The following is a 121,895-nucleotide window of genomic DNA, read 5'->3' as shown; positions in this document are numbered from 1 at the left end:
GAGCCGGGGACGATGTCTTTATAGCATTAGCTTACAGGCAGTGTAAGCAGATCAAGAAGAGAGAGTCTTTTTGGAAACAATAAACGGTTCATGGGGCGCTGGAGTGTTCAGTGGCGGTTATACATTCAGAAATAACAACTGGAGCACTTTCATTAAAGGTCCACAGTCCTCGAGAATTGGAGTGTTCCTGAATCATTTTAAAAAGAGTTCATATAAGTACGCTTATCTGTCCTTCTACAGCGTCTCTGAAAGCACTCAAACACATGACTCTCCTCCACAGAGTCTATATCCAGTGCAGTACCAACGATACTATACCATTCCTTGTTGGGCTCGGTGTATACGGTTGGTTTCACTTTTGGTGCCGACAACATTTTGAGCATTTTCTACAGTTTGTGAAATGGTCGCCATTGGCATTACGTGCCAGTAGTGTTCGCTAATTGACTTTACCGGGGATTATATTTATTACAACGTTACTGCGCGGAAGTGATCATAGTGTATGCTTATGAACGTGAGTGGTAGGTGTTATTAGTGCGACTTTACCCTTAATTAGTTTTCCCACCGGAAGTAGAGTTGTTTATGCGACGTGATGGCTAGAGCAGTCCCAAACAATCGATCGCGTTTATTAACAGACCAATTCTCTCCAAACTTTAGGGTAAGCTAGACTAGAGATATGGTTGCAATAATACGAACAAGGGCGCAACAGCATATTGACAATGGCGAGAACTTTAATATTTACATTGTGTTAGTGCACCCATCGCTCCGCATCCTTAACGCTACATTGATGTCGAGAGTCTCTGACACAGCTGTGCTCTGCAGCACAGACACCCTGCTTATCTGTGATTCGGCCAGACTGGTGTTGAACTCCAAAGACATGCGCGGGGTTAGGTTAGTTGCTGTTGGTGTGAGTGGTTGTCTGAGTCTCTCTAATAACCCTCCAACAGACTGGCGACCTGTCCAGGGTGTACTTTTGCCCTATGACAGCTGGAATACAACCTGAATAAAATAAGTAGGAGAAAATGAATGATGTTTATGAACTGTAGTTAATGTAGTCAGACAATAAGTTACCGAGCAACAGGCCACAAGTCTTGGTGCAGAATCATACTAAGATTTAAAAAATAAAATGTTGGCACTGGTGTTTGAAACAGTATACTGTCAGTAAGACTGGAGCAACTGCACACATCTGGAAACAAATAACTAGAGTAGTTAAGTAACATTTTGTTACTGCATCCATTTAGCCAGGTATAATTAGCATGTCTACATACATGTCATTTCTAATGTGGTCCTATGTGGTATGTTGTAGGACAGTGAAGTGTCTGACACTGACCATGTACCAGTGCCTGAGAACACTGGTATGGAGGGGGAGAACGCACCTCTTTACTGTATTTGTCGGAAACCAGACATCAACTGCTTCATGATGTAAGTATATATCAGTTTTATATTTGCAGTACGTGCAGTAGGGGTGGGCGCTAGCTTCAGCAATGTTATCAGAGTTTTGTTTTTTTTTAATGAAGAGCTTCTATTTCGAGAAAACTACCAATAAGGATATATGCACAGATCTAGAAAACAATACTGTAACATTTTATTGATGCTTGCAGTTTGGAGGCAGCAGTATTTGCAAGTGTAACTAAATTCCAGGCATTTTCCATCCTTCTTTTCATATCAGCTTTTTTCTAATTGTCAGTGTGAACCAAGGTGTCAGCAGCAGCATTATAGTGCAAAAGTAGTGACCCAGCATAGATCAAATGTAAGCACAAAAGTAGCCAAGGTAGTGTTTTTCCTGGAAGTTTTAAGTGAAAGGATAAAGTAACTGCTTACCACTTTAAATGGTAAATGGTAAATGGCCTGTATTTGTATAGCGCTTTTCTAGTCCCTAAGGACCCCAAAGCGCTTTACACAACCTGTCATCCACCCATTCACACACACATTCACACACTTTAGTTTAACAATGATTAATGAAATGTAACCGTGTAACTCATCAGCAGTCTGCACAGTATGGTCACATATTAAAACTGAAGAATATGTTGTACTTGTTGTAGTGTTTCATCATGGGTCCAGTTTTTACCCAGGTGCTTAAAGCCCTTCTTTACACTCATGTAACACCAACAGTAATTTCCAACCACTATTTCCTGTTCCTGTCAGTCAAACAAACAGACGACAAACATCTTCTATAAACAGGAATAATGTCATTTTATCGGATTAGAAAACATCTAATCTAGCGTTGATATTACACTGCTGTTTAGTGTCTGGCTGATCTCAGTGTCACCAAAATATCTGCCCTACATGTCAAACAATGAGAGAACTTGAAACAGTAACATCACCTAGCAGCTTATTTTAATTAGTGCTAACGTTTTGTTTGCTGGCTAACATTGCTATTATTATAGTCACAGTTAATTGACTTTGAATAGCTTTATTTCAAAAGTAATTTTACAATTTCACAGCCATTTAGCTGTGTTAACTGTACATGCTGTAGGTCATAAGGCGTGCATGGATCATTTTTATAATCAGCCTCTTATCTTTTGTCCACCACAGGCTTTGCCATGATAAATTGGTCAGTTGACAACCAGGAGCCGTACACCTTAACCTCAGAGGCCAGGACATCCAGGGGCAGTGTGAACACGCACTTGCTTAAATGGGACGCAAGACGGACTATAGAGGGCCACCCCCTTGCCAGACAACCAAGTGCTGTCCCTGTCCACGGCCAGTGTGAGAAGGACTCTCACTAAAGTCAACCCACACAAAGCTGCTGGACCAGACAATATACCTGGACGCGTGCTCGGAGCCCGTGCTGACCAGCTGACTGATGTCCTAGCGGGCATCTTTAACATCTCCCTGAGTCAAGCTGTTGTGCCACAGTGCTTTAAAACCACCACCATCATACCTGTCCCCAGACCTTCCCAAAGCCTAATTACACAATGATTGCCTGAGCCTATTCTTGTTAAATGATGAAAAACTCAAAGGCACGTTTGGGCAGTGGATCTGTGTGAAATCAGCAGCTTGCAAAACTAAATCAAAATGTGTGCTATTGATTCTAAAAATAGAAATCACAATAAAGTTCAACATTTACTAAAACTGCCATTCAGTCATCTGAGAGTCTTTACTCATGAAATTATAACGGTTAGATGAATGTATATGCAGTGATTTACTGATCAATGATAAAAGGGGAGATTTATGCAATAACGAAGACTGTCATGAAAAGTATTTGGCATCTGATCTCCTGTAACCTGCGGAGCTAAGCTGTTTTACCAGCTCTGCTCTCTGATTTTTCTTTTTTCTTTTATGAAAAAACACAAGTTGTCAAAGTTATTTGTTTGCAAATGTATTTCAGAAATATCGACATACTTTTTTTAATCAGCAGAAACTTTATGTCAGTAGTGCAAAAACCTGCACTGATCTGACCTCATTTCTTCCTCATCCTGATTCCTGACCTGGGAAGGGAGAGAAATATTTGTTTTTGTTTGTCTTCTTGTTTTATTTAATTCCTTGTGGGATTTGGATCCAACACGTAAAGTATGCATATTATGCACACACACAAACACACATGCAGCTATTACCCATTTCTTGTATTCTTGAATAAAGACATTGATTTGACACATTTAATTAGCGGCCAATTGTTTTTATTGTTCAATTATTAAGAAAAAAAAGGTGGGGGTGGGTGGGATGGAAAGGGAGAGAGGAGAGAAAACCCCAACAATCCCCTCTGAGCAAGCACTAGGCGACAGTGGATAGGAAAAACTCCCTTTAAAATTAAAGGAAGAAACCTATGACAGAACCAGGCTCTAGAGGGGGCAGTCAACTGTCGGGACTGGTTGGGGGGTGATTGTGAAAAGAGGGGAGGGAGATGGGAGAGGTGTTAGTAGTTAAGGGGAGGGGGGGGGGGAATTAAGCTGGAGCAGAGGTGGGGGAAGAAGAGGTGACAGTGGCAGTAGTGAAAGAAGGAGTGTTCTTCCTCCAGAAGAAGCAGAAGCGTTTTTTCTTTTTCTTCAGCTGCTCTTCCACGAGCACCTTTTTCTCGAGGATGAGGATTTTCAGCTCCTCGATTGTTTCGGTGTTTTGCTTCTGCAGCTTGTTGCATTTTTTCTCCACTTCTTCTATTACGGCTTGTTTTTCTTCCAACCTTTCTTTCAGCACTTTGGATGTTGCCTCCTGTTTCTCAAACTCCTGGAGAAGAAGTTTTTCTTCTCTCTGCTTACTGACCAGCTGTTCTCTTTCTTGAAGCAGGTCTTGATATTTGTGCAGTGTCTCATTGAACTTTACCTGCAGCATCCTGTTGTTTCCCCCCATGAGCTGGAGTTGGCACTCCATGTCTCCCTGCTTTCTGTCCAGCTGCTCTTTCTCTTGAAGGATTTCTTTATTCTGTCGCAGAGCTTCATCAAGCTTTCCTTGCAAGCTTTCATTTTGTTGCTTGATGCTCTGAAGATTGGAATCCATTTCTTTTTGTTTGATTCCTTGTTCCCTTTTCTCTTGGAGGAGCTTCTCATTTGCTTGCTCTGTGCGATCAAGCCTTTTTTTCTCAACATTGTATATTAGCTCCATGTCTCGGAGCTTGGAGTGCAGCCCTCTCTTCTTCATGCCATCTTCTTTCTTCTCTTGGAGGAGTTTTCTATTTTGTCGAAGAGCTTCATCAAGCTTTCCTTGCAAGCTTTCATTGTGTTGCTTGATGCTCTGAAGCTTGGAATGCATTTCTTTCTCTTTTAACTCCTGTTGCCTTTTCTCTTGGAGAAGCTTTTCATTTTCTAGCAGTGTGCGATCAAGCTTTTTTTTGTATACACTGTACATTAGCTCCATTTCTTGGAGATTGCTGTGCAGCCCTCTCTTCTTCATGCCATCTTGTTTCTTCTCTTGGACAAGTTTTTTATTTTGTTGCAGGGCTTCATCAAGCTTTCCTTGGAGCTCCTGGTTCTTTTTGTCCATGTCATGGAGAGCTTGTTGTTTCTCCTCAATAATAGCTTCCTTTTCTTGAAGCTGGTATGACAACTTTTTTAGTTCAGCGCTCTTTCGCTCATTTTTCTCCATCAAGAACTTAATCTTCTCTGTGTTTCTGAGCGCTTCATCCTCCATTTCTTCCAAACGCTTTTCCTCTAGTTCCACTTGGTCACACCAAGGAAGAGAGGAAAGGGAAGAGTCTAGTGGCTCATCCCAGGGAAGAGCGTATGGGTCAACTTCTTGTCCCTTTGGATTTGTTTGAGACATGTTGGGTCTGGATACAGTTACAACTGCAAAGGATCCAAATATTTCAAAAGGCTTTTCTGGCGAACGGTTCAATGCTGCACACATCAAGGCTGCGAGAAACGGACTAAAAGTCGTTGCTCTTCACCCCTATTTATAGGTTTTAAGGGTCAACGGATCAAAGGAAAGAATGGTGGTAAGATTCTACGTGTGTGACGTCATAATTCTGTAAGGCAATGAGGTTGTCACGTGATATTTTTGGAGGAGGGCATTTTTCAACTTGGACAAATTATCAATAAAGTTTCAATCTCTGTTATTTTCCCCAAAAAACGTGTTGTCGTAATAATGTTTTCTAATGTAATTTGTGCCAACAGATGGCGCAGTTTAAAGTTGGCTGTTACTCTGCCCAGGCTGCTACCATAGAAGAAGAATGTAGACCAATAGTACTTTAACGATGTCCGCTGATCGTTTCCGTGTAAATCTTAGCACTGCTTTAGCCGTCAAGCTAAAGGTTTAGCTTCATACTGCCATATTTGCAGAGTAACAAAATATTTAAACGGTCTCAGATCATGGTGAGTATTTGAAAAAATGTTTATTTAATGTGAAGCCTGTGATGTGGAAAGGTTAGCAAGCGTAATTTTGCCTATTGTGTTATACACGGGTGCTTACATCCGAGTAGTGTTGATCTTTTCTAAGGTCCATGGGTTTATCCAACGAGCAGCTAAGTCACCGTTATATCTGTAATTTTGTGGGCAACGTCTTAATGCAAAAAAAAAAAAATCCCGAAGCAACGAAGCAAAGACTAAAAAACCCCACAATGCGTTTTTAAGCTCTCTCTGCGTTCACTGCCTCTGCAAGTGTCAAACTTCCTCGCTTTAGCTGATGCTAACCAACATTAGCGCTTACGGTTCGTATATAAACACAACTGTCAGCCCTTCACTTTTAGTGCCGGTGTTGTGCCAAAGTAGTTACCCCCGTAATATGGATTACAGATAGGGGGGGGGGGGGCACACATTTAGGCAGCCGATGCCACACAGCCTGATAAAATCTGTATCCCTCCATAACTTTTGCTGTGAATAAGACATGGTCTCCAAAGTTACTGTACTTATTGGTTATACTGAGATTGATTTTGCAAATAAACTCATTCGTGATAGCTTCGCTACAAAGTGTAAACCGAGTGTAAATTCACTGGAGAGCGACGTGTTTCCATGATCGCATCTGGTTTTACAGTATTATAGTATCAAAGTCTTTTTCTAGACAAAGTATTCCCAGCAGGTTATTTCAGTGTACAGTTTAAGGTAAACTGTCTTCCACATGGCACATTACAATGTCACGAAACTAATATTAAATTCATCAAGTCTGCTGTTTTCCAGCTTTTACTCTTTATCGCGTCGACTGCAGATCAGTGACAAGTAGCGTACAGAACGGAGCTGGGCAAGTGGCTCCTCCTACTTTGCGCGCTCCCGTGAATGGGGAAACAATTTTTGACAGGGGTAACTACTTTGGCACAACACCGGCAATAAGTCGGACTCGTTCCCGGTGGGTGATGGGCTCCGCCAGGGATGCCCTTTGTCTCCGGTTCTGTTCATAATTTTTATGGACAGGATTTCTAGGCGCAGCCAAGTGGCGGAGGGCTTTCGCTTTGGTAGCCTCAGAATCTCATCTCTGATTTTTGCGGATGATGTGGTTCTTTTGGCTTCATCGGGTGAGGGCCTCCAGCTCGCACTGGAACGGTTCACAGCCGAGTGTGAAGCAGCGGGAATGAGGATCAGCACCTCCAAATCTGAGGCCATGGTTCTCAGCCGGAAAAGGGTGGAGTGCCCACTCCGGGTCGGGGATGAGTTCCTGCCCCAAGTGGAGGAGTTCAAGTATCTCGGGGTCTTGTTCTCGAGTGATGGGAGAAGGGAGCCAGAGATCGACAGACGGATTGGGGCTGCAGCTGCAGTAATGCGGACGCTGCACCGGTCCGTCGTGGTGAAGAGGGAGCTGAGTGTAAAAGCGAAGCTCTCAATTTACCGGTCGATCTACGTCCCTACCCTCACCTATGGCCACGAGCTGTGGGTAGTGACCGAAAGAATGAGATCGCGGATACAAGCGGCAGAAATGAGCTTCCTCCGAAGGGTGGCTGGCCTCTCCCTTAGAGATAGGGTGAGAAGTTCGGCCATCCGGGAGGGGCTCAGAGTAGAGCAGCTGCTGCTCCACATCGAAAGGAGCCAGCTGAGGTGGTTCGGGCATCTGACAAGGATGCCCCCTGGGCGCCTCCTGGGTGAGGTGTTCCAGGCATGTCCCACCGGGAGGAGGCCCCGGGGCAGACCCAGGACACGCTGGAGAGATTATATCTCTCGGCTGGCCTGGGAACGCCTTGGTGCTCCCCCGGACAAGCTGGAGGAGGTGGCTGGGGAGAGGGAGGTCTGGGCCTCTTTGCTTAGGCTGCTGCCCCCGCGACCCGGCCTCGAATAAAGCGGATGAAGATGGATGGATGGATGTATATAATGTTCTCTTTTTGCAGTCGAGGAGCGTGTCAAGACAGATTTCACTGCGTGTTGTACTCCTATAACTATGCATGTGACAAATAAAGGTTCTTGAATCTTCTTCGGTCTACTGGCTCTAATGGTCTCACTTCATATTACCCTCTGCCTAGCATCCTCCTCTATCACATCACCCCGTCTGCATGTCTTTCTTCACTGCATCCTCGACTCCTCTGTGGTCTTGCTCTTCTCCTGCTAGGCTACTCCATATTCATCATCGTTTTTACAGTATACCTACTATCCCTTCTCTGTACATGTCCGACTAACTGACAGTCCCTTACTTCTATCATTGCTCTTCTCTTCAAAACTCGCTTCCACCTGCTTCCTACTTTACAGAGTAGGGAGAATAGGGAACATAATCTGCGAACATCATAGTCCACAGACACTGCTGCTTGACCTTATTTTTCCACCTGCCTATCACTATTGCAAAAAGGACAGGTCTCAGTGCTGAACCCTGTGGCACCCCACTCACCCTTTCTCATACATGTCCTACACCACCATCAGGTACTTCGTCGCCACTCCAGTCTTCCACATGCAATATCACAGTTCCTCTCCAGGCATCCTAGCATATGTTTTGTCTAGATAATAAGATGATAATAAAAGATAACCTATTTGCATCGAAATAAAGTTAAAAATGTGGTGACCAGAAAATATAAGTATGGCTTCATGCCAACAAAGAGCACTATAGATGTTTCCTTTGAGAGAGGTGATTGAGAAGAATAGGGGTCAGAAGGCGTAAACCAGGTACATACATTTACTGCAGTAATCACATCTGTATATGGAAGTGACGCCAATTAAGTTTTTGGTGTTTGAAAAATAATGTCATAATTCAAAAACAGCTAATAATTATTAACAACACAATCAAAAAAAACATACTGTTTTTTTTTTTTTTTTTTTTTTTTAAAAAAAGCATGTTTATTAGTTCACACAATGGAGTAGTGCCTCCAAACAACACCACCAAATTAAAGCAGAATGTGTCCAACACATTGTAGAACAGATGGATGAAATTCCTCCTGAACGGCATTAACAAATAAAAGAATTACAACCAAAGTTTTTTTTTCATGCAGCACATTAGTTTCCAAACCCTTTCAGTTCACAATTTTGACTTTCTCACGCACACTCTCTCACACACTCTCTCACACACACACACACAAGGCAGCAGCTCTTTGCCGATGGAATGGAGCGCCGTGTGGGCATGTTCACAGTCTGCTGGACCAGAAAACTGCAGACAGTAGAACTGAAAGCTCAGGAAGTCAGTCAGAGAGTCGCGTTTACTTATTTGACCAGTCCAATCTTCTTTGCTTCTGTTTCATATATCAGTAACCTCCACATTTTTACTATGAAGACTTCTGCTTCTTCATCAAGAACCTAAAGACAAACAGTTCAGTTAAACATACTATATATTACAAAGCTGAATGTATTCAATGAGTCAGCACATGTATACAATGTGACTGTCACCAACCATTTTAAGACAGACCAGTCTGGTTTTAAACTGACAGTTTTTCCTTTTTTTGGTTAGTCATCCACTTAATCGACAATGTGTGGTACAGACCATTCAAGGACCATTCAACTGGGTTTCAGTCCCAAAAGATGGATTACATATGTAAGATGTTTAAAGACTTAGGATCCAGGCAAAGTTCAACTTACCATAGCAACATCATCAAGAATACCCTGAGGAGTGCTATGTGCCATTACCTGATCAGAAAAGAAAAATATTAACTAGAGTGAGCAACAAGCCCAACAATTCAACACCACAAGCTTAAAGATACAGATAAACTTCAAAGGATAATAACTGACCTTGGAGCAGACAAAATCAACCAATGTAGCTTCCTCCTCTCCAATGTACTCTATAATCTTCTTATTAATCCACGGTCTAATGCGGCGATCCATCAGAGTCTATGGAAAGCAAAACAAAACATAACATAACTAATAACTAAAATATCAAGCTATGAAAATAAGTGCAATTTCAAAATATGCCAAGCCTTTTACCGAATCAACCATTGCCCAGTCCAAAGGATAGGAGAAGAGCTCTGGCCTGGCAGTGGGGATCTTCTCTATAAGGCTTTTTATGTGTTTCCGTTTCTCCTCTGTGTTAATGCTGCCTTTGGCCCCTGAAATTTCTGCTCCATCGAGCCCCAGACTCTTTTCATCATCACCATAGTCCAGTGGAACCAGTTTCCTTTTGCGAGGCTGCTCATCTGCCTCCTCTTCGTCAAACTTGTTGAAAACACTGTCCACAGTTGCTAATTTCTTTCGCTTTCCTGCGCTGAGCTGACTCGGACTGTTGGTGGCACCTGTAGGAGAAAAAAAAATCATCAGGAAATACTATTTACTCTGGGAAAAAGCAGTGCCATTAAACAACAGATCTGTATGTGTGTTTTGCTTCGTTGCTGTACTCACCCAGCTTGAGGCTGAGGCCAATCTTGGGCCGGTGTTCCTCTGGAGGTTGGACCTCTGGAGTGTTCTCGCCTGGAATTATGATGCCACAAAGAGACTCATTTCCGGGGGTGTTTGGAGTAACGTTTCCACTGGCAGAAGACACAGAAGGAGCAGTGGTGATTGGTCGCATGGCGGGTTTGAGTTGCGGCTTGGCTTCTTGTGAGTCCTCGCCATCGCGGTAATCATCTTCATCTGCCTCTTCCACATCGTCATCTGAATGCTGCGGGGGAACTTGAGGCTCCGGCTCCACAGGCCTTCCGGACCCCCTCTTCTCCCGCTCCTTGTGAGTTTTCTCCTGGTTCACATCCTCCTCCGGTTCAAGTTTCAGAGGTGGCTGTCGTCTGCGCTCTGCTTCCTCCTCCATCTACACAAATATGTAACACATTAAGCAACCTCAGGATATTGTTGTTGACTGGTGGACTGGCATATTAATATTAAATGCACAAACATCATTACAGAACAAGCAAAAAAGCTGTAATTCTGCAAAACAAACTAAAGATCTCTGAGTCTATCAAATGTCTTTGTCAGAGGTTAGGGAAAGTTCCAGGTGGATTTACTCTCTGTAATTCAGCATCAGGATCAGGGTGACCCTCAGCGAGAAGTCTTTGTCTAATTTCCTCCAGCTCCTCCTTCTCCCTCTTCCGGTCACGTTCATCCAACTCGATCTCCTTTTCTCTGTCACGAAGACGCTTCTGCAATGCGCTGCCCCTAAAAAAGAATAAATAAATAAAAAAAAATTAGCATTAACGTAAAGTAATGACAAAAGGCATTAAAAGGATTAAAACATTTTAAAATGCAAATTAACATAATCACCTGTAATATTTCGGGTCATCCCTGTCATCATCATAGTCTTCAAGGAACTCTTTGAGCCTTTTGGCTTCTTTCATCTGATTTTATGCACAAAATGAAACAGTAAACAGTAAATCAAGCCTTCTGTTTCCACGTATCTGAAATAATAAATAGTCTAAAACTCGTATTATGCAGCGTGGCATGCATTCTTGTATACCATTTCACGACGCCTCTCTTCTTCTCGCTCAGCATCTTTGCTATAGTCACGGGCCTTCTTCCTCTCTCTGACCTCCCAATTTTTCAGGCGCTTTAAGAAGGCACAGAAAAGAAATTCCAATCAGTAATCTGTCAAACATTAACAGTAATTTGCTTATGTGCAGTTATTTAAATGAACATTTCATCAAATCAAAATGGGAGAGATGATAAACATACTTCTTGATAAGCTGCTTCCTTATCTCTAAGCCTCCTCTCAAGTCTCCGCCGCTCATACATGTCCTCCTCATCTTCTTCGCGGTCTCGTTTTTTATCGTCTCTAGACCTCTCTCTGTTAAAATAATAATGGGTTACTGATCTGTGAAGTTCATCTTTATATCAAATGAAGTTGAAACGCAATCATTTCAAGGGTATTTGCCCATAGCCAGTGCCAACTGCTGAATACATTTCACTACAGTGTTTTCATTAGTTATTTTGTGATATGGATAGTTTCTACAAATGATCAACTGAACACAACACTCCCCAAAAATAAAAAGTTCCTTAACAGCCTCCAACAAATCCTCATTGGTTTCATTTACAGCTACCAAATGAGTCTTTCATTGTAGCGTTAAAAAAAAAAAAAAAAAAAAAAAAACTAAAAAACTTGCAAAGCCCTAAAGTGGGGAACAAGAATTCATATCTAGCATATCTTTAAATCACAGATAATGAATTATGTTACCAGTATTATGCCACATGCATTGATAAGTCATAACACATGTGGAGAAACTTATGAGTGGATCTTGAGGTCTGTTGTTAGAAACAGCTGGAGCCAACGACCTTTTGATTTCTCAAAGTCCAAACCGTTAGAATTAAGAGACGGCCCTTTAGATGAGTCACAACCGTTTGTGTGTGAGCCAGAACAAACCATCTTGCATTAGAACTGACCTCGATCTGCTGCGAGCTTCACTGACATCTCGACTCCTCTCCCTCTCCCGCTCCTTCGTCCTCTCGCGTTCACGATCCCTCTCTCGCTCACGGTCGCGGTCCCGGTCTCTTTCCCGCTCCTTGTCCCTCTCTCTCTCCCTTTCCTTCTCTTTCTCGCGATCGCGGCGCTCCCTCTCCCGCTCCCGCTCTTTGTCTCTCTCCCTCCTTTCTCTCTCCAGCTCCAGGCGTTCCTTTTCTTTTTTGCCTTTTTCCTCCTCCAATTTCTGCAGGAGCCCACATGGGAAAAGAAAATGAAACTGCATTAGAAGATGCAAAAGGTGAAAAAAAGATCATCATACTAAATTAAATAAACAAGTTATCGGCAAAAAATGGTTTACACTGCCGGTTTCAGAAATGCTCACGTTCTACCATGACTCATTGTTTGGGGGGAGGTTGGCTGCTCCAAGTCAGGAAGTGGTTTCCTCCAGGAAGAGTGGTCCGCAGCTTGAGCAGGTTTAATGTATATACTGCTCAATTTCAGGACACACTTATATAAAACCATAAATGACAGTATATTCTTGAAATACCTAACAAACTGGGGATGTCACAGCTCATATGAGGGGTTTCACCAAAGAAACATTTCCAGTGTTATTGTAAACACTTACAGTCTTCTTTTCCTGTGCAAAGAGATAATTTCTTGTTCTGGCTCCAGTATTTGACCTCCCTTCTTTATCAGATTTGTACAGAATAAATAACAGGCCAACTCAACCTCTGCTGTTACGATGGGCTCTATGGTGATCTGGGATTATTATCTGATATCAAAAGGCAAATAAGTACTGGTCAAACCAACATCTGAATGTTTTCCAATTCAAAGTGTACTCGTGACTGCGGATAAGGGACAGATTTGGCCTGAAATGCATATGCATAGGATTTTACTGGAAATGGGGTTTTTCATATGGCTTGTGGTAAGTAAAAAAAAACAAAAACAACAAATTGAAGCCAGCTTTGAACCTTTTTTAACTTAAGGTCATGAAGATCTAACTATAAACTTGAGATCTCCACTATATAATGCACTGGTTGTACCTATAGGTGCCAAGTGGATTAAAACAAGCCTAAGCTTAACACGGCAAATGGCGTAACTAAGTAAATTACATAATCGGCCCCCACGTGTTTTCTACATGGTCATTTGAGAAGGAGGAAAGCAATGCCTGACTGCAGTGCAAGTGATCCCCTAGAGCAGTGTGGGACTTCAGTATGAAGCCAAACTACTAAATAATAATTTGAACACCATTTTATTTATCTGTAAAGGCAATCACAGCTCACTGGTTCTCACAGCCGTCCATTGACAATCTCAGTAAACAAAGTTTGACCCATTTTTCTACATTCTCACTAGATAACATTTAAATCATGTTCCACAGTCTGTTCTGGAGCTACTGGTGCAAAACTTACAGATGATGAACTAGGGTTTCAGCACTTCTCTGCCCCTACACATCCTACAGGCTACATGTAGAAGGAAAAGCAGGTCAAGAGCAAAGTCAATATAATCAGGAAAAAAAAAAGAAGTCCAAACGATTCCTGCGAAGCAGTTTCATCTTATTACAACTCATCCACATAAATAGCATCCACATCTGTTTGTTTTTAAAGTCAATGCAAATCAGATACTGCATTTCATTTTGCCACAAAGAAATTAGTGAAGCAGTCTTACCGCCAGGTTGTGGTGTCTGTCTGGTCTCACCAACCCAATTTAAAAATAAAAAATAAAAAAGGAAAAGGGAAAAAAAATAAACCCTTCAGAGTCAGACCCACAGTTCAAACAGACCTGTGGCTGATTTAAAAAAAATATATATACCAGCTGGTAGCTTTGTGGATCTGGACTGGTTAACAACATAAACTACCACATGTTAAATGTGGGTCTGACAGCTATTAACTAAAAAAAAAAGAAAAAAAAAAAAGGACCACAGAGGAGGAAACTACAAAACTGTAATTTAACTCAAGTCTGCTAAAGTCTGCACACCATTTTAGCATTTCTACCTTCGCTCCGAAGGGAGGGCTTTGACAGATACACATTATTTGTTTTGAAACAGTTTTTCCCTAACCTACCTACAACTTACCTCCTGTATTAAACTAGTTAGTAGTGAGTTTGAAACATACTAATTGGAAAACAATTTTAAAACATTGCCATGAGCAGGTTCCTAACATACTGTGTGTTTGATGTGGTGTGAGGCTTGTTCCCCTTTGTTGATGGAAGTTTTTTTTAGTATATAACATCAATTGTCCTCAGTTCCAGTACAAAGTCACAACGTTTTGGGTTTCGTTAGTAGCCCTATAACTTCTTTTAAAAATACTGATAAGAGAACCTTGTTTTAAAAAGCGACAAAGAAAACAGTTGAATGGTATTCATACTAAAATATCCCTGCAGCTTATTCCTCCTTATTTATGTTTGCATACTTTATTTATGCATTGTCTCATTGTGGTGTAAATTTCTAAGGGTTAACAAACAAACAAAAAAAAACAAACAAACAAAAAAAAAACCAAAACAGAAACAGCAAAGCAATTACTTACCTTGCAAGTCTTCAGACCGCAGAGTGCTGTGAAGGGGCGCTCCCTGCTTCAGTAATACTACAGGCTGCAGTTCAAACTGCTGCAGTGGTTAGGCTCTTTCAGGCTCTGTGTGTTTTTTAAACACGCTATTTATCATATGAGGACATGCAGAGGTTCACTGAGCTGCCCGACCTTCTTAAACATGATTCACTGTAATCACAACCTGCTAGGAATTTGTCCAGCATCACTTTTTTTTGACAACCTTAGTGCAAGTCGACTGAGAGCCAGCTGCCCCTCTGCAAACCCTCCAGAAGGGAGCGCCCAAAATGAGTAGAGAAGAAATAAAAGATCATACTTACATCCTATCCTCGCAACTTTTTCCCAAAGCTGAGATTCTGAGATTCATCTTGCTCTAGTCACCAAATGAACTCTACCATATTGGTGGGGTTTAATCAATAGATTAGCTTTGGTTGGAATTTCACATTGTGTCCATGCACTCTGTGTGATGAATTTAGCTTGTGAAGAGCGAAATATTTTAGTCTCAATCAGTACTGTGAACAGTGACAACTCGTGGCCAGTTTGGAAATACTGACATGTACTATAAAGTAATCAATCGGTGGCTGAAGTATTAATGGATCATAAATCAACATCAACTACGTTCTGTACCCTTTGAATTCCACTAGCTACTCTAAGAACTTACTGACTACCAAAAGACTTTGTTTGACAGAAACAGAATAGTCTTAAACTGCAGATCCATTTTGCGTTAGAGGAATTTCTACTAACAAATGTGGAGGATTTCTTCTTCAAAACCTAAATTACACAGTAACAAGAGCAGTCTGATACATTACCTTGTGTGTGTCCCGGAATTTACTGATCTCTCTGGAAATCAAGTCTCTCTTGTCATCCTCCATCTCCATGGCATTGATATCCTCCTTACACAAAGTGAAGAGAGAAAGGAAACAAACACACTAAGCACTCCAAAAAAAAAATTTAATACTACAACAGCCAGAGCCATGCTCCAGCCCCTTCTCCTCCCCGTGTGCATCATGCAAAGACTACCTCCTCTTTCTTCTCTTTCCGCTTCTTGATGCGAGGCTGACTGTCAGGATCCTGTGAGGGAGCATTAAGCTCACTTGCATACTCTCGGATGAGGACATCTATTGCCCCCTTCACAGCCTGGTCTCTACGCAGGGTTTCTTCATCAAGAACCTCCTCTTCGTCTTCATCCCCGTTTTTCCCGCTGCCACCGACTCCCTATTGATTAGATCGAGAAAGATTTGGAGACAAGAGAGGTAAGGCTGCCAGCTTGCTAAGTTGGAAGGAATAAAAGAGGAAGACCTCAGAAGAGGTTTGTGGATTTAATAAAAGAGGAAATGGAGTGGGTTGGTGTGAAAGAGGAGGACGCTAGGAATACGATGAGATGGAGGCAGATGAGCCACTGTGGTGACCTCTAAATGTAGCTTCCAAAAGAAAAGGAAGAGTCAAAATAAAAGACAGATGAGCAGCATACCCCATTTGCACTCCTCTTCTTGGCCTTCCACTCATCTAGCTGAGCCTTAGTCTTGGCATCGACCTTCACCAACAGCTTCTTATCACCCAAGAGCAACTCATGCAGGAGTCTGAGGGCTCGCAGTGTGGATTCAGGCTCCTTATACTCACAGAAACCAAAAGCTTGCAGGAGTTAAGACGAAAACAAAGTTAGTTCACAAGGTTTTCAAATTCAGCCCACGAAGATATTTGATAACTTTTTTTTGTTAGAAAAAATGGAGTAAACATATGGGGAAAAACAAGAATCTGACATTCAATTTCAAATGTCCTAATTCTCCAAATCACTGATTGACTGACTATACCAGAGAAATGACCAAAAACCACATACATAAAATTAACATGTGAAAATAGGTCTTTAAGCATGATAAATAAGAGGGTAAGTATGTTTAACAGGATTTAAAATTCTAGGAGTGTCATCCCTGTGCACCATCCCATGCACAAACACCAAAAAAGGTTTAAAATGTGCTTTTGTTTTTGTGCTGTTACCTTGAAGTTTCCCAGAGGCACCCTGGACCCTTTTCCAGCTTAGAACAATACCACATTTCTATATTCAAAGAGAACAGAAAACAAGGATTTTTTGTGTTTAGTAGTCCAGATAATTACAATAATTAACAAGTAAATGATCACATATAAAACACTATTGTTGTATCCCTATAACAATACTTGTGATCAAATATGATGAAAACCTCACTCCTTTTTACTTTTATTATACGTTGGAGATTTGCATTTGACTAAAACAAGAATAAATGTCTGTCACCTGCAACTCCTGAACCACTGTCATCTTTTAAATATTATTATGACTGCAACCTCTAAATATTTAAAGTGCTCTCATAAAAAAAATAAAGATTTGTCTAGCTGCAGACAGATTTTATTCCAAATTGATAATTGTTTCACATGAAAAGATCACTAACGTACATTAACCGGATTATTCCAGTTGAGTAACAGTAAACTTACAGCCAGAAGCTGCCTGACCAACATGTCAGATGCCTTTTCAGAAATGTTGCCCACAAATACAGTGGTGGTGGGGCCGCCACCATCCTCCGTATCCTTGGCTCTGATCGTGCCAGGCTCTTTCTTCGGAGTCATCGGCTTCTGTGCTACAGCAACTGTGGCTGGAACGAGCACCTGCAAAATAAATTTGATGTATGCAAATGTCACTCTTATTCAGAGTAACACCAAAGCAAACCAAAAAAAATGCAAATACAACAAGCAACCGATGGCGAGCATAGGGGTTTTATTCTTTAACAATATAATATAATAATAATATTAATAATAATAAAAAAAGAATTCCACCAGGCATCATTGTTAATATGTGCAAGTATGTTTTTAATAGTAGGTAGGTTATTCAGAATGCTCCTGCTTCGAACTCACTGTGGGTGTGGGGGTCACTACACCCATATGAACCGGTATCATAGGAGTCCCTGAAAACAGAAACAAAATACAGCACTCAGTCAGGTGTTATGTATATTATAACAGATAATATACATAACTGCATGTAAAATTCCCAAAGCCAATAACAAAAAAAGTGATCTGCAATTTTAACATTTAATTTTCTGAATATTAAATGTTAAGGTAATTTTCCTGTAACATTCCTCAATCTCTCTCTCTCTCTCTGGGGTATTAAGTTATGTCAGTTTATTGGGCCTTTAGGTATCTTACTTCTCAACAGTTATCTATGTGCACTCATTTTCAAAGAAATTCTACCGTCAACTGATGCTTCACCCACATTATGTGGTTGTAGATTTAGATCACCCTGCTGCTTTTCCTTGAATGTCACAGAGCTGCCACTTCACAGTGTGTTCCTTAAAAAGGCTACAGAGCAAGTTTAAAAAAACTTTTCAATACCTGGTGGGACTGCAGGAGCAAAGCCTGCATACTGTGGAGGGGGGATCCTAGGTGGTAACTGTGGGATACCAATCTGCTGGCGGTTTATCGGAGGAGGATACGACATCCTGAAGACTCCAGAAACCTACCTACAGAGGAGAAAAGATATTTAGCAAATTAGCAAAACATCAGAGGAACATTTCTTTATGTCCTCGGGCTTTTGTTAAGATCATGACAGTAGTATTTTTCACAAGGATAGACAAAATGATCGTTAGTATGACCAACTGAGCAGGTAGGATATCTGCTCACCCACGTAAAAGCAGCTACATTAACTAGCTAAATTAGCTGAGACTGGCTAACGCTACTCTGTGGCCTTGCTGCTAAATATTAGCTGCAGCGGTCAAGCACGGATTTACCTACCCGGTACACCAAGAGTAAAATAAAACTGGAGCCTAATTACGGAGTTAATTGTCCAAATAAAGCCCAGTTAAAGTCAACTGACAGAAAAGCCCAACGCTAATGATTAGCGTTGTAATTTTCATCGGTGAGCAACGAGAACCTCTACGGATACAAATAACTGGGACCGATTCTTTTCCGAAATGAATCATGGGAAAACATCGTCACACGTTTTCTTTGTTGCCCTGTTTTTAGTCTGGCAGGCAGGAAACACACCCGCGTGTCCTAAATAAAAAATAACGGGACTTTACAAATGTGCTAAATAAATAAAAAATAAAAAAAACAGAACAGTTATCTGAACTTTGCTTTCAATGTGGAAAAAAATAGAGAGGGGAAAAATATAACAAAGGATTCTAAAATATAAAAAGGGGTTGATCATAGAATTAGAGACATTAGCTTATAGAACAAATTAAATATACATATTTATTTGTGTAGTAAATGGTAAATGGCCTGTATTTGTATAGCACTTTACTTAGTCCCCAAGGACCCCAAAGCGCTTTACACTACATTCAGTCATCCACCTGTTCACACACTGGTGATGGCAAGCTACATTGTAGCCACAGCTACGCACTTTGTAAATGTTTTCTATGAGAAATGTGGATTACATTGTTAGTTAATGAAAATTAAGACTGATACAATCAGAATAACATTTATAATTTGTTGCAAATTACTATACACTATGTGTCTAGTTATATACAGTGCAAAAGCCTTGAGCCATCCTACATTCCTCTGTATTTTGCATCTAAGGAGGCAGATTTTATTGTAATTTTTAATAAAAAATAAAAGAAAGAAAAAAGAAAGAAAAAAATCCCAAAGATAACACAGTTTGACAAACTTAAACAGCAATGATTTACAAAAAGATATATATATTAGCTGAAAACTTGGCATATCTCTGCATGTTTTGCAGAAAATCTATCCAAAGCAAATGAACAGTATCTGAATATCATGTCCTTAAGAAACAGATAAATAATTCCAGCAAAGACAAGATACAGGACCTGAGAGACGCATCAAGCCCTTCAGTTGATCCAGCTGCTGTTCACTGAAGCCTCATCAGAAAATATCTCAGTGGAATGGAAGTGGAAGCCGTGTGGGATCATTTTGACAGAGAACAGAACAAAAGTAGCCGACATCTAAAGAAGAACTTTGAATGTCTTTCAAGAAACCTGGAGAACTATTCCTGAAGGCTACCTAAAGAAATTACAAGAAATCTTACCTGAGAATGTTCAGCCTGTGTTTAAGAATAAAGGTGGTCATACAACCCCACAAACATGTAAGCACATTAGAATTGTACAAGCATTTATTTCTTTTTTAAGTGGACACATCATGAATGTGTGCTTTTAGGATGCCCTGAGTTTCTGAGCTTTAGTTTTGTATACAAGCACAACAAGTGCAACAGATGAAGAGTACAGGAACTCACAAGTGCTGCTGAAAACAACAGGTTCCTGTACAGAAGACACAGAAGTAGAAAAAAGCCTGCCCATGAAAATAAATCGGCAAGGGCCCACCTAAAATTTGTTCCTAATGGTCTGTAACTAATGATACAGTCATTGCTGTACTTACTTCTCATTTTCCTAGTAAAATATGAAGAAATTAGACTTTTGCACAGTACTCAAAGTACAAAGAATTTTCAAGTCCCAGCTTGGGTTTGTCCCTAGTCTCCAATAATTGTCCAAATAGGACCCAGAACATCAGGATGAAATCCAATCCAATCCAAGGTTTTTCCTGGCAAGCCTTACTGAGGGCTAAAAAAAGAACAATATAACTTTTGTATCTCTACTTTTAGACGCTTGGTGGCGCTAAAGTCTTACTTTCGTAAATTTGTAACTACAGGACCCTGTTTTACAAGAACCAGTCGCTTACGGTCAGCCTTACCAGAACTAGGAAGATGATAAGATGAGTATCTCAGTGGCATGACTGACATGAAATAGCATGTCTTCATGTGATGTTACAATCGTACTTTCCCTTTCGTTTCCTTTATTTTCTTTCAAGAGCAAAATCGTGACCGTAGACTATTTGCTGAGAGAAAACAAACATGTTTCGGTGCCACCCAAGTGTTCATTTCGATCACGTGAAAGTTCCTTTTAATTTGTTTGTGAAACGACAGAGAGGCCTTGGACTTTTTTTATTTTCACTTCCAATTTTACATTTTACTGAGGATAAGAAAAATATTTAGGATTCATCTTTATTGCCATTACACATGTATAAATACAGTTTACATCTAATCGGACGTGCAAGAGCAGTAAGTGCAATAGAAGAAGATTATATAGTAATCAACCAGTAATCAGTAATCAATGTGACATAGACCGCAGCCTCCAGGCTGGGCACACAGCAGTAGGGAGGCAAAGAAGCCCCCCAGCCAGGCTTCACACCATAGACAATTGCCTTCAGATGACCCCAAAGATAAAAATCTAAGGGGGTCAGATCAGGAGACATTGGGGGCCATTTAACTGGCCCACGACCAATCCACTTTCCAGGAAACTGTTCATCTAGGAATGCTCGGACCTGGCACCCATAATGTGGTGGTGCACCATCTTGCTGGAAAAACTCAGGGAATGTGCCAGCTTCAGTGCATAAAGAGGGAAACACATCATCATGTAGCAATTTCAAATATCCAGTGGCCTTGAGGTTTCCATTGATGAAGAATGGACCCACCATCGTTGTACCCCATATACCACACCAAACCATCACTTTTGTTGTTCCAACAGTCTTGGAGGGATCCATCCAATGTGGGTCAGTGTCAGGCCAATAGCGGTGGTTTTGTTTGTTAACTTCACCATTCACATAAAAGTTTGCCTCATCACTGAACAAAATCTTTTGCGTGAACTGAGGGTCCTGTTCCAATTTTTGTTTTGCCCATTCTGCAAATTCTGTGCGCCGATCTGGGTCATCCTCGTTGAGATGCTGCAGTAGCTAGAGTTTGTGAGGGTGCCATTTGTGAGTAGCTAATATCCACCGAAAGGATGTTTGACTAATGCCACTTTCCAGTGACATGCGGCGAGTGCTACGCTGTGGGCTCTTGCTGAATGAAGCTAGGACAGCCACTGATGTTTCTTCATTAGTGACAGTTTTCTTGCGTCCACATTTTGGCAAATCCAACACTGAACCAGTTTCACGAAACTTAGCAAGCAGTTTGCTGACTGTAGCATGGGAGATGGGTGGTCTTGTAGGGTGTCTTGCATTGAAATCTGCTGCAATGACCCGGTTACTGCGTTCACCAGATATCAACCCAAGTTCGGTCCGCTCCTCACGTGTTAACCTCTTCGACATGTCAATGGCTGTGAACAAAGAGAAACTTGTAAATAACTCATGAAAGAATAAAGTTACTTTGAAACCAAGTACACCATTGTTTTTCTTGTGACATTACCAATAATTTTGATGTGTCACATGGCCCTCTTGTATCAAAGATGGCCGACTTCTAAATGGCCACCATGGTCACCACCCATCTTGAGGAGTTTGCCCCCTCACATATGCTAATGTGCCACAAACAGGACTTTAATATCACCAACCATTCCCATTTTATTACGGTGTATAAATGGCCCACCCTGTACTATCTGAATGCGGAGCTACCGTATTAATAAAATTAAGCTTGTTTAAAGCCCGTTAAGAAAGCTGTCCATCTATTCGAGTTAACAGACAGCGATATTACAACAAGAGAATCTAATGGTTCACAATCGAGTATTTTATTAAATGACAGTTTAGTTTATATTACCCCAGCTCTAGCCTGGGTGTCTGCGTCCAAATTTTATGTACCCTACGTCTGCAAGTACAAATATATGCTTTAGGATCATAGGATCAAGTTATCTTGGACGCAAAAAAATTAGACGCTAGTGAAAATTTATTACTTTCCACACACATCTGTGTGTGGAAAGTAAAAGGGACCAAGAATGGTGAGGCAATTTTCTGCAAACTTGACTGGGAAGTAGGCAGGGATTTCATACTTGCTCATTAGTTACCATAGTGATATACCCTGTTAAGACGTGAACCTCCTTCATAGTACAGACACCACAGGGTTAATCACGAAGTTACCTTAATATTAACCTCTGTTTCGTAGTACAGTATGTTCATTTTTGTTCACTGAGTCATGCCACAGTCATGCATCTGAGGTGGGCTAATGACGTCAGAAGAAAAACTTGCACTTGATTCGCCTAGAACCGCTCAGTGGGTTAAGGTGAGGATTAGGGTTAGGATTTGCAATTAGGCTTGAAGTTTAGAAATGCACTACTTTGTACCCACAATAGCCCATGTTAATGATTCCGAGCTATCTTTGTGTTGCCTGTGATGTAAATAATTTCAGCTGAACGCCGTGCATCGTGCTTGGAAGAAAATCCGAGTACATAAAGATAAAATATAGTGGATTCATCATAGCTTGACAAGACTACAACAACGAATTAACAGTAATAAACCGCAGTTTCACGTTAACGACAGGAAACAGAGTAAGTCCGCGAAGCACTGTGTTCCTTTACTTGTAAAATAAAATTATAATTATAAACTAACTGCAATTCCTCAAGTAAATACACATAAATAATAAAACAATCGCTCGTTATATTTATTAGAAATCTTTGCTGTTTAAGTCCATTTTACTTTCAGTTAATTGCCTATGATAACTTGCACTTGAGATTCTGTTATTGCTTTACAGTGTGAAATTTCTTGCGGTGGTGAAAGATAAACCCCGTAATAATACACTAACCCAGATAATAACATGTTTTTATGTTGGCCAGAAATCAAGTGGGATATGTTTTGGCAGGAGCTTTAGAACACGCGTGGACAAACACCTCGGTCAAGAGCGTTTAATGTAAACAAGCGGATCATTACACTACGCTGCGTCTGTGGAAATTTCCACTTTGATGACACTGCAGCAGTGCGTCCCAACATTTCACAAAACACCCTTGGCCCACATCAGTTTCCAGGACACGCCTAAAAGCGAACCCACTTCCTTCCATAGTTGCTATTGGCTACTACGAAGGTGTGTCATTCAACCTGACGTCAGACGCTGTATATATATCAAGACCTGCCTCGGTAATAAAAGCTCATAACACATTGCAAACGCTTAAAAGAAATTACGCTTTTTATGGTAGGTGGCAGAGTTTTTTTTTTTTAAATTTTATGACTGAATTAAGAGGAGATCTCTTCGTATTCGTTGTCGGAGTCACAGTCTCATAAATATTCAGTAGATTGACGAGTCAAAAAGACCGCCTCTCCTGCACCAACGACACATTCAGCATCCTCGGGCGCAACATCTCACTGAGCTTTCGTCAGACTCCGAGTCGGTTTCATTGTGACCGGGGCGACTTTTAATTTCCGAGAATGGCTTTGAGAGGAGCACTTTCCCGTCTTTCCCACTCTTCCCGTCATTTCAACCATACTTACCAGCAAAGCAGAGCTCATTCGGTGGCCGTGCTTGGCGCTCCGTTTTCAAAAGGACAAGTAAGATATTGAGTTTTTTTTTTTTAATATTATCATTACTTTTAAAGAGCCTATCATCTTTAACAGTTTAACAACTCCCATGTTTTCTTCCCTACAGAAAAAGAGAGGTGTGGAGCATGGCCCTAAAGTCATCAGGGATGCGGGGCTCATGGAGAGGCTTTCAAATTTTGGTAAGTGTCGTAATCTTGGAGCTGCCGGTGGTGCTGGGTTATGTAACTTGTCGGTGGGTGTAACCTGCAGCTTAACCCGGCAGACTTTTAGACAGACATATCTTCAGCGCTCGGTCGTCAGTCAGTCTGTTACATAATCGGGAGAAAGTAAATATAAACAAATGATATGTAACCAATGAGAGAGATTTGGTGCACATGTTTCGGAGAACAAAGTGATTTACGCGCGAGTCCAGTTTGAGGCTTTCGTCATTAGTTTTACAGGATAAAACGTCGTGTAATAAAATAGGATGTAAAACTAGACTTATTTATAGGCTCCCGAATGTATATTTGTGCATGTTTAATGCCATATTAAAGCCAGTCAAAGAGAGAAACCTCGAACATCCTCTCCGATGTTTGATGTTAATCCTCGTCGAAATGTTATTGTATAATGGCTACAAACTCATGCATAGGACGGAAAGACGAGACAATACAGGCGGACATTGTGATAACTGTCAACATGGCACGCCGGCGTCTCGCTCTTCTCGTGAGAAATTACACCTATTGCTCATTCATTCTTGCCCCCAACCCCCCACCGCCGTTCTGGCACATGCTCGTAAGAGCCCAGAATGAAGATGACGGTGTTATTTCCATTATCTCGTCACTGCAGTGACAGACACTTTTACTTTTTATGTGGTCCAAATGAAAACTCCCACGCAGTCCGGTGTGAAAAGAAGTGGTACCTTTAACGTGAAAGGCACAGCAGGTGAAAAGAACCCCCTCTGTGCGCATGTCAGCGAAGTGCCATTGTTATTGAAATTCCACTAAGGATTCATGAATAAAGAGAGGAGGGCCTGCCAGTTCTTAACAGGCCATGATAAGGTCACAGCTATCCCAGGGTACTTAAATTCTATCTGTGATCCAGACATAGTTAATTACCTTTGGAGTGATCAGGTTAATGTAGATTAATATTGTGCATGGAACAAACACAATGTAAATCATGATGGCCTCCATTAATTATTGTAGTAAAGGTAGTTCAAATTAATCTGTTTTATGCTTAATAAATATACTCAAAATGTCCAAAGTAATGTCTTGAAATTTTGCCCAAAAAGTAACATGAAATGGAAATCTGCTGTCGTGATACTTCCTAGCTCAACAGAATCCCCATTTGCACCACAAACTGCTCCTGCCTCTATAAATATAACAGAAAAACCAATGAAGGTGTGTGACAATGGCAGCTTAATGCAGGCCTTTAGGTTGTAACTTCCTAACTTCCCTTACCTAACTACCCAGGTAATCCAGTTTGTTCTGTTCCACACATCAGCTCATGAGGTGTAAACATGTTGTGCAAAGGGAAGAGCGCTCCCTTTGTGTTACACATACATTATACAGTGCGTCACTGGCTTACTTTCAGTTTCTGTATGGCCACTAAGTGGATCTGCACAATTACATATGACTATATTGTCCAAAATACCTTGAACTGTATCAAATGAGTGTATATATATACACACACTCATCAGTTTGTTCTTACGTTGCTGAATCTCAAAGATACTGTTGTAAGTTTTATAGTAACAACCTTGATGTTTATCACAAGGTGGTTTATAAAAAGTAAAATAAAACCTGAATATATGTAATCTAATGTAAAATGTTGGCCAGGAATCAATTCCCTGGTGGCCAAATTGGCAGCAATGAAATAAGATCTAGCTGCTATGTCACTAACAGAGGAGGACACATGAAACCAAACACTAAGAGAAGTAGCTGCCATGTACTCTTACATCTTCACACTCTCTAGGTTTCCTGTCAATTTGTACAAATTGTTTAAATTAAAAATATATAGATATAATCAAACCAATAATCACTGGCATTTATAAACATTTAACATGCCTTTACATATGAATAATAGCGCTTGTAATCTTGCATTTAAAATTTAAAAGCTCATCCCTTTGACAAACTTATGAATTGTCTTGCAAGAGATGCTCACTGTTGCATCAAACAAGGGCTATTCCTGTCCTGTCTACGAATGGTCATGAACCGCATTGGTCACCCTTGGATCAGCAGAGTAATACTACACTACCATCAAGGCTCATATAGCTGGATGAACCCTAATATGGTGAAACACTTCACTTGTTTACTTCGCTGTCTATATCTAAACTTTTAAATCTTCTGCAACCACGTAGTATAAGGCAAACTACAGTCACTGAAACCTGACCCGATGTGGGAAACAAGACTAATGGAAAGTGCTCCGTCACTAGTTCCACTGGCATTGAATGACTCAAACCCATGAGAGTGCAAGGTCAGACAAACGCATGTTAAGTCACGGGAGCTACGGATTATGTAGGCTGCCTAACTGACACCTGCACATACCACGTCTGCTAATTACAAATCCTCAGGCTGTTTGAAGCCGTCAGGTTACCAGTTCCTTTGTTCAGATTTCCTGAGAAAATAGTGCACTCCCGTTCAATGAGTCATTTTAAACTGCAGCAAATGTGACACAGCGCAAAGTAGTTTAAATGTATGGATGTTTGTTGTTGTGTTTTTAGACTTTTCTGTCCATGACTTTGGGGATCTGAACTTCCAACACCTGGAGGAGGATGAGCCCTACATGGATGTAAAGTTCCCGCGGACTGTGGGTGCAGCAAATAAAAAGCTGTCTGCAGCAGTGAGGAATGCTGTCAGTGCTGGCCACACTCTTCTTATGCTGGGAGGTGATCACAGGTAGGAACAGAAAATATTGGCAATACTACAAGATAGCCTACTCTGTACAACAAGTCCAGTGTTTGTATTAATATTATGAATCCATTGCACAGATATCTTTAAAGCTGCTCTACATCTGTTATAGCCTTGCTGTTGGATCAGTGAGCGGCCATGCCCAGCATAATCCTGACCTGTGCCTTATCTGGGTTGATGCTCATGCAGATATCAATACCCCTATGACCTCCCCTTCAGGAAACCTCCATGGCCAACCTGTGGCATTCATGCTCAAAGAGCTGCAAGACAAGGTGAGGAAAAACATTCAGCTTCACTAAAGATATATTAAAACACTACTTACAAAAGGGATTCTGTTAATTTAAAAAAGTATTATTGCTTTTTTAGTATCCTGTATGACATATTAAACAACCTCTTTTCACTCACCAGATGCCAGATATCCCTGGGTTCTCCTGGACTAAGCCATTTCTCAGCTCAAGAGACCTGGTGTACATTGGACTGCGGGATGTTGACCCTGGGGAGTAGTAAGTACTTAGATTTAAAACGTTTTAGTAAACGAAACTGGGGTGCACTCTGAAACATAGGTCTTGATGTGTTTTAAAATTGTGCATTGCAGCCAATTCCTCAAGAGCTTCGGTATCCAGTATTTCACCATGAGAGATATCGACAGACTAGGCATCCAAAGGGTCATGGAAGTCACTTTCGACCATCTTCTGGCAAGGTATTATTATTAATAGATTGTGATTATAATAGATTTTAAAATGATAACACTAAAAATGTTCTTAATTTTTCAATTTTTAATTTATACAAAAAACAGTTATAGATGTTTGAACTGAGATGTTGAATTTTATTACCATCCTGACAGAAAACAACGACCAATACACTTGAGCTTTGACATCGATGCATTCGACCCGTCTCTCGCTCCCGCCACAGGAACACCGGTAAATGGAGGTCTGACCTACAGAGAGGGAATCTACATCGCAGAGGAAATTCATAACACAGGTACAGATCACTACAGTTATGGCTTTCATTTCCTTTGGTCTTTTCTAGATTTCTTAAAGGTCTTTGACTGTCTGGCTTTCGAATCTAACTTGTCATCATCTTGGTGTGCAGGTCTGCTGTCAGTCATGGACATGGTAGAAGTAAATCCTGACCTTGGGGCAAGTCCTGAAGCTGTGGAGGCTACTGCCACGTTAGCAGTTGATGTCATTGCATCATCACTGGGACAGACGAGAGAAGGCGCTCACACATCCATGGACGAAATTCCCCCTGGGAAAAACGACACAGAGCTTCGCCTCTAAGGGCATGAAGCAAAGCTATGGACTTCAACACTGTCATCCCTGACCATTCCACAGATTTAAATACAATACTGCAAAGACTATATCTATTTGAAAGGTGACAGTTTAAAGCTTTTTTTTTTTCTATTTTTCTGCTGCTTGGTCTTTCACTTTGAAAGCTAAATTATGTCGGGATTCATGAAACTACGAAAGGGCTTTGCATAATCTTTCTTCATATTGATAATGCTGAGAAACGTCTTTGACAGAATTTAGACACCAATACAGCTATTGGGGATACAGCAATACTAACTTATTTTATTATTATTATTATTATTATTATTATTATGTGTAATAACTTGTCTGGCTATCTCTGATAGCACACTGCAAACCTCCAATAAGTGGCTAAGAAATGATGGGTGGGTGGCTAATCTTAGGTGTGCGTTGCCACAGCTGCCAAGTATCTATCATGTTTGGTTTATGAGAGAATTAGCGTGCATCAGCGGTACAAAAAGTATTGAGTATGGACGATTGAAGTTCACAGTCTACTTTAGACTGTTTTGTGGCTGTGCCAGTTAGTTAAAACTAGAAGTATGCTATCACTTCTGTGATAGTTGTAGTTACTGTATTTTCTTTAGAGTTTACTTTTGTATTTTTACTGTGAATCAATACATGGACTATAGTGATTTGTGCACCACTATTTCAGCATCCCTGGAAAAAGTAATAACTATTTGAATCATTATGCGTGAACTAAAGTATGGCTTGTTATCTATGTTTAGTTTAATTTGGCTACTGAATGACTATTGTCCTTGTAACAAAGAGCTTCTATTTTGGTCTTCCTTTAATATGATTAAAATTTTTTGTTTGTTTCTACGTGTGTCTTATCTCCTCATTATTTTGTGATCAAAGTAATATATTGCTTTAATTGATGAATGCAATAAATGAAGAACCAAAGAATCACCTTGAGGATGAACATGAATGCCTACCACATGTCACGTTAATTAACCTAAACCTGAACCTCATGGTTACTCTTCTATGGTGTACATTGGACTGGAAGAGTAGTCAACACGCCCCACTGTGAAATAGAATGATTAAATAGAAATCATTACATTTCCCCACCAAGCTGGGGATTTACCAAAGATATTAGTCATATTAATTCTTTAAAAAAAAATAGCACAGGAACATAGTATTTTTCGGGTAAGATCTTTCGTATTTCAGAAAGACCATACCCAAACACACCCTGTATGTATGACAGTAGCATATGTATCCGTACCTACTCGAAAGTGCTAAACCAGCCAGCCTGCAATCCAAACATGTCACACTGAAAATATTTGCCTGCAATCCAAACATGTCACACTGAAAATATTTGCCTGCAATCCAAACATGTCACACTGAAAATATTTGCCTGCAATCCAAACATGTCACACTGAAAATATTTGCCATATTTCGTTGTTGGACACGTGAGCACGGAAAAAAATGGAAAAGTTATCTGAGTATTATTTTTTAACTAAATCACTGCATTCTGTTCGCATTTGTATTTTATACAGCATCCTGGCTTTTTATTGAAAGAGATTTATTTTAAATTAGGTTATAAAACCCTAGAATGTTCCCTTTGTGCTTAAGAAGATGGAAAGGATTTAAAGAAATTCGAAGGTAATATTTTAACACATTAAAATTATATTTCCTTCTTTCTACAATGTCCCTGTCATACATAACCAGGTCACCAAACTTGTTTGTATACTCTAGAACACACCAGGCGGGCATGATGGAATAGAAAAACATTGCAGCAGGTGTACCGTTTCCCTTAACACCACTGGAAATCACCATATGGTCAGTTATTTGAGAATCAACTCTATGGTAACAGGTGCTGTTTACCCTTTATTACCTGATCAGGGCTTCCACAGAGTATTTTTCTTAACTGTTTGGCTTCCTTCCTTAAAAATATCAGATGCAAACTGAGGTTAAAGATCAACTTTAATGTTGCAAAAGACATCAAATCGGAAACCAAAAACCTATTTATAACAGTGATTTTTGAACCGTACAGTAATTTTGCATGAACTGTATTAAGACATTGCATTAATTTATTTCACTGATATATCTCATTTAAAACTTAAGTCTTTTTTTTAAGCACACAACCACTTAAACACAGAAAAGAAAGTATTTTGTTAGGTGCTTTTTCATCATATTGTAAAAGATATTCATACATCAGCAGTTGAATTTGAGCAGTTTTGTAACCCAATCTGAGACTCATAGCTTTCTAGAACTTTCAGTCACATTTCACAAGTGCTTTCACCCAGAGAGACATGTGGGCTCAATTAGCTTGTTTTCTGACTCAGCTAAGATGCTACAAAGAATCATCCATGGGATCTGTAACAGCCAGCAGACAAGTCCAGATCATCATCCTGCAGGACATCAATGGCATCAAGTGACAGTGCAAATCTAAGTTCAAAGAGCTTCTGTAGGTTTGGTCCATTAGCAAGTTGGCAAATTGCCATTCACATCAAATAATGGACAGAATGCCCTGTCAGAGTTCAGGCCTTCATTGCCATCACAGACACAGATAGCTGAAAACAGCAGGACAGTGTTATTATTGCTACTGGATAGTCAGTAGAGACAGAGTCTGAGTTTGCCCTGGATCCACAACTTAAACGTAAGTCTGCTCATTTTCGGAAAAACTTCAGGTAAATCACAGCACCCAGAATGGCCAGTTCCATTAAAATGATGATGCCCAGTAGCAACTTGTTTGTCACCAGCCTGTAAGACAGAAAAGAAGCAACAATAAGATGCTTACACTCAATGTGCTCAAATGTTCCAAGAACATTTAAAAGAGACCCCAATCATCAGGATCATGAGACGCACACAAAAAAATAAGGAACTGCTGTGGTGTAAGACGTCTTTGTAGGGTGCACTTACCGCCTTGACATGGCACGAAGAATTTTTCTACTACGACTCAGGTTCTCTCCAGTATTCGCAAGCTACAAAAACAACAAAACAGAAGAGTTTTAACAAACCTACTAATCTCAGGTCATCATACAGTCCTGTGCCAAAGTCTTGAGCCACTATTCGTTTCTTTATAGTTTTGTAGGAAGGAAAGAAATATATGCATCGATTTATTAAAATGTGCAAACATGCATGAAAATACAGCACATAAGGTAAAAACAGAGTTTTTAAAATGCTAATGAGCTTGGAAGTTAATATTTAAAGTTTTAGTTACATTAAAATTTTTAAGGACTGCACAGGATAGTGAGATATGTCAAGCTGACAGCTAGTAGCTCTTTGGAAATCACATTTTTAGTGCAAAAATACTATTTTATGCCTGTTGAACTGTGTTATATTTGGCATTTTTCCATATTTAACTAAAAAATTAGAAACTAATAATGTGTTTTTGTGATAAGTTGTCACGTGTAGACACATCAACACTGGTTCATCATTTGATTTAGGTGCCTTTTTAAGCTTAAACGATTCATAGGTCAGTGACAAATAGACATCACAGGTGGCTAAAGACTTTTGCACAGCACAGTACAAGAATACAAGCGTAATAATGATTCTCAGCTCACTCTGTTTCTGCTTCGATCCAGCTGTTCCCTTTGTTCTCCCAACTCCTCGATGATATCGGTGCCAATTTGCTCCGTCTCAGCAGCGATGCGCTGGCTGCGCTCAATACTCTGGCTGGCGTTATTTAGAGCATCCGTACCTTGAAGAAGCAATGCTCTCTGGGACTGCAGGTGTGTCTGCAAAGATGGGGAAAAGGGACAAATGAAACCAAGTTTAAGCAGATTTATTCTGGAAATACAGTTACATAGACATCCACAACGATCACTAGGAAACAGGGTTGACATTTTTCTCAGTCTAATACAGTCTGGATCTGTAAGTGCTGCTGAAAAATAAGCCTTAATAAGTTCAGAGGATTTGGTTTCAAATTGATGAAGATGTTTTCTTGATTTGTGTGTCTCCTATTTGCATTTTTTCTTATGTTACAGCGCACTGATATTCTTCAGCAAAAAGAGGAAGAAAAAAAAAAAAAACACACACCCAGAAAAAATCTTACCCTAGAAATGCAGTTTGACATAACAGCAGCAACATAAAATAATGTTTTGTGCATCGAAACAGACGCGTGACGGGGCCTGTCACACGTCTGCAACAGCAAACCCAAGCACCCCAAAGCCCCTAACTCACACTGTGCTGATTTTGTGAAGAGTAGATGCCATGATTTCCTGGCACTGTGTTGTACGAGGAGCCAAAGCCAGGTGCTGAGTTTTTCATGTCCCTCTGAAGCTTGCCGAGGTCTCGCCGGTACATACGCAGTTTTGTGCTCATTGAATTTCGATAGGACGGAGGGGCAACGCGCAGCTCCTCTTCCATTCCTTGTAACTGGAGAAAGACAAGAAAATGTTATTGTTTGAGAAAAAAACAGAAAAGGATCTTACTCTATAGAAACAAGCATATATTATCAATTTATTTACTAGTTTAGGCTTAACCTTCGTAAGCCAGAACATTTGAGTGACATTTGAATTCATGCACAGTTAAAAATGGGGCATACTTAGAATACTAAATTTAATTAGAGGTTCTTCTATTTCGATTTTATTCTTATACACGTGATGGCCAACATATTAGAAACACCACTCAGATTTTAATAATATAGGTAACAAGGTCAGAATCTTGGAGGAAAAAAAACAAAATATGTATAAGTAAATATCCAACGCTGGTGCTAGCACAAGACTCAATCATGAAACATCATCATTGCCATGTCACTCATTGTCCCGTCCTTTTCCAGGTTAAACAGGTATTGGTAACAGGTTTGCACATATGTTGTGGGACATAATTTGCAGTGCATAATTCTTAAATGACTACTTAAAATATGTTGATGTTAAAAGATGGAATAACAATTATAAAAGGTTTGTGTCAACAAAATGAAAAGAATAAAAGTTGTTTTTTTTAACTTCACTGTTTGACTTGAAATGCACTGTGGTTACCAGAAAGACTGGACAAGCGAAAAATTCCTTTTGGGGGGTAAAACGTACACTATGTTTCCATTTTGTATTGAACAAGTGTTATTTGCACAACAAACGCGTGTATTATTTTGATAATTCACTATTTCCCTGGTGGAAAATTTCTTTAAAAGTTCATTTCAACCTCAATTTAAGTGTATTCACATGAAAATGTCATAGCTAGTAGTCAAGTGAACTTTAGCTAGCTGTAATGGGGAAAAAGATAAACAGCTCACCACTTCTTCAGCCTCCCCATGTCTCTCATCGAAGGTCCTCACCAGCCTCTTCCTCTCCTCTGCAGGAGTGACAGTACAAGTGTTACTTAAAAAGCACATAACTTACATTCTAAGGCGTAGTTATTTTTGATCTGGGCTTTATGAGCAAGCAATTACCTCCGTGAGATTTCTGAGCCTTATCTGGCATCAGCTTCAGCTCCTCGTACAACGATCGGTACATTTCGTGCAACTTCTCGAATTCCTCCGACGACATTTTGCGTGTCATTTAAATGTCCTTTCTTGTGAAATTATTTTTGTCTTTTATTGTAAAATACAACACTTTTTATGATCACAAGTTTAGGTATCTAGTTTTGCTATGACGATAATCAGATTCTCGGGATTCTTCTTCCGGATGGCTTTCGACTGACCGTCGTAACTCCGGAACAAAACGCAAACGTACTAAAATGTCATTATTTTTACTAGATATGAAATTGAAAAAATATTTTAAAAAACACAATTATGTAGGAATTTAAAACAAAATAGTGAAATGTTGTGAAAAGCGTGTTTTAAAATAACCTGGATAATTATTTAATGATTATTTCATTCCGGCGCTACAGAGACGACGTTAATAGGGCTTTCTGGGAAATGTAGTTTTTAAACCGAGCTACTTGGGAAATGTTTGTGTTTATTCTGTTAATGAAACTACATGGATTCAGAGTTCCCCTTGTTGAAGATGGAGAAATTTCCTCATAGTAAGCGTCTATAACAAATTTTAAAGTACAGATCTATTTTGAATGTATAAATAGCCTGTCTAGCTAAATAAATGGGTGATTAATCATTGATTAATGTTTCAGAGAGCAGGGGGAGTATTATTTCGGGTTTATTGTTTTGTTTTGTTCTTACCTAAGCCATCAAAACATCACTGTCAAAATAATTAAAATGTATCTTATTGAAAGTTAAAATGGCACATTATGAACCTCGGGATTTATTATATATATATTCGTGTATAACAAATACAACTGTTTAACACTGCCCTCACTACTATGTCATAAAAACATCCTCATAAAGGTTTACAAGATGGTAGAGGGGAATGGTTTGGAGACAGTCCTGCGAGGTCTGCGAGGCAGGAGGAAAAAAGAATGACCACAGAACAGGTGTTCCCCACATTTGCTGAAATGGCAGCCTAGGTGCCTTTACAGTCTTATGACCCCACCAACCCTTGTGTTGATTTGCGTTTTAATCTCAGTTAGGTAAGAATAACACTACACACTTCAAGTGGTATCTCACATAACCAGTTTAGAATCACTTGTTAACCTGAAACCAAATTCTTTAGGAGGAGGCCAGGATACCTTTAAAACACACAGTTTCAAGTTCCTAGGTGTGCACATAGACACAGACTCCCAATGAAGCTCAAAAACCTCGGCGGTTGAAAAGAAAGCCCAACCGTGTGTCCATTTTCTAAGAAGCCTCAGAAAATTGGACCTGAAGGGGGAACTGCTGATTGTCTTCTACTGTTGCTACATTGAAAGTGTGCTGACATACTGTATCTCTGTATGGTTCTCCAACTGCACCATGGCACACAAAAAGGCACTTCAGAGGTTCATTATATAAATAAACTTGACCTTGACCTGTGTTTTGTTGTGTTTAGTATCGAGGGGGGACAGTTTCCAAATTTCTTGTACTATTGCACTAGGACTGTGCAATGACAATAAAGAGTTATTTTATCTCTTATCCTAACTTATCTTATGCACCTTGGTGCATTCGCTTTGATCACTTTCACTTTTACTATTTAATTGTTTAAAAGACCAGCAGATCGCTGTCTCTGCAGAAAAATAGACAGTTCTTGCAACAATGTGCGAGAACTGTCCCCTTTGAAGTCCATCACCACTTTCCCACAAAAAATACACAAAGATGGCATCTACAGTTACATAAAACCGCAATTTTCCTTGATTTGACCAGAGTGGTGCATCTAAAACCAATTTGAATAGATGAGGGTCTAATCGGGCTACCGTGGCTCAGGGGATTGGCAACCGCATCTGTAACCGGAAGGTCGCTCCCCGGGCTTTCTGTCCTGGTCGTTGTGTCCTTGGGTAAGGTACTTTACCCTACCGCCTACTGGTGTTGGGCCGATGGCGCGATATGGCAGCCTCGCTTCTGTCAGTCTGCCCCAGTATCTGTGGCCTCCACCAGTGTGTGAATGTGAGAATGAATGGTATTGTAAAGCGCTTTGGGTGCCTTGAAAAGCGCTATATAAACCCAATCCATTATTATTAATTTGACCCACAGCAGCCTCGATTTTTCTTTATTTTAGCAAAATGGATTAAGTTTCTGGCTTAAAATGACATTTAGGGGATTTTTACTGCTATCAAATGGCTAAAAAAAATAATTAAATTGACTTTCTGTGCGTGCTTAAGAGGGGGCAGATGAATTACATTTAACAAAAAAATTAGAAACATTTGAAACAAGTGACTCCGTCTTTGTCTTTTTGTTGTTAATAATTTATTAACTAAATGAGCTTAATTTACTTTTATGACATTTCACTTTAAAATCACTGCCCCTAGCTGCAAACTCAGTGGACCCTGTTAAGCAGTAGCCATCTTGTCACGCATCGAACTACAATCCCATGATCCTGCGCGTGGTTCAACCTTCACCCCATCCGTTTGCAGCTCGCACCCCCATTCCTGCTTTGACATCAGCTGTTCCGCCTACACTTCGGTAGCATCCTGCTGGAAGAGGCAGAGGAGCGCAGATCCATAGCATGATGTTCCTTTTATTAATTATCGCGGGCCTCGGAGTGGTGACGCTGCTGGTGATTTTATTTGCGCCACAAATAAGGTAAGCGCCCACTTCACGCGCTCAGTCATTAGAATTTAAACGCAGAGTTTAACACTGGATGTCAGGGCAGGTTATTACTTGGTTAACAAGACATTTAGGTGGTGTGGTGTAGTTATTACGATGAGGATCAGTTTGATTAATGAAGCCACATGATCGTTAATTGTGAATGCTTTACGTTAACGGTGATTTCACACGAGGCTGCTGATCAATGAAATAGAAAAATTGAGCTGTGGGAGGGTGTTTTTTTTTTTCTTGCACAGATGAACCGGGTGTCTTCTGTCTGAGCTGCTCGGGCCTATCAGCAGCCGGAGCGTGGGAGGAGTTATATATGCATACAACACTCCGAGAGAGCTATTGGTTATGTGGCGGCCCTGCTCACTGGCGTGTGTTTCGCACCACTTGCACACTTCACTATGCAAGTTTTTGTGTGAATAATTAACCCGGTTTCACCACAATGCCAGCTTTAACGGGGGCATAGCATTTAGAGACTGCAGAAGGAGCTGCTAGTCATTTAAATGGAGCTGTCTGCTGCATTTGATGATGCAGAATTTGTGTGGTATAAATCAGCCTTGTTTGTGTGTGTGTGCAGAAAATATGCAGCAGGAAGAGTGTGCAAGTCCACAACTCGTCTTGATGGGAAGACGGTCCTCATCACTGGAGCCAACACAGGAATTGGGAAGGAGACTGCCCTGGATCTGGCAATTCGAGGTGCCTCTTTAAACCCATAACCTGCTGCTGAGAGAAATCAGCAGTCTCTTAAAGCAGTAAGACTGAAATCAGCGTCCTTGCCCCATTTAAAATATTCATAATAAAATGGACCATGGTGTGACACAATTAGCTGTTGTGGTCTCAAGGAAAACCTCGCTTTAAATGTAGTCACATAAATACTTGACTTGTTGTTTGATTATAATATGGTCAATATACCATCAGTCTGGGTTTGGAACAGGTATAAAGTTTTATTTTGGTTTAATTAAGAAAAACAAACAAACAAACAATTCAATCCTATGAGGTCATGACCTCCAAGCGTAGCTTGAACCCTAACTTCATGTATTAGGTGCGAGTGAAAGCGATTGATGCATGTCAGTTAGAATGATTCATTTTTTCTCACCTCAGTCCAAATACTCAGGGGCGTTAACAAAATGTTAAAGAAATATGTAAAAAACACTTAAATATTCTGAAAGCACAGGATTAGCGACTGGGTTTGTCGCTGATGATGACTCACATGCCATTAAAATCTTAAGAATTTGAGATAGAAGGCAACTGGACTTCTTTAAAGTTTGTGAAGAGGCTTCTTTAGTTCTGAATTGAACAATTATTTTTTTCACTTCCAGCCAGGTCAGTTTAGATTGCTTCCCCCCCCCCCCATTAATAAATTAAATAATCATTTAAAAGCTGTTTTGATTATATTTAAGCATGACAAATGTGCAGAAAAAAATCTGAGGAATCAGGATGGGGAAAATGCTTTTTCCATGGCACTTTATACCTTACAGCATTAAGTCACTCTTTAATGCTTTTTAGTGGATGACATTGTAACAGATTAAATCTTTCAACAGTCTCAAATATTTCCTGCGTGTGGGACTTAGTAATTACTTGGCCTTTAAAAATAAATTGCATTCTCTAAAAAGTTCTCTGAGTCATCAGTGAAAATGCTTTTCTACATCACTGACTAACAGGTCAGCTACATAATTTCCCTAAGGATTAAATCTGATTCTTCCAAACCACACACCAAACCTCTATTTGGCTTCATCTCTTTGTTAATAGTTTAGTTGCTGCTTCTTTGTCACCTGGTAGGAGCTCGGGTGATCATGGCGTGTCGAGATGTGGAAAAGGGTGAGGAGGCTGCGGCCAGTATACGAGCCAGTTACCCCGAAGCACGAGTGGAGGTCCGGGAGCTCGATTTGGCAGATACGTGCTCTATACGAGCCTTCGCACAGAAATTCCTAAGAGGTGAGCACAGGTTAGCGTTTTAATACTCACATCTACAGAGCCCAAGTGTGTGGTTATTAAATAGGTTTTTTTTTTGTGTGATGCTCTCTTCTTGTTCAGAAGTCAACCAGCTACATATCCTTATAAACAACGCTGGGGTGATGATGTGCCCCTACACGAAAACTGTCGATGGCTTTGAGATGCATATCGGAGTCAATCATTTGGGTAGGGCTTTTATGGAACCTGTTGGAATCAGTGAATCGTTGCAATTAAATCAATTCGTCTCCAATGTGGGGAAGGTTATTTCCAAAATAAAATGCACTGAAAGGATGATTCTTACATGTTGCAGGCCACTTCCTGTTGACATCCCTTCTAATCGGGCTTTTAAAGCGCAGCGCTCCGGCTCGGATTGTGGTGGTCTCCTCTCTGGCACACAACTTTGGCTGGATCCGCTTCCATGACCTTCACAGCCAGGGCAGCTACAACAGCGGATTAGCATACTGCCAGAGCAAACTGGCAAACGTACTGTTCACCAGAGAGCTGGCTTCCAGACTCAAAGGTACACAAATACAAAACACTGTAACCAGCAACACAAAGTGTGGGAGAAACTATGTGATATTCATATCCGAGAAAGGAATGACGAGCATTTGTGCCAAGGGTGATCACGAGGTGTTCTGGGGCTTCTTAAATGGAAGACTCAACTATTAAATGTGACAACACAGTCTTTCATAAACACGCTTTTGAAATGGAAGCATGTCGCTAAAGCCACCATGAAAATTTAGAGAAGAAATGTTTTTACCTAAAATTTAAGCTGATAAAATTGTGACAAAAAGTTGGTGCATTTCTTTCACAGGAACTAATGTCACAGTGAACTCTGTTCATCCGGGGACGGTAAACTCTGACCTGACCAGACATTCAACTCTGATGACGATATTGTTCACAGTCTTCTCTGTGTTCCTGAAAACTCCACGGGAAGGAGCACAGACTAGCATCTACTGTGCCATTGCAGAGGAACTGCACTCTATCTCTGGGAAACACTTCAGGTAGGACCAAAGAAAGACAAAGGAAGTGAAAAATCTGTATAAGCACCAACCTATAATTTGTTCGTGCTACCAAACTTTCCATCCTGACCACAGAGCATTTGACACCTTAATCTACACGAGTGACTCCAACATGGTTTTGCCATTAAAGACTTTGTCATTGTTATTAATTTATCAGCCTGGTTTTACACTTAAAGGAAATTTATTTTTCACTGCTGGGACCTTTTAGATGAATATTATATCACAACTTTTGTCAAAGGACCTTAGAAAATCCTAAAACGTAGGCAGGAAGCTGGAAAAGGCTACAGTAGCATTTCTGGGTAACTAGTTTGTCCACACCACAATGACACACACTGTGTGTAAGAGTGAGATGTTTTTTATATTGTCATTTGTGCTTAGAAACATATAATCATTTGTATGCTGATAAAAATCATATCCTTATTGGGTCTGATAAGATTCTGTGTGCACTTGTGTACCATGAGATGATAGGAAGCAGTCTCGACATCATAAAAACCAGACTGTCCTGTTGTTTTCTTAAAAGTGCAAGAGCCACACCTTTAAATGTGCATTTGAGATATGGCCTTTTGCAAGTCCCTGTTTTTATAGTTTAGCAAGACGCTTACATCTGCTTTTCTGCACTCAGTTTAAGTTCATTGAAAGGCCGTATGTCTATGTATAGTATGGCTGGAAACACACACGCATGCACCTACACACACCCACACACACAGAATACAGACACTGATGTTGTTCAGATATGCCTGCTTAAGAACGCCACGTGTATTTGTAATTGCATGTCCATGAATGATTGCTTGCTGACAATAAAAAGGGCTGTAGCGAAGGAATCAGTTGGAGTTGCTTGGACAGGCGAGTCGCAGCACTGCTCTCCAACGCTCCCCTTGCAAGTAAAATGTACACTGGTGTCTGTGTGCTTTCAGTAACAGGTTCTGTTTACCAGCAGGGTTGACTTAAACCCAACACTGTGTACAAGTGGAGGATATTTAGAACCTTTGCTACTTATCCTTAGTGTGGTGCTCTGTATACACCAAGATGACAGTGTGTAATACCAGGTTGGAGCCCCTTTTGCCTTCAGAGCTGCCTTTATTTTTCATGGCATAGATTCAATAAGGTGCTGGAAACATTTGGTCCATATTCACGTGAGAGTGCAGTGAACATACCGTCAGTCATAAAGGGATGGACATGGTCCGCAGTACTCAGGTAGGCTTTGATATTTAAACTCTCAGCTGGTACTAAGAAGTCCAAAATCTGCCAAGAAAATATTCCCCACGCCACATTATTGGTTGGTATAAGGCAGAATGGAACCATAGTCTTATGTTGTTTATACCAGATATTGTCTCTAACTTTTGAATCTCACGTCAGAAATCAAGATTAGATTGGAACAATCTTCTATTGTCCAATTTTGGTCAGCCTGTGTAAACTGTAGTCTCAGTTTCCTGTTCTTAGCCGATAGCCGTGGTATCAGGTATGGTATTCTGCTGCTGTAGGTTCAGCATGTTCTGTGCTCAGAGGTGCTCTTCTGCATACCTTGGGTGTAATAAGTGTGATTTGAGTTACTGTTGTCTTCCTATCAGCTCAGAGCAATTTGGCAGTTCTCTGAGCTTAGTTTGTGACACTTTCACTCGGTGAACTGCTTCTCACTGGATATTCTTTAGTTTTTGGACCATTTTCTTTAAACTACAGAGATAGAAAATCCCAGTAGACACCAGTGGTTTCTGAAATACCTTTCTTCCTCATTCTGATGTTCAGTTTAAATTTTATTTCATGTCTGCATCCTTAAATGCATTGAGTTGCTGTTATGTGATTGGACAGCTGTACCTAACAAATTAGCTGATACTCAAGTTTGCATAAGTCCGCCCGGATATTCCACAACAGTTATAAATTGTTTTGTTGCCTTAGAAAAAATATGTAGAAATGCAAAAATGTTAAGTTCGGAGTAAAAAAAAGACAGCAACACCAGAACCTTGTCCGCGCTGTTAAACTGGTTAACACGGCAGAATGGTTTGAAACCTGTACGTCTTGCAACAATTTTTACAAAACTGTAACAAATTTTACAGGGTAGTCTATGATGGGAAGTTTAGAAGACGTTGTCTGATACACAAAACAAGCATGCAGATAAAAGAACAATACATGGACGCTAAAAAGGGAAGAAATGGTCAAGTCAAACCATGTACCTTAAACCAACAAGGGTGCTGTGGAATGAAATGAAGAAGAAAAACAGTGAACTGAAACAATTTTGCCAATGTAATATTCAGTTTCACTTTTAGCAGCCACACAAAACATCTGATGGAAGGTGTTACCTCTATAAGAACATTCCAGAATTACTTGATTCGTCTGTTAGTTTTGCCAGCCTGCTTTGCAAGTTCACTGAACACGTGAGAAGTACAAATGCTTGTCTGCTATTAGTTTTGTCAATTTGTTTTCGGCTATAATTGTAACATTGATGAGCAGCTGAATGTTTTTTATGTAAACTAATGCCAAAACTCTAGTGAACCTAAAGGTTTTCTTTTTTCCCTTTGCAGCTTGACTTTTTTTTTTTTTACTTTTTGAATTTTGATCAAAAATAAGGACACATGTACCGATTGGATTTAATATTTGTTTTGTAGTAGAGACTTTGCAATCTTAACCACTAATGTCCACTACCTGATGACACCTGAAGAAAAAATAATACTTCAGAAGTCACACAGAATTTCAGCACATGGAGAAAGTAACCTGTCGAATCAAATCCAGAAAAAGTAGGAGAAGCACAGTTTCAGCTCTAGTGGGTGTAGTTGTGTGTTTTTTTATTTCCATCTTTCCATTCCTCCTTTCTCTTGCACTTACCCGTTTCAGGGTTGAGGGCCTATTCCGGCTGTCATAAGGCAAGAGTCGGGGTATACCCCTGCCAGGCTGTTGCAGGGCTAACACAGGAAGCCAGACAACCACTCACATTCATACCTACAGGCAATTTAGTGTCACCAATTAGCCTAACTGAACCCTGAAGGCCCCAGTCTGGTGGATTTGAACCCACTACCTTCTTGCTGTAAGGCACCATTGCGTTGGTTGTGCTTCTTTGCTTTTATTTTTACAACTTTGCACATAAAGATGTTCGGTGTCTTTGTAGGCAGACCGAGCACTGGATCCAATGTTTGGATCTTAGTAACTGATACTTCTTATGACTTAAAAAAAAAAGCTTCTTGGGGAAAAAAAAAAAAGATAATGCGTATACGATTACACAAGCTAAAAGAGATCCTTGTATCCAGGGTGATGACTCACAGCATCATACAGTACGTTCTTATGTAATAACCACTCCTCCTCCTTTCATTTCAGTGACTGCACCCCTGCCTTTGTGGCCCCACAGGGAAGAAGTGCGGAGACCGCGAGGAGACTGTGGGATGTCAGCTGCGAGCTTCTTGGAATCGAGTGGGACTAATTAGGCTTTCGACCGCCATCTATCTCAGCTCTCGAAGGAGTCCTTAACATTAAAAATTTTCATTGATTTAATTAATTCCATTATTGTTTTGATGTTCTGTACTTTCCTACCTAATAAGCAGTCAGGTAATTTAAGTAAGAGGTACTACAATGTGAAGTTGCTTTTTTGTGTAATAATATATTAATTACATTATAATAACTTGAGTATTTTGGTGCTCTGCAACAGCTTCTCAAACCAAAACCACTCAACCATATTATCATGTAAACACAAATACCTTTTCGACTTTATATTTTTTGTGAGACAATGTGAATAGTGTAGGCAAAAAAGCAACTTGATGTGTTGTAATGCTGTAGGATACAGTAAGGAGTCAACACAGGGTAAAAGACCAGCATCTTTATCAAGTATTATGTTTTTTCCAAATGATTTTTGCTGAATTCGCAGTTAAATTGCTTGACTTTAGTGCCAGCATTTCTTAACAACTGCAGGGGTTCTTACAGCGTTTCCAGGTTGATTAAAATTTATTAAAGTATTAAACATGTGCGACAGTCTGAGCCAAAATCACTGCTTAAATAGCATAAATGTATTTTGTCATAACTCTAATAGTCGATGTACAAGATACGATTTTTTTTTCTATTATAGACAACGAATAGTTGAGATTACATTCATATTTCCAAAGATTGTTTTTGTTTAGTTTGTTTTTTTACCCCCTACTCAGTGCGATCTGCACATTCCTGTAAGAACTAGTTTGAAATTTATAAGGATCTCTTTAATCATGTTTCCTTTGCAGCATTCACATGCAGGTTTGCCAGGAGTTTACATTCTGTGTTTTATACAAGTCAAAACATGCCTTTTACTACATTTACATTCATGTTACCAGTTGAATGTTTACATTTTATGTAAATAAAACTGAAATATTACTAAAAAGTTTGTCATCTTCTTTAGGCTGCTCCCTTTAGGGGTCACCTGCCTCCATCTCACCCTATCCCTAGCACTCATCTGTCGCACCAAGCTTCTCTTCCTTCCATCCAGAAACCATCTCTGTGGTTTTCTTCCAAACTGGGAGGCCTGAGTTCAACATTTGTTGTCCAATCTCCGCAGCCTTGCCTCTCCAACTTTGTCTTTCATTTTTAATCCTGCGTCTCCTGGTCACTCGCAATGAAAATCTTTAACTTTGCCACTTCCTTGAACTCTTTTAGATCCAAAATTGAGAGAATGAAATGCACGAGTACCTAAGATTAGGTGGACAAAGATGATTTACACAACACATGCGAGTCAGGTTTCATCACACTGTTACTGTTAATAAATAAACTAAAAGGGAAAATATTACAGGACTTAAAAAAAAAAAAAAAAAAGCTGCCACATTTTTGTTAACAAGGTAACTATCCGGGGGCCTCAAAGGTCAGAAATTTTGCTAAACTCCATTCCCCATGTCAGTACATTCAAATCATCAAAATCTTAAAGCTATTTAAAAATAACGGCAAACGCAACACATCCAGTTTTGAAACAGAAATGCTCGTTCTGTTTTTAAAATAGGCATGCTCATTTTTAATTTGATGTCAGAATAACATAAATAAAATAAAAAAATTAAAGTGGAAAAGTTGTGTAACGCTCAAACAAAAACACCATTTAAAAACCATCCCATAAGTGATTTGTTGCCTCATGTCATAACACGACTGTGTTTAGAGGATCTAAGAGCTTCAGACTTTTACCACAGTTTAACAAATTTAGAATAAAGTTTCTCAGTATTAAACTATGAATAAATAAACAGCAATTTTATCATATATTAGGCATAATATCACTAGAATTTAAACGAATTGTGACTTATCTCACAATTTTATTTAAGAAGTATGTTGTACAAACATGGGTAGGTTGCACATCTGTGGAGGCACTGTTAATTTTGCTATATGCACACACTCCACAGTTGGAGCAACAGTTGCTGGATGTTGTTTTAACGCAAAGTATTGCAAGATAATGCCAAATTACAAGTATAACGCTCTGGAGTGAGAGGGTCAGCGTGGGTGGCAAACTGGCATGCCTGCAGCCAAACCCTGTCAATAAACAAATACAAAGGAAGCACCAAACCATGGGACACTAAAAAAGCTACAGCATATGATCTCCTCCATTTTCTTACACAAGGCGCTAGTGTGTGAATGTGTGCGTGAATGGGTGGATGGATGACTGGATATGTAAAGCGCTTTGGGGTCCTTAGGGACTAGTAAAAGCGCTATATAAATACAGGCCATTTACCATTTTTTGTATTTTGAGACAGAGTTGCTTTGTTTTTTTCTATATTTACATATCCTAATAATGGAAAACTTTTACATTTAAATTACTGAATGTTGTTCTAAATCATCTATTAAATATATTTGTTAAACGTTTGTTTTTACATGATTTTTAACACATTTTGATGTTTGCCTCAGGAAACAGTGCATAATTCCAGGAAGGCTAAAACTAACAGTGGCTTTCATTATTTATTTATCTCACAATCTTCTTCTTTAATAATAGATTGATTGTTCAGTGAATAACCCAAACTCTAAAATGATGAAAATAGAAAAAGGCACAGCAGTACAGTGCAGTGTTACATATTTTATTTTATTTAATAAGGGATGGCAAAACAACTTACATTTTTGAACCATTAGTCCTGCATCATTAAAGCAGTTACCATATTACATACCTTCAAATTTTTCAAAATATTTGATATTATTATTTATAAAGTGCGGCAGTGATGAGACAACAGTCAGAATTAGGGAGAATGAGAGTGGCTCTCAAGTCTAAATTGGCTTGACACACTCACAATAACAGGAAACTGGTTTTAGTCTTCTGACTAGTGCAGCAGAGCGAAGCAAGGCAAACAGACACCACAGTGTCAGATCTAAATGAAGACACACTTCACCACATCACCATGTAATCAGAACAGTTTCAAAGAACACATGAAAGGCAGCTTGAGCAATTTGGGTGATTGTCACATTATCCAACAAATTGCGTTTGTGGTGCTATAAGAACATCACAGTTGCTCTTTTTCTTTCTCCAGGTTGCAGATTTGTGAAATCAAAAGGGAAAAATGCATATCAAAAGAAATCTGGCAACAGTACAATCCCTTTTTCAAACATTGTTCAACTCATCTGTATATGTCAGTCTTTAGGAATTTAAATTGTTGAGACATCTGTCGTTCACATCTACCGTGAGAACGAAGCAAAAAGCATATTTTACAATCTGCCGCCCTCGGGATAATTATTACCAAAACACACATTAACAAACAAGAGGCCTGAATTCTTGGAAACAAAGCAAACAAAATGCCCTCCAATATTTCAAAGTAATGTTATTATTATTATTATTATTTTTTAATCAAAAAGAAACTTACACTAAAAGCTGGCCACAAAATGTGCTTCACATGTACAACACGTAAACATTTTCATTATGGTTACAAAAACAAGACAGTTTTGAAACATGTAACTTCTTGGCAGACGACACCTCATAAGTAAAAAGCTCACCTACACACAGATACCTACAGGTAATAAATTTGTCAGTGGCCTTCTAGTCAATATATTTTCCCTTTAGGCTGAGGTAGGAAACAAATATTAAACATATACAGATTTACTATGAATACATTTATATTTCAAGGGTGTAACTGTACCTATTAGCAACAGTTAGCAGTTCTGTTGTGTAATACCGGTTGCACTCAAATGCAGTAACTTTTTCCCTCACAAATACTGTGCAGATGAACAAAAAAAGCCAGCAAAAATATTTCCAGAATGGAAATAAAGCACAGTGGTGATCCGTTTGTTTTGCAGTGGCATAAAGATCACTCAACCAAAGAGTGAAGCTGATATCAGGGTTTTAAAAGAACCCAGTTCTTACACATTTTTCAGATCTGTTTTAGGTTTAACTTGCATTTCGTCCACATTGAGACTCCATTGTGCCATGCCAACTCAATAGCAACACACATTAGAGTGATAGTAAGGGTCTAGTACAATATTAATTAATTGATAATATAAATAATGTCCAACTAAATATGTAGTTTTAGTGTGAAGTACTGGTACATTTACACAAAATGCAATGCATCATCTAAAAGTGTATGCTGAAGTGTTAGCAGGGCAAATCTGGAGCCAAAAATCTAATAAGAGGATGCTTTAGTAAAATGGCAAATGTGATAAGCTCTGTATATCAGTTACATAAGTTAATCTTTCACCTTCCCAAAAAAAGTTGAATGCTCTCATTTGTCCTTAATGGGGGCTTATCTGTGCGCTCTCTGTACAATCCCTTGTTATGTCCACTGTGCCTTTACCTGGTGCGCCCCTGACGCGGTTGAGATGACTTGTTGTGTTCAGCCAGCCACTGGCGGCAGATATTCTGCATTACTGAGTCCTGTGCTTCTTCAGCGGCCTGAAGGACATCCTGGACCAACGGGCCTGCCCGGCTTGTCTCCAGCTTCACTGCCAGCAGGTACGCCGGCCTTAGCTTACTGCACATCAGGAAGGCTTTGATCTGCAGAAAGACCAGCGATGAAATTAAAAGGGAGCTTCCCCAAAAATTATACTCACTTAGGTCCAAAGATGCTAATAAAGGTAAAAAAGCCAAATAACGACGAACTTCAGAGGAAAAAATAAAGCAATATCGACTGTAAGGAAATACAGAGGAATACAGTGAGGGTAGTTTTTTTTTTTAAAGCAGCCTCTGGCAAGAAAAGTAATCCCAGTGGAAGGCAAAGAAGGGTAAAACAAGGCAATTATTACTCTACCTTGCTTTCTGTGCTTTTTATCTCCAGAATGAGACTTTCCAGCTCCTTGGCCTAAACCATATCAAAGAGAATAGTCCTTAGGATGAGCGTTCAACACTGTGCCTGAAGTATAGTTAGTATAATGAATATCCCTATCACATGCATCCCCATAGCAATTCTGTCACTCACATCAGCTGGTCCTTTTTCTGCACAGGAGATGTAGTTGAGGATGAGGGCGTCACAGTCGTTTTTAGTGGCAGTGCCTGATTCACCCACACATTTGAGCAGCTGCCGCACGGACGCGTACTGCTTGCGTCGGATGAGCCACTGTCCAGCTCGCACATAGACAGCCTGAGCCTCCAACTGGAAGTCCTGAAGGAGAGGGAGACAACATCTATATTTTCATCTTTTAACTGAGAAAAAGATCACATCAGTAACTTAATTCTTCATTTTGCTCAGTTTTTGCTCCTGCTGGCTGTCTACACCAAGATAATTAAATTAATTATTGTGCTATCTCAGCTCGACTGGTGCTTACTTCCAATAATTATGTTGGCAAAATATTTCAAAGACTTCTGCACACAAAAAAAACTGCTGTGTTTGCAGTCTTGAATTTTGGCCAAAAGCAGTTCTGATCTCAGACATGAACATACCTGTATGACTCTGTAAGCAATGCCGAACCCTTCTTCTATGTTTTTTCCTCCAAGCATCACCTGCAAAAACACATAAAACACTGTCCTGATTTTATGTAACAACAATGTACAAATACATAACATACAAAACCAGTTCTAACAAAATATTTTGCATTATTTTTAGCTACATACATATTCATACACACACATTAAGCGCCCTGTGGCAACTGTTGTACACATTTTTTTTAATTAAATATATAGTGCTTAATGAGTAACTTAAATATGCTAAATCGTGTTTTTTAGATTATCGATATCAGAAGATTATCACTTTATAAAATTCCAAAAAAAAAACAAAAAAACCGCAGCCTAACCTTGCAGGCAACTTCTACTTTCATAGGGCTTCCTCCAAAAAGCGTAGGCAATGAACTGGGTGAAGAGGGATTGGTCTGCGGGGCCTTGGAGGATGCCGCATTCTCACAGCGATGGAGAAAACGGGTTACCTCCAGCTGGAGCTCAATCGTATTCATGTGCCTAAAAGAAAAAAAAAAAAAAGAGACGAAGATCAAAAGCTTGAAGTAAACATAGTAATAATGAGGCATTTTAAATAAAGTTTTTTTTCCAAACCATTGGTAGTCAAAAGTAGATTTCTATTTCATTAATTGTCATAAAGCTCTTAAATAACCTGGACACATCACTGGATGACATCATCTTCCTGAAAGAATTGGGGTGTGACCGTCTCCTCCCAGAACCCCGACCTTGCTGCTCCTGCAAGTACGTCCTCAGGTGCTCTTTGGCTCTGACCAACCAACGCTGTGCAAAATAAAGTTCAAGTTCATCTTTCCCGTGTAAGAAGAGGAAATCAATTTTTAAAAAAAATATTTTCTTATTGCATAACTGTAGAGGAAAAAATAACAGATACCTGTTTTTCTCCCAGCTGTAGGTATGAACTGGCTCGATGTGTGAAGAATCGAATACAGGTCATGGCTGCACGCACGTGATCCTGTGCAGACAAACACAATTTTGAATCTTCCCCACCAAGAATCATGAGGACCTCAATTTGCAATCCTAAAGAATAAAATGCGTTTCGGCTTGTGGCCTTCATCAAGGTCATGACCATGATGAAGGTCACAAGCAGAAATAAAACTGTTCCTTTATTGACTGACCAACGCGTTTCGGCTTGTGACCTTCATCAGGGTCCTGATTAAGCCGAAAGAGAGATGGGCACGTAAACTGTTACTGGAATTGCAGGTCCATCAGTAAAAAACAGGAAACTTGACAATTATATAGTACTCAGCCTAATTACTAACCTGCTAGGATGACATTTTGAAACATTCACATTGGAATATAAAGGTTCCCCCCCCCCGCTTGGAATAATAAGTCAGTTAAGTCTCAGACCATCCACCTATCATTTCAGTCTAATTATTATTTTAGTAGTTTGTAAAAAATCCTAAAAATGAGCATGAAGAAAAAAAGTCCTCAAACCGTCATGAACTGCTGAAACTGGTAGAGAGAGTGATAGTATCCCCGTCGCTGAAGAAACTGGCAGGAAGCAATGAGGTACCGGCTGCATGTCTCCAGGCTGGGGTCCTGCTTTTCCAGTATTCCCTGGAGCTTGCTCAGATGGCCCCATTCCAGACTGGGCTGCAACACACCCTCTAGAAATACTTCCTCTGGACACTCCTGATCCACAATACAGCAAAAAGAAAAAAGAAAAAAAAAAAGACAAGCTTGGATAAAACTGATGCAATGACACATTCAGCAATAATTTCAGGCAAGTGAAGTCATGTACTACATGTGATGGTGCTTACTCAAGAAACAGTCTTATGATACTAAGTACTATTACTCAATGTACTTTGTTGACTGTAGACCAAATTGAAAACGAACCATTGCTAATAAATCAGTGTCACATAGACCTCATTGCCCACACATTATAGGTAACCTAACATCCTGCAGGATCTGAGATCTTGGCAACAGATGGGTATCAAAGAATACCCGAAGGAGAGTTAGATAATCTCCTGACCACACAAAAGCTGCATCACAAAAGAGGACTGAGATTTCTGTTTTTGGCTTGTACCTTGTGCTGTTCACTCCTTTGACTTCTCCAGTTAAATGAAAGTAACAATAGTTTAATATTGATCCAAACATGCAAAGGATATGGACACCTTTAATAATTTAGGCCTCACCCTTTTAAGAAGGTATGCCAGAGCCTCTGTTACATAATCATGACGCATATAGAAGCTGATCAGTCCCAGGTGAGTGCCGTATGTATTCAGGTAGTAGAGACATTCCTGGTGGAGAACACTGTTCTGCATCAGCCCCTCCGGTCGCTCCACAGGACTGACGTCACACAGAGAGTCCTCTAGCTCCCGCAGGGATGCCAACACGTCTTCACCATAAGACTGATATATAGAAGAATACAAACAACAACACAAAGGTTTATGCATTTATTGTGTATAAAAGCAGGTTAAAAAACCCCCAAAAAACTTCTGTGTATTTGTAGTTTGTCCTGATTTAACAAAGATTTTTGTTGTGTTTTTGACTGAAAAGGAATGGTGTTCCTGAACTGAGAAAACAGTTTCTTAGGATTACTCAACATTAACATAGGTCTGTCTTTACTTTCTTTTAGTCTGGATTCTAGATGCACTAGAATCCGACACGTGTAGTGCTTCACATGCCAGAACTTACTAGGTTCGTCTAGCATGCAAGAAATGTGCTAGATGCCTAAGGTGTTAGGTAGCACAGCTAGTCTAGTCTTTCTGTCTGAGGATAAACTCTGCCTGACACTGCTGTATGCTCTTAAAAATACATGTTGGTAAAATTATAGTTTATTGCATTATTTTAAAAAGTGAAAAAACTGGAAATTATCAGAAAATGTTTATGGCTATATTTTTTTAATGTTTTCAATTATTCTATTGCTACGTCAGACAGGCATTTGGTGTATCCTAATACATTTGTGCATGTGATAGTGATCTTTTCAAATTCATTTAACAGGCAGGCACACATAGTAGTGTTTATCTTTGTGTGCAATACTGATTGCAAGAATGTAGCTGCTACTGTATACTTTCTTAACCATGACAGCTTCACAAAATGCCAGCACAAATTTTTTCTTGAACTTCAGCATTTGCATTCGTGTACAGTTTGACCTTTTAGATGCATGCAAAGCAATGCACTTATGTTAAAAATGTTAATATGGTTATATATCAAACTTTGAGAAGGAAGTGTTGTGCGATGACCTACTCTATTTGCAGACGGGAAGCATGTTACACATCTGCCCATTTCTTCCGTTTTTAATATGTTGTGGGCTGGAGGCTAGTGCCACCATGAAAGTAGCTACCTACCATAGCCAGAGAGGGCCGCACCATGGTTTCCAGGTGCTGGACAATCTCCTGTAATAATAAGGGACCCGAGTTGAGCTGGTTGCGGTCCACTGGAGGCTTCAGGCAGCGAGCAAATTTCTCCCGTGCCCCTGAAAGATTTCCTGCCTTCAGAGATGCCATTCCCCATGCCTGCCACACACCACCAGGGTCAAGACCACTCTTGGTTGACACCTAGCAACCAAACAAGAAGAGATGACAAATGCTTTGTGATTTAATTCTCTGCAATTTCTCTGTAATGTCTTTGAAATTAAACTTTAATTTGAAGAACAGCCTCTAACCTCCACAGCTAGCTGGTAGTGTTCTGCTTCTAGGAGCTGATTGCGGAGCCGTGTGACAGCGGAGGTCTCCAAAATGTCATCCAGAGAGGGAACATATTTGTAATTGGCTGTCACCAGAATTTTAAGCACAGCCACTTTACTGATGTAACTGTTGAAAAAGAGAATAAGAAGCACAGTCAGACACCTGCTTTCATAATATCTTGTATTAGTCTGGTGAAATAAAGGGCTATCCACTGAGTGCTGGTAACCGTAAACTACTTCAGCATACTTCCTGTGACCTCATCTGTCCTCATTTAATGACAGCGAATCATCTTAAATCCAAACAAATGTGCCTGTATTACTCAATATTTTCAGAGCAAACAAGTCATTGGCCAGGTGTCTTTTATGATGCAAACAATAGCGCTATGGCAACTTATCTCACTGTTTTGAAATGGGTGATTAAAAGTATAAAAAGTATAAAAAAAAGAAAAATGCACAGAGCACATGGACACATGTATACATATATAAATCACTTACTATGCTGTTATGTATCTGTGTGTTAATATGCTGTTCTGCATTAGCTGGTTGGTTTGTTAGCTGTATCAGCTCCATAGGTTTTATCATTTTCTCTGCATGTCTCTGGTTGAGCTGTGGTTATTCTGCCCACACACTCTCTAACCACTAGTCATGAGTTCTTTGTTTTCTGACTTTGCTGCATCTACTTTCGGTTTCTTATTAATGTGAAAGCTAACCTACATACATACATATACTCATCTACATTTTGCACGATATCTCACGCTCTTTCTCATCACCCTAATGATTGCACAGTGTACATAATAACATGCAATTCTCAACTGCTGGTTAATCTAACTTACACAGGGTTTCATCTTACCTGTCACATAAGGCGAGGTCATGGCTGCGGCCTACTTTAACAAACATCAACTTGGCACTGAACAACAGCCGCCGCATGATGTCAGTGAGCAGGCAGGCATCCACCTCTGGATTGGTCAGTTTACGAGACAAGGAGCGGCAGTGGCTGATGAGCTGATGACCACAGGCAGTTTGGTCACTATGTAGAGATAAAATGGCCACGCAGAGGTATGCACTGGGAGCCTACGTGTTTTAGGGAAAGAGCATTATTACTTTTAAAATACTGACTTGGTTAATTCCACTAACTGAAAGCTATTAAAGTAGGCAGAGACAGAAATCACACAAAATTGTCAGCTAAATTTAGGCACTAGTTCAATATAAAGCTTTTGCTCTTTAAAAACAAAGTTACCCTCAATAAGCTGCTAATGACTAACATGTAAAGGTAACCTGCGCACTGGGATGGATGGTGACTACACAAATCCAAACCTGTTCATAGTAGAACTCGTTCCGCAGATGCTGGTCCTGTGCAGGGTTTGTGCTGAGGAGAAACTGCCGATGGACCACTTCAGGCAGATGCAGCATCCCATCGAGGGGAAACTGCTCCGTGACCACAGGGCTACCATCCAATGCTAAAAAAGAAGAGAATACGTCATCATTATAGTCTACATTAATTGCGTATTTAAGAATGGCTGCATGTAAGTGGCTCTCCACCGTTTTAGCAAATTCAAAATGTTGTAAAACTCTAATATTGCAAAAACACAACATAAAATTATTTAATTTACCTTCAGCAGGTTCCCACTCATCATCAGTACTGCAAATAGAGACAAATTAATTTTTTAGTTATATTCAAACCCTTCTTTTCCCTTATTACTCGGTTTCCGTAATTCATATGCATTTGGAACTAGTAGCTCTGATAAATGTCTTACTCTGGGTGAAAGTAGGTGTAACACTGATCACAGACTCTGACTTCCTCTCCTGGACAACCGTCAACAGGCATCTTCTTTTCCGAACACGCATTACAAACAAGACGGCCACATCTCCGACAATGATGACGTCTGTTGAACTAAAACCAGAAAAGCAAAGGAAAAATCCCAGCTGAGCACACATGAAAACTGTATTTCTGTAATCTGTCGAGGAGATCCAACATTAACAGTCATGTTTTCTCCATAAAAATGTCATACAGAGGCCAATTATTCTTCACATCAAAGAAATGGAGAGTGAAATGGAAAAGGCAGGATGACCAAAAAAAAAAAAAAGAATAAATAAAATAATACACTTGAACTTGAGCAGGTAACTCTCTTTCATTGGTAACTACATCACTCACCATGGTGAATCTCTCACGCTTGCAAACCATGCACACATGCTGCTGGGTGTCTGGGACCCAATCTTTGCGGGCTGGGGGTTGATCTGGAGGCCTGAACTTTGCAGGTGAGTGACGTTTTTTCCCTGCTGAACCACGATCCTTCTCTCTGTCTGTGCTGCTTCCCGAGGCTGAGTGTGTAGGGGTACTGCCTGTAATTAAAAGAAACACTCACAATGATTAAAAAACAAAAAACTAAACTACAGCAATATCATCATTAAACATATCCAAATATCTCACATCTGGAGGGTGCTGGCGATTCAACTCGACTGGAAGAGAGCGAGCTGTCTTGAGCAGGACACTGTATTAGCGCTTCCTGAAGACTGATTACAGAATCTGGAACATAAAGTGTTATGTTTAGACACAACCTGTTGGTAAGGTGGATGGTTCTTTACCCATCTAACAAGTGAAATATTTATTACAGGAGTACATAACCAAGACAAGAATACATAAACTAGAACTGTATTTCTCCATCAATTCCACCGAGTCTCACAACAATTCAGTTTAGTTTTCAGCAGTTTATTAAACCTTTGCATTACAAACATTTAACTCAAGTGGCTGCCCATCTCTGATATGTTTGTCTACTTAGCAACCGTATGCTGTAAGATTAGCACTGACCAGATCGAGCCCTCTCTCTGGGGGCGCAGGAGAAGTTGAGAGCCTTGCCGGCGTAGTCTGCTAGAAGCGTATCAATGTCCTCAGCGCTGAAGCCAGCCTCCTGGCCAACCAACAAGCTCCGCAGGGTCCGCACCGCCAGATCAGCCCAGTCTACCTTCAGATTCATCAACAGCTGCTCGAGCATGAGCAGTGGATCTGACAGCAAGGGGAAGTAGTCCTGCCTGGCAGCTGGAGGCAGAGTCAGCAACACCTGGAGGAGGATGTACATTTAATAAACCCAAAGATAGGAAGCAGCTCAATTGGAGAACAGTGCAGAACAACTTAAAAAGTGTAAAACTAAAATTTGGGGCCAGATTCGTTCAAACCTGGCAATAGTAACATTACTGTGATTATTAATAAACAGGTTTAAAACATTTTCAGTGTTACGCAAAAAAAATTATTATTTATTTATTTAAAACACACACACACACACACACACACACACACACACACACACACACACACACACACACACACACACACACACACACACCAACTGGTCATTTACAGAAAAAAATTCAGATTTGGAAAACAGGATCACGTTTTTAACTGGATTACTTTGTATTAGAGGAATATTCTCTACATATTAAGATATTTTTCTCATTAATTGAAAGAGCTTATGGTTTCCTGTGAATCTATTACAATTTTAGAAAAGTTGCAAAAGTATTTTCAACAAACGAAGGTTTACAGAAATACGCAGACTTGTGGAAGTCTCTATTGTAAGAAGGGAAATTTACAAACAGCTGAGGGGAAATTGCAATTGACACAAAGACAATGTTCAGTATTACAATCATTATTATTATTGTTTTCTGATTATGAATTACTTAAAAGATATTTTTGAAATTAAACAACACATCCAAAAGATGTTTTTTAGAAGATTTTACCCAAGTTATGATTGTTCAATGGTCATTATGCACCTCAAGTCTACTAATTACTAATCCTGTTTATCATTTATTTATCGTATTTATGTTAACATACTAGTGCAAACTTCCCAATCACAAACCTTAGAGCCAAGATGAAGTGCGTGGATGTATCGGCGACGTGCAGGAGACACCTGCTTCTGGAAATGAAGGGTGAGGTAGTCTGCCAGGAAGTGGCATGCATCCAGTCCAGGGCGACGATCGAGGGCACGCTCACAAACATCTAGACCAGCTGCAAAATCTGAGAGCCCGTCGAGTAACTAAACAAACCAAGGGAGGGACAAAGGATATTAACACATAGTAATAGAGGAAAATGGTTTGAGAGGGTAAATGAGTTCTGAAAATGTTCTGAAATGTTAAAAAAAAAAAAAAAAGTCTTCCAAGATCTTAGAAGACCTTAAAAAAAAAAAAAATCATATGCTTTCTCTACTTTATGTTACGTAGAAAAAAAAAATGCAAAGCTAATTAGTTGCAAAAGAAGAGACACAAGCATATGATGCTGATTTTAAGTTAGTATTACATAAAGAGTTTTCTGTGTTTGAACAGAGCTGAGTTATACCAGTTCAAGGATAGATTTAATGATACATGACCACACTCTAACAAATGTTTATACATCTCAAAATGGACTTCAATCTAAATTTCCAAGAAGTTGAACAATCTGGACCTGAAAAGCCTCATTTGTCTGTTCCTTTTCCAGTAGATGAAGCAAATGCTCAGTTTGCAGCTGCAGTCTCAGCTGATCTGATACAGGATACAGCTCTGTCCACTGTGCACAAAGATGAAATTCCTGCAAAACCATAAAAACCAATTATAATGATAAGAATATACATAAACAACTGCATACTATGGAGAATAAGGTCTGTGTTAAGTTTTGGTGATAGTAATTTCCTTTCTAATGTCCTGACAATAAATTGTTATAACTAAGCTGCACCTACCTTTGCCTCGAGTATCATAGATAACACCGACTCAGAGCTTGTCTTGGATTCATTTCTCAGCTCCTGCCAAGTGCCCCAGGGCAACGAAGGCTGTAGATTCAACATCTGTGACAAGGAAGAGGACCACAAACAGTTGGCAGGATAGAATGGAAAGTCAAATAAAGTGTCTGAGTGATATATTATATAATACATGTACACCATGCTGAACTCCATTAAGAATCGGAGTCACTAAACTACCAAATACTGATTTTCAAAGTTGCAGAAGCCTTCTATAAGAAAGTCTACAAGCACATGTCTAAACTGTATTTCTGCAACTACTTTGTTAGAATATAGATTTTTTTTCCCCAATAACAAAAAAAGTAACTAAATTCTGCACTACCTGGTGGTAAAGGTCCAGTTCTTTCTTCTTGAGCTCTAGATCTGTTTTCAATGAGGTCTCTGTGCTCGGGTCATTAAGGCAAAACTCGAGCAGCTCCAGGCAGGCAAACAGTGGCCACCGCTCCAGAGCCTGCAGGGCAACTCGGGCTCGCAGATTAGGATCCTGTACTCTGAACAGATGACCTATACCTTCATCTCCATCTGAGCAAAAACAACAAGCATTTTAGTTAAAGTTGAAACAAATGGTACATTAAATTAGTATATTTTTAATTTTAAGATTTTTATGCTACATGGTTGCGATTACTAAATTTGACCTCAAGTATTTAATAAAATGTTTTATTCTCTTCGTATTCTGTTGATGCATAAAAATCTAACTTTCCAAGAGGCATCACTGGTAACTTAAAATGTTTAGTTTTGTGTGAGCAATAGTCACAAACTTTCTCTACAAATATAAAAAAAAATGAGAAAATTTGTTCCTTACCTTCTAAAGCAGCACATGCAAGCAAGCGGTCTCTTAGCGCCCCCTCCTGGCTGCAACTCTGCCCATAGAGCTCCAGCAGACTGAGGGCTCGGCTCAGGTCTCTGGAGGCAAGAGCCTTCTGGAAGGCGTCAGCAGCAACACCCTGAGCAGCAAGTTCTTGCGGCCCAGACAGCAGGAGACTGATGAGTGGTTTCCCGCAGACAACTGCCCCAAATCCAACGGAGCTTTCCTTATTCTCGCTTAATGACATGCCCAGCACTGGTTCAGCCATGGTGTGAAGGTAAGCCTGGAGAATAGGGAACTCCCTCAGGAGGTTATCAGCTTCACGAGAAATCTGCTCACCATCTAAGACAACTTCTTTACGTCCGCTGCGGAAATATCCAGACCATCCAGAAGATTGTGTCCTAGCAGTTTCTCCTTTACAGGCGCTTAAACATGTCAGTGTGGCCAGTAAAGGGGAGCGAGACTTAAGGAAAGACAGAGCCGATTGTGTGAGGAGAAAAGAATTCAAGGAGGAAGAAGAAGAGGATGATGAAGACGAGGGTGGAGATGTGGAGAGGTGTGTGGGTGTAGAAGAATGATCCTCCACTGAGGCGTCAGACTCTGAGCTCACATCAGACTGAGACTCAGCAAGTCCCAGGATTGTCATGTGATCCTGAGCATGGCATTGGAGTAGGTTAGACAATGCAGCAACACCAAACACACCATCTTCTTTCTTGCCCTCATCTGACTCTTTTCCATCATCTGGACAGGAGATCCACAGAGGAAGAGTCTCACAGCATCGCTGAACAATCACTTTTTGGATGCTCAGTCGCAGCCCTTCCTGTTCCAGCAAGGACAGTACTCTGGAAACATAACAGGGTATAAAAGGTCAGCATGTTGCTCCTAAAAAAAAGAAAAATCTATCTATCTATATACATATATACATATACACACACACATATACATATACACACACACATATACATATACACACACACATATACATATACACACACACATATACATATACACACACACACACACACACACACACACACATACATACATATACATACATACATATACACACACACACACATGTGTATGTGTGTATATAGTGATGGGGAATAACCACTATACATACTTGTCAGGAGAAACTTGTCGGTCAAAGAGCAGGTGAGAGAGAAGTTGAAATGGGGCTTGAAGCAACACTAGCAGTGGGTTCCCAAGCTTCACTTCAGTGTTCTGGTCTATTAGAAACAGCAAGAGATGCAAATCAGAGCAAGACCAGGGAGTTGAAGAGAAACACTCTACTTTCACAATTTAGACAGGACTTAAAAGCTGTAAACATCACTCTAAGAATCAGAGATAACAGGTGGTGGAAGTAGGTATCAAGTAGTTATGACTGAAATGTAAAAGTCTTCATTTTACCTTCTGAACTGAGGCTACGCACTAACACAGATGCTAGTGTGTTGATGTAGTCAAAGAAACTGCGCACATAATCTGGTCTGCTAAGGTCTCTATCTGGCTCAAAGGGACAGAGGCTGTCAAGAGAACGAAGTAGCTGCTTCATGCTGGAGCGCACCGGATGAACATCTAGTTCTGACTGCTTCAGACTGGCCTGCTCCACCAGAAGTGCCAGTAGAGCGCTCCCCACACTGCCCTCTATTATAAGTTAAAATGAGAAAACAAAAAACAGGAGAATACTCGTTTAGCTTTTTAAAAATAGAGGGGGTTTTAAGTTAAATATTTAAATTAAACTGTTTGATCAAATGTAGCATATGTTAACTGTGCCAACCTGTGCCATCTGTAGCAGCACTCAGATTGTGCAAAGTGTTTTCCAAATGCTGCACCAGACTAAGCCGAGCAGAAATAAATTCTTCACTCAGTGTTGGATAGCAACAGAGCAGTACTTCCTGGATGCAGCAACCAAATGGGCTGGCAAACACCTGGTCTTCCCCAACAGCTTCTACGAAGAAGAGTGAATCAGTAACAAAGACACTATTCTGCAAACTCAATTCATTCAGTTAACTCAAGTGTATTCACCTGTTTTTATAGAACTTTTACTGGTGGTTGAATGATTTAGGATTTTGTTGATCTGTTGTAATACCATGGGAAATCCACAGATCCCCTCAGAATGAGGCACTTTAAGGTCAACTATTACTCCTGGGAAAGCAGACAGGGATAAACACAAGACACCATTTGCTCTCGTTCCCATCACCATGTCAAAATTAATTCTTCCAGATAGAAATTTGGGCTTCATACCTCGACCCTCCAGGCTGCTGTTGAGTCTGCGTTCAGCTGTGTCCAGCAGCTGTCGAGACGTCTTCCAGAACTGACAGTGGCAACACGCCAGGTCAAAAGCAGCCATGGCTGCTGGACTGAGCTCCTCCAGCAATGTGTAAAGAAGGCCAGAGGCATCTGATGAGCACTGACTTAGCCAGTAGCCTTCCTCCAGTGAGGGCAGTTTGTGAGCATGGGTGCTGAGGAGACGGTCTGCTATGTCTGAGATGGAGTAGAAAGCCACTCCTGAAGAAAAATATATGCATGTGTCAGTTGTCATGCTGCACAGATGCCTGTAAGTCTTTGTTGTGCTTTGCTATACTAATCTCTTCTAAAACCAATATAAAAAGAGGCCAGACTACTGCAAACAGGTATACCAAGTTAAAATGCACACTCGAACTGAAAAGCAAAATGGGGAGAAAACTTTAGAACAAAAAGTCAAACCTGCAGCAGCAGCACTTCCAATGGCCTGCAGTGTCGATCGGCCACTACTGCCCAGCCGACTCCTCCCTGTCCCTGACCCAGCTGCTGTCCCCAAGCCCTCTGATGAGGATGAGGATGAAGACATGGATTGACTCTCCATCTTTTGCTCCACCTGTGCCAACTCCACCAGGACTTCTTTGTAGCGCTCCATGAACACCAGCTCGCCACAACAGGCAGACGCTTCCAGATCAAAAACCACAGACACCTGTCAAGAAGCAAATGTTGTTAACTGGATGGAAAAAACTCTGACAATACTTACAAACGTCGCCAGTGATCAAAAATCAGGTTAATCAAAAAAGTTATTAACTGTAGTTCTGGTAAAGTGTAAACATGGCTAATGACCAACACAAAAGTGAACTTCTAATGTGTTATAAATGATGCTTGTAATCATATAATTAGTATGAGTGAGGTTGGATTTAATAATAGTATAATGTCAATAATTTGAAGTGAGATAACTGCTCTAACAATAAAAAAAATGGTAAATGGCCTGTATTTATATAGCGCCTTTTCTAGTCCCTAAGGACCCCAAAGCGCTTTACATATCCAGTCATCCACCCATTCACACACACACATTCACACACTGGTGATGGCAAGCTACATTGTAGCCACAGCCACCCTGGGGCGCACTGACAGAGGTGCCCCAGGGTAAAGAGGAAAATGATTTTTTTTTAGCTTTGTTAAAACAAATAAGCAGACAGTTGCATTCAAATTTTATTAGAGACCTGATGAGCTTCCATGAAGTTTCCTCGTCGGATGCAGGACATCAGCAGAGACTCTGGAGGGGACAACATGGCAGGAACCAGCCAACTGTGGGGACCTCCACATGGACAAAACTCCAATTCCACAGAGCCTGTTGTCATTCCTCCTCCACCATCTCACAAAATATTAATAAATGATAATAAATCAACAACAACAGAAAAATGACTTTGAAGACAAAGGCAGACAAACAAAAATACATTTCTCCTACAGCTTTAAGACTTTAAGGATTATTTACATATGTAAAGAAGAGCCAGATATTTTTCCTTACCTGATGTGCTTGTGCTGACCTCTCCATTGTGTTTTTCTGTGGAGGAGTGTCTCTCTATGGTATGCCTTCCTGGTTTCCTTCGCCTCCTCAGGCTCGAGCTCTTGCGGGGTCCCAGAGGAGTGACAGTGCAGCCTACTGTTGAAGTTGTAAGAGGACTTTCTGAACCTGCGGTTAAAACAATGTAACATCAAAGCTCCAATAATTTATGATGAATAATTACCTAAGTATTAACATAGTCATATGTACTGGGTACAGTACATATGTCAGTTCCCAGTCAAACATGTTATTTAAACATACAGAAGAATAAAGAAAATAAATTGCTAGCTCACCATTTCCAGTGCTCTGGTTGCTGGTAATAATCTGCAGCCTCCACTGAGCCTCTGCAGTGCGTTTGGTCAACCTTTGCAAGCGTGACCCAAATGACTCAGCAGTCACCGAGCAGCCCAAAGTTGCTGCTGCCTCTGCTTCTCGAGGCAATGCTCTTCCTTCCTCCTGTCCATCCTGCTGACCCACCACACACATTCCCTCCAGTCCTTCCTTCAACAGCTTTAAAAACCCCTCCATGCCAGTCACATCAACCAGAAACCCCTTGCAGCCCTGGATAAAGTGTCCGAGGTCCAGGTGACTAGAGTCTGCTGTTGGACTTGAACATAGCTTTTGATTCCCCTTTTTTCTCTCCTCAGTGTTATCCATCTGTCCTTTGTTTTCTGAATCTGTATTTTTGTTTCCTGTATTTGGAAAGCAAGTGTTATTCCCTACATTCTGATTTGAGTTTGCATCTTTTTGACTCTGCTGAACAAAGTCACTGGTGGACAGAAAGAGGAGAGAAAAGATATTTTCCAGGAGCTCCAAGCGGAACATCGCCGGCACTGCTTCCAGATAGAGCTGACACTCAGACAGGTAGTGTTGAAACACCAAATGGCAATCTGAAAAACAACACAACCAAAAAAAGTGAAAACATTAGTAAACGATAAACAACCTTGATGGCTTTAATACGTAGGAGTGGAAGTCCTTGTTCTGGGTCCCAGCTTGACCTTTAATGCAATTTCCTGGTCTTTCCCTGTGCTTCCTGTCTATATTTCTGTACTTCTAGAAGAAATTTGCCATTAAAACTTGGTTTGTAAACTGTAATGTGACTGATGCAGAAAAAAATGTGTACGTTTTTGCCAAAAGACTGTAATGAGAAAACAAGAGAGAAGACTTTTCTATCATCTATTATCAAAGTAAAGCTTCACTTTATAAAAGAAAGACGGCCTTGTTACCTTCAGAGGAAGCTGAGGTTTTATTTTGGTCCTTTTCTGCATCAGAGGACTGGTACTGTTGCATGGGATCACACTTGGTGCAGTTTGAGTATTTATGTGCATTTACACAGAGTGCATAGATGGCATACTTCATGGCACAGAACCCCTGGAACAAAACTATGTTTCTTTGTACAACAGGGCTGAGAGTGCCAACTGCCCCAGCACCCTCTGCAAGAAACACACAAATAAAAGAACCACAGACACCTTTAAATGTAAATACTATGCAGCATCAAATTCATTATTTTTTACTCATTTGAACAAACAAAATGCATAACGCAAACCTGCTTCTGGTAAATTTGGCAGTTGCTGTAATAGATCTAATATCCTGCGTTCTTCAAACTGAGCCAAAGGAGTCAGAGAATGCAGGATATAGAGGGATGAGTGGTTGTCCAGAGTGTGAAGCTTTGCCAACAATGCCTCCATGGAAATCCCTCTAGAGACACAAAACACAAATATATTAAAAGCTAAAGAGTAACTAGTTAAAAATGAAATGACAGCAAGACTTCAATCTAGAGAAAGCCAGTGCTTACGGATTGTTATTTTTACACCATTCAAGTATTCCAAGCTGAGTTGACAAAAGATTAGAAAACTCTTGTAGAACTGAATCATTGGCTGCTGCCTGAAAAGGTGAAAACAGAGTATCAGTAAAGCACTACCGCCAAATATTAAAAAGATGGAAAATGTCTTTAGAGGTTGAGGTGCATGTAGATGTGTGGAGAGCTAAATGATTCTGGCTGTGACCTGTTCTTTGTGAAGGATGCTGAGCAGCTTTTGAGCCGAGCTCAGACTGCGACACTGTGTCCATCCCAGCAGCAGCAGCAGACGGGACAAGGGCTGGAACTCCAGCTGCAGCAAGTTTTTCAGCTGACTGAATTCCTCGTGTTTAATCAGGTCAAGTGCAGTAACCTACAGGAAGAACCCAGCTTTATTACATTACTCGATTTTATCTCATGCTGTTGGTTTACTAGACCATCAACATACAGTATGCATTATAAAAATAATACCACCGAAGCAACACTCTGTGCACTTTTTATTACATCTTGGAGGAATTTATATCTGGTTACTAAACTAGTATTACCAGTTTCCAGTTATTTACGTACCAAGACTTGCTCCAGGAAGTGCTTTCCACTACTAAGGCACTCAAAGTAGATGGTCTTCCAAATGGATGGACGATCTTTGTGGCAACATAAACTGATGGTAAGTTGCTCTGCTTCAGGCAGCTCAACTAACAGGGGAATATAAAAATAGCAATTGAATTCATAACAGAATGAAAATGAATTTTTTTAAAGCAAACCATAAAAAATAAAAATAAAAGAAATCCACACAACCCTGACTTTTACAGAATTTAGTAAAATGTTTTTGATTAGATTTAGTGGGTTAAAATACAGCTAATGCACAAGACAAAAACAATTAAAAACAAAACAACAACCCTATTTTAAGTAATAATAAAATCTAAATCACAATAGTCAAAACAGAAACCAACAAAAACAAAAGAAAAAGAAAAGAGGAAATCTTCTTCAGAGCCAGTTAAATCTGCCACAGCTTTACACCCACAGATGCAGAAGTGTAACTGAAAGAGGAAAGAGGTGATGCTAGCATTTCTCTTTGAGCACAATAAAGCAGAGGATGTCTGGTTTTTAAACTATAAATATATCATCAGTATCAAAACTATAAAAAAATTTAATAAATGTCAAAGTACCACAAAAACAGCTCATGGGGGAACTGACTTACAGGAACATGTGCTTGTACTTCAAAGCAATTTGTCAAACTAACCAACAAGGAAACTGCTTAAAGTAATCACATATTCTAGCTAAAACCAGTAGTTTTTTTTGGATTGCATTGGCCATCATACTGATCCTAAGGATCAAGCTAGAATATGTCTTAATGCATGCTCAATATAAACCCTTAGTGATCCTCTATGTATCAGGAGTATCGAAACAGTTGAGACGCATTTTTTCTAAACACTGTCTCCATGGCTTTTAAACCCCCAAAACACGCTGCGCCAAAAAAAAAAAAAAAAAAAAAAAAAAAAAAAAAAAAAGGTCCACCCCAAGGATCGGGTCCCCCAACACAGAGTAATACAGTGCCCGCTGTTAAGTGCCAGAAGGATTGCCATGATTTATACAGTGGGGAAACCAAACAACCTCTGGCGAAGCAGATGGCACAACACGGAAGAGCTAACTCATCAGGCCAGGACTCCACGGTCTATTTACACTTAGAGGCCAGTGGTTTCTTTTTCAATGATGAGGATGCTCACATCCTGGACAGGGAGGAACGCTGGTTAGAGCGGGGAGTCAAGGAGGCCATTTACAAGAAAAGGGAAAGGCCACCTCTGAATCGAGGAGGAAGCCTAAGGATACATATTTCGCCTTACATCAGTGGTTGTTGATTAATGGTCATGACAATTTGCATACTAATGATTAAGAAACTGACCTCACAGCCCATTGTTCTTTCAGTGGGCTAGTTTCAGTTATTGTGCAAATGTACGTGTTTGTAAGATTGGGGAAAGCTGGAGGACATGGAATGGTTGGCAGAATAATGTAAATTTCCTTAAACGGACTACCTTGTGTGTGAGGTGAGCTCCTCAGCAGATGATCTCTCTGCAGCCTGAGAGCAGTAGAGCAGTATGTCGAGACAAGTGCGTCACATTGAGGGCGAAGCAAGGAGCTGAGGATCCTCTCCTCTTTCAGGGGGCCCACTCTGGCTGCCCACAGTGCTTCACAAAGTGCCTCCAACTGCCCATCGCTTCTACGGGAGCTCCATGGCATCACAGCCAACACAGCGTATATCTCCTCCACCCACTCCTCCACATTCTCTGGCCTTCTCAGTTTCCTTATCAAGTGCTGGATGAATGCATTCTGCAGAGTATGGTCCTCTGTGCATGCCTGGTCAATGGATGAAATTAGGAAAACCAAAATAATTTTTTTAAAGATATGATAATTGCACTGATACATTTTTCAGGTACTTTTACTCATACATGGTAACAATATATTTGACTTTACCTGTAAGAAATGTGCTAAAGATTGAGCGAGTCTTTGCTTTTTTTTTTCCAACAGAGTTAACAAACAAGACTCAACAGTAGCAGCAGTTGTTCTTGAACTCTCCACCACCTTTTGCTCAGACTGTTTATCCAAGAAAGCATGTTGCAATTCCTACAGAAAGATTGTGGTCATATAATTACAGAACAGCAAAAAGTCTTTATTGTCAAATGTAAGCTCGACTCTAGTTGGCAATAAAAAGCAAATTAACCTTGAGAACAGTCTCGGGTATGCCCTCTGACCCCAGTTCCTCCAGAAGTAACAAAAACTCCAGCTCTCTTCTGACATTAGGAGAAACCTAAAGTTAAAGAAAAAGTTTTATATAGGTGTTTTTTCTGCTCTCATACTGTTCAGCTGTGATGTTTTAAATGCCTTTTCACATTATTTACACAACAAAATATTATCTCTTTTTTTGCAAGAGCAAAAAATTTATTTTTTAATGTTCAATATTAGTTTTAAAAATATGTCAATAATAAAATAATAACACAACAGAAATTTAAATTTTTTTCACTTTTATTATATCTGTGACAGTTACCTGTTCTTCTGTCCATTTCTCCAAGACCTGCAGCCAAAACCAAGCCAGTCTATGTGGACTCCCTACTGACTCCCATCTACAAAAAACATTATTGGCACTCAATCATTTAAAGAAGCTCAAATACAAAATGTCTTCATAGCCTTTATTTCTTATTATAGTTTACTTCTGACTCACTTTAAGCTGTAAGGATGGCTGACAATAGCCTTGATCATGTCCCGTAAATTTTCGGAAAGTCCTCCCTCAGAGTTAACCAGCTGTGGTACACATGCCCTTGCCAGCTCCCACTCTCCATGCTGCAGGCACCTCTTGAAGTACTCAAACAGATCCTGAAGCGATGTCTCGGCTTCACAGCCAAAGGGATGCATGGTCACTTTCCCAGTGACGCTTTCTGCTCAGCAGTCACACCTGAAGACCCAACCTCACTACCAGGTAGCCAAGGAGCACCCTTGAGCTTTCTTTACCTGAAACACACAATGATATTTATTTAGGTTTTTCATGAATATTAATAGTAACAGACTATTTGTTACATTAGTCCAAAAACCCACATCGACTGTTCTCTTTTAAAACAGCTGCAAAAGCATTGGGACAACACTTCTGTATTTCTTCATATTTTGCTCCCAAGGAGGCAGAATTTCTTGTCATTTTTAACGTGGTCTTGAGGAATAGTTCACCACATTTTTGAAGGTTTTCTAGTGTTTTTTTCTTTGGCTGCCTTTTCAGTCCAGTCTTTGTACCTGAATATTTTTACAAGAATGTTTCAGTGTTTGTTTGGTTATAAAGCCACTTCACAAAAGTGGTGGTCAAGAAGCCTTAAGGAAGTGAAACAGAGAGAAAAGGCTGAGGTATGCCAAATTACACATGGACTGGACTGAAAGTGAGTGGCATCAGGTCTGGTGGAGTGATGAATCCAAATGTGATATTTCTGTTTTAAAATGTGTAATACTACAGAAAAGGCCTGGGGGGAGTTACAAAAGTGAGTAGCTACAGCCATCTGTAAAACACGCTGCAGCTGCTAGAAAGCCAGTGGTTAATTCAGTTAATGCAAAGCCATTATTAATGCAGAAAAGTATCATTAGATTTTGAGCCACCATACCATCTGATAAGCAGCAGCTTCATTTTTCAGCATCACAATGATCCCAAACACACTGATAACGCACTCGAATGCAGAAAAAGCACACCAGAAAAAAACAGACCTTGGAAGACCTGCCTTAAGCCCGGAATTTATACATTTTACATACATTTTAAACGGTATGAAAGAAGAAGTTAAAACTGTACCGACCCTTTTACATAGAAGATCATGAATGGCAGAACACAAGCAAGAGATAAAAAGAAAGTTTGTTGTGGGTCTCGAAATAAGTCTTAAACATTTATGGGGTGCTTACACGTTTAATTTCAATAGTAGTCTACTTATCACATTATTACCTAAAGTGAATTTATATGTTCTTCACTGACTCAACCCAAAAGCAGAATTTATACCAAATGTATGAAAAGCTACAAACTGTAATTAATTAAGCTGTACATCTTATTCGCTGTAGAGAGTGAAATGCTTCCCGTCCAAAGTGAAAACGATAACTTCGCTTTACAAAACGGTTTTCTTCTTTGACAGTTATCCCACTAGTTAGCATTAGCTTTTGTTAGAAATCAATGTGATTGGATGTAGCTTAAAAATGTCGGATAACTTCCGTAACAGTTGGCAGGGCCGTATCGTTGCACTCACATTAATTATTGAGAAATAAATTCAGAAAAGTTACTTACTCATTTCTTTGAGCCGTTTTTTGTTCAAACTGGGTGCAAGTTACTCCTACCTACGACTTTCTCTCGGCCTGTTATGCTAGCTGCATACAGGCTGCATAACGAGAGTCATGTGATCAAATCAGCTGACTCTCCTACTCCGGTTGGGCAAAGGTTGGTTCGAAGAGGGCGTTACGGATTGTTTTGGGGTTTTTTTTAAATTGATGCCTTAAAATGCAGTCGGAAATACTGGCACTTCAAAAAAGGCTACTTAAAAAAGGGCGGGGGTTGTCATAGGGGAGGTATTTGACTTGGAATAATATTTCTAAACCAATCATGTTCTCAGCATTTAAGCTTTTTTTTTTTTTTTTTGTAATAATATGATGCTGTGATTTGGGCTACAAAACACTGCAGTCAAGAAAAAGCCTCAGTGACTGGAAAAACTTTGTGATTATTTCTTCTTTCAGTTAATCCCTTTAGGGGTCACCACAGCAGCTCATCTGCCTTCATCTCACTCTTATTCACAGCATCCTCCTTTGTCACACCAACCCCCTCCATGTCCTCCCACCCAAAATCCATGATTTTTTTCTCCATTTCTATTAATTAGCCTTCTAACGTTCAAATTTCACAATCAGGATGGTATGATTATTATTCTAAATGAAGTGCTTGATTATTGTATCCAATATAAATTTACTTATCAAAAAGACACAGCAGAGATGATGACAGAAACTTCCTCACACCCTGGACAAAACCTGTTTCAGTGCCTTCTCTCTGGTATCAACCACTGCAAATCAAAACATCTGCACAGGTTCTTCCCACAGACCGTCACTCTGATTGAAATTCACATAGTGTCTGTATCTAAACATCATACCTGCTGCTCATGTATATACTGTATATATAGTAACAGGCTATATGCTGTGATTGTCACTTTTGTCTGTTGTTTAGTCTGCTACTGACACTGAGAGGAAAGAAATAACCGGAGTCCAACTACATGTATGTGTACACATACTTGCTCAATAAAGCAGATTCTGATTCTAAGGTCTGTGGTAAACCATGGCCAGTAAACACATCGGCCTGAGGTTGATCAAGCTGAATACTTTGTCATTAAAAATGTTGATAGGGACCTCAGACATCAAAGAGGAAGAAAATTTGTGAGATAACAGTCAACAGATACAAGAAAAGCTGACTGACCTTTAACCAGATTCCTTCATTATTAAAAAGAATGAATGTATGAGTGTGCATTCGGCCGCCCCATCCCTTACTCTCTGTCTGCCTCTCCCACTATCATCACTGGGAGCCAGTCTCTATGACAACGTAGTGCAGGCGGGGTTTGCCAGCTGGAGGCAGAGTCAGTCCGTCCTCAGTGTGTATCGCCGCTCCAAACCTCCACACTGCATCACGCCCTGAGTGGAATGGAAGAAAAGGACAATAAAGAAAATGTACGTAGCTTTCGTTTTGCTTTCGGTTTTTTCCCCCGTTCTTTTAAGCAGCTCGTGCATTGTGACATATCTGCATGCAACAGTATTATTTGAATTAGGGCACGCGGTAGATATACAAATATAGTTTGTGCAGCTGAGTCACTGACTGTTTAAATCCGGGATCAATAAAGCTATTGTTCCGGCCGGTGCAACAGACTGCAACTGACCGCAGATTAAGACATCAGCACGGAGCAGGGATTAGGAGACAGCTTTTATACACATGTATCCTCAGAATAATAAACTCAAGGAGACTCAGGAGAAAAAAATAGCTGTCTTTTGTATCGCTATAGGCCTCATCTGGCTCATCTCTATTGTTTCACAGGGGGAGTATATCGGAGAGATAAAAGGTGGGCTGCGGCCTTCAATGAAACTGGTTGTGATGGGAATTGTTGACAAAAAAGCCAAGAGGTTAGTGCACACCTGTTTTCATTTTAAGCGTCTAAATGTAGGGGGGGAGTGATTACATTACTATTAAGCTACTGTTGCGCACATTTCAGAATTACCAATGAAATTTTAGAGGGAAAGATGCTCATTTAAAGCAGCTGATGTCTGCAAGTGCTTATGCCAGTCAGCTAGTTCCTGTTTTGGGAATGTCTTGGCAGTGCCAATGCATTTCCTAATTAGGGTTAGTCTGTGAAATGTGCGTGGGAGAGGAGCAAATCCCATGAAATCTAAAGAGTCACTGGAATTTCTTTTGGTTGATAACATCGGCTAGCTATTTTTCCTTAGTAATTTAATAGCCTGAGTGCAATAAGAATTTAAATAAATAGGACAGATTTTACAGTAAGATTAAGCACAAAATAAACTGTGACAGACTTTTTTAAATAAGATTTTTTTTAAAAGTTATTTTTGGTCGAAGTATCTTTAAAGAGCTTGAGGCCAAATGCTGTTAAGTTACATCTTTGTTGTCCATTTAAGGCTATAGATTTTCTAAGCTTCCCTTGTGGATTTATCCAAACAAAGTGCTAATACTCTGCGTCCTGATAATAAATACTTCATCATCATCATCATAAAAAAAAATACTGATGCCACACACACACTTACTTTATTATGCTGGTTCCGAGAGAGTATGGAAATAGATTTAAAATGCTGAAGGCAAAATTTAAATTGTCACTGACGCAAAGTTTTGTTGTTTTTTCCACACGAAAAAACTGATTTGACTCAAATCTATAATTTAGAAAACATACAGTCTCCTGCAGGGATTAACTAGCATGCCTTTTGCCTGTTTTCTAGATAGTCACTATGTTCTGAAATGGTCTAACACTGATCAATACACTATGTAATTCAGGAGTGGGGACTTATTTTTCCCAATGGATCACATGAAATTGTGACTAGCTAATACTATTTTTTCTGTTTATGAGCTAGTGGTGCCAGTCTCTGCAACAATCTCAGTTTCTTATGTGGCCCCTTGGGAAAATGAATTGCCCACTCCAGATGTAATTTGCTATTCAGTTATCTCCTTCTTACCTTGTTGACTAATACAACTACTTGTAACAGAGACCAGAGGATGTCACTGTTCTGCTGATGACTGAACTACTTCCTTTAGAAGAAAAGATGACAGAAAATCTGTCACTCCTATCTTTAAACATTGTCTTTGTTTATGTCTGATTTGGCTTTCTGCAGCATTGAGGTGACTCTTTCCACTAAGCCACAGGAAGAGGAAACCGAGGGTGATGTGGGTCTACAGTTAAAAGTCAACTTTAGAGATAAGGCCGTCCAAAGAAATGCGCGCTTGGACGGAAAATGGGGCTCTTCTGAAAATACCCTCTCCTTCTTTCCCTTTGCACCTGGAGAATCCTTCAAGGTAAAGGTCAAAGAAAAGATTGTTGGGACAAAATTAAGGAAGGTGCTGGACAAGCACAATATTATTGATAACTTTCAATCTGATTTTAGAAATTTAAACTCAATGGAAACAGCTTTCCTGAAAGTCTTTTGATGGCTACAGATGAAGTGATTGCTCAGTCGTTGTTTTGCTGGACTTTAGCTCAATTGCCATTGAAACAACTGATACTAATTCATCAGTTAAGCCACATGGTGGGGAACTCCAGCCCTGTCTTGGAGTGGCTCACATCACTTTGGGTCACAGCTGGAAATTTTGGTCTGATGTGGCTGCATTTTCATATGGCGTTCCACAAGGATCCTGTTTAAGTCCCTTGTTATTTTCAATTTTTATTAGTTCTTTTAACCCCATTTTTTTCATCATCTGTATGAAGATGACATTCAACTGTACCTCTCTTTTAAAGCTTGGATAAGCTATCCATTTTAACTGACCGACCTAATGCTATGAATAGTTTGATGGCAAGTAATCTTTAGCGAGTTAGCACAGGAAAGAGACAGAGTGTCTAATTCTTGCTTTGGAGAGCGTTTTCCCCAAATTAGAGAATGTCTGGGTTCTATCCACTGCAAAGCTAATCCACAAAATCTTGGGTTCATTTTTGAAAAATTGCTAAACTCAGGACCGTTGGCTAAAAATGTGAACTGGAAAATCTTGTTCATGAGCTCACCTCCTCCCACTTGGATTATTGTAATGCTCTATTTTCTTGTGTGTCTAAAGCATCTATTAATCACCTCCAATCTGTCCAAGATGCTGCCGCTCACACTCATAGATTCTCTAATATTTCCCTATTCCTAAGGTGTCTACAATGACTTCCGATTAGGTTTAGATATCAGTTTAAAATCTTGATTCTTACTATTCTGACTTTACAAAGTGAGACCCCCCACTCACATCAATCTACTCCATCCATATTCTCCAAACTGGAGACCCACAGATGAGGTCTTCCCGTCATCTGAAAACTAAGGGAGATTGTGCATTCCAAACCTTAGCACCAAAACTGTGGAAAAGCCTATCTTTCTCTGCCCCCGCTACCTTGTGGCACCTTTTTTTATAAAAAAAAAAAAGAAAAAAGAAAAAGAAAAGAAAAGCTGAAAATACATCCATTCAGACAAGCAGAGTAATGTTTCTTTGTTTTGTATTGTTTCACTTGATTCAGGTGTCTTTATTTGACCTTGTTTTTGATACCCTTATAAAGTACTCCGTGGCAGCTTCTTGTCTTAAAAACTGCTATATAAATTAACTTTACTTACTAGGTACCTTTATAATCTCTGGATTAAGATTTCAAGAGTTCAATAAGCTTCAACGCTACAATGTTAAATGTTGTCTAAGTTTAGTCTGTAAAACAGCATCCATGTATTTCATACTGCTGCACCCAAAGGTGAGAGTGAAACATGGTTCATATGTTTACACAGTTTTATCTTTCTTTTTTTTTTAACTTGTTGCCATAACAACACTGAATCTTGTAGTAGTGTGTATGATCTGGCAGTTACTTTTACCTTCATTTTGCATAGTCAGCATTTAAAGCTGTATTATAGCTGTTTGTTTTGCTGCCTCAGTAACAAGTTACTGTTTGCCACTGTTTCCCCAGCATGAGAGAGTGCAAGAGGGGATATGACTGATAGAAAGAAATGCCAGTTATGCTTCTGCTCTGAATTTTCTGCATCATAAAACATTTACAAAAGATGTTTGTGCAAGACTTTGAGTCATAATGCATGGTTGTAAAAATGAATGGGAACTGGACGCTAAAGCCAAAAATGGCAACTGTTCACTTGAATAATAATAATAAAAAAAATTTCTAGCTTCCAGGTTTGCTCATGTTGGTGACTTATAAAAAAATACTCCGTGGGCCACAGGGCATTTTTCCATTGCGATATTGGATATAGGCTGAATAGGATGGATATTTTTAGAATAATTGGATTGTGGATGGCCTCTAATCTGGTCATGGAGAGGTGTTATATATTTGTAAAAAGCTATATATCTGTAAAAGCTTAAAAACCAAACACGTTAGCAGTTGAAGGTATTGTAACAACAGTTTTCCACACAGTGTCTAATGGGATTCCCCCCTGTAATATAATGAATGGCAGCTGGAAAAAAATGTCTACAACTGATCCAGCTTCCTAATCCATCAGTGGTTGTTACATCCAGGGGTCTTCCTCAGTCCTGCCTTTGCTTACTGTTTCTTGGCACATTACTGCTACCAGCTGTCAGTACAAAAAGAAGTAACCATCATGTGGCTGCATGCTTGTGCATACAAGATGTACAAGGCAAAATAGGCCCTACTAACAAAAAGAATTCTCTGCCTTGCAGATAAAGGCTGATAGCGCTAGTGAGTTTAAGTTATAATAAATAGATTTAAATGTATTAATCATCTTAGAGTCATATTAGCAGATGTCATTTTCTGTGAATGGTATTTTTCTTATTATCTTCTCTGATGCAGCATTAGTTTGTGATTCAGGCTCTAGCAGTTTGTTTTTTCACATAAACCTACATGTAAAAACTAACTTTGACTGAATCTATATTTTCTTAGATGGAGATCGTTTGTGAACACCAGCAGTTTCGTATTTTGGTGGATGGGCAGCCTCTGTGCGGCTTCACTCACCGCCTCTCCCAGCTCGCCTCCCTCACAGCCTTAAGAGTTTTTGGCGATCTACAGCTTACCAAGGTGGCCTAACTCCAGCGCCTCATACGCAGACACCTAACATGAGGATGCCCTGGGACAGTATACTATACAATAAATAAGATTAGAATAGACTACTACTTTCTGAGTGCATAAATTTCCCCATGAGGGGAATGTTGTGTTTCCAATTTCAGACAAAGTTACACCTGCCTCGTAATCACATGTTAAGACAAAGTGCCTTCACTAAGATCACCTGTTTGGAGACTTGAAGCTCTTGACTGAATGTACCAGTCATCGATCTCTCAAGTCAAATGAGGAATGTGATTTTAACTAAAGTGAATTAAGTTATAAAAAATGCGATCTGAGCTCTACTATTTTTCCTGAACGTACATTTGTACAAACATGATGTGTTACATCAAAAATGAAGTTTTTGTGATCTAAAAAAAAGAGATTTCAGGCATTTTGTCTTTGATTTCTCTGGGGTTAACCTTTGAAAGCACTTATGTTTACGAGCGCCCACATCAAGGTGAATGTTTCTGAAACTGAATACCTAACAAAGATTGTCATTCTGTGCCAACGAAGTACTGTAACAGGAATAATAATGTAAAACAAAAAAGTTACCCTCCATTACTGCATGCTAGTGTGACAGTGTGCTTGTGTCTTGATCAAACACAATGGTGGATGGATGTGAGTCTGTCAAACCTTCAGTTTTTACCAACTTTGACTTTGAAATCACCCGACAGTTTGTGTGCTTCATTTACAACTAGCACTTTTTATGTGAATGTCTCATAATGACTTTAATTCATTGCAATAAATCAAATTTGTTGTTATGTTTTTGATGTCTGGATTTTTTCCAAAACACATCATCATCTATACAGCTTCATATTCCTGTAGAAACTGCATCATGATTGCTGTGAAAACAAGCATTAAAACACCGCCACCTCAGCTTGAGTCATTCAAATAAAGGCTCGAGTCAGCTTGCTGAGTGGGAGTGTCTGTCTATGATTCCTGGGAGTGTCTCATGCATGCACCTCTTGAGGCTTTTCTAGTCTGTACTTGTATTAAACTTCCCCTTGATGTCATACCCTTTACTTAAGAAAAAGCACCATTGAAAAACAGGCTCACTATTTAGGGATTGCCAGATTAGATTTATGACTTTTTAAGAAAATTTGGCACAACATAGAATGTAATTTAACGCCAATTACACGCTCATGTGGGCCTTCGCATGAAGCTATAGCTAAAACCAGTTATAATGATGTCCTCTATAACTGTTTCCGAGCAGTATGTTACTATTAAGTTGTGCACCTGGACAAACTGTAAGAATAAAGGACAGTGTTTCCAATGAAAAGGACTGATTAGTCACCTTTTTGATAAAATACACACCTTTGATACAATAAACCTCCACTACACCGGCAGTAACTGTGATTCATACAGGTCTTATGGTGCTGATAGAAAATGATTAAACAGGCTCTGTAAGCACCATGCACTTGCACGTGCTTTTAGTTTCTTGTATGTATATAACTCTCTCCAACAGTATGTGCTTTTTATATGTAGTTTATTTTATTTCATTAAACACTGTTTAATAATGTCTAAAGAATTTCTTGAAGGCATCAAAGTCCAAACTTCTTGTTCGGGCAAAAATATGTTTGTTTTTGACTGATATGTTATCATGTGATGCATGAATAGGTTGTTTTTCATTGTTACATCAGGTCTTTTGAAGCTATTCCAGGTGGAGTAAGCGTAATGATCTATTACACAGGTAGTTTAATCCAGTGATTCACAAAGTGTGGGGGTTAGGCCTTATTTACTTTAGTCACAAAGTAAAGCCGAGGCAAACTTGAAACTGTTCAAGCAGTTTGTTTTCCTCTTAAGGCCTTGGCTGTTATTCAAATTAAATAATCTGAGATGTTTGTGACAGCAAAATGTCTCTCAAAGACCTCTATCAACCTCAAAGTCGATCATGGCTTTCACTTTTGCAACTGATTAAATGTCAAAATGTTCAAAACCACTAATTTTTTTAATTTTAACTTTTATTTATATGTTTTTAAGAAACAATCTTCACTTGAAAACCAGTCAAATGTAAAAGGACAAAATACAACCCCAGTTTTTTTTTTAAAAAGTAGTGGCACTGTGTAAAATATAAATAATAAACAAATGTAAAAATGAGCAAATCTCATAAACCCATTTTATTCACAATAGAACGGAGAAAACAAATCGAGTCGAATCAAATCAAAATGTACCAACTCAATAAAAATGTTGGCTTATTTTCAATTTCATTGCAGGAACAAGTCTCAAAAAACTTTGGACAAGGCCATGTTTACATCCGTGTAGTATCCCTTCTTCAGTTAACAACACTTCGTAAATGTCTGGTAACTGAGGAGACCAGTTGTTGTTTTCCAGTTTTTCCTCAGTCATTTTAAATGAGCTTTGGCAAGGAAAAGACGACGGGATTTCTGGATCATATTTACATACGGTTTCTTCTTTACTTGATTTTTGCTGATTAGTTGCCGCTTCTTTTTAGTACCACTTACTTTTCCAGCCTTTTGTCGCTCCTGTCCAAACTTTTTTGAGACACAAATGCTGCCATTTAACACAAAATAAGCTAATATTTGTCATGAAATTGTAGAATGCCTCAGTTTCAACATCTGATATGGTTTCATTTATTGTGAATAAAATGCGGTTTATTAGAAACACAATGCAAAATATTGCATTCTGATTTTATTTATGTGGCAGAAAATGGAACTGAGAAAAAAAGTAAAGGAAATGTACAGTAAAATTTTTTGTAAATGTACTTTTCACTACTATGTTGTATAAAATTCAGCAAGAGACACAATGTTCATATGCTTATGTTTAATCATTTGCATTTTATTAACACGTAAAAAAAGGTTTAACTTAAACTGTTTACAAGATACACTGCTACAACTTTCAAAACATTCATATCCATTCGTATACTCACAAAGAAAACAATCAAACCAAAAATTGTATTATAGGCACAAATGTACAGAAATGTTATGGAACCAGTAGCTCTGACACTGCTACACATTCTCTGAATATTTAACTTGAATCGTCTTCACCTGCTGAAACATGTTTTTAACATGAATCAGCACTGTGATCTCATTGCATCTAACCAGTCCATTTTCTCCTGGTGAGTTGGTGCCTGGATGAAGTAATGTGTGTCTGTCTGAGTTATAATTTTAAACAAGTTGCCTTGAACGTTGCCTTTAACACCTGCATGGGAAGAGAAAATAAGGTTGGTGAAGTGCATCTGCATGGAAATATCAAACCTGATTTGGATGGAGAGACTGGCAAATAAAACAGACAAAAGCTTAAAATGCTTTTTTATTTCGCTGAGCTTTTTGATCTTAAATAATATAAAAGATAAGATAAATTTTATTAGGAGAACAGGTCTGTAATTGGATTACACAGAAACTTAGCATTGATACACAGGAGGAGTAGGAGCATGTTAGCACACTCACCTTTTTAGTCTTCATCTCAAAAAATGACAAAAACTTAAACAGTCTTATTTAAACTGCATTTCTGATAGTTGTTGGTCCTATTTTGTAATTGTTTGACAAAATGAAACTAGATATTAGAGGGTAACTCACCTGAGGGAACGCCGTTATCCTCTAAAGATGACACAAGGCACCCTCGCAGTGAGAAACCACCAACAGGGCTGATGTCATCCTGCCAAATGACATAAGACAGGAAGTAGATCAGACTGAGTCACTCATGTAGAAGAATTATTGCTAATTATGAGTAGTTACATAGTTTCCAACACATGAAAACACAACAGTTTGGGCAGTTCGGTTTCTCTTATCAAACATATTAGAATTTTATGTCTTTCATTGTTTAGCTGATTTTAATTTTCTAACAGGTATTTTTCTCATTAGCATTGACTTTGCACTCACCTTGGTTGGATCATAATAGTGAAGGAAAGCAGGTTCTGATCGCAAAACAAACAGTCTCACTTTCCAGTTCTTTCTTCTGTGTCCCTGCGTTTAAAGATGAATAAAGTTTGACTAATTCATTCAAACACAGTGCAAACAAATGACCACCTTTAAGTCAAAGTACATGCACATGGTGCAATGCTAATTTTTGAGCTGCTACGACAGTGTTAATAATATTAGTGAATGGTTGATATATTTAGTTTCTTCAGCCTATTCTGTGCCCTCTTTCTTAGGAATTATTAAAAGGTCCAGTCACCCAGCGGTGTTTTCACAACCTGACAACTCAAAGTTCATAAATATTATTATTTATAGCATCTTAACACATCTTCAATACAGTAGTTTTACCTGTTTAAGCAGATATCCTCTTTTTATCACCTTCCCACTTAGCTCCACTGCAGACAACGATGTCTCTGCTTTCACACTGCCTCTCTTCTTTAAGCTGTCAGACTGTAATAAATCACAAAATATATTCTAAACCAAGAAAACGCCAAGTTTTCATTTACTCTCTCAGATCAATGTGATTAATTAATTAACACTAAAAAGCCACACTCAGTGTTTAGAGCCTGCTAGTTTGCCATTATCCAGTGCTACATACAAAGCTGTACAGAGCAGTGGAGTCATCCATGAATTGCGCGCTGAGGCCGGCAGTGCGAAGTGCCTCCACACTCTTCTGACCAACAGTTCGCAGGAAACCCTCCTCCAACAGGGCCGAGGCCAGCGTCACAGCCTCCACACGGGTAAGAACCAGCTGCATGAACACCAGCCAGTCCACCACCGCTGAACCTGTGGGAGGATCACACATGATAGCACATCCATAGTATAAGATCAAAAGAGCTTTGCAATTAGTATGAGGCTGAAAAACATTGCAGAAGGTCAAAGGTGTGCCTTGTTTCAAATGCTCACCTGAGAAGCAGTTACTATAAGTGCTGCCCTGCTCCACAAGGTTGCTCAGCTTGATGCCACTGTGCACGTCATACATTGAGTCCAACACCTTGCTTTTTGAAAGAAGACAAAACAAGATTGAGACATTTGGAACAAAATATACTAAATAAATTCAATCAGGAGACAGTGAAAACTTGTTTTTTACCTCAAGCTAATGTTGTTCAACTGGGATTCAGCCGGGTCTGGCTTGTCTGTCTTGGACTTGCCATTAGTTGTTTGCAGATTGTTGACTGCAGCATTGATATCAGCTGCCCACTCATCTCTCGCCTCCCTGGAACAAGCCTCCAAATAGTGATCCACCCCATGCTTTGTCTGGAGCTTCATCACCAACTATTACAACAACAAAAAGAGACAGATGTTTGCTTTAATTGGTGCCAAAAAAGAAACGAAAACAAACTGTTCTCAGCAGAGGATGGAAATCAAGTCCAGGCAAAAAAGAAACCTGGGGCAATAAATTATCTCTCTGAGTAGGGTATAAGCCTCACCTGGAGAAACACACCTTCAAAGTGGCTTCTAGCTATAAGGAAATGAACAAAGGACTGACTAGAAAATTAAAGAAACAGTACTGGGAACTATGATTTAAAAAGTACAATATTATATGAATGAACATTAAACTCTATCTGCACTTAAAGCAGACTTAAATTTACTAGTTAACTCCTATGTTTTTAATAATTCTTATGGCAATTTTATTATTACGTTAAAGTTTGGAACTTTATTTGATCAATCCACACACATATTATGTCAGAGAACATATTTTTTCAATCTTTAAATGAAATGTTCCCTTAAAATCAATTTTTATTTTATCTATTTTGTAATCTTTTGAATTTTTTGCAACTCTCTCATTTTATTTGCAGAACGCAGTTTACAGTAACCTACCGGCCGATTTTCATACTCCAGGAAAGGACATGTAATCACACAGTCCTTCAGCAGGATTTTCCCTCGCTGGCATGAGTCCCTTTTACTTCCTTCATATTTGTAATACAACAACTTGTCTGGGGTCAGCACAAACCAGCGTGCCTTCCAGTTTTGTACAACATGACCCTGTGAAGAGATCCAAAGTTGGAGTTAAAGTTATTAATCATGTCTTATGTGCCAGAGAGCAACTCAATGAAATCTGTCTTACCCTTTTCACCAGAAATCCTTCTCGAAGAATATTGACTTGCTTGTCTGTATCCATGCTCCTCAGTGGGATCTCAACAACTGAGCTTGCCTGTACATGTAAGCTCAGGCTTTTAATGCAGACGGTAAATGTGTCACCCGGTCTACACCCACATTCACACCCACACACTGAGCTTGCTAAACAGTGTGAATAATCATATATTCTGCAATTTCTACGCATTACCACATGAGGGTACTCTGACTCACTTAGAAACTGAGAGACAATGTTTTCTAATGGTATCCACAGATTTAGTTTTCCATCAGTTATAGTATGTGAAAAATTCAGATTTAAGACATGTGACTGTAGGGAACATCCTCCTAACAGACCAGAAAATTTTATCCTATTATGATTTTAAAAACACCAGCTGGTGGTCCACCACAGCCCTTAGGAGCAGCTGTGCCCGATAGGAATAGAGTTTCATTCAAGTCTCCTACAGATGTTTATTACTGCACAGAGCACATCTGCCCAGTTAATGAGACTCCAAGAAACAAGCATTTTACTCAGACCCCTGCTTTCACAACCATCTGTGGCACTGTCTGCTTCATTTTCCTTTCCTGATTCCTGGTTGTAACAAAACTGATAACCTTTGTGGCGCTTTGGAATACATACATTAAAATGATAATATAGTTTGTGTTTATTTATTTAGACTTAGATGTATTATGGCTGTTGTAGTTCTCTAATGAATCAAAATGCTATATATACACACAATATAATAGGCATGAAATTCCAGAAAATTACTTTTCAAAAATGATTTATTTAATATTGTATTAATAAGTGAACAAAGGGCCCTTTTCACATTAAACTGGTGAAGATGTTTTAGGAAAGATTTAAGCTAAATATAGACCTGGGGTTTTTTTCATTGTGACTACTCAAGCTTGTTCTACACAAGTGGGGACTTTATGAACAGAAAATTTGGTTTTGAATTGTATTTGTTGTAATTTTGCATTTTGTATTAGATGCATTGATGTGCAATATTAAACATTTAGTTGAACTTCTGATCATTCTTTGAAAATGTTTTGTTATATTTTACTATTGAACTCAAGCAGTATGAAACCTGTAAAATGCAAATATTTATAACACTTACAGTATTTTAAAGGAATCAAAAGTTAAATAATCGCCATCCATTCACACCAATGGCCAATTTAGAATGGCCAATTAACCTGACCCCATGCCTTTGGACTGAGGGAGGAAGCCAGGGTACCTGGAGAGAAGATGCAAACTCCACACAGAAAGACCCTGGCGTAGTGGAATTGAGCTCAAACTTCTTCTTGCGAGCCAACAGTGCTAACTACCATGCCACCATGTCACCACATAAACTAAAAGGACTAATAGAAAACTGCCCTAGATCTCTTGTGGCTTGGATAAAGCTTTTTGTAACCCTTTCAGCTGCTCACTTTAGGGTTCATCATCATCTGCCTTCATCTTTTCCTATCCCTGCCATTCACCTCTGTCACGTTGACTCTCTGCATCTCGTCCTTCACCCCAATGAATCTTCTCTGTGCTTTTCCTTCTGCCTGGCAGCAACATAGTCAACATCTTTGTCCCATGTATTCACTACCCACTAACCATCTCAGCGTTGACTCGCTAACTTTGTTACCAAAATGCTCAACCTGAGCTGTCCCACTGATGATCTCGTGTCTAACCTTGTCCATTTCGTTTGTCCAATTTTCACATCTTCAACGCTACCTCCCTTCTTTTTGTCAGTGCAGCCATCTCCACCCACTCTGTCACGCTTTAACTATGTTCTGTACCTCTCTTATGCACTGTCTGTTGCTTTTGAAAGTTAGATCCGAGGTTTTAAGTCAACTTTCACTACCTTGTATCTTCCTAATATTTATTACAACGTTTTTGTAAAACTAATAAAAACACCCAACGTAAATTACGTAATCTACTGTCTTTCTTGCTTAAATTGGTCAATAGAAGAAAACTTCAGATACCAGAAATCATGATCCTTGCCTACAGATTTTGCACATTCGTATCACATCCATAGTGCGTGTCCAGGGCTTTTATTATGAAAGGTAGGGGCAGGAAACATGTTCTCTTATCGACGGACCGTCATGTTTCCGGTATAGATGCAGGCTCTAGCCTCCAGATGTGTTGTTGACGCTGTGTGATGGCTCCAGGTGAGTCTTTTAAAGATGTTGAAATAGCTGACTACTAATTACCTAGTTGGTGCGTGTGTTGTTAATAAAAATCACAGCATACGCTTCGTAATAATTACGTCGGGCAGCATTGACCGGTTGTGCTATGCTAATATATAATCAGCTACACGAAATTGGCTGCAAAGGGAGGCGACTTTAGCAGAGATGCAGCTCGGAGAAGCACAACTTTGGTTGAAGCATAATTATTTTATTGTGAAAAAGATCAGGTTTCTACCTAGAACAAATTGAAAAAAACAACAAGGACGAATCCAAAGTTTAAGATAAGTGTGCATAGCATTTGGAATGACTTTCATATTTATCATAATGCTGATGAGTATTTTCAAATTTGGCTCTAACCCCAAAAACTCTAGTGCAGAAAGTGTTGCAGGGTTTTATATACAAAACTTGAAATTTCCCTCCAGTATAATTCTTGGAATTCACCATGAATCATTAATGGCTCTGCCACATTGCAGTAAGAATGGACAATGATGATTGCATTATTATTATTATTATTATTATTATTATTATTATTATTATTATTATTATTAAATTACATTCATGGTGGTCGACCAATTTCGATTGGAAAGTGTTTGGCTTATTGTCTCAGACTTTTTGCAATTCCTCCCAGAGAGATTAATGAAGGTCTGCCCATGAATTGCCATCTAATCTGTAACCACAGAAACATTAGCAACATGTTGCAATCAGTTTGAGTCACTCTACAGTGAAGAGTACGACTCTGTGTGTGGAGGAATTTTATGAATTTCTGTGTCAGATCTATGATATCTAGCTTTACTCTGAATACAGATAGTTATCGTTAATTTCTGTGTATATAGACTGCTACAGATTTGCAATTTATGCTTATTTATCACAGCTAATTTTCATATTTTCACAAACAGACTGACCTCATTCGATAGTAAACTGAGTCCATCAAACTGTCTTTTTTATCAGGGCTGCAGTTATTGATTGTTTGAGTGATCAAGCAGATTATTGCATCAAATAAATGTGACATATTTAAATCAAAACAAGAAAACATTTTCTTAATTGCAAAAGTAAATAACTTATAATATCAGTTATAGTTATGTCAGTATATCAGAAATTTTAAAAACGTAAGACATACATACAGCCTAAATTAACTAATAAATTAAAGTAGTTTTTACTCTGTCTTGTTGGAAGGCTTTCTTATATTATTAGGGGGGGGAAACTTATAATATATGTTTTTCTGTTTAGATGTGCTAATAAATGAGCCTGTATGTGTCTGTAAACCTTTAAAGGGTAATGTAGTGGCTGCAGTAAAGAAAAGTGAGCATATTAACTTTCTCAGAACTGAGGTTTTCCCTGTGCAACGTTCTGATGGTGTACATGTTAATAATTAATATTAATAATAACTTAGAGTCCAGCATCACAGCCCCAGGTCAGTAGCTCACAGTTTTACTGCAGCAGAGATGTCCTATTTTGAAATAAAAATATGCTTTAATCAATATAATTTATTGATATTTTATTTTTATATTTTATATGTTCATATCATATCATATTATATTATATTTTGTTGGGCTGTCTTGGTTGACACGCCTCTACAATGTTGCGGTGCTATGGTCCTCAGCTGGAAAAAGGGTGGAGTGCCCACTCCGGGTCAGGGATGAGTTCTTCCCCCAAGTGGAAGCGTGACTGGAGAAGGGTGCGGGAGAACAACAGACGGATTGGTGCTGCGGCTGCAGTGATTCGGATGCTGTACTGGTCTGTTGTGGTGAAGAGAGAGTTGAGCGTGAAAGCGAAGCTCTCAATTTACCGGTTGATCTACGTCCCTACCCTCACCTATGGTCATGAGCTGCGGGTAGTGACCGAAAGAACGAGATCGCGGATAAAAGCGGCAGAAAAGGGCTTCCTCTGAAGGGTGGCTGGCCTCTCCCTTAGAGATAGGGTGATAAGTTCGGCCATTCGGGAGGGGCTCAGAGTCGCCAGTTTGGCATGTGACAAGGGAACGCCTTGGTGTTCCCCCGGATGAGCTGGAGGAGGTGGCTGGGAAGAGGGAGGTCTGGGCTTCTCTGCGTGGGCTGCTGTCCCCGTTACCCAGCCCCAGATAAGCGGAAGAAGATGGATGGATATTTTATATTAATCTTAATCTGCAAAATAATGTTATGAAAGCCTTAAAATAAATATGTTAGCAGAACGTGATGCCCCCACTTTAAACTCACCCCTGCTTGCTTCAGGTGTCACTGCGATAGAAAGTTAAATAAATCCTCTTTTTAAAAACACAACAATTTGCAAACTTTTTATTTACACTTCTGCAGCATTACTGTTGATTTCTGTCATGTAAAACAAACAGCAGCTGTTGTAGTTTGTTGAACAGGTGGTTTAAATTAAGGTTGCAAATTACAGCATCAAGTCCACCTGAGCTCAGAGTCTCGTTAAAGGCTCCTCTCTTTGCACTGCACCACATCGTTGTAGACGGTCTCTGGCTCCACGTTAAACTATGACAGGTTACTACTGCTATTGTGTTATACACACACACACACACACACACCTCGGTTTCTATAGCAGGTTGATATTTAGTTGTAAATGTGGGTGAAATACTTACATGGTGACAGCTGTGCGATGCAGAGTCGTGGATTTTTTAAAAAAGCATCGAAGCAAAGAATTTGCATTGAGGATTTTTTTGCAGTTTTTGAATGAGTCGAATGGTTACAGACTCGCATTTCATCGGCACTTTGCACCAAAGTCTCTGTGAACACAGCACCTGATTGTGAGTGGTCGTGGACCTGAAGCAACCATTTCAAAGACAACAAGATCACAAGTTCACTGCACACGCCACAATAATTTTGGTGTCTCCAACCTCTGCTTTCCCTAATCTGACTGTAGTGTAACCAAGCTACAGTCAGTGTTCATGAAAGTTTAACTGTGTCCACTAGAATGTTTATTAACTTCTTTAGCTCAGAACAGTATCTTCAACAGAAATCTGCATTGTTTGCTGTTAGTTCAGGTTACTTTTTGATCATTTAGCAAGAAGAAGAAGAGTGCATATATCGCTGAGTAAATTAAACATCAGGTACATCATAACATTTTATTTCATATTGGCTAGGGGTGAATTTTTATTTCTAGAGATCAATTCCAGCTGTATTTGTGCACTTTTCTTTAGTTGAGATGAAAATACAATTTTTTGAAATTAAATTGTTTAGCGATTTTGAACTAACAGGGCTCTAGACTAACTTTTTGCCATGGGCGTACCGGTACGCCTAACTTTAAAAAGTTAGGCGTACCGGCACAAAAGTTAGGCGCACACAAATTTTATAATAATTTATATAATATAATGTGTTTCAAAGCATTCAAAGATTGATGACACCGTGTCAGAGCACTGGCTATGAATTTCAGAAGGATCAGGCCTTAACTTAACAGAAAAGTTAGCAATAGTTCTTTTCCTATTACAGCTACATCCACTTTTGTCGTGCCTAGGCTGCTCACTAGGGCTGGGTATCATCACTGATTTCTATAATCCATTCGATTCCGGTTTTCAAAGTCCCGATTCGATTCAACTTAGCCTCAGACAGTCAGAAATATTATAATTCTGATCATTTATCAGTACTGACTTCATCAGAATTGTGAACATCACAGCAGATGTTTACGTCTTTGTGTGGAATCCGTGTACCTGCTCTCATTTGCTGTTTGGTTGTTGTTGAAATGGTTTTGTGAGCTTTAACCCTTTAAGACCTATCATAGAACCAAGTCCGCCAGAGCTTATATTATATTTTTACATGCTGTGGAGCCATTTTTGGGAGCATTTCAAGTTGCTATACATCAATACAACCATTATAGCCCAAACTTTAATAATATGTCTGCATTAGGTGCATAGTAATTACATAAATTGCAAAAAAGTGCAATAAACTACAAAAAAATTGAAAATCGTTTTTGTTTTTTTAACATATATTTCTAGTTAGAGAAATTTAAGAGGCTCAAAACTGTAAATACAAAAAAGTTGCACAAACTAGTTTCCCACCACAGGAAATTTCTTTTGAGTGTCTTCATAGTTTTATTTTTGAAATACACCGATTTTTATATACTGCAGGAAAAACGAAAATAAATATTATAGTGCAAATTTGCAAAATAACAGTATATGCATCAAAATAAACTATTTCCAGCAGTGCAATATGAGTCCTAAGCATCCCAGAAACGACACAGAAAGGCATAAAGTCAAACATAACTTTTTAAAACACAAGTATAGGCTCATAAGGCCCCGATCGTAAAAAAAAACTACATTTCCGCAAAATGACGTCACTTCCGGTTTTGGGCAGGTCATGTGATAGTTCGCGCTGATGGACATAGGAAGTGTTACAAACAGCTGATCGGATCGGCGAAGCGTGTTTCTGGAATATCATGTTTTTGTTGCTGCAAGTGATTTTTATGCAGTTTTTGCAAAGCTTTATGTGGAAGGAAACTGTGACCTAGGACAAGCTGATGGCATAAGATGTAAGTACAACTCCTCCGGTTTCATATGCAAAAAAAATTATTGCGCTAGCTTACGTGGTTGCAGTGCTACCGGGATTTAAAAATGGAGTGTGCCCGCTCCGATCGGCTGTAAAGGGTTAATCTTAGAATCTGACGTTTCTGGCAAAACACAGTTATATTTAAAAGTCGATTCAGGATTTAATGAATTGATATCGCTTTATTCAAGCTACTCACCTCCCACTTCCACCTACACTTTCAACTGGACCACGGCCAATCAGAGAGGTCCCGCCCCTTACTAGCTCTGATTGGTTTAGTCCACGATAGGGGCAAAATGTGTGTCTGTTGTTGACCACAGGGAAGGTTGTAGTTTGTTTTTTTTGTTTTTTTTTTGCTACCCGAACATTTGGTCGCACAGGTGCAACCAAATATTTTTTTTTAGTCGCACCACTGAAAAATTTGGTCGCATTTGCGACCAAATTGGTCGCACTCTAGAGCCCTGACTAAGGAAATATATAAAAGGCAGCCAGTACGGCCCAAATATTTTCTACTGTGGGTGAGAGTGTAGGCCAAAGGGAGCTAGATGGCATCAAATGAAAGGCAACAACTATGTTGTGTTCATTCTTAGGCTAATACGCCTGCATATCACAACATACCAAACAGCAAGTTAATTTTTAGCAATAATACTACTAATATTTTAGTTTGAATATTAGGTTAATCATATTATTAAGAAAGCTTCTGGCACTTCACAGAATTAACTGTAACACTTAATTTCCTCCTTCAGTCCAACACTAAATCCACCTTAATCCACCATGTAAGTGAGCAGGATTACTATTGCATAAAAACTCCATCAGTAGAGTAAAATTAACCTGTGTCACAACATTTATAAGGCCTGTGCTAATCTTATAATTCACTGGTGGAAAACCTTAAGTGGTCAAGTTGCCTTCAAATCATAGTTACTTGGGAAACATTGTTACGTTATTGGTGGATTTCATTTTGGCATTTTAATAGTTTTTGCTTTATTGGTTTCTACAAGCAGTTTTATTTAATTTGATCAAATTAAACAGTACTGTGTGTTTGCAGTAGTCATTGAACTCCATAACATAAGGTAATAATACCAGCATGATTACAAAGTTGCCATTGTTCATTATGAGTGTGTGTGTGTTTCAGTGTTTCCTGCAGATGTCCAGCAGCTGTTGGTGATAAAAGAAGAGATTCCCTATGAATGCAGCCCTAATCTGGACCATCATGACTCAGAGCTTCTTCACATAAAGGAGGAACAGGAGGAACTCTGGAAAAGTCAAGAGGGAGAACAGCTCAGTGGGCTGGAGGACAATATCTCTGGGTTCCCATTCACTGCTGTTCATGTGAAGAGTGAAGATGATGATGAGAAACCTCAGTTCTCAACACTTCATCAAAGCCAAACTGAAAACAGCAGAGAGACAGAGCCTCCAGCTAGCAGCTCAGCTGAACAGATAAAAACAGAAATCAATGAAGAAGACAGTGGACCACCAGAATCAGAACCACATGCAAACTGTCATTTACAATCTAATACTGATGGAGAGACTTCAGAGTCTTCTAAGACGGAAGTCAGTGAGGACGATGATTGGCAGGAACCTTTGTCAGATTTTGGACCAGAAACTGATGACAACGACAGCGGGTTAAACAACAGCAGAGGGTCAAGTGTAAATAAGGATGTGGGATTTAAGATTGCAAAACAGTCTTTAGGTTGCTCTGAGTGTGGTAAACAGTTTGTCTGCAAGCAGTCTCTTCGGAAGCATGTGACATGTCACTCAGAAAAAAGGTCTTCCAACAGTTTGGTTAATGAGAAACATTGTAGAGTGGATCAAAACTGTGATTCTCATATGACCGTCCACACAGGAGAGAAATCAGTTAGCTGTGACGATTGTGGTAAAAGATTTAATCAAATGAGAGATCTTAAAATACACACACGGGTCCACACAGGAGAAAGACCATTTGATTGCAGTGAGTGTGGCAAAAGATTTAGATATCAAGGAAGTTTGTATGTACACATGAGACTCCATGGTGGAGAGAAACCATTTTCTTGTAATAAATGCGGTAAAAGGTTTAACCTCAAGACAAATCTTAACAGACACTTAAGATCCCACACTGAAGAGAAACCGTTTAGCTGTCACATTTGTGGACAAAGATTTAACTATAAAAGAAATCTTAACATGCACATAAGAGTGCACACAGGAGAGAAACCTTTTAGTTGTGACGATTGTGGACAAAAATTTAACCAAAACAGAGATCTTAGGAGACACATGAGAGTTCACACAGAAGAGAAACCGTATGTCTGTGGCGATTGTGGTAAAAAATTTAGTTATCAGTGTAATCTGAAGAGACACATGGCACTTCACAAAGGAGAGAAACATTTTACTTGTGGGGTTTGTGGTAACAGCTTTAACAGAGAGGGGAATTTAAAGATACACATGAGAGTCCACACAGGAGAGAAACCATTTGGCTGTGACACCTGTGGTAAAAGGTTTAACCAAAAGATACATCTTGAGACGCACATCAGAGTTCACACAGGTGAGAAACCTTTTGACTGTGAGTTTTGTGGCAAAAGATTTAGACACCAGTGTAATCTAAAGATACACATGAAAGGTCACACAGAATAGTTTAGTAATAGATACAAATTGAATTTCAGCTGTTCCTTTATTCGCTAGGGGTTGCCACAGTTTTTACACATACCCTTGCTTACGCAGTTGTTCCACATTTTATTCATGTTACAGTTTTACTTCAAAATGTATTACATTTATTTTTCACCTCAAAATTCTACAAACAATAATTTAAAATCAAAAAGCAAAATATAAAATGTACAAAAATACTCACACCCTGTGCCGTGACAATCAAAAGGAAGCTCAGGCAGCTGAGAGATTATGGCAAAAAGGCTTTAGTCAGGGAGGTGACCAAGACCCCAATGGTCACTCTGAGAGAGCTCTAGTATCATTCTGTAGAGAGAGAAGAACCTTCCAGAAGGACAACCATTTCTGCAGTACTCCACCAATCAGGCCTTTATGGTATAGTGACCAGTCAGAAGCCACTCCTTAGTAAAAAGCAAGTGACTGTCCACCTGGAATTTGTCAAAAGGGACCTGAAGAACTCTCAGACCATGAGAAACAAAATTCTCCGGTCTGATGGAACAAAGATTGAACTCTTTAGCCTGAAGGTCATGTGTGGAGGAAACCAGCCACCAATCATCAACTGGCCCATACCATCCCTACATTAAAGCTGCTAGTGGGGGCAACATCATGATGTGGGGATGTTTTCAGCGGCAGGAACTGAAACTAGTCACGGTCAAGGGAAATATGAATGCAGCGGTGTTTAGAGATACCTTGAAATGAGGTGAAGATTGATCTTCCAACTGGACAGCAATCCAAAAAGACTTGAGGCTCTAATTGTTGCCAGAAGTGCTTCAAGGTATTGAAGAAAAAAATGTACATAAGTATTCACAGCCTATGTTTTTCATTTTTTATTTGCAAGAATTTTGAGCAAACATTTTTCACCTTGTCATTATGCGGCAGTGTTTGTCGAGTTAAGAGGTGAAAATGAATTTGTAACATAACAACAAGGAGCAAGAAAACCACTGTGAATGCTTTTCAGGTGCTCTGTGTGTCTCTTCCCAGGATCAAATCTGAAAACCACTACACTATGGAGACATTCATAAATTATATAGAGTAATATATATATGAAGCCATTTGGTTCTGTAGCATATTTTGAGAAACTCCTTCAACATTTTTAACCTTATGTTTTTATGAGTGTGTGACACCAGATTATTAAAGCAACTTCAGATGATAAAGTTCTCTCCAATCTGTATAGGATTGAGGGTCTAGAGGGTATCAATACTTTTTGTAACAGCCTTTTATCTTAATGGAATGATTTCAAGTATCTTTCAGTCATAATTTGTAGGTATTTTGTTGTTTGTAGCGCATAAATAACTCATATGTTGTTCATATGTATATACAGCATGTCACTATTTTGTACATTTATGAGACATTTTGCTTGAATTGGGTTGTATTCATTTTACATGAAGTAAAGTTAAATGCTGATAATAAAAGGAGAGATGTGGTAGTAGGTGAAGTGTCAATAATGAGATCAGTGGCGATGTTACACTGAACAGTAAATAATGTGTTAGTTTCAAACCACAGTGTTGCCATTTTAATGTGTCCTGTGTAATATTTAGAGTATTTTTTTTACTGAATTTGAAATGTGTATTTTTAAAGTTAATATTTGTATATTATGTTTTGAGAGTCAACCTGGAAATTGCACACCAGCAAACTGCATGTGCATCACCTGGGAGACCTGGTCTTCTCTGATTGGTTATCATGTCCATAGCCATCTGAAAAAAAACTCACTGTTTAAGATTAAGACAGAGGCAAATGAGGTGACGAGTGTAAAAAATAGTCAGTGCTCCAAATCCATTAAAATATTTATATTTCACTGTGAGATGTTGATACTTACAGATATTACTCACCAGATTTTGGAGTGAAATAATGCGCTCTATACCTCACTACACTTACCCGACAGCTGGGATATTAGGAAAAAGTTATGGCACATTACTATTACTCATTTATTTCTCATACCTAACACCTGTTAATATTATTCGTATGAGGTATGAATGATTAAATAATATTTATTAATTATTCATATGGTAGAGTTATATGAATACATATGGTGTATGTTCTTTTTGTTTGCGTCAGCAATCTTTCTTTAGTGTTAGTTCTGTGGGTGTGCATTTGCACATGTGTTTTGTTAAATCTTTGATTAAAATGACAACATGTCTTTAATACATGTTGATGAAATCTGCTCATTATAATTTCTCAGTTTAAATCATTTTAGGTGGGAAGTCATTAAATATAACTTAATATTTATTACAGTTTTCATAATAGAATTTTTTTCTTCATTTTTTTAACAAAACATAAATAAATGGCTCTGTTGTACCTCATGCTGGATGATGTTCACAACGTAAAAAAAATCTGTAGTTTTTTCACAGGAATATTTGTTATTATTTTTTAATCCCAGAAATATCTGTAAATTGCTTTAACAAACTTCTTCTTCATGAGAGTGTTGCTTTGGTAAACAATCAGTCTGGTACTCTATTACTTCTGCTTAAGTACAAACATGAAACTGCAGAGACAAAGCTTCAATCCTTTTGGTCTAGCCTGTATCTTCAGATAATGGATAATATATCCAGATTGTTTAAAATACAGATAATTTAATCCGGTTGTTCAGTTTGACGTCACTAGCCGTGTCTGGGTCTAAACTCCGCTGCAGGTCCATATATCAAACGATCACTGTGGCATTACTGAGAGTTGAAAAACTGTCTAAAGTCTTCATCTTTAATAAAATGATCAGCGTTCTGCTCTACCAGGTGTAACAATTGAGTTTAACATCCAGGCATCCATGAAAACGGAATTTATGACATTTAACGGAGTTAGAAGTTAGCAGGAAGTTATCAAATCAAATCACAAATCACTTTTTATTGTCACATCACATGTGCAGGCACACTGGCACAGCACATGCGAGTGAAATTCTTGTGTGCGAGCCCCACAAGCAACAGAGATGTGCAAACACAACAACACAAACGAGCAAAATACAAGAATGGCCAACCTGAAACTAATAAATATATGTACAATATATAATAGTGTATGCATTTCTGGATGTGTATACTAAATATTTTCCTACGTGTGTGTGTGTGTGTATACACATTTTTACAAATTAAATAGTAAAAAAATAAAATAAAATAATAATAATAATAATAATAATAATAATAATAATAAAATATATAAAATATATAAAATATACAGAGTTGAATATGTGCAAAACAAGTGGCATTTATATACAGTGTGGAGTGCAGTTAGCTCGCTAGCTTCTATCTAAATACAATATAGCATGTCCTGACTGCGGGGTTTTGGAAACAAATTAAAACGTACATCTCTGTTATCACTTCCAACATAAATGAAGACAGAAAACGAAACAGTAGTGACGTTTGTAGGGTTACTGAAGTTTGGCTAGCTGGTATATAATGATGTGCTACGTGACCACTAGCGACACAGCTATGTTAGCATAATATGAACAAACTAACTTTTTTTCCACTCGATAAAAGTTAACGTGAGTGTTGTCGGTGGTCAGGAACAAATGTAATCGCATGGCAGGATGCTGTAAAAGGACAAAACTTCAGCCAGGAGAACAACTGAAATAATCCATCCATAATACGAGGTTAGTCATTCATATACTGCTGTATGGGCTGGGCTGTAGTTACATCCTAAGGTTTTAAAAACTGAGCTTAAATAAATGATTAGTGGTAATAAAAGCCGAGGGAGGTCAACAGTGATCACTGACTGTTTTAGGAGCTTTTTGAGATCAAATAGAAGAAAATACATAGCATTAAATATGTTAACAACACAAAAGCCATATTAAACGCAGACTACTTTAGACCCGGAAGTAGGATTCGCCGCGTCATCACTGAACAACCGGATAGTCATCTATTTCAAGCTTGCATTTTGACCTAATTCATCTCCTTTGCTTCACACACACTTTTTTTTTTTTATGTATGTGTTACCGGCACCAGACCTAGGGGAATCTGGACCGGCAGCAAGCGGCACACAGGCTAGAGAGCACTGCGTAGCCAAATATGAGCAAACTGTGGATTAATAGAGAGGACACCGAAGTTAGCGTCTTGCTCAGGCCGGAGCTCATTTATTTCTACATATACACAATACAAATCACACTAGACCATGCATTCTTCCCATAAAATAACAGAGTTCATAAACATAAATAAAGTTACAAAAAGCATTCTCTCAAAAGCAAAATAAATACAAACTAATTCAAAATGACTTTACATACTCACAACTTAAACAAAACACTCGCGGTTAAAGCATAACATCATACCAAAATAACCCATCTCACATTCACACAACCTTTCCCCACATTCGCGCCATATACGCTATTACTTTTGAACATGGCGTCCCCTGAACGCAACACAACATGGCGGCAGACGACTGCAAACGTTGTTTCACCAACAAAAACCTTTCCCCTTAATACATGTACTCAGTACTGCTTGGCTAAAACTAAAACAAACACTAAAACACATTTTCGGAAGTCGCAGGTTGCCACTATCATAGCATATACTTATAGTGCTACGTAGCATTATAGCATTATGCCGATGATACACTAATACTCATTACAACAAAATACCACTCTCATCTCAAAATATAGCCGAACAGTTGTTACTCAACTTACATGACATTTATTACCAGTTCGGTAACATAAAAGTTTGTTTGTCAGTACCTGTGGATTAATAGAGAGGACACTGAAGTTAGCGTCTTGCTCAGGCCGGAGCTCATTTATTTCTGAGCTGCGCATGCGCAGAGCCTATAGCTAGAGTCTCTCTGGTAGTTTCACAGCAGTGCAAGAGCACCATCTACTGGCATAATGAAATATAACCATGGTCTGGCAACACATAACAATGTCAAAATAAGTCACAATAATAAACAAAAAATAAGGGGGTAATTGGTTTTCTTGCAAAAACAAACATGTAGCTTTTTCAACCTGCTACATATGCAGCAAAAACCTACTTAAACGTAACTGGTCGAGAAAATTACAAGCCAACTACAGGAAAGCTCATGGTACAAAAAGTGATGGTAGTTTCCCTTAGACAGAGTGTTTTCCTGCTCATTGTACTGAAGGCGATGGTCTTTGCCATACAGATTCACTAATACAGTTTAAGGATAGTAAAGAATGTATCTATGGCTTTTATTATGAAAAATAGACCGGAAGTATGTGCATTATTGCACAGGGGAAGAACAAGTTGTGTTTCCAGTGCGGGTGCGCATCATCAGGCAGGAGCATCCAGAGGTAGAGTAGAAGGTGTATAATGGCTGCGGGTGAGTGTTTTGAACTTGTTGAAATAATTACCGGGTTTTTTGTGAATGAAAATCTCCGCATATGGCTCCAAACAGTGCGCACCTTGCCACGTTTGCGTCAGTCTGAACAAGCGTCCCCCTAACATGTAGTCAGCTACATGAACTGATACCTTCCAATAGAAGGAGAGAAGGAGCTAAGGGAGGAAGCTAAGCGACACACGGACATTAAGCATGGTCGTATGGGAGCAGTGAAGGCAGATACTCGTCTGATAGATACAACCCCATTTCCAAACAAAGTTGTGTAAAATGTAAACAAAGACTGAATGCAGTGGTTTGCAAATCTCATAAACCCATATTTAATTAACAATAGAACACAGAAAGCATACCACATCTATAAACTGGAAAAATTAACCGTTTTAAGAAAAGAAATGAGATCATTTTGAATTTGATGGCAAGTTGGGACAGGGTCATGGGCACGAGAGCATAGGAACAAGAGCAACCAACTTTGACTGAGGGGCATTTGGCTCAAGTAAATTTACTATTCCATTAAAAAAAAAAAAATTAAAGGTGCTTGCTCTCACACACAGCCTGCATAACTGCAGCCATGCATGTACACTCAGAGAGCTGTAGCCACAGTTATAAAAGTGCATACATGTCTTTGATTGCGGAGGCAACAAACAACAGAGACATTATCTGTGCAAACAGCTGACTATGAGCTAAAAGTATCCTCAAAACATTAGCATTTGATTTGCAGAATTTTAGTAGACTGATACTTTAAAACTAACAGCACAAGCTGATGTGTGACCTCGTTTTAGAATCAAAGACAAGTCTTCCCAAAGTCTGACCTGCACCTGTCCATCAGCTCAGGGTCCCCCTCGGTCATGCTCGTTAGCACTATTGCTGTACAACCATTAAACCACTGTTAACCAGATAAATAATCTAAGCTCGCAAAACATTTAGCTGTGACATTTGACAGGTTGTCTGTGTTCTATTGTGAATTAAAAAAAATGTGGATTTATGAGACTTGCAAATCTGTTTTATTTACATTTTATGCAGTGTCACAACATTTTTACAATTGTGATGGCATATGCAATTCCTCTAATATTGGATCATTAGCATACAGATTACAGAAAAATTGTACACAAAAAACTTCATAAAATGCAGAAAGTTGAAGTATTAAAAACAAGAAATCCAGCTGTGCAAAGAAGTCAACGTCCATCATTAGCTTGTCCCAGAGGAATGAAAATACTCAGTGAATGTTACCTGCATTTAAAAATATGGAGAAAAGGACCACTTCAAATGATTGATTTTGTATTTCCTGGTCTAAAATGTTTGCCAGTGGATGATCGTTCTTTGTGTAATGGTTAAATGTTAGCTAATCAATCAAATGGTTCACCCTGACAGAGAGAAAAAAATACATTTATAAGTATTCCCTGTTAACTGAAACAGTTCAGTAAAAGGAAATCTATCCTGCTGATTTTTATGTTATAGGTTAGTAGTAGGTAGCAGTAGTGGGTGTAATATTCAGCAATAGGAAATGGTGGGGTGAGAATAAATTTGGAGTATTGTAAAGGTGTATGATACCAATAGCTGTACATATCAGAAGAGGAGCTGCATGGCTAGTGTTGAGTTGTGTATTTCTGGCACAAATGAAAACTGAATAGCTGCAGTCTGGGACACTACCAGAATTTGAACATGATTTTTGGAAGAAAACGGGGCTGTAGGGGAAAAGAGGGATGTTCATACGGACTTTCGTGTACCTTCAGCCGTAAAAGCCTGATAGGGTATTGTCGACACCCCACCTGATAGGTGGACGATGTGGACACCCAGGTTGCTTGCATGCTATACAATCGCTCACAAGGGTATCGTATGATTTTGAAATTCATAACGTCGGCACATCAACTGAAAGATTACACTAACTTCAAGGTCAAGATGAGAAGTCAACTTTTCTGAAAACTACCCATGATTTGTCCCAACTGTATAAATCAGGTCATCGCTAAGAGGCTGAGGGGCAGCACTGCTGGCTGGATGGTATTGGATGGCAATGTCATTTTCTATTAGGTGGTCACAGTTAAGATTAATTTAGATTATATTTAATAGCACTGTCTATCCACAGTCATCTCAGATCTCACTAACATGGAGTATTAGTACCAGTGATAAGTTATGTGATTATAGAGTTTTTGCTCTTAATTATGAGTGTGTGTGTTTCAGTCTTCCCTGTAGATGTCCAGCAGCTACTGGTGATAAAAGAAGAGGTTTCCCATGAATGTGAATGGAGCCCCAGTGTGAACCATCCTGACTCAGAGCTGTGGAAAAATCAAGAGCGAGTTCACTGTAATGGGCTGGAGGAGGATATCAAGAGGTTTCCATTTACTGTTGTTCATGTGAAGAGTGAAGATGAAGAAGAGAAGCCTCAGTCATTAAAGGTTCATCAAAACCAAAATAAAAACAAGATAGAGACTGAGACTCAAGCGAGCAACTCCTCTGAACAGAGGAAAATGGACCGAAGTACAAATAACAATATACAAACAAATACTGATGGCGAAGCACCGGAATCTTCTGAGACTGAAGTCAGTGAGGATGGCTGGCAGGAACCTTTGTCAGATTGTGGACCTGAAACTGACGACAGCGACAGCCAATTGAATGACGACAGAACACCTGAGTCAGGTGTAAATAATGCAAAAAGGTCTTCCAGTTGTTTGGTGAATGAGAGAAGTTCTAGAGTGGAGCAAAGTGTCGATTCTCAGATGAAGCGATTTGGATGTGATGATTGTGGTAAACGATTTAACCAAATGAAAGATCTTAGAGTACACATGAGAGTCCACACGGGAGAAAGACCATTCTGTTGTGCAGATTGTGGTAAAAGATTTAGATATCAAGGAAGTCTGAATGTACACATGAGGCTCCATGCTGGAGAGAAACCGTATGCTTGTGATAAATGCGGTAAAAGATTTAGCCTAAAGACAAACCTTACCAGACACATAAGAGTCCACACGGGGGAGAAACCATTTAGCTGTGACATTTGTGGACAAAGATTTAACTATCGAAGAAATCTTAACATGCACATAAGAGTGCACACAGGAGAGAAACCGTTTAGTTGCGACAATTGTGGGCAAAGATTTAACCAAAAGATCGAACTTAGGAGACACATGAGAGTTCACACAGAAGAGAAACCGTATACCTGTGGCGATTGTGGTAAAACGTTTAGTTACCAGTGTAATCTGAAGACACACATGGCACTCCACAAAGGAGAAAAACAGTTTGTTTGTGGTGTTTGTGGTAACATATTTAACCAAGAGGGGAATCTAAAGATACACATGAGAGTCCACACAGGAGAGAAACCATTTGGTTGCGATTTCTGTGGCAAAAGATTTAATCAAAAGATTCATCTTGAGACGCACATTAGAGTTCACACAGGGGAGAAACCTTATAACTGTGGATTTTGTGGCAAAAGATTTAGACACCAGTGTAATCTAAAGATACACACCAAACTCCACAAGGAATAAATAAGTATTGAGAGTCTCAACGGGATTTTTTCCCGTGACTGGGAGTAGCGATGCCCATCAAAATTATCTCTGCAAACACAATGATGTGCAAAACAGTGTTCTTATCAGTGCTGTTTTTAGTTTTGACAAAGCTAGCCATAGGGCTGCTCGATTATGGCAAAAATGATAATCACGATTATTTTCACTGAAATTGAGATCTCGATTATTTGACGATATTTATTTAACAATAACAATGTATTGAATAATGACTTTAAAGATTGTCAAAAAATAATATAAAATAGTGTGCAAATACTGATAACAGTGCAAATGTTTGCAATATAAAAAATAAATGAAAAATGTAAACATCTATGTTTAGTGAACTTTGCAGCGTTGCTCTGTGGTGCAGCTACGACACTGTAGCAAAGTTTACACACTATGTCTACTTGATCCACGTCTGACTCCGTGAACCCATAATGTTTCCACACCACTGAAGTTTTCTTTTTTACCTCTCTTTTCAACCAACGGCAGTCACTCTCCTCTCCAAATAACTTCTGCTTAGCTTTCCGAGCTTCCCTCGGGTCCTCTTAATCAGTGGTCCCCAACCCCCAGGCCTCGGACCGGTACCGGTCCGTGAGTCGTTTGGTACCGGGCCGCGAGAGTTGAGGCTCAGGTGTGAAATGTATAGTTTTCAGGGTTTTTATCGGTTTTCAGCGTTATTTTGTTATCGTTTTTATCGTTTACTCGGTTTTCCTTGGTCTTTTCACGTGTGTTATGAATAAATCTTCTTTTTTTCGGTACCGGTACTAGTTTTATTTTGTTGTATTTATCCGCGACACCTTAAAGGCCGAGTGTTGTGCCAAGTGATTGCCTGCCAAAAACTGATTTCCAATGTTTCTGTTTATTTTTTTTACATGTAATATCTTTACGTATGTTGGTAAATAGACTTCGGTGAACAGGGTTTTACGAAGGGGTTATATATAGAATTAAAAAATTATCTGTTTTTCAAGTATCTTTATAACTCTGTGTTATTGTACTTACATTATAACCAATCTGGTCCTTTATCCCCACTTAAAATATTTTTACAGAACTATTGTAATATTTGCTGCCATTTCTGCTGTCCTCTTGGCCAACTTACTCTTACAGAAGACATTTTTAATGTTAATGAGATTTTTGTAACTGCATAAGTAAAGGTTATATAAAAGTCACTGCCAAAAACTGATTGTGGCTTCTACCTTGTTACACGAATGTTGCTTGTGGCTCAAGATGACTTTATGTCATCCATGAGGGATGCATTTGACACGTGTTTCACATGTTATAGCCCAACAAGTTACTTTTAGCAGTTTAAATACGAGCAATCAGTTTTTGGCAAATACCGGAAATCAGTTTTTGGCAGACAATCACTTTTTGGCACAACACCGGTCCATGAAAATATTGTCGGGCATAAACCGGTCCGTGGCGCAAAAAAGGTTGGGGACCGCTGCTCTTAATTGTTGTGACACGTGTTCGAAATGCAGAGAGGTGCGCTCGATTTGCCACACGGAGCAGCGCGAGTAAAGCACGAGGGAGGGGCTAATAATCGGCTCAGTTATTTTTAATGATCGTTGAAAGCCCAGATCGTAATCGTGATTAAAATTCGATTAATTGAGCAGCCCTAGCTAGCCACAACTTCCAATTTTCAAAGGTGGAAAATGTTTGTCATTTTGTTGCCAAAATTCAAAAATGTGTTTGTTTGATTGTTTTTCCTTGACATAACTGTGCTTTTCTTACTCATTAATTTTACTGATCTACTGGTCCAATTCTCGTCTTTACGCAGCAACAAACTGTCCTTGAGAGTTCAGTCAGACTTGTGCCACATATCAAACACACGGTTACCACTATAAGAGATCCTTTTCATAATATATATTGTCTTCATCATTCTGGTAAGTGATAGCAGTCTGTCAGTCAGACGTGACAAACTTTAACACTAATACAGGCATCATTAATATAATTGCTGGTGTCAATAATTTCAGAGTCTCAGCTGAATGTTCACTGCTTAGAATAGTTTTCATTTGCTCATTTCTTAACTTACTTATTTGCTTTATCACACAAGATCACCAAAACCCAGATTTCCAAATGAACAAGGACCGGAAATCTTAACACCAGTTATCAGCCTTCACATGTATTTTGTAACATGATGGAAAATTCAGATGACGTCACATTGCAACTACTTTAAACCACTGAAGAATGGAAAGATAGCCTCTGGTATTTTTAAAACTGTTAAAATGATATTTTTGTGTAGTATATAAACATACTACATGATACTGCACAGTCCAAAAAGTACAGTGGCACTATTGTGTAGTGATTAAAGATTTGCCTAACACCTGAAAAGTCTGAGTCAAGCCTGGGAGGAGACGCAAATCCCAAAGAGGGTTGCGTCATGCAGGACACCTGGTGTAAAAATTGTGTAAAATTCAGTATGAGTACAAAACTTCTTTATGATAAGCATATTGTGTATTTGTGGTAGAATATTCTTTTTATTGATTGATTTCTACTCATTTCCAATAGTATATTTAGCTCATTCAGCCAAAGGACCTGTGAACTTTTCGTTACTCATTAGTCCTCCTATAGAAATGTTCAAATTTACACATAATGGTCTTTGGGCTTTACCTTACAATATAAAGCGTCTCAAGATAGCATAATTTCCTTAGGGATTATTAAAGTATTCTGATTCTGATTGTGAAGATCAAGGTTACGTTTGTCACTTTACAGGCAATAATCTGAATTGTGAGAAAACTGAGCTGCTGGGTTATTGACATTATGCTCTAGTTTTTGGTACATTAAAAATATGTATATAGAGTATATTCCACTTTGACTTTTATTTAGTACGTTTATGAGATATTTTACTTGAATTAATCATCACTAATTTGCACAGAGATAACTACTTTGGCTTTTTTTAATTCATGTTCTTTTACTGTGCTGTAAATAATGTTTAAACCTGGATTATAACAGCACCATGAGGTATGAACAGTGAAATTTAATGGTGATGTTACATTAAACAGTGGTTTTTGTGTTGGTTATTTGTTAGGTGTTACCATTTTTATTATGTACAATAGTGACAAGGTTTTTGTTTTTGATTTGTTAATCCATCTAAAATTTAAAGTCAAGCCAAGTTTATTTATATCACTCATATCACAACAGACATCAACCGAAGTGCAGCACAACAATCGGTAAAACAATTTAAAAGACCGATTTACATAGCATTAGGAGGACATGCTAAAGAGAAATGGTGAGTCTTCAGTTGAGGTTTGTAAGCTGTTATTGAAGCAGGCAGTCTGACCTGGAAGGGGAGATTGTGCCAGAGTTTCAGAGTTACGTCTTTATACCCCAGTCTGATAGATACTGATACTTGTGTATGACCGATGCAAACATTTACAAGTGAACTAAGGAATTTTATAGTGAACTCTAAACTGCACAGGTGTAACGATGCCAAGGCTGGTGAAATGTGTTCATGTTTTTCTTTACCAGTCAGATAAGGCATCTGGTGTAAAAGATGTCCCAAATCAAACATGTGGAGCTACCCACTTTGGCAATAAGAGAACAGTCAAAAGTAGCTGCTTCAAATTTTCAGACCACAAGTTTTTACCAGACAGATGTGGAGCACCGTCTAGAATTAATTCTTGGCGTCTAGCATTACAATTGCATTAAAATCCACTGATAAAATCCTATGATTTGTTCAGACAGACACTTCTAGTCTCTCTCACTCATACATTCTGAAACTGCACAAATATCAATATAATACATTTTTAGACCAGGACATTTCAGACTGTCTAACGTTTTGCATAAACATCGCTGTGGATTCAATTCTGGGACAGTTTGTGATGTAAGAAACCACAATATAAAGTTAGGCTAATACCCACTGCTCTATTGATTGTTAAAATCCAGATAAATTAACGTGAATGTTTCTCTAAAGAAAAAATTCCATTGAATTTTATTTTGATCTCAATAAAGACAGTTTTGCCGCTCATGATCCAGCAGTGCGTGTATCTATGACTTTTATTTTGACAAAACAGAGACCGGAAGTTGTTGAATTATTGCACAGGGGAAGGACGTGGCGTATTTCCGGTACTGGCGGCATATCCAGAGGTAGAGTTGAAGCTGTCTAATGGCTGCGGGTGAGTGTTTTGATCAAAAAATTTACACCGAACTGTGAAGCCAGCGGATTTTCTGTGAATGAAAGTCTCCATATGTGAATCCAAACAGTGCGCAGCTTGTCACGTGTGCACATATCAGACATTACTGTCATATTATGCTGTGGCAATCTGCGCTAGCTTCCCCCCTAATATTTAACCAGCTACATGAGAAATGCTGCTTTCAAAAGGAGGAGAGAGCTGATGGAGGCAGCTAAGAAAGCGCTGCAGCAAGTTTTGATCTCTTGTAGTTTATTATTAAAACTGGGAGCTGGTTTGACAGAAGAGGGGCCTGAAAGCTGAAGGCTCTGCTTCTCATTCTGCTTTTAAAAACCCTGGGATCTACAAGTAAACCTGCCGTCCAGCGTTGCCAACTCCTCAGTAAGGAAAATCGCTATCGGCTGTCCTAAAAGTCGCTAGAAGTCGTCAAATGACGTCATCGCCTAATTTGCATAATTGGTCATGCTAATGTCATTGTAACCTACGCTGTTGGAGAGAGAAATAACATCGTAGAAGAGACATAAAGTGAGTAACAAACGTCCTAAATGCAGTTAGAATTTATTTAGAACTACAAATTAAATTTCTTTTAGCAATTATTGTTTTTTTAATGTCACAATTCCAACCCTGCTCCTTTATCCGGGCCTGGACTGGCAAAAGTGACCTGAAATTGGCACTCTGGTGGAGTTACTTTGTGCGTGAGAGTGTGTGTTTATAAGTAGTTTTTAACCTTGTGATCCACAAAACAGCATAACAGTAAAAGAAGAACTGACTGCGTTACAGTCAGTGCGGGAGCAGCGGCTTCGCTCATGCACGATTCATTTGCTGTTCGGACGCACAGGTGTGAACGTCTCCTGCTCTGATAGCAGCTGGGGAGGACTATCCTCTGCCTGTGAGCACTTTGGCACGGGTGAGGTGCCCAAGGCAGCACTGCTGTTTGTTGAGAGTGAGAGTGATACGCGTTTTCACGTCAAAAAGTCGTCATAAATAAGTCTCCAATAATACCAGAAAAAGTCGCCAGATTTGTCGCTAGTCGCTTTTTAGAAAAAAAAGTCGCTAAGGGGGTCTGAAAACTCGCTAAATATAGCGACAAAATCGCTAAGTTGGCAACACTGCTGCCGTCTGAGAGCAAAGAGCTCTATTGGGATGATACGGTATATGAGGTCATTAAGGTAAGATGGGCCTGATTATTTAAGACCTTGTATGTGAGAAGCAGGATTTTAAATTTGATTCTGAATTTAACAGGGAGCCAATAAAGAGAAGCCAGTATAGGAGAAATAAGCTCTCTCTTTCTAGTCCATGTCAGTACTCTCACTGCAGCATTGTGGATCAAATGCAGACTTTTCATGCAGTTTTTAGGACATCCTGATAATAATAAATTACAGTCACAATACATACATGAACTAGGTTTTCAGCATCACTCTAAAACAGGATGTTTCTAACTTTAGAGATATGGGACTAATGAAAAAAAACTGTTTAACATTGAGCTAGCTGCCATTGTTCATTATAAGTGTGTGTGTTTCAGTGTTTCCAGCAGATGTCCAGCAGCTTTTGGTGATAAAAGAAGAGGTTCTCCATGAATGCAGTCTCAGTCTGGACCATCATGACTCAGAGTTTCTTCACATAAAGGAGGAACAGGAGGAATTCTGGAAAAGTCAAGAGGGAGAACAGCTCAGTGGGCTGGAGGACTATATCTCTGGGTTCCCATTCACTGCTGTTCATGTGAAGAGTGAAGATGATGATGAGAAACCTCAGTTCTCAACGCTTCATCAAAGCCAAACTGAAAACAGCAGAGAGACCGAGCCTCCAGCTAGCAGCTCAGCTGAACAGATAAAAATAGGAAACTATTCTTCACCAGATCCAGTCAGACACCCCCATCCAGATACTCCTTTACAATCACGTACTGATGGAGAGGCCTCAGAGTTTGAAAAGACTGAAGTCAGTGAGGACGGTGATTGGCAGGAACCTTTGTCAGATTGTGGACCTGAAGCTGATGAAAGCAACAGCTGGCTGAATGACAGCACATTAACTGAGTCAGGTGTAAAAAATGATGTGAGATGTAACGCTGCAAAAAAGTTTCTAAGCTGCTCTGAGAGTGGAGAACAGTTTGTCTGCAAGCAGTCTCTTCAGAAACACGTGACATGTCATTCAGAAAAAAGGTCTTCCAACTGTTTGGATAATAAGAAAATTTGTAGAGTGGAGCAAAGTGTTGATTCTCAGGTGAAACGATTTGGATGTGACGATTGTGGTAAACGATTTAACCAAAAGAAAGAGCTTAGAATACACATGAGAGTCCACACGGGAGAGAGACCATTTGGTTGTACTGAGTGTGGTAAAAGATTTAGATATCAAGGAAATCTGAAGATGCACACAAAAGTTCACGCAGATGAAAAACCATTCGGGTGTGATGATTGTGGACAAAGGTTTAGCCGAAAGACAAATCTTACCAGACACATGAGAGTCCACACAGGGGAGAAACCATTTGGCTGTGATGAATGTGGACAAAGATTTAACCATAAGGCAAACCTTAAACTACACATAAGAGTACACACAGGGGAGAAGCCCTTTAGTTGTGAAGACTGTGGACAGAGGTTTTACCACAAGACTGATCTTAAGAGACACATGAGAATTCACACAGAGGAGAAACCATTTGTCTGTGATCACTGTGGTAAACCGTTCAGATATCGATGTAATCTGAGGAGGCACATGTCAGTTCACTCAGGAGAGAAACGGTTTGTTTGCAGCGTTTGTGGTAACACGTTCAACCGGGAGGGAAATCTAAAGCTACACATGAGAGTCCACACTGGAGAAAAACCATTTGACTGCGAATTTTGTGGTAAAAGTTACAGACATCAGTACAGTTTTAAAACACACATGAAAATCCACGTAGTGTAGAAACTGCACTGTTGCACTTCATTAAAACAACACATTTCCTAATATATTTAGTATATTCTATTTAAAATATTTTATTCTTTATTTAAAAAAGATAACATTTGATCAGTGTACGTTGATCTGTGTCACGAATACAACCCAGGAGTACGAATGCTGCATGTTAGTTAGCATGAAAGGTAGAGGCACTGACAGTCAAAGATGGTGTGGATTTAAAGAAGAAATGAAGTGTGTAACAGTCAACTGTTTTTAATGTGCTTTTTTACTGTTTTGTGTACAATGTGCATATTCAACACCTGCATTAATTTAAAATGTACAGTATTATACTGATGTCCAGAACTTCTTTACACTTCTACTTGTCTTAGGTATCCCAAAATAATTTCATAATGCATATTGAGATACACACTGCTGTGGTGTCCATAAACGTGGAGTCTTTGTGTTTTATATGCGTTGCCAGCAACAAAAGAAAAAGAATGCTGGGACTTCTTCCCCTACTGTGTCGACTCTCTTTGTTATGCGCATTCTGTCTGTAAACATAGTAGCTCAAAAAGTTTTGGATGAATTCTGATAAAGACTTTGCAGGGGTGTGGAGTCATGTTAACAATCCATTAAAATTAGATTTACATCCATTGAGGTCTTAAAGGCCAACGTAATAATTTATTGCTTGAAAATTAGGGCTGTGCGATATGACCAAAATCTCATATCCCAATATAAACCATCTATCAGCCGATAACGATATAAATCACAAAAATTTAACATTTTCTGTAAATTCTGTGAATCTCAGGTTGCTGAACTGTTTCCAGCTGGGCGTCGTGTACATGGAGTTGAGTGTTTTAACCGATGCATGAAACTACACATTTTTAGACATATGTTGTATCGGCTGCTGTTTCCTTTGTGAGTATTTATTACACAGCGTGCTGCGGGGGAAAGCCTGTTCTAACGTTTGAGTCTAAGGTTTATTTTTTAGCACCACACCTCCTTTTTGCTTCTCATCTGTAAATGCTCTGCATACTTTTTCACGTGATTCCGTTTATTTTGAAAAGTCAACAGGATCTTGAGCTTTATTGTGAAAGGTTTATGTGGAAAATAAACAAGCGGACATGCGATGGTTTTACCGTTGTTGTTGCTAACGACAACGCATAAAAACAGCCGCTTGTCCGTCTGTAGTGTAGTTATATTAAATATAAGAGAAAGAGAGAACTTTAATAAATTAATATAACCACTACAGTGACCATCAAAACGATGAGAAAATATTGCCGTAAACAGTTTATTTTGTGACACCGCGAAACAAATGATAGCGTAAAATGAAACGATAGATGTTTTTATATCGTCATCTGATATATATCGTTATATTGAACAGCCCTATTGAAAATTAGTAAAAGTTTTAAAACTAAAGTATAAAAGTATAAATCTAAATCTAAAATATGTCACAATTGACCTCTGACCTCTCCTTCAAGGCCAAAAGATTGATATGAAGTTCAAAGTGATTAAAATGTTAAATAGGTTTTTACCCCACAGCCTTAAAACACTGATGGGAGATTTTTTACCTTGCAGGGCGGGCGCGCCGTGTGGACACCTAATTTTGTGAATGCGATAACTGGAGAACAAGGCGAGATTTTCAAATTAATTCAAATCTCAGCGACAGGTGCATGTACAAGAAAGCTTAGGGAAAATTCATCAGCCACCAGTATCTTTGTAAGACTTCTTTCAAAAAAAATGCCTTATCTTTAAAGCAGTTCTTAAAATTCTACTCCCTTTGTTTGTATTGGAAGCATTTAGGAAATGATATGGGGATTCTAAATATCACATTATAGTTTGCATCCCAATAGCATGTCATGTTTCACCGCTGATCTCAGTTTTACATTTCATGTCTGCCTTTCTGTCAGGTTTACTCCAGAATGTGTTATTTGTACAAACAAAATCTCCTTCCAGGAATTTGCTGACATCTGTTAATCTTTATAATCAGGCAAGAATTATTAATCTCTCACTGAGAAAAGTAAAATTAAAAAACTGTAAATGCAAGTGGGGAAGCTGAGGGCTGCATCAATGCAATGTGGAGTTGCATTCCCATGGAAGTGCACGTGAGGTTACTGCATAGATTACCTTGTAGGTTTTCAGAGCATTTGCGGTTAAAACATACCTATTGTCATGGTGAGCTGTGTGGTAGGCCATGGTTGGACTCAGGTGCAGGACTCAGAGACGAAATATTTAACTTAAAGGTGGCAGTTTTTATTCACTGGCAGAAAACAAACCTAGAAACACAATACATAGGCACTAGAAACAAAACCAAAATTCAAACTAGGAAGGATGATCTAAACTGGGAGTTCATTACGTGGCATGACATAACCTGACAAAACATGACAACTGAGGAACACACAACTAACGCAGAGGACGCAACAACAGGCAGGGAAAAACACAGGGCTTAAATACATACTGGCGTAATCAGTGAATGGGAGACAGGAGGGAAACAGCTGGGATAATGCACTCATGACGAGACACGAGGAGCAGAACTGAAATTATAAACATGGGACAAAGACTACCAAAGTAAAACAGGAAACTGAGACAAAGCACCAAGATGCAGACTTGACACTAAGACGCGGAAACATAGGAAGCTGAAGCACAGAGATGATACAAAACAGAAACCACAATCCAAGGACTAAAGATGTAAGCTAAGCAGAAAATCATAATAATAATCAGAACTATCAGTTCACCAATAAACACAAAGCACTTGGGTCTGTGACCCAGTACCGTGACAACCATGGCAATATTAACACAGAAGTGTAAATCCAATGAGCGACTTTAATCAAAAGCCAGACTTCCCAGCATGGTGCAGGTGGTGCACGGATGTGATCGATTGCTCCAGCAGAAGATGAAGGCACCTGAAAAATGCTTTCAGTAAGAAATGCATCAAACAGCTGACACCAAGGTGGATTTCATTTATTATATTGTGTGTATCTGAGCTTATGTCTAGCAAATAAATCATTTTTACTGATGGCAGTAAACAAAAAAAGCTGCCCAAGAGAAAAACTAGAGAGCTCAGAGACTTGATTTTCAAATAGGACTGAATGTTAAGATTGTGTTGTAAAAATTCAGTGGACTGTTAACTCTTTAATTGTATATATAATATACATATATAATATATAATATCTTGCAAGATATTATATCACAGATCTACATTCGGTCAGTCAGCTTTTTCCATAAAGGCCTGCCATCTGTGGAACACACTTCCAACCGAAATCATATTGATTACAGACATCAGATCCTTTGCATTGAAGGTTAAAGGGAAATCAGAGATGTAGTCATTTTAACTAATGATTTTAATTTTATTTGAAATTATTGTCTATTAACTGTAATTGTATTTATGATGTTATTTGGCTTTATGAAAATGTATGTTTTATTGTAAAATGTACCTATTTTGATTGTAAACCCAACAAGGGACAATTGTTGAAAATTAGCAATAGCTATAAACTTATGTGCGTTACATCAGTTTCATGTTTCGTACTTGGACTATGTTAAACCGCACTGTCCCTTTTAAATAAATAAATTCAAATTCAAATATTTTTGGGAAATAAACCTAAAAATTTAGACAGCAAAGTTCCTCCAGATTCCACTAAATATCCAGGTAGGGCATGCCCCTGGACCCCTATATGTCACCTTCTGGACCAACTGGTACAACTTTTACTGCCTTTTCAGGCTTTTTGGGGGAGGATCACTCTCTTATACATAACCTGCTATTCAGTGATAATTTAAAGACTAACAAAAGACCAGAATTAGAGCACAAATTTCTTGGACAGCCTGTACATCGAATGAAATTCTCATATTCTCATAATTCAATTAACATGATCTAAAGAGCACAAACACAATGGAGAGCTTTAGTTTAATGACTCCCAGTTAGTGAAGTCTAGCAGACACCGATTGGCTACAGCTGCTGGAAAGCTTCATGAAAAGCACCAGGATTTTAGAGAGGCTCTGCTCTTTAATTCTATACGCCTATAACCTCTCTGCTGTCTCCCAGGTGAGAAAACCTGCACAGTTAAGCATGCATTCATGAGAAAATGGGAATGTGCTGTGGACTCGGGATGGCAAGCAGCCAAAGGAATCTGTTAAGCACACAGAAGACACAATAACAGCAAATCCTGCTTTTTCAGACACAAGCACCTTACTTAAGTCAGACTCAAACATACTTATCTAAGATAAAAGCCGAGCGTTAAGCCTTTTAACAGATAAGAAATGTCCGTCTGAATTTCCTTCTGTGTAACATTAACCATAAATCAAACATTATTTTCCATAAAATGACAATGTGTTTTGGCACGCCAGGATGTGAGACGCTCTGACGCAGGTCAGCCCACGTGGTGCGCCCGGTTGTCCTGGTCACACACACTTAAGCACAAACACTCGCTGTTTTTTTGGTTCACAGACTCTTTGTTCGGTGGGTGTGTGTTTGCGTGACCACAGCTGGTTACACAGAACACATCGCTGGTCAAGCTCATGCTTTCTGAAACAGAGAAAGGAGTTCCCTTTGGGATGATAAATGGCACCAATTCACATGCCAAAAATGCTACTGATTATTTCATATGCAAATTAGCATTTCTTGCTATTAAATAATTCAAAGAAATTCACATACTTGTTTATTTTTCTTTCTTTTTGGGCACATTTGCTTGGAGTAACATTTCAGTGCCACAGGAAATTGTTGTCCTTTTTCCACCAACGACAATTGTTCCTTTCTGTAGTCACTCTAGAGATAAGGATAAAATTGGCCATATACAGCAGTGGCATTAAATTACTTTCCAATAACAGTGAAATCGGGGGAAAAAAACAGGATGTCCCTGTCCGGGAGGACACTGTGGATAACTATCTTACTGTTTGCTTTGACAATCTCTCAATCATAGGCTTCTTCAATAAAAAGTGACAATAGTAGCACAGTGGTTTATGGTTGTTGACTTGTCTCATAAGTACTGCAGAGTGTGTGTAACGAGTGTAATGTGCAGTACATGCTGTAATCCAGTCTGTTTTTTTTTTTATATGTGCCACTTGTATTTAAACCTGTTTTTTCAATCAACACACTTCACATTTTCAAACAATATGAACTTTTTATTACACTAAACTTTTACATTCAACACTTTTTATTTACATTCAATATATAAAAAAAATCAGAAGCACAGAGCTAATGTTTGACACAGAAGCCGCTGTTTTCTCCAGTAACATGACACCCTGTAAAGTTCAATTATGGTAAGGGAAAACCTTCTAGCTCACATTTAGGGAATTTTAAAGGAAGTACATTTTGTTTCTCCAAAAATATTTAGTAAAGTGCCGAGAGATACAACTTAAAATTGTTTTTTCTACAAAACACTTGTTCATTCCTCAAGTTAGGTGCCTGATTTATTCATATGTCATTGTTAGAGCCTAATAAAATAAAATAAAAGCTCCTCTGAAACTGGTCAGGTACAAGAACTTGACTAAAAATGAATAAAAAGCAGCCAGTGTCCAAAGAAAAGCTTTGAAAGGCTGTCTGAAAGCCTATTAAAATTACAAGTAAGTCCATGGAAGCAAAATATAAAGACATGATGAGTGGCTCAAAAGTTTTGCACAGGACCAGAAGAAAAATACTATTTTTGTAGGTTTTATAATTATTTTATATTTCATTTTATGCCTAAAACTATGAAATTTCATTCTGCTGTCGTCATGCTAGCCAGCTTGCTTTAAAAAATATAAATGACACTAAATATTTCTGGCTTTTTTAAAAGAATTTTAAAAGATCTTTAGTTAATAAGTGACTGAATAGCAGACTTTCTATGGTTTTAAAAATACAGAATACCACCAACCTTACACTATTAGATGAATCTTCTTTACAGTCTGAAACCACTAAAGTAAATATGGTTTTCCTATCACCTTTCTCCTGCTTGTAAACTTTCTTTGCAAAATGAAGCAGACTCATAAAGCATGATATTTCCACGTCATGCAACTTGCAGAAAACAGCTTATGTACAGTACAGCTAAATGCTAAGCAATTGAATTGTTAATTTAGGAAATGCTCTACTGTTTTTAAGAAATATCCTTCATTTAGTCTACAGTAAACACACACACAAAAAATAACCTTTCGACCATCTACATTTTGTTCGAAACCCTTATTTATAACTGATCACTGAATACGTGCACTGTCTCTGTGGAAATTTCCCAGAGAGCACGTTCAGCAGTTTACAGTCTGGTCAATCAGAGTTGACTATGTCAACGTACAGGACTGTGGCTGGCCAACTGGAAAAGTAAGCAGGCACAGCGAGATGTGCAGCACGAGAGCACTATGTCAGTAGCTGAGAGAAGAGGTTTAGGAAGAACTCAGCCTGTGCCACGCTGCCACCACTTTCTCTGGATGAGCCATTGTGTCCTTCCACTGCTCCACAGCCTCTGGAATAGGGCTATTGAGTCCCAGCTGAATCTGCCACAGACGCAGAGGAGGCAACTCCTCAGTTTGTTGCAAATAACTTAAAAACATTTTGATTTTCAGGCTAAAATAGATGAAATTGTATTCATTATATTAGAAGTAATGAAAGAATAGGCTAATAAAATACACCAAGGGACTCATAACTAAAAGTAAAATCTTTGGTGCTTGACAAACTCACCTGTCCGAGATATTGTTTCCTCCTGACTGAGCTGCGACTGTAGAGTTTCACTGAGAGTGAGTAGGCGTGGTCTAAGGTGGCCAGATGGAAGTGAAACGTCTCAGCCCACTGACACTGACCTCCAGAGGCCTTGAGCACTCGGGTCTTCTTCTTGGTCACCTCCTCTAACTGGGTCATCTCCACTTTGACAAAAAAAGCTTCAGAGGACAGGTGCAAGAGAAGACAAGTTACCATTAAAGCTACAAAGCTACTTATTTTAGGGGTTAAATATTGAAAAATACAGATGTGTATTTTACAGGTACCTTGAGTGAGCGGTGAGGAGGACACTGGGAGGTTTTGAGCAGCAAGGACCTGGACCTGGATGCGTCCATTCACCGGCTGAAAGCACGTAGTAAGATGCAGCTCAGAGTGGCACACCTGTAAGAGAATGGTGTCAATGAGCTTTTACATTTACTAACATTTAGAAAGAAATAATAAACCTCTTGCGAGCCACTGTCCTCAAATAAGAGCATCACATTTCTGCACCTTATAAGTTATAATTACGGTAAGTAAAAATCCATTAGCTGCTTTCTAGTAAATTAGACCCAAAGTAGCTCCAGTCTTGCGCATTTGGAGCTTTAACCACTGTTCTGCCTTTAAAGTAGTCAGTGCAGGTTGTCAGGGCATGTTTTAGTTGCACTCATAACATGAAAGCTTCAACAGATTGAGCTTTAATAATGGTAAAGTGGCTACAGTTACAGTATAGAGTATGCTTTTGGTCTTATCAACAAGGTTTTAGACTACAAGGTGCTTTTACTGCTTTTTCTTGTTACAGGACATATTTCAAAGAATTAAAACAATATAAAGGCTGTTTGTCAAAGGAGGCTATGTAGAGTCATTTAATAATCCAAAATAAATAAAACAAGTTAAACACTGTTGCTCATAAGGCGTTTGGTTTGAAAGAACAGCTGTAAAACTGATGCAGTGACACCATACAGGTTCCTGTTGAACAGCTAAAAACAAAGAAGAGATTGACACGGTTACTTTTCTTTCATTACTCAGTGTTGTGGTTTTTCCCCCTTCACTGCCGTCTCCACCATATTGTCAACACTGAGTGCCACACCAGCGCACTGAATCTCATCATGCTTCACAGGCATCTTTGCAGAGCAAGTCCAGCCTCAATGCCAGCCTGGAACAAAACTTACTTCATGGTCTGGAGTAGTACTGGAGTATGAACCCTAATGACCTGATTTCTTCTACATGAAGTGCAATTTTGCTTCATCTCCTACAAATATCCTGAAGTGACATCACATCAGCAGCAGCTGTACTTTGTGTTTGGTGCTACCGAAGTTGACTGAAGGGTAGTCTTCTAATAAGATGAAACTCATAGTCTATAGATGATGAGGTGGGAACATGTCAGCATGTTTACATTATCACCAACACTCTTAACAACTTTTAGACATTAATACAGTTTTGACAATGAGATATTTTGGGACAGTGAAGTATTTTTGGTCATTTGTTTTCTGTACAATAGTCAAGATGAAGTGCAGATTTTGGGCTTTGACTTTAGGGGTTCAACAAAACTATTTCAGTAACTAGTCTGTAATTACAGCCTTTTTATTTTACTTTTCACAGGCTCGAGAGTAACTGGACAAGCTGAATAATCTGAAATACAAGAGATGTTTTAAATACTTGGTTGATAAGTCTTTGCAGAAACCACAGACCTAACCAGAGGCTGCATTTCCTCTTAAAGATGCTCCACCAAGCTTTTACTGGAGCCATCTTTAGCTGCTGATTATTTGTGGATCTTTCTGCCTTCAGTTTTGTCTTCAGTAACAGAAACACTGCTATGTTGGGCTGATGTCAGTGGACTGCTTAGGCCATTGAAGAACATCCCATTTCTTGGGGTGCTTTTACAGGATGTGTCAGGTCATTATCTGTTTGTACTATGAAGTGCTGTGCAATGAGTTTTGCAAAATTTGGTTGTATCAAAGAGCACAGCCATGTACACTTCACAGTTCATCCTAACCGTAACCATTCTGCCTCTATAAGCAGTCACGTCATCAATAAACTCTAGTAGCCCTGTTTCATACATCCATACATCACCATGCCATGTTGCCTCCACCATGTTTGGCAGATATTCTGGGCGGTAGGGGAGCTTTGGATCATGAAATGCTAAAGAAAAGTTAATCTTGGTAAGAAATTTCTTCTGTCCTAAGACTTTTCCCCAGATCTTTGCTGGCTCTATTAGGTGTTTTCTGACCTTCCTGTTCTTGAGTGTATCCAGTAGTTTGCAGCCTGCTATGAACACCCAACAATGATAAAACCTACTTCTTTGAGTGTGTTCTTAGCGTTGTTAGATGTTGTGAAGATGTGTTTTTCTTAAATAAAGATATGAGGTCAACCAGGCTTTCAGGCCCTTTGGTGTTATTTTGCTGGCCAGTTTATTTCTTCTTGTTGACTTGCCCACTCCACCGGGAGGAGGCCCCGGGGCAGACCCAGGACACGCTGGAGAGATTATATCTCTCGGCAGGCCTGGGAACGCCTTGGTGTTCCCCCGGATAAGCTAGAGGAGGTGGCTGGGGAGAGGGAGGTCTGGGCTTCTCTGCTTAGGCTGCTGCCCCCGCGACCCGGCCCCAGATAAAGCGGATGAAGATGGATGGATGGATGGATGGATGGATGGATGGATGGATGGATGGGTGACTTGCCCACTCTTAAAGTCCTTGTTATCTCTCTGACAGGTTTTGGTTTGCAGAAAAATAAAGGGACAGACCTTACCTCACCAAGAAACTCCTTAATAGTCCATTTTTGATCAGTAGGCAGAAGGGGACTATATAAAAATTGCTGTAATTCCTAAACAGATGATGCAATTCTTTTACCAAACCCCTTGAACTGAAGCTAAAAATCTGCAGTTCAATCACATATTGATTGTTTAAGATCAAATCCACTGCAGTGGTGTACAGAGGCAAAACTACAAAGCACATTTCAGTGTCCAAAAACTTATGGGCCTAACTATGGGCTCTCAGAACTCCTAAACATGCTGCAAACCAGTTTTCCCACTTAATAAGTCTACTTTTTTTCTTCATTGGGTTCAGCTGTCTTCAGCCTTAAGAGCCCCCCCTCTGAATGACAGTGATTTGGACAATTTTGCTCTTTTGTGTCCAGCAGATGGGTAAAATAACCGAGTGAATCAATTTGTCCCTCTGAAATCTAATGATGAGTCACCCTCTGATTTTCCAACTATACAGACAGTTTGTATTTTACCATCACTGGCCAGACATAAATCCATTTATCAACAAAACCACTCTGCACTGGTAAAGTGGTTTAAGGTCTGACCTACTTTCCATGTCTCACATTTCCAGGACATGCTTTCTGCTTTTTACTCTCTTATTGTTAAAGCCTGTTTCCTTATTCCCTGAAAAATGAATTCCATTTCTGTTTTTCCTGTGATTATGCAACAAATTCAGCCACAGCATTAATATTTTTCTGTTCAGGCCAAGAGGATAGTGTGTGTCAGTGGACTACCATGCATCATGGGGACAGTTTTATGAGGCACCTATAGCACTTTCTCCTTATTTTCTATACTTTTAAAAAGAAGTGACAAAGGAAAGCAGCCAACACAGGAAATGGTGAAGAATAGGTAGTAAAAATCCAGGAAATTCCCACACAGAGTTTTTGCTCTTGGCCAAAGGAGTTGGAAAGTTGTGGCCAGGTACAAATCACATACATGGTAGTTAACACTTTTCTTATTCTTTGCTTTCAAATAAGTTACAATCTTATCTAAAACTTAGAGCTAACATAAAAGTAAAAACAGCTGCAGAATTCATGCAAAGTACTGATGCAACATTGCCCTAAAACAGCAACAAGATTGGCAGAGATAGATACAGAATAACAACTTTCTCTCTCTGTATACGTCTTTCATTGTCCTGTATTACTATTTAACACATCAGTGATGGAAAGCATCATGGAAACAGCAAACAGACTCTGTAAACCAAGCTTCAGCGCTACAGGCCCACCTAATGAACAATGTAGTGAACTCCTACCGAAGATTTAGACGGAGGGTTGAGTTCAAGCCAGTGCTCCGTCTCCTGAGAACCGAGGTGTCGCAGGGAAAGGACACACTCTGCCACCGTACGTTTTTTGGGGTTGTGTGTCTGCAGTCGCAGCACCAGGGCACTGCAGCGCAACAGCTGGAGATGCAGCGCAAACACAAAGGTCTCCATGAAGGACACATCCTGAAAGCAAAGAAAGGTTAAAGTAGAGATTAGGCAGTTCTGCAATAGCGGTTTAAGGGCCTATAAAAACTTAATAAATATAAACAGCATCAATACCTGACAGTACTCTCTAACTGAGCTCTTGAACTGTATGGGTTTGGGGGTGGTAATGATTGATTTGAAACCAATCATTTGCTGCTCTCCTCCATCCGGATGAAGGTTGAGGTCTGAGCACTGTTAAAAAAAGAAGATGTGGTTCAGTCTGTGTGTAGAACAACAAAGGTTTTATCCACGGCGCTCTACTTGGAACAAAAGATGAAAAAAAAACAAAAACAGTTCAGGTTTTGTTCTAAGAAAGTCATCAGGCCAGACATTAGTGGCAAGATCAAGTGCCACTAATGTGACCTTAGGATAAAAAACAAACCCAAACCAACAACAAATCCCAAATCAAAGCTGGCAGAAGAGTACACCTTGTGGAGTTAGAGTACATATCTGCAGTAGAAGTTTATTTAGTGTAGGGTTTTGATTTCTGAATAAACATACACTTCCTTAGACGATGTTGGAACTATTGTAACGTCAGTCAGGACAGTTCAGTTCCCTTAGAGGAACTTTTCCTTCTGAGTGTCTGAGCCGGAGTTAATAGAGCATTGAGAGGAGCTAAAGGAGAGCTGTATTCTGGACGCACAGAGGGTCCATTGAGAAATGCTACCAGTGACCACAATAGGGCTTTTTGTCCCTGAATCCCCCTCCTCCATACTGCATGTAACCTTACCTGAACCAGGGTGATCCACACCTGCTCCAGAGCCTCCTGATAGTTCAGCCGGACACACACCTTCCCCAACTCGCGCTCATCCCCAGACAAGGTGACAGACTCTGCAACATTTGGAAACAGACAGCAGGATGTGGCGTTAGCATTTAAATACGAGTTTATGTACTGTATAATATGATGTTTTAAAGATTTTAAAGATGATGCTTTTCAATTGTTAAACTCAAAACTCAAGGCAGAAAGATTTACAAACACACAGTAACTCAAGATTGCTGCACTAAAGGGTGAGAGGAGCATCTCAAGGGAGGAAACACAGAAATTGGTGATGTCCATGAGTTCTAAATTTCAAGCAATTATTTTAATTGTGATATTAAAAACAATCCTTATATTTGGGATTATAATTGTTTTTCCAGCTACTTTTGAACCTCTGAAAATTCCTAAACAGTAAATGCTACATTTTGATTAAACCCCTTAAAAGTCTCCACTTCAGTCACATCTTGATTGTTTAATTTCAAAAACTGTGCCTTTGTCCCAAAAATGATTTGCTTGGCTGTATGAAAAAGCCAGAAACATTATATATCAGGAACTAAGGTTGAAAGTCACTTTTTCTTTTTACATTGGGAAACTGCTAGAACAAAAAGGTTTGTTTGTATGATGTTTACCCAGGCTGCTTGTCATGGAGCTCATCTTGGAGGATGCACTGCTGAGGGACTCAAACCGCTGCAAGGAAAACAGAACAGACGACACGTGTGAGACCAGACTTTCTGCAGTTTCCCCCTTCTTGATCCCACACCCCCTTTTTTTCTTAGCAAATGTGTCACACTTATCATTAAAGAAATTTTAAGAATACAATTTCAGTTATTAGGGGTAAAAAGCTATCCAAACCTACCTGGCCCTGTGTGGAAATGTAATTGCTTCTAAAACAATAACTGGTTGTTCCACCCTTGCACCAAGAACTGCAACCAAGTGTTTGTCATAATTCAAAATGAGTCATTCGCATCATTGTGTAGGAATTTTGGCTCGTTCTGCTTTCCTGAATTGCTTTAAAGAGGCCAAAGTGGAGGAGTTTTTGAGTGTGAACGACCCATTTAAGGTCAGGCTAAAGCATCTCAATCTGATTTTAGTTGAGATTTTGACAAGGTCAGTCCTTTTTTTTTTTTTTTGCTTTTTTTGTGTGTGTTTTTTAACATTCGTAGGTGGACTTGCTGCACTTACTTTCAGATCATTGTGCTATTACATAACCCACATGAACTTTAGCAGGTCCTGAAGCAGCAAAGCATTACACTACCGCCACCATGTTTGACTTGTTTGATGTTCTTTTTATAAAATCCTGTGTTTGTTTTAAACCACACATAAAGGGGCTCAAACCTTCTAAAAAGTTCATATTTTGGCTCATCAGTTTAAGTTTTCTTTTACAAAGAATGTTGTTCATTTTATAAATTGTGGTGCCATTTAGAGTAAAATGGAGAAAAAACATAGTATGATGTGGTGTGTAGCTCCCCTGTGATTGCCCTGCAGTATCCTCTGGATTTTCTGCCTATAAAACTTTTGTTTGCTCATGATGGTGTCAAACTAAACAGCTATGCTAATTTAACTGCAGTTGTGCATGCAATGGATGCCGTAGTGAGCCATCAAGCCAAAAGAAATGCACAGAAATGTATCTGTGTTAGTTCCCAGGAAGAAACTGCTCTGACATTTTTCACACCGTGGGCTCTGAATGAGGTTTTGTAATGTTTATTTAGGTTTAGGGAGTGACTAGATTGATTGTAAGAGACAGTCAACTATTTATGTAAAGTAACAAGGAGCTGATGACAGGTGTGTCACACCACATCCTTTATTGAACAAAGAAATCCAACCCAACCTGGTCTTTTTTTAAATTGGCATTACTGATAAATGGCCACTTTATCAAAGGCAATCAACAGGTATGTTCAATCAAAACAGCTGGAGCTGAATCACATGTGGAAGTAGATTTTATCATAGCTACTAAAGTGGAAGAATAAGCCCAAAAATGAATCACGACTTTCAAATTCATCGTCGTAATTTTAAAACAAAATTATAGGCTTATCTTAGCCATAGATTATTAGTTGAGACTGAAGGTAACTGAATGCTTTAAATGAGGTCTACTACCTAAATAAATTACACAGTTACATAACTAAACGCGACTGTAAACATCATCTAAAGAAGATTTCATCTTTATTTCATTGTCAGATCAGTTGATAACTACTACTTGGCTTAACTAATCTCAGAACACTTATTCTCACTTCTTTTTTCTACCAAGTGTTATGGGACAGGAGTCATACCAATCTCATGTCTGTATGGTAAATATAGAGGTAGCTGCATTACACAGTACACATTACACTCTTTGCTGCTTAAATCAAAATACCAGCTTCTGAGCCTTGTTTGCAATTCTCCACTATGCTGCTGAGGACAGTGGAAACTATAAAAACTATATTTAGTCTAGGTTGAGACAAGGTGAGAATTCTGTGTGAATACAGATTAGATAGAGGACGGTCTCACCTGCATGTGACCCTGGGGGTTGGACAAATCAAACATGGAGCTGCTCAGTCGCTCCTGGCCACCTAACTTCATATTCCAACCTGGGAAAAAAGATAAAAAGATGTTTTGAAGCTGTTTCAATCCTGAGATAATTCTGGTTTTCATGCTTCACTCTGCAGCAATCTGTTGATGAGTTCAAGTAGAGCTCAGTAAACTACTGAATAAACTGCTCAGTACTAAGATGAAACATGTGTCTATGTCCAATTTTGTCATTATTTAATATGTTTACCACAATTTTAGTTAAATCATGCCCAAATTCTTGTTTCATATTCCTTTCATCCATCCGTTTTCTTCCATTTATCCAATTTAGGATCATGTTGGAATTGGAGCCTGTCCCAGCTGCCATTAGGCGAGAGGTGGGTATGGGGTACACCTCGGACAGGTATTCAGTCTGTTGTGTTTCATATTAAACAACAAAATACCACTTTTTCTGGTATTTGGTACCTGGGCTTTGTGGACCAAAGCTTCTCTTCTTCATTGTGTCTCGGCGGCTCGAGCCGGGGGAGATGTGCTCTGCCATGTGACCCTGATGGAAGAAGGACTCAGGGTAGTAGATGAAGGGAGTGGTGCTGACCAGCTCTGCCTTCCTTGCTGCATATGTGCACCGGGCTGAACCTGCAAGCAAACAGCGCAGCTGGTTGTTATCATGCTTCAAGCACATTATTGTTCTCTGCATCTCTAACAAGTATGAATAGCTATTCATCAAGAAACAAAGTGCCTTCACTTCAGTGCATTGAAGAGAGCCGATAATATCTTAATAACCCCTGAGATAGATTTACTGCAGCTTAGATTCTGTTTGTTTGCCGTAGCCTTTGCGTCAAACTAACCCTGAGTTGAGGCATGTTATGTAACTTTCACTTATCTGTCTTGTGGGGCTTCTTGTTGAATTTAAGAGTGAATTAAAATTAAAAGTAAATGTTTCCACTTTTGGCAGTAGGATCCTGCACTAGTTGATCATACCCCAGGTGTAAACTTCCAAGTCAGCGTAGTCATACGTTTTGTTGTGATATTCCCTGGAATCTGAGTGTAGACGTGGGCTGAGTTGAGCAGAAATTCGGCTTCATTTAGAAGGAATTCAGCCCAAATGAGCCAGATTTGGCAAACAATCACCAGCAAAAGTCATTTTTGTTAACTCACATTCTAGTACAGCCAGTCAAATAAAACAGGTACAAACAGCAGTTTTTATTTTATAATTTGTCTGTTAATTTATATGTTTTGCTTTTAGGATAACTCTTAAGGCAGACTGCAAATATTTAAATATTGATATGAAGCAGAACCGAAACCAACAGTTCAGTCTCATTACTGGAAGTATCATTATTTACCAGCCCATCCTATAAGTCATCACTATCCTCTCACACGCTATAACTAATTTGGATCACCACTGTTTGATTCTTTAAATCATATACACACCTTAAGACTTAAAATGTACTAACTGATACAAGTACGTACTCTGTGGCTCAGCCTGTAAATTAGGGTAGCTTGGTTGGACATAGGTCGGCACAACAAACGGAACCTCTCTGCCGTCTGGGGGCATCTTGGAAAGTAAGTAATCTTCAGATACATTTGGTCCTGGGGCTGCTGCCGTGTTAGGGGGCATCTTCAGTGCAATCACTTTAAAACAGAAGATATTATTCAGTGAGACACAAGTAGGTCTGTTGAAACCTGTCTGATACACATCTGTGCAGGACGGCAGCTTACCTTGGGTCTCCCGCTCCTGCTCGTTCTTCTTCATGAAGTTCTTGCAGCAGTTTTTGATGCACTCCATGGCTGAATCTGGAAATATTTAAATGTTGAAATAGTAAGTGGAAGTTGCAGATTGCATGGTAAACAGTAACAAGGTGGATAACAATGAAAAGCCAAAGCCAAAAATTATTCATGGAACATGCCAAAATGACCTGGGTTTGCTACTTCTAATCTAACTGAACACTCAAAGCACTTTGATCTGTAAGCCTCAGTCACTGAGTTACTCTGACATTCATGCAAGCATGCAGACTCAAGGTACCCAGGATTAAACCAGTGACCTTCCAATAAGTGGATGACCTGCTCTGCTTCCTGAGCCGCAGTCACCACCTTTAAAACAAATAGTCCGCTTGCACAAGTCTAATAAATTTTAGGAAAGTCCCCAAAATGTGCTGAACTTGTTTACCTGCTCTGCAGTTGCCACAGTGTGGTAGGCTATTTTATATCTGTTGAATTCCACTCTTTGATATGATCTGAGATCTCAAGGTCCCCTCATATCACCCCCAAATTTAATTTGGTAACATGTCATTTTTTGACAGTGCTTAAATGTGGTATAAGTACCTGTTGCTATGGTGTGACCACACTTTATAAATCGGATACATTAAAAAATATATGTTATCTGTTATATGCTCAAATTAGGAGCACATAAAAAAAATCATAAGACACATAAACATAAGAAAGTTCAGTCATTCCACACCACTTCTACAACTATTCTAGTCCCCAGAAACAAACAACTACATTCACTGCCATGACTTTCTTCAGGGGGCTTTGATTAACCGGGATTATTGATTAACTCACCGCTTAAAACTTAATAACTAGTTATTTAATAAACCAGTTGGGCTGCCAGTGGATGGAGGAATTTCCCTATGGCGCACGCTAAAAATAGCATATCATCAAACATCACTTTAACTTACCAAACAAAACACAGATACAAAAAAAGTTTATAAAAAATAAACTTACCGACGCCTTGTTTTCATTTAAAGAGGATCCGCTTCGACCACCCAGGCCTGAGGTTCACACTCACCGGCAGGCGGGAGAGAAATGCCATCGAGCTCAGGTTTAAGGCTGACTTTCGTTACAGGTCTGGATCCCTCCCTCTCTTACTCCCGCCCACGCTTCTCTCCTCTGTCATTCCCGGACTGACAGTGGCGCGCGCTTCCTTCCCCGAACAGCTGTGATCACAGCGCTTTCTATTATTACCTTTTTGTTTTTCACTTATCCCTGTGTGCTCACTGTCATTTGTTTCTTTTCATCCTCGGTCGATATGTTTGCATTGTGTGCATCATCCCAGCAGGAACTTGGCCATCTCCCGGGATCGGCGCTTACTGACAGATTTACGGCTCCTTGCTGAGATAACAATGACGCAAATAAGAAATTGAAAGAAAACACGTCATAACTTTCTCAAGCTACTGTTTTCCTTCTAAGTCGCCTATACTTGACATATTACCCACCGATTAATTAATGTAGACTGAATTCGCTGATTGCAAAACATTTGCTGATATGTAAATATATACATTTTTTTCTTTATATACCTAAAAACCGTCATGTGTGCCCAAATCACGCAAATTTTCTCAGTCACCCCTCAAATCTATTAACAGTTTAGACCCTGAAAAAATTTACAAGAGGTGTTAAAAATGTGGTTCCCCATATTCAAATCAAGTGTTGCTATAACATCCATATTAAGTAACCCTCACATG

General features: G+C 39.3%; 11 protein-coding genes and 1 long non-coding RNA gene across 15 annotated transcripts; 7 read left to right on the top strand and 5 right to left on the bottom strand.

Annotated features, from left to right (window-relative positions):
* Nucleotides 1-683: 683 nt before the first annotated feature.
* Nucleotides 684-3,597, top strand: LOC113012550 (uncharacterized). Its single transcript, XR_003270717.1, has 2 exons — nt 684-1,416; nt 2,530-3,597. It is a non-coding gene; the product is annotated as an uncharacterized LOC113012550 (long non-coding RNA).
* Nucleotides 3,598-8,576: 4,979 nt separating this feature from the next.
* On the bottom strand, nt 8,577-18,560 carry rbm25a (RNA binding motif protein 25a). Of its 2 annotated transcripts, none has more exons than XM_026151902.1 (18): nt 18,372-18,560; nt 17,973-18,100; nt 17,499-17,548; nt 17,082-17,252; nt 16,614-16,671; nt 16,090-16,250; nt 15,639-15,833; nt 15,428-15,511; nt 12,060-12,322; nt 11,355-11,466; nt 11,140-11,229; nt 10,947-11,020; nt 10,691-10,841; nt 10,095-10,497; nt 9,684-9,988; nt 9,492-9,590; nt 9,342-9,389; nt 8,577-9,062 (listed from the first exon to the last, which is right to left on the bottom strand). In XM_026151902.1, exons 2-18 carry the CDS (start codon nt 18,076-18,078, stop codon nt 8,970-8,972), a joined length of 2,463 nt encoding a protein of 820 aa, XP_026007687.1. In that variant the 5' UTR covers nt 18,079-18,100; nt 18,372-18,560; the 3' UTR covers nt 8,577-8,969. The 2 variants fall into 2 exon arrangements, with proteins under 2 accessions (XP_026007687.1, XP_026007688.1); XM_026151903.1 differs by having other exon boundaries at nt 15,428-15,508.
* Nucleotides 18,561-23,434: 4,874 nt separating this feature from the next.
* arg2 (arginase 2) lies at nt 23,435-28,830 on the top strand. The gene is made up of 8 exons (XM_026152637.1): nt 23,435-23,831; nt 23,929-24,001; nt 26,518-26,692; nt 26,817-26,976; nt 27,113-27,207; nt 27,300-27,404; nt 27,549-27,685; nt 27,797-28,830. Exons 1-8 carry the CDS (start codon nt 23,712-23,714, stop codon nt 27,982-27,984), a joined length of 1,053 nt encoding a protein of 350 aa, XP_026008422.1. The 5' UTR covers nt 23,435-23,711; the 3' UTR covers nt 27,985-28,830.
* A 1,083-nt stretch (nt 28,831-29,913) lies between these two features.
* Nucleotides 29,914-33,606, bottom strand: vti1b (vesicle transport through interaction with t-SNAREs 1B). Its single transcript, XM_026152090.1, has 6 exons — nt 33,338-33,606; nt 33,182-33,240; nt 32,134-32,328; nt 31,515-31,688; nt 30,871-30,932; nt 29,914-30,711 (listed from the first exon to the last, which is right to left on the bottom strand). Exons 1-6 carry the CDS (start codon nt 33,444-33,446, stop codon nt 30,618-30,620), a joined length of 693 nt encoding a protein of 230 aa, XP_026007875.1. The 5' UTR covers nt 33,447-33,606; the 3' UTR covers nt 29,914-30,617.
* Nucleotides 33,607-35,814: 2,208 nt separating this feature from the next.
* On the top strand, nt 35,815-43,636 carry rdh12 (retinol dehydrogenase 12). The gene is made up of 7 exons (XM_026152645.1): nt 35,815-35,995; nt 36,585-36,703; nt 37,787-37,942; nt 38,042-38,146; nt 38,271-38,480; nt 38,775-38,964; nt 42,286-43,636. Exons 1-7 carry the CDS (start codon nt 35,919-35,921, stop codon nt 42,386-42,388), a joined length of 960 nt encoding a protein of 319 aa, XP_026008430.1. The 5' UTR covers nt 35,815-35,918; the 3' UTR covers nt 42,389-43,636.
* Nucleotides 43,637-44,954: 1,318 nt separating this feature from the next.
* On the bottom strand, nt 44,955-67,522 carry zfyve26 (zinc finger, FYVE domain containing 26). 2 transcript variants are annotated; one of them, XM_026151893.1, is made up of 43 exons: nt 67,374-67,522; nt 65,793-66,079; nt 65,619-65,694; nt 65,295-65,381; nt 65,048-65,197; nt 64,609-64,930; nt 63,146-63,270; nt 62,787-62,951; nt 62,576-62,664; nt 62,327-62,478; nt 62,007-62,213; nt 61,074-61,670; nt 60,745-60,909; nt 60,440-60,591; nt 59,679-59,922; nt 59,217-59,480; nt 58,998-59,117; nt 58,750-58,920; nt 58,383-58,616; nt 58,096-58,201; nt 56,970-57,814; nt 56,490-56,689; nt 56,111-56,215; nt 55,840-55,962; nt 55,259-55,435; nt 54,217-54,466; nt 53,839-53,934; nt 53,563-53,750; nt 53,165-53,301; nt 53,021-53,049; nt 52,725-52,867; nt 52,261-52,481; nt 51,390-51,537; nt 51,073-51,282; nt 49,918-50,133; nt 49,217-49,414; nt 48,654-48,734; nt 48,417-48,544; nt 48,106-48,265; nt 47,756-47,815; nt 47,295-47,477; nt 47,127-47,177; nt 44,955-46,873 (listed from the first exon to the last, which is right to left on the bottom strand). In XM_026151893.1, the coding sequence occupies exons 2-43, from the start codon at nt 65,981-65,983 to the stop codon at nt 46,670-46,672; spliced, it is 7,770 nt and encodes a 2,589-aa protein (XP_026007678.1). In that variant the 5' UTR covers nt 65,984-66,079; nt 67,374-67,522; the 3' UTR covers nt 44,955-46,669. The 2 variants fall into 2 exon arrangements, with proteins under 2 accessions (XP_026007678.1, XP_026007679.1); XM_026151894.1 differs by having other exon boundaries at nt 58,750-58,917.
* Nucleotides 67,523-68,662: 1,140 nt separating this feature from the next.
* On the top strand, nt 68,663-74,108 carry LOC113012780 (galectin-related protein B). Its single transcript, XM_026153106.1, has 4 exons — nt 68,663-68,788; nt 69,150-69,235; nt 70,451-70,631; nt 73,189-74,108. Exons 1-4 carry the CDS (start codon nt 68,762-68,764, stop codon nt 73,330-73,332), a joined length of 438 nt encoding a protein of 145 aa, XP_026008891.1. The 5' UTR covers nt 68,663-68,761; the 3' UTR covers nt 73,333-74,108.
* A 2,005-nt stretch (nt 74,109-76,113) lies between these two features.
* Nucleotides 76,114-79,370, bottom strand: plek2 (pleckstrin 2). The gene is made up of 9 exons (XM_026152252.1): nt 79,291-79,370; nt 79,044-79,208; nt 78,313-78,497; nt 78,129-78,220; nt 77,821-78,008; nt 77,571-77,672; nt 77,187-77,270; nt 76,884-76,962; nt 76,114-76,506 (listed from the first exon to the last, which is right to left on the bottom strand). The coding sequence occupies exons 1-9, from the start codon at nt 79,342-79,344 to the stop codon at nt 76,379-76,381; spliced, it is 1,077 nt and encodes a 358-aa protein (XP_026008037.1). The 5' UTR covers nt 79,345-79,370; the 3' UTR covers nt 76,114-76,378.
* A 1,991-nt stretch (nt 79,371-81,361) lies between these two features.
* On the top strand, nt 81,362-90,067 carry LOC113012145 (zinc finger protein 501-like). Its single transcript, XM_026152163.1, has 2 exons — nt 81,362-81,449; nt 87,072-90,067. Exons 1-2 carry the CDS (start codon nt 81,440-81,442, stop codon nt 88,541-88,543), a joined length of 1,482 nt encoding a protein of 493 aa, XP_026007948.1. The 5' UTR covers nt 81,362-81,439; the 3' UTR covers nt 88,544-90,067.
* A 3,668-nt stretch (nt 90,068-93,735) lies between these two features.
* On the top strand, nt 93,736-97,473 carry LOC113012147 (zinc finger protein 501-like). The gene is made up of 2 exons (XM_026152166.1): nt 93,736-93,811; nt 96,002-97,473. The coding sequence occupies exons 1-2, from the start codon at nt 93,802-93,804 to the stop codon at nt 97,294-97,296; spliced, it is 1,305 nt and encodes a 434-aa protein (XP_026007951.1). The 5' UTR covers nt 93,736-93,801; the 3' UTR covers nt 97,297-97,473.
* A 3,885-nt stretch (nt 97,474-101,358) lies between these two features.
* Nucleotides 101,359-104,956, top strand: LOC113012146 (zinc finger protein OZF-like). Of its 2 annotated transcripts, none has more exons than XM_026152164.1 (2): nt 101,359-101,426; nt 102,964-104,956. In XM_026152164.1, exons 1-2 carry the CDS (start codon nt 101,417-101,419, stop codon nt 104,331-104,333), a joined length of 1,380 nt encoding a protein of 459 aa, XP_026007949.1. In that variant the 5' UTR covers nt 101,359-101,416; the 3' UTR covers nt 104,334-104,956. The 2 variants fall into 2 exon arrangements, with proteins under 2 accessions (XP_026007949.1, XP_026007950.1); XM_026152165.1 differs by lacking the exon at nt 101,359-101,426 and adding an exon at nt 101,937-101,966.
* Nucleotides 104,957-109,433: 4,477 nt separating this feature from the next.
* Nucleotides 109,434-121,355, bottom strand: tc2n (tandem C2 domains, nuclear). Its single transcript, XM_026152659.1, has 12 exons — nt 121,159-121,355; nt 120,157-120,231; nt 119,908-120,069; nt 118,903-119,073; nt 118,420-118,499; nt 116,565-116,622; nt 115,909-116,009; nt 115,254-115,370; nt 114,966-115,157; nt 111,246-111,360; nt 110,944-111,140; nt 109,434-110,759 (listed from the first exon to the last, which is right to left on the bottom strand). The coding sequence occupies exons 2-12, from the start codon at nt 120,221-120,223 to the stop codon at nt 110,649-110,651; spliced, it is 1,371 nt and encodes a 456-aa protein (XP_026008444.1). The 5' UTR covers nt 120,224-120,231; nt 121,159-121,355; the 3' UTR covers nt 109,434-110,648.
* Nucleotides 121,356-121,895: the final 540 nt, after the last annotated feature.

This window comes from Astatotilapia calliptera, chromosome 19 (assembly GCF_900246225.1).
Source record: "Astatotilapia calliptera chromosome 19, fAstCal1.2, whole genome shotgun sequence".
In the NCBI taxonomy this organism is placed as follows: domain Eukaryota; kingdom Metazoa; phylum Chordata; class Actinopteri; order Cichliformes; family Cichlidae; genus Astatotilapia; species Astatotilapia calliptera.
Note: the sequence above shows the minus strand (reverse complement) of the source record. Positions and strands in the feature narration are given on the sequence as shown.

What these genes read in the sequence shown, in the direction of transcription:
- rbm25a (XM_026151902.1), bottom strand. Translation starts at nt 18,078, where the DNA reads ATGTCGTATCCTCCTCCGATAAACCGCCAGCAGATTGGTATCCCACAG. An exon ending in AGGAAGCAGCTTATCAAGAA is followed by an intron (nt 11,230 to 11,354) that starts GTATGTTTATCA and finishes GCCTTCTTAAAG; the next exon opens with CGCCTGAAAAATTGGGAGGT. An exon ending in TTGATTTTGTCTGCTCCAAG is followed by an intron (nt 9,390 to 9,491) that starts GTCAGTTATTAT and finishes TTTTCTGATCAG; the next exon opens with GTAATGGCACATAGCACTCC.
- arg2 (XM_026152637.1), top strand. Translation starts at nt 23,712, where the DNA reads ATGGCTTTGAGAGGAGCACTTTCCCGTCTTTCCCACTCTTCCCGTCAT. An exon ending in TTCGACCATCTTCTGGCAAG is followed by an intron (nt 27,405 to 27,548) that starts GTATTATTATTA and finishes CCATCCTGACAG; the next exon opens with AAAACAACGACCAATACACT. An exon ending in AGAGGAAATTCATAACACAG is followed by an intron (nt 27,686 to 27,796) that starts GTACAGATCACT and finishes CTTGGTGTGCAG; the next exon opens with GTCTGCTGTCAGTCATGGAC.
- vti1b (XM_026152090.1), bottom strand. Translation starts at nt 33,446, where the DNA reads ATGACACGCAAAATGTCGTCGGAGGAATTCGAGAAGTTGCACGAAATG. An exon ending in GGCTCAGAAATCTCACGGAG is followed by an intron (nt 33,241 to 33,337) that starts GTAATTGCTTGC and finishes TCACTCCTGCAG; the next exon opens with AGGAGAGGAAGAGGCTGGTG. An exon ending in ATGGGGAGGCTGAAGAAGTG is followed by an intron (nt 32,329 to 33,181) that starts GTGAGCTGTTTA and finishes GTCTTTCTCCAG; the next exon opens with TTACAAGGAATGGAAGAGGA.
- rdh12 (XM_026152645.1), top strand. Translation starts at nt 35,919, where the DNA reads ATGATGTTCCTTTTATTAATTATCGCGGGCCTCGGAGTGGTGACGCTG. An exon ending in CGCACAGAAATTCCTAAGAG is followed by an intron (nt 37,943 to 38,041) that starts GTGAGCACAGGT and finishes CTTCTTGTTCAG; the next exon opens with AAGTCAACCAGCTACATATC. An exon ending in TATCGGAGTCAATCATTTGG is followed by an intron (nt 38,147 to 38,270) that starts GTAGGGCTTTTA and finishes TACATGTTGCAG; the next exon opens with GCCACTTCCTGTTGACATCC.
- zfyve26 (XM_026151893.1), bottom strand. Translation starts at nt 65,983, where the DNA reads ATGCATCCCTTTGGCTGTGAAGCCGAGACATCGCTTCAGGATCTGTTT. An exon ending in AGAAATGGACAGAAGAACAG is followed by an intron (nt 65,382 to 65,618) that starts GTAACTGTCACA and finishes CTTTAACTTTAG; the next exon opens with GTTTCTCCTAATGTCAGAAG. An exon ending in ACGAGTTCTACTATGAACAG is followed by an intron (nt 52,482 to 52,724) that starts GTTTGGATTTGT and finishes TAAAACACGTAG; the next exon opens with GCTCCCAGTGCATACCTCTG.
- LOC113012780 (XM_026153106.1), top strand. Translation starts at nt 68,762, where the DNA reads ATGGAAGAAAAGGACAATAAAGAAAAT. An exon ending in AAAAGGACAATAAAGAAAAT is followed by an intron (nt 68,789 to 69,149) that starts GTACGTAGCTTT and finishes ATTGTTTCACAG; the next exon opens with GGGGAGTATATCGGAGAGAT. An exon ending in CACCTGGAGAATCCTTCAAG is followed by an intron (nt 70,632 to 73,188) that starts GTAAAGGTCAAA and finishes ATATTTTCTTAG; the next exon opens with ATGGAGATCGTTTGTGAACA.
- plek2 (XM_026152252.1), bottom strand. Translation starts at nt 79,344, where the DNA reads ATGGATACAGACAAGCAAGTCAATATTCTTCGAGAAGGATTTCTGGTG. An exon ending in GAGGATATCTGCTTAAACAG is followed by an intron (nt 77,271 to 77,570) that starts GTAAAACTACTG and finishes CTTTAAACGCAG; the next exon opens with GGACACAGAAGAAAGAACTG. An exon ending in ACTATTATGATCCAACCAAG is followed by an intron (nt 76,963 to 77,186) that starts GTGAGTGCAAAG and finishes GTCATTTGGCAG; the next exon opens with GATGACATCAGCCCTGTTGG.
- tc2n (XM_026152659.1), bottom strand. Translation starts at nt 120,223, where the DNA reads ATGGAGTGCATCAAAAACTGCTGCAAGAACTTCATGAAGAAGAACGAG. An exon ending in CTTTGGTCCACAAAGCCCAG is followed by an intron (nt 118,500 to 118,902) that starts GTACCAAATACC and finishes CTTTTTTCCCAG; the next exon opens with GTTGGAATATGAAGTTAGGT. An exon ending in CAGTTAGAGAGTACTGTCAG is followed by an intron (nt 115,158 to 115,253) that starts GTATTGATGCTG and finishes CTTTGCTTTCAG; the next exon opens with GATGTGTCCTTCATGGAGAC.